General features: G+C 40.0%; 3 protein-coding genes across 6 annotated transcripts; 1 reads left to right on the top strand and 2 right to left on the bottom strand.

The window, feature by feature from the left end:
- The first annotated feature begins 22,834 nt into the window (after positions 1-22,834).
- On the top strand, positions 22,835-94,993 carry LOC109912048 (CCR4-NOT transcription complex subunit 6). 4 transcript variants are annotated; one of them, XM_020511426.2, is made up of 12 exons: positions 22,835-22,955; positions 40,759-40,880; positions 48,553-48,739; positions 63,822-63,907; positions 68,307-68,411; positions 68,497-68,565; positions 74,700-74,857; positions 75,218-75,372; positions 78,342-78,496; positions 81,841-82,074; positions 89,657-89,859; positions 91,190-94,993. In XM_020511426.2, exons 2-12 carry the CDS (start codon positions 40,769-40,771, stop codon positions 91,400-91,402), a joined length of 1,677 nt encoding a protein of 558 aa, XP_020367015.1. In that variant the 5' UTR covers positions 22,835-22,955; positions 40,759-40,768; the 3' UTR covers positions 91,403-94,993. The 4 variants fall into 4 exon arrangements, with proteins under 4 accessions (XP_020367015.1, XP_020367018.1, XP_020367017.1 ...); XM_020511429.2 differs by having other exon boundaries at positions 22,925-23,034; XM_020511428.2 differs by lacking the exon at positions 22,835-22,955 and adding an exon at positions 23,079-23,453.
- A 16,868-nt stretch (positions 94,994-111,861) lies between these two features.
- On the bottom strand, positions 111,862-113,731 carry LOC109912050 (C-X-C motif chemokine 10-like). Its single transcript, XM_048604003.1, has 4 exons — positions 113,623-113,731; positions 113,303-113,433; positions 113,137-113,217; positions 111,862-112,623 (listed from the first exon to the last, which is right to left on the bottom strand). The coding sequence occupies exons 1-4, from the start codon at positions 113,683-113,685 to the stop codon at positions 112,596-112,598; spliced, it is 303 nt and encodes a 100-aa protein (XP_048459960.1). The 5' UTR covers positions 113,686-113,731; the 3' UTR covers positions 111,862-112,595.
- Positions 113,732-135,216: 21,485 nt separating this feature from the next.
- LOC109912047 (C-X-C motif chemokine 11-like) lies at positions 135,217-137,331 on the bottom strand. The gene is made up of 4 exons (XM_048603989.1): positions 137,227-137,331; positions 136,933-137,062; positions 136,755-136,835; positions 135,217-135,824 (listed from the first exon to the last, which is right to left on the bottom strand). Exons 1-4 carry the CDS (start codon positions 137,288-137,290, stop codon positions 135,809-135,811), a joined length of 291 nt encoding a protein of 96 aa, XP_048459946.1. The 5' UTR covers positions 137,291-137,331; the 3' UTR covers positions 135,217-135,808.
- Positions 137,332-144,179: the final 6,848 nt, after the last annotated feature.

The following is a 144,179-nucleotide window of genomic DNA, read 5'->3' as shown; positions in this document are numbered from 1 at the left end:
TCAGATTCAAGATTGCTATTGACAACTGCAAAGCACTCTGAGAGCGAGGAGGGGAACAACTATGATTGTGGTCCACATCAGTACTAGCGACATGGATGGAAGGAGGGATGTTACAAGGTCCTGCAAACAGAATGTGGGAGCAAGGTGAGAAATCAGCCTGCAGGATCTCAAAAGTAGTGACACCCGGATTACTACCATTATCACGAGCAACTAAATACAGATTAGGAGAGATCAGAGAAATCATGACTGGAGAGATGGTGCAGTGTTTAGATTCCTGACGCACTTTTGGAGGGGGCAACCATACATGTTGAGTGGCTTGCAGCTAAACAGAATGGGAACGGATTTTCTTGCAAAACAATTTGTTAGCACTATTGTGGAGAATTTAAACGAACTTTGCAGGAGTGTCGGTAGGTAACACTAGGGGAGAGTATCAAAGTACTCAGAATTGGGGGAGAGGGATAGCACTAGAATAGGAAATTGTAACCTGTTAGTACAGAACTTAAGTATTGCTGAGAGGACACATTTTCTCAAAGCTTTTTGTTTTGCAATCATCAAGACTATTTGCAAGAATACTAATTTAAGAGGCTAAGTTAGTGATTGGGGTCAGACTTAGAGGGAAAGTAAAATCTAAATATGGGCTACTGCCACATATAAGATTGGCGAGCTGCAACACAGACTGCCATATTGAATTAACGACAGTTATGGAGACCGGGTTCAAAAAGAGGCAGAATTGGATATTGTTATATGTGATTATAACATTTTATAAAGAACACACAGGATGAGTTGTAGATGTCACATGCTCATACTTGTGGATTGAGCAAGTACTCGGGTCTAGACTGCACTTATCTCAGGAAGCAGTCACAAGCGGTCTCTTTGTAATTTAATTAACATTTCCAAAGGTAAACAGAAACTCCCTGACAATGGTTCCCTTGAAGGTATGAACAGTTTGTCTTAGTTCACTACAATGTGACAATGAGTAACATTCAAGCTATAGACAGCTTATACTGAAGCAGAAGCTGAAGAAGTTCCAGAGTTACTACATTAAGAGCGGAGTTCTGATGAGGAAGTGGAGGTGTCCTCACACACCTGAAGACAAAAAAAGAATGGCTGTTCATCAAGTAGGGGTACCGCCCAAATATCATACCGATGTAGTGTGAGTAGCTCATCTTCGTCTGGTTGAATGTATAGGAATTCGGAAAACACAGACAGCAATAAACAGGTTTTTTTTTACATTGCCAAGACATCATAAAGACAGAGTGCAGTTCTGTAAAATATGTCATATATGTCATATGGTAGGAAAACCTCAACATTTAATCAAATCACAACTTTTGACTCCTGACCAGATTTTGAAGAATCAAGTTGAGTGTTAGTAGCTTGTGGAGGACTATTATCAAAAACAAAAGAAGGACATCAGTATTTAAAGATATGACAACTCAATTCCCAGCAGCTATCCCTTTAGGTATGATTACAGCTAGGGTAGCAGTGGAAAAGTTAACTCAGTTTTTTAATACTCAATATGGGCTTCCAATTGAGATTTAGTCTGAGGAGGGTTCTAACTTTATGTCAAAGATTTTACAGGAAATCATTGCAGTTTGGGCACAAAACAGTCAAGGTTAACTGTGAATCATCCACAAACACTTGGTGCTTTGAGAGGTACCATCAGACTCTCAAAACCAGGAATGTGGCATACTGTCACAACAGAATTTGGTCAATGGCATACATTTCTTGCCATTTGCTAACAGAGATTCCCCAACTAAACCATTTCAATTAGTTTATGGTCTTGAGATTAGAGATCCATCAAAATTGATCAGGGATAGGTTCTTGAACCAGAAGCACAAATCTTTGTTGTTGGATTGTGTGTCCAGAAAGACATGTTTTGAGAAATACTCACAGGAGCATTTAAGGTAGCCGAAGAATATTTGAAATTTTCAAAAGTAGAAATGAAAGAATGGGAAGATAAACATTCAGCGACTAGAATGTTTCAAGCCGGAAATGAAGCATTGCTATTGCTGCCTTTGCAAGGGGAACTTCAGAAAATGAAATTCAATGGTCCAAAAAAAGTTGTTGGGAAGTTTGGAAAAGTGACTTATCTGATGCATACTCCTGATCATAGGAAGAAGAATCAGTTATGTCACATAAATATTCTAAAAAGGTATCATTGTAAAAAGCAGGCTAAGGAGGAGCAAAGGGTATCAGGTGGAAAGAGTAGTGGAAGGTAACAGAAATAATAAGTGAGGTGGAAAGAGGTATATACAGTTCTCTAAGCAAATCTCCTACTGTCCAACTAGCTAACACAGAAATTTTGGGACAATTAGACATTGTGCTCTCAAATTTTGAGACAGGGCAATAGGAGGATCACATAAGGTTACTGATGAAGTACGAGGTTATCTGTAATAATACACCTGAATGTACATTAAGCAGATATAGTATGAACGGCGGACAGTCAGGACCAATAAACTGTATCCTTATCAATTGATAATGCAGTGTGGAGCTGGAGGAGCACAGCAGGTGAGGCAGCATCAGAGGAGCAGGGAAGTTGATGTTTCAGGTCGGGACCCTTCTTCCGAAATGGGGGAGGGGGAAGGGAGCTCTGAAATAAATAGAGGACGGGTGGGGCTGGGGAAGGTAGGTGGGATGGTGATAGGTGAGTGCAATTAGGCAGTGGTGGGGATTGGTCAGTGAGGTGGGAGGGACAGAAAGGTGGGAGAAAAGATGGACAGGTTGTGTCAGGTCAAGGAGACGGGGATGAGAGGGAGGATTGGTCATAGGATGAGGGCAGGAGTGGGGAGATTTTGAAACTGGTAAAGTCCACATTGAGACCATTGGGTTGTTGGCTCCCAAGGCTGAATATGAGGTGCTGCTCCTGCAAGAATACAATCCCCTACTCCCAATTCCTCCGCCTCTGCCACGTCTGTTCCCAAGATGGGGCGATGCACTCCCGAACATCCTAGACGTCCTCTTATTTGAAGGACCGCAACCTCCCCCCTTTAGTGGTCAAAAATGCTCTCGACCGTATCTCTTGCGTTACCCAAACCTCTGCCCTCACATCCCCTCCCCGCAACAAAAACAAAGACAGAATCCCCCTTGTCCTCACATATTACCCCACTAACCTCCAGATTCAATGTATCATTCTCCACCACTTCCGCCACCTGCAATTTGACCCCACAACCAAGGATATATTTCCCTCCCCACCCCTATCTACCTTCTGTAGGGACCACTCTCTCCGTGACTCCTTCACCTGCTCCACACTTCCCACTAGCCCCACCACCCCCGGCACCATTCCCTCCAACCGCAGGAAATGCTACACCTACCCCCATCACCTCCATCCAAGGAACCAAAAAAACCTTCCACATCTGCTAATGTGGTCTCCTGCATCTGCTGCTCCTGATGTGGCCTCCTCGACATTGGTGAGACCAAGTGGAGGCTTGGAGACCACTTTGTAGAGTACCTGCACTCTGTTCACGACAAACGACAACACCTTCCAGGTGTGAAACATTTCAACTCCCCCTCCCACTCCCTGGGTGACATGTCCATCCTGGGCCTCCTCCAGTGTCACAATGATGCCACCTGGAAACTGGAGGAGCAGCACCTCATATTCAGCCTTGGGAGCCTACTACTCAATGGTCTCAATGTGGACTTTACCGGTTTCAAAATCTCCCCACCCACAGCTTCATCCCATGACCAACCGTCCCTCTCATCCCCGCCTCCCTGACCTGACAAAACGTGTCCATCTTCTCTTCCACCTATCCGCTCCTCCCACCTCACTGACCAATCCCCACCACTGCCTACCTGCACTCACCTATCACCATACCACCTACCTTCCGTAGCCCCACCCCCACCCCCACCCCTCCTCTATTTATTTCAGAGCTCCCTCCCCCCTCCCCCATTTCTGATGAAGGGTCCCGGCCTGAAATGTCAATTTTCCTGCTCCTCTAATGCTGCCTGGCCCGCTGTGCTCCTCCAGCTCCACCCTGTGTTATCTTTGACTCCAGTGTTGGCAGTTCTTAACAATCCGAGTTTAGAAAAGCAATGGCTTGTTTAAAGCCAGTCAAAGAAGCCAGAGTTCACCAATAGTGCTGATTCATCAACTAATGGACCAACTAAACTATGTACAGATTATAGGAAAGTGAATATGGTCTTTAAGGTCTTGGTGAAAATTTGTAGCTCAGGTTGTGGATGCAATTATTCATTAGCTCACTGAGCTGGTTGTTCCATGGCGTGCAGAGATTTTGCTACCATTCTAGGCAACATCACTAGTGTGACCTTTAATCAAAGTGTTGGTGTTATGCTCCATTCTGAATTAAATGATCCCCTGGTGTGGTGGGTTTTGTCATCTGCAGTTCTGTTTTTTAGCAGCTGTCTGTATACAGGGTCTATTTCTATGTGTTTGTTAATGGAGTCCTGTGTTGAGAATCAGGCTTCCAGAAATTCCCTTGCATGTCTGTTGTTCACTCGTCCCAGTAGAGTCACATTTTCCCAGTCAAACTGCTGGCCCTCATTTTCTGTGTGTATTGAGACAAGTGAATATTGGTTGTGTCTTTTTACTGCCAGAAGGTGTTCATGTTTCCTGGTCATCAGTTTCCTCCCCATTTGTCCAATGTAATGTTTATTGCAGAGATAACAAGGTGTAGAGCTGGATGAACACAGCAGGCCAAGCAGCATCATAGGAGCAGGAAGTTTATTGCACTTGCTGCATGGGATTCTGTATACCATGTTAGTCCTGTTTATTGTCAGGATGGGGTTTTTATTTGACGTAGTGTTGATTAGGTTTGTGTGCAATCATGATCTTATGTCTGGTTGTCATTTCTGATATATTTTTGATGTAGGGTAGGGTTGCTAATGTCTTCTTTTGTACCGTGTCCTCTGACTGTCATTTGCTTTGTAGGCATCTGTGGACGAAACTTCTTGGGCATCAGTTGTCGCTAAATACTTTGTGCAGGTGTTCCTCTTCCATTCTCTGGAGTTCTGAGGTGTTGCAGTGTGATATGGCTCATTTAAATAGTGTCTTAGTGCAGCTCTGTTTGTGTATGGTGGGGTGGTTGCAATTACACAGTTGGAAGCTTGCATTGATAGGGTTGGGCTTGCTTCATTCCTTTCTAAGATTGATTTATTCAACAGGTACTGGCAAGTGTCATTATTATGAAGGGTCTGATAAATATTAACTCAAATGACACCAATGGATTCTTATCAATGGTGGGTGATGCCATTGGGGTTGGCCAAATAAAGATATCAATGGAAGCTTAGGGAATTAATTCACCTAAAGAATTTTAAAATCTACTTTCTATATTAGTAGGAATCCACATAGAGAGACATAAGATTTTAATAGCCAGATAAGCAGCTGATAAGACACATGATTATGAGCTTTTTCACAAATCCAAGCAATTTTTTCATCAAACTGAAGAAGGATGGAACTTGGAAGGATGAAAGCAAGGCAAATGGCTAGAGACAAGCATGGACACCTAGGAACATCTGGGTTCTCCACCTCAGGACAGAAACAAATGTGCTAAGGATGGAAGTGTTGTGCAAAATCCTAAATTTTATGGTTGTCACATGATTGAACACCTTTGTGCTGGAAGTTGTGGAGTGAACCCATTGGATTTATTGGGTACACCAGATCAAAACAGAGAAAGGGGCCCTACCACGAAAATGGCATGCCAAGTTGTAGCTCTGGCTGTAGCTGTCAGTCAATGTAGAAATACTGCTGTGAGTGAAAAGTTGGTGAACAAGATACCTGAGAATGACAAGGATTTATTGTCAAAATTATTTATTGTCAAATTTATTATCCCATAAATGAGCAGGTAAATCTATAGTTATACATATAGGGATACAGGAGCAACTCAATTTTTTTCCTACAGAAAGGCATAATGGTTTCATCACATTAGCACATTCAGTGCAAAGATTTTCGAGAATTGTGTTGGGGTGCTTGTACCCCCATTTATATCAGGTGAACCTGAAGTATGAACTAATGTTTGGAATAGTAACTGCAGGGCTTGCCAATAGTTGACCTGTGGATGGAGTCAACCATTTCTTTGGAAATAATTTGGCCAGAATGAAAGTAGTAGTTTCTTTAGTCACCAAAGACCAAGGAAATAGAGCAGTTAGAGGGAATTATTCCAGGAATTTTTCCATCATGTTTAGTGATCTGAGCAATGCCTTAAGATCTATTGTTGGAGGCAGAATTGGCACCACAGGCAGACACTTGGTTCCGTGAAACTTTCTTTGAGGATTTGGATAATCTGCAGTAATGTTCAATACATTGTCTCTGATTGAGGCTCAGAAAGCCAATCCAGGGTTAAGGCGCACAATTGGCTCAAACCGAAACTAAAGCAGAACATTTTCTGTTATGTTACTACAGTGATTGCAACAAAGTCAATTAGGTGGACCTGGCAGATAATGAGTTCCCTGATTACAGCTGTTAATCTGGTGCAATCAGGGAGCCCTGGCAGAAAGATAAGGAGTGTCAGACATCCTGTTCACTCTGAGAGCTGGCTCTGAGGGAGCTGTATCTGTGCCAAGGACTCTCCATGTATAAATAAGGGGTGACTTGGTGATGGGAAACCGACCTCTGTGGAACTATTTCAGTGGTGACGAGGGAAAATGTTGCTCCTGAAGAAATTCACTCACATCAGTCATCCTTGAAATGGGTAAGCATTTCTGGCATCATGCCATTATTTGGGAAGCTTGACTCATTCGATCCTGCCATCACAGCCTGGGCACAGTATGTGGAAAGACTGTGTTATTTTTTCCAGGCAAATGACATTGGGGAAGATGAAAAAGAACGAGTAATTCTCCTGACAGCTTGTTATTAGGAGTCTAACTTTTCCTGAGGCACCACATACTAAAATCTTTCAAGATTTGATGGCTTGAGTGAAGGAATGTCCCAAAAGCCTCCTCTAATTCTGAGATGCTATTGGTTTTACTCAGCAATTTGAGGATCGGGGAATCCGTATCCAGATTTTTGACTAGGTTAAAATGACTGGCAGAGGCACTTTGATTTAACCCTTAATGAGATGCTGACAGACCGTTTGGTATGTGGGATTAATGGCATAACCATGCAAAAGCACTTGCTAGTTGAAGTCCATCTGGACTTCAAACAGGCGCTACAACTGGCTTTGGCATTAATAAATGCAGCAAGTGGAGCATATGAATTACAGGATGTACTGATTGAAATGGATACCCTTTCCAGTCTGACTGAGCTTGGGGAACACCACTTGAGTGAAGGCAATTGAATAGCCTCACTCAGGGCATATCCTGAACAGAGGGACTCTAGGTCAGCCCACAACAAAACCCCAAAACAAAGGCAAGCTTTGGCTAAATGGTTAAAATTTTCTTCAGAATCCGGGCCAGCCAGCCACCGAGTATGCGGACTCGAGACAGCAAAAGAGTCCCACTAGACCTAAACTGAGGAAGAGAACTCATAGGCTGGTATGCAGGAGAGTGCACACCCTGAAAAGTCCATGTACATCTGGTTTGGAACAGAGAAATTGTTTAGCAACATCTAAATCAAAACCAATCAAAATAGACATCTGGTTAAATGGTCACCCAGTTGTAATGGAGGTTGATACTGGCGCTGCAATTTCAGTGATCGCAGAACCAGACTTTAACAAAATTTGTTCTGGACCCCAAATCTTAAGTTTCCGTAAGACCTCGGCTGGACTATGAACCTGTACTGGATAACTTTTACAGATTAAGTTCGGTTCTGGTCTCTTAAGAGCTGGTTCAGTTACCACCAATTGTAGTAAGAGGCTCAGGCCCAAGCCTGATGGGGTGAAAATGATTGGCAAAGATTCACCTAATTTGGCTCCAAATTTTATCAGTTAGAAAATGGCTGTCTGAGTGAAGTCCTAATTAAATACCTGGAAGGTTTTCAGGAAGGTCTAGGGACTATCAAAGGAGCCAATGCCACCTTGCATGTTGACCAGGAAGCAATTCTACTACTATACAAGGCCTGCCTAGTGTCTTTTGCCTTAAAGGTAAAAGTAGAGGCAGAAATCTGAAGGGTGGAAATCGAAGGAATCATCAAACCACCCCAGTTTGCAGAATGGGTAGACCAGTCGTACTGATTGTGAAGCCTGACTGCTCAGCTTGCCTTTGTGGGGATTTTAAACAAACAGTAAACCATTTTTCACAGCTGGATAAATACCCAAACCTCGCAAAGAGGACATGTATGCAAAGCTGGCAGGGCGGGGGCTGTCTTTCAGCACACTTGCAATTGTGATTTGATGAGGATTCCCAAGAATGCTACAATTAATATGCATAACAGTTTGTAAGAATATATGAGTTTGCCTTCTGGGGTATCGTCAGTCTGTGCCATTTCAGTGGTCTACCCCAGGTCACCATTTATCTGGATGATGTGCTAATAACTAGGAAGACTATTAAACAGTATATAGAGAACTTGAACATAGCACTTAAATGTTTCTCCAAGTTGGGTGAATACCTCAAGAGGGAAAAATAGTGTGTTCCAGGCACCCCAACTGACCTACTTGGACTACAGGGTTAACCCGTCGGAAGATAAAGTGAGGGCAATCAAAGGTGCCCCACTCCCATATCTGTGTTGCAGCTTAGGTCTTTCATTTACTTGGTGAATTATTGTGGAAAATTCATATGTAACCTAACCTCCATTGGCAGTTTGCATCAACTCTTAAAAAGGGTTCAGCCTTGCAAATGGTTGCATAGCCAAGCCATAGCTTTCAGGGAAGTGAAGAAACAATTCCAAGCAAGATCAGATATTAACATATGATGCTTCCCATATGGCATTGGGGTAGTATCAGCTCATAGGTGGCCAAATGGAGAGAAACGCACAATAGCGTTTGCATCGAAGACTAACGCAGAGTGTAAATATGCCCAGAAAGAGAAAGAAGGTTTTGCGGTCATATTTGAATTCAGGAAGTTCCACCAATACCTTTATGGATTTAAATTTGTAATAATAACAGACCACAAACCCCTGATAGGTCTTCTTAAAGAGGACAAGGCAGTGCCACCCAATGCTTCAGACCGAATTCAGCAATGGGCTCTAATACTAAGTGTGTATAATAACAAGTTGGAACACCGTATGGGAGGCCAAGTAGCAAATGCAGATACAGTGCTGGTTACACCACCACCGGAAGAGTCCATAATGATATGAAATTTTCTGGACATATTTCCAGTCACAGCTGACAATATCAGACTTTGGATGTAGAAAGATCTGGTCCTGGCAAAACTGAAACAGCTGGTGATGCTGGGGAAAACCAAAGGGCCATCACAACCAGAACTGAACCCTTTTTGGATCTCAAGAAACCAGGTCACAGTAGAGGATGGCATATTATTATGGGGAGCAAGAGTGATTATCCCAAACAAAGGTCGCCACCAGATACTGGCTGAACTCCACCAGAGTCATCCAAAGTGAAGATGGTGGTGAGAAGTTATGTCTGGTGGCCAGGATTAGATGTAGATACAGCTGTGTTGGTGAGGCAGTGCCCAGAGTGCCAACAAGGTCAAAAATGACCACCAACAGCTCTCCTTCATTCATGGGAATGGCTGCATGAACCATGGACTCAATTACACAATGACTATGCAGGTCCTTTCATGGGCTCAACGTTCTTAGTCATTGTGGATGACCACTCAAAGTGGCTGGACATGCACAGAGTTCAGTCATCAATGCATTTGTCAGTTCTGTTTAATGTTCAAAACAAATCTGTACCCTAGCATGCTTATGTTTTGGTGAATGACCACATTGTTAAATTAATTTAAAAAAAGTAAAACATAACCTAACAAACCAGATGTCAGCCTGGAATCTGACTCGTCCTGTCTTAACATCAACTGGGATCATAGCAACAGGCACATGCTATCAATTTGACGATTATACAGAGTTAACAAGGTTAATAATTCAAACTTCAGTATTATTGGAGACTTATCAACTTGTCTTGATTTGGTGTTTGTACACCTATCTGAAGAGGTATATATTATTCTTGTCTGTTGTTGTTTGACCACTTGGTTATCTTGCATGGTTGCCATCATTCAGAGTTATTTCATCATCATCGTTTTCTTCCTCATTCTCCATGTGTGTGATTGGTGTGTTGAATATTGGTCAGAACTGGCTCCTCTTCCCTCAAAATAGAGCACCATGATTAGTAATGACTTTATACATCTGGGCTGGTCGCATATTTTAGAAATCTTTTATTGTTTTCATGTATTTATGACTGGATGTTGGAGTTGCACTCTCTATCCTGTGCATGATTGTGATAGTTTTCTACCTGTTCATTGTTCATTCTTTGCAACTGAAGAAAAATATCCGGTCTCTCAGAATGATTGGATATTTGGATGGTAGGAAGGATCACTAGCATATGCCTTCTGAGTATAGGTTTTGCTTGAAACAGTGGTCATGTCTCCATTTTGTTCTTCTCATGAATAGGTATTCTGTACCTTCTTGGAAGATTGATGTATGTGGTTGCACTATCCCCAAGATGCCACATTGCATGACCCTTAAAATTGCCAATCTGGATACAGCTGTTTGAAATTGTTTTGATCACATCATGCCTTTTAATATTCTACCACTGTGGGTGGTGTTTGAATCTAATCAATTGTGATTACACTGTTGTGGTGTTGTACCAACTTGTTGGTGACTTGTGTCTTGTTCTGGGGTCTGGTTAGCTTTTGAAACCAAATTTTCTGCACATTTGTGCTCAATGCCCTTTGGTGCCACATGGTTTGCAGATGTGAAGAAAAGCTGGACAACCTTTGGATAGGTGCAATAAACTAGATCTATGTCAGATCTTTTGATCTGGTGAACCTTGGTGACATAGTAATAGTGTTGGCTGCCCCTAGCACATTTTTGATGTTGAACTACAACTGTAATTTCTTGCTCAGAGGATATTTCCTCAAAGTGTTATTGAAATAGAAGCAATTATCAATTTGATTAGCCTCTTTGAGACTTCTTTGGAGAATTTACACTCATGCCTGTTGTTGCAGCATTTGGCAACAGTCATCAGTACACTCTTCTGTATGCTTGGCTGGAAGCTAACTTGTATGTGAGCTGGTCTTCCAGTGCTGTACAGATTCTACTGTGGATAATTTCTATCATTCTCAGAGTCCAGATGTATTGATGCTGCAAAACTCTTCATTGCAAATTGCAACTAAAATTTTCAGATGTCTCTTCTTAGGATTATTTATTGCTTAACCTGCAAAATGAAGGTGCATATGTTTCTGTCATTTGCTGCACAATCCATACTTAAATGTTTGCCTTCACTTTCTTGTCAAGTATCTTTTTATTGAAGTTGAGTGCAGATCTTGTTTCTTTGCTTTTACTTAGTTGCAGTTCTGTCCTTTTATTTTTCCTTCTTTTGTTTCTATATTACTTTTTTTCAGTGTATTGATGCCTTTGGGGCTACAGCAAACTTGTTTTAACTGGCACCTTATGAAGTGGCACTCTCGATGGACCGGCAAAAATTATGTACCTGAAATACCAGACGTTTACTGTATTATGGTGATCTCCGCGATGTATGTGTGGTCAGTGGAGAGTGTGAGTGAGAAGGCTTTCTGCCAGGAAGTTTTATTTAAGGCAAAGTTGTATTATTATAAGTGATTATGTCATAAATAAAGATTAACACTGATGTGTATAGACCCTGCATTATGTGTAATTATTCATGTGTGTTTTTACATTACATGTGGACCTCTCGATCAACCTGAATATTTGATCAACTGGTACACTCCTAATAAAATGTTTACTGTATTTCTTTAAGAAATAAAGCTCTGTTAGAGCAGGTTTTCACCACTAGATGGCATTTACACCAAATAAGCAGTGATGACTGTAGCAAAACATTAAAGAACTGCAAATGCTGGAAATCAGAAACAAAAACAGAAAATGCTGGAAAACCTCAGCAGGTCTGGCAGCATCTGTGGAGAGAAAACAGAGTTAATGTTTCGGGTCCAGTGACCATTCTACACTAGGCCCAAAATGTTAACTCAGCTCTCTATGAAATCACAGAAGTGCCTTTCTCTTGGCATTGAATTAAAGACACACACAAAACCGCCTGAACATTTGGAAATATCTTTGACGTTATTTCTTGGGTAGCCCTTCCTCTTGTGCCACTGTAGAGCACTGCAGTTTTGATTTCTTTCAGTGCTTGGACTTTCTGAATATTTTAGCCAATATCCTGTTATAGAACATAGCTTTAATATGACCAGATGTTTTTGTGGACAAAACAATTCACTTCCCATTCAAGATCGTGCTGTTTTACTGAACCTGTTGATAACTGCAATAGTTGTTACAGACTCAAGCAGCTGTAGATACTGCAGTCCTGCTACTATTGCTTTAGTCTTGCATACTTCTAGCAGTGTATCGTGGTAGAATCTTTACGTTTGTCCAGAAGAGCTTTTTAGGAAGTTTTGATAGATGTAGATGTAGTGATCAGTTCCATAAGCCTTTCAACTAGGTTACCTTTGGTGGAAACACTTTCCAAAACTTGGTTTCAACATCTGCCTATGAATTGAATGTTTTTTTCAGCTGGCTGTTGATGGTATGACATGGACTCAATAATTGGAAACTTTTATCAGGTTCATTGTGGTTATCACTGGAAGTACTGGAGGATTTTATTTTCTTCATTTTTTTCCAAAAATTCTGATCTGCTTAGTGAAGGTTCATTCTTTCCTGAATAATTGAAATTCTGACAGAATGTTCTTGGAGCCAATCTATACTCAGATGTTTGCTTTCTACCCCTACTTTGCAGCTTTATGCTCTTTAAAATTGTCAGTATGCAAAGAATCCATATTGAGACTTGTGCCTTTCCTTTTTTTGATGTTGTTTCTCTTTGGTGTTCCTTGAGAAGACTGCTGCTTTTTTAAAAAATATATCTTTTGCTTTTAAAGAAATAGCACAGCAGTGCATAACAGAGTATGAGGCATTCATGCCAAAAGTGTATTGGAAACATGCCATGCACTCCTTTTTCTGTTTTTGTGTGATTTACAGAGACGGCAAAATGGCAGAATCAACTGACAGCTGTGCACATGGTGAACAATATATAGAATTTTTTTCTAGCAATTTGGAGTGTACTTCATTCTAGAAACATTTTGCCAAATTAGAGCTGTCCTGGGCCTCTTGTAAGCTGCCTTTTTTTTAGTCAGATACATGATCTGTTTATTTCTTGAGAGTGAGTTTCTTGGTTGTAGCTGTTGTGCTTTAGTAGAAATCATAACCTTTAGTCTTGGTTGTTAAATGTGACTTTCAACTTTGAACACAAATGAATGACGAGTGACTGTTAAAGAAGGAACATTTCATAACAGCTGTTGCTATCTCCATTTTGGACTTCTGTACTAAATTGCTGTGACTAGCTTCTAGTGTCCGCTTGCTGCCACCATGAAGTGACTGTTTTCTATATATTAGCCTTGTAACAGACTTGGTTTTTACTGAGACAGGGATCTGCAAGTTTATTAACACCTAAATATGGACACCAATGAGATACATTGACATAATTCATTGATTAACCAACTGACTGTCACAGATTGACTTACTTAACTGACCAGTTTGTCAAATTGACTGTTTGTTTGTAGGCTTTTTATGCTGCAAACACCATCACTTAGTGGCACAGAGGAATGTTATATCATTCTTGAGCAATTGCAAGTAGCAGCCTGCCTCAAGGATGGCATTACTGAAGTTCTGAGGAAATAATTTCAGCAGTATGTTGCACGTTATCCAGGACTCAGACCCAAGATAGTCACTCTGTTCTTCTTGCCACTTCAAACCAGAGTTATAAAATTGCCAGAGGGTGCATCAAAACACAAAGGACTCCTCTCCTGTTAGAAAACAGTCCATATTTTAATATTTTTATATGGAACCTGTGGTGTTGGCAAAGGAAGCACAATTTTGACAAACATGTGTTAATTAAAGAAAGCCAGCACTGAGTTCCTAAAGGGAGATCGTGTCTAACCAACTTTCTGAGTTTTTGAAGAGGTAACAGAGACAGTTGATGAGCAAAGCAGTTGCTATGTAATACAACAAGCTTTTGAACATGGCTCTCAGAATAAAAGAAACAATAGAGACGTGTGTACCGAACTGGCTAAGAGGCAGGAAACTGAGAGTAATAGTTGACAGGTGTTTTTCGGGCTGGAGGAAGGAGTTACTCAGGAGTTGGTGTTGTTGAGACCCACGCTCTTCCTGCTAGACATCAATTACCTAAAACTTGGTGTAAAGGGCATAATTTCAAAATTTGTGAACAATACAAAACTTAGAAGCATTGTGAACTGTGAGGAGGGTAATGTAGAACATCAAAGGGACATTGAAAAATTGCTGGAATGGGAGGACAGGTGCAGGTAAATTCAATGTGGTGAAACGTGTAGTGTTTCATTTTTGTAGGAAGAATATGGAGAGACAATAAAAACACAAGAGGTGGAAATTAGTGCAGCAAAGATATCTCAGAGATGTAGGACTAGAGGAGACTGGAGAGAGTGGGAGGCGCCAGGTCACAGAAGAATTTGAAGGCAAAGGTGTGAATATTAAAAGTGAAATAAAACAGATGTTGCTGGAAAAACTCAGCAGATCCGGCAGCATCTGTGGAGAGAAATTGTAGTTAATGTTTCGGGTTGAATGACCCTTCCTCAGAACTGATGGTAGCCCGGAAAATGTTAGTTTATGTGCAGAAGATACGGTGTGGGGAGGGGGTAAGGAGTAATCGTTAGATGGGGATGAAGCCCAGAGAGAAGAACAGTTGGACGAACGAGTGGATAATAATCTGGCTAGAAGGGTGAATAGCTATTAATGGTGACTGTTAGTGGCTAACAATGGGTTGTGTGTAATAGCAGATTACGTGATACAAAGGCCTGGTGTGTGGGTTTGGGTAAGGACATGGGAGAGTTCAGGCCTAAAGCTGTTGAACTTGAGATTGAGTCCAGAAGGCTGCAGGGTTCCCAAGAGGAAAATTAGGTGCTGTTCTTCCAGCTTACACTGAGCTTCACAGGAGCACTTCAGCAAGACTGGGACAGATGTTAGCCAGGGAACAGGGTGGTGTTGAAGTGGCAGGCAACTGGAAGCTCAAGGTCTTTTCTGCAGACAGAACGTAGGTGTTCTGTGAAGTGGTCACCCAGTCTACACTTTGTTTCCCCAATGTAGAGGAGACCACATTGTGACCAGTGAATGCAATAGACTAGAATGTGTGAAGTGCTGGTAAAGCGCTGCTTTATTTGAAGGTGGGACCCTGTAGGCTTCTGGACTCTATATCGAGTTCAACAACTTTAGGGCCTGAGCTATCCCATGTCCTTACCCCAATCCCCACACACCATGCCTTGTTATCACCTAGTCTGCTATTACACATAATCCATTGTTAGCCACTAACAGACACAATTAATAGCTATTCAGCCTCTTAGCCAGTTTGTTATCATAGAATCATGAATCATGAATCATAAAACCCCTACAGTGTGGAAACAGGCCCTTTGTCCCAACAAGTCCACACCCACGTTCACAGCATCCCATCCAGACCCATCCCCCTTTAACTCACACATCCCTAACCACTATGGGCAATTTAGCATGGCCAATCCACCGAGGCTGCACATCTTTGGACTGTAGGAGGAAACTGGAGCACCCTGAGAAAACCCATGCAAACACGGGGAGGCCATGCAAACTACACACAGATGGTCACCTGAGGGTGGAATTGAACCCGGGTTCCTGGCGCTGTGAGGCAGCAGCGCTAACCACTGAGCCACCCTAAAGTTATCCACTCCTTTGTCTATCCAACTGTTCTTCTCTCTCTTTGGGCTCTATCCCCACCTATCGATTACTCCTTACTCCCTCCCCCTACTCTACCTTCCGTGTATAAACCGACATTTTCCTAGCTAACACCTCAGTGTTCTGAGGAAGGGTCACCGGAACTGAAACACTAACTCAGATTTCTCGTCACAAATGCTGCCAGACCTGCTGAGCTTTTCCAGCAAATTCTGTTTTTGTTTTCTTAGCTCCCAACAGTTCTGAGGAAAGGTCACTCAACCCAAAGTGTTAACTCTAATTTCTCTCCACAGATGCTGCAACACCTGCTGAGCTTTTCCAGCAACTTCTGTTTTTTTTCTGATTTGCAGCATCCGCAGTTCTTTCGGTTTTTTAAATATTAAAGGTGAAACCTTGCTTAAAACGAGGAACCAATGTAGATCAGTGACCACAAAGGTAATGATAGAACAGGAATCTGTGCAAGTTAGGACACATGCAGCAGTTTTTAACAATTTTTTTGAAAGTATAACATGGGAGGCTGCAATATAGGACCATGCAGCAATTTGTGACTGAACATGCAGACCAAGGACAAAATGACCTCTGTAAGCTATTGTTATTTATTGATCTAAAAGGATTAATACTTGACTGCATGCAGGAAGCACCATCGAATGTTGATATGTCAAAGTAAAGCAGGAGTTTTACAAGACAAATCAGGGGCTAGAGTGCTCCTAATTGTCTCTGTAGTAATTTAGATCACGTTCATGTAACCTGTAACTAACTGCACCAATGCAATAAGCTTCAAACTGTTTACTCAACAAGAGTCTCCCATTTAGACTATGAAGATGGATATCCTATTCCTTACTAGGTCACTTCAGGGTTGAAGGATTTACACATAACAGCTGCGATATGAGTGCACAGCTGGGCCAAAAAATTTAAGGGGCTAACATACTTAAATGAATTGGCTGTGCATTACAAACTCAAAGGGAATGTTTGGTCTTACCCAGAAGTGTTTTGAAATAGTCAAGACATGAACAAAGGTTTGAGCAGATGAACTGATACACTGGAAGAGTCAGGCAAAGATAATGAGGTGGAATTACGTACTCTCAGTGATGGCATGGATGTGTGGTCAGTAGCTCATCCTTTGGTCAAAAATGATACTAATGTTGTGAATAACATGAGAAAGATGTGTCAATTTGAGGTGAGCAATAAATGCTGGCCCAACCAGCAATGCTCATATCCAATCAATGAATTAAAAAAAGTATCTTATGAATCATGAATAGTACTGAATGTTATTCAATCATTGACAAAAATCCTTACTGCCACTGATCAGTTATGGGACAGGAAGGAACTGTACTGTTGGGACCAGCAGAAAAGCTAACTAAGATGGTCACAGGACTTTAAATGAGTTAAAGTGGGGGAGGGTTCAAGAAAGGTTATTAAAGTTTCTAGAATACATTATAGGACATAGATTCCTCTCCCTTTCCATACTCTAACTTCAGGTACAGGAGATAAGGGAACAACTATAAGAAAGGAGACGGTCAATACAGGATTGAGGGTGTTGTACTTAAATGTGCGCAGTAATCAAAACAAGGTAGATGAGCTTGTAGTGCAGACTGAAATCGGTAAGTACAAAGTTGTAGGCATGTTATGTCCAAGGATATGTGTCCTATTGAAAGAACAGGCAGATGGGCAGAGGGGGTGAAGTTGCCTTTGAGTAAGAAATTAAATTAAGTCAATAGCAAGAAGCAATATAGAAGACGTAGAATCTGTGCAGGTGGTGTTATGGAAGTGCAAAGGAAAAATAGACCTTTATGGGAGATATGTACAGGCCCCCTAGCAGTAGTCAGATGTGGGGCAGAAAATAAATCACCAGACAGAAAAGGCATGCAATTACAATATCATGGGGGTCTTTAATGTGCAGGTGGACTGGGGAAATTAGTTTGGTAGTGGATACCGAGGAAAGGAATTTGTGGAATGTCTGCAATTAATTTTTGGAGCAGCTCATGGTAGAGTCCATTAGGGAACAAGCAATTCTGGATGTGGTGATGTCTAATGATGCAGACTTGATTAGGGAGCTTAAGGCGATGGAATCCCTAGGGGGCAGTGACCATATTATAGATTTCACTGCAGTCTGAGAGGGAGAAGCTGGAATCAGATAACAGTATTACAGTTGAGTAAAGATAACAACAAAAACATGAGGGAGGAGCTGGCCAGAGTTGTTTGGAAAGGGAACCTAGCAAGGAAGACAATGGAGAAGTAATGGCAAGAAGTTCCAGGGGATAATTTGAGAGGCACAGCAGAAATTCATCCCAGGACAAAGAAATCTACAGAGGGGATGACAGGGCAACCAGGACAAGGGAAGTCAGGAACAACATAAAAGCAAAAGAAAAGGCATATTAAGTGATGAAGATTAGTGGGAAGTCTTTAAAAAACTGAAAAGGACAACTAAAAAATCAAGGGGGTTGAGGAGTAGATGAAATACAAAGGTAACCTAGCTAATAATATAAAAGAAGATGACAAGAATTTTTTTGAGATATAGGTAAGGGAAGAAAGGCAAGAGTGGACATTGGACTACTGGAAAATGAGGCTGGAGAAGTAATAATGGGGAACAAAGATATGATAGAAGAACTGAATACATACTTTGCATCAGTCTTCACAGTGTAAGACATTAGTGGCATACTAGAACTTCAAGAGGTGACAGTAGTGGCCATTACTAAGGAGATGGTACTGGGCAAGTTGAAAGGGCTGAAGAGGGGATAAAATAGCCAGACCGGATGGTTCACCCAGAACCAGGTTTCTGAAGGAGATAGCTGAGGAGATTGTGGAGGCATTAATGGTGATCTTTCAGGCATCACTGGAGTCAGGAAGGGTCCCAGAGAACTGGAAAATGGCTAATGTAACACCTTAAGAAGGGAGGGAGACAGAAGACAGGAAACTATAAGCCGGTTAGCCTGACCTCGGTTGTTGGTAAGAATTCAAAACTCATTATTAAGGATGAGACTGCAGTGTACTTGGGAGTACTTGGTAAAATAGGACTAACTCAGCACAATTTTGTCAAGGGGAGGTCATGTCTAATGAATCTGTTAGAATTCTTTGAGGAGGTAATGAACAAGTTAGACAAAGGTCAGCAAGTGGACATAATCTATTTAGATTTCCAGAAGGTCTTGACAAGGTGCTGCACAGGAGGCTGCTAAATAACAGCCCATGGTGTTGTGGGCAAGGAACTGGCATGGATAGAAGATTGGCTAACTGGCAGAAGGTCAGAATTGGGGATAAAGGTTCTTTTACAGGACGTCAGCAAGGTGACTAGTGGAGTTCCACAGGGGTCCATGTTGGGACCACAATTATTCATGTTATATTTTAACGATCTGGATGAAACTGAGCACATTGCTGCCATATTTTCAGATGACACAAAGATAGGGGGACAGAGAGGTAGGCTGTAGAAGGACTTGAACAGACTGGGAGAGTGGGCAGAGAAGTGGGGGATAGAATACAATATGGGAAAGCATGAGGTTATACACTTTGGTAAGAATAATAGAAGCGTAGACTATTTTCCAAATGGGTAAAGGCTTCAGAAATCTGAAGCACAAAGAGACCCAGGAGTGCTCGTACAGGACTCTCTTAAGGTTAACACACTGATTCAGTTGGCAGTTAGGAAAGCCAAGACGACAGCAGAGTAGCAGCGTAGCGTAAGGGCTCCTGCCTGAAGCTCATCTGCTCCACTTGCTTTTACTATTTTTTCCACGTCCACAGTTTTCTTTTCTTACTTTGATCAAACTTATCTTCTGTGGAGAGCAAGTTTGTGCAGCATGGAGGGAAGCAAGCCCAGTGCATGGGAAATCGAGCCATCGCGGGGAGAGCAAGCCCAACATGGCGGTGAGAAAAGTCCTTTAGCATCTGTGGTGACGCTGAATGCAGGTACCCTAGGTCGCCTGGCATCTGCGGTGGCAGTGAGCATGGGGAAGATCGAACTTAACTTCTGGAGGGAGCTCAATCAAGGCAGTGATGGCAATGGCATTGTGGCTTTGCTGGGCCCAGAGCATGGCAGTGGCTGGGGGATCGGAGTAGGGACTTTAGCAGTCAGTGGAATCGTAGCTTATTGAGGTTTGGAACATAGCAGCAGCTGGGAGCCTAGATGAGGGCTTTGACGGTTGGAAATTGAGCCCGAAGCGGGAAAAGTGAGCCCAATGTAGCGATAAGAGATGTCCCTGGCATCTGCAGTGGTGGCGAGAGGAGGCAGCCCAAGATCTCCCGGAGAGATGGCCAAAGTGGAGGAGATTGAGCCCTTGTAGGGAGTGCGAGCTTAGCATGGCTAAGCACTTAAAATTGTTGAACTTTTAACTATTTCTTTATTTTTCTACTTAATACCAAGAAGGACTGTAAGGTTTAATTTTTAACTTTGTTTCTTTATTTTTCTACTTTGTACCTAAGATGGCGCTGGGAATGGCGACATTGTACACTTGGCACTCATGTACTTCTGTACTTGAGTACACATGACCATAAAATCCAATTATAATTCTAAATGCAATATTAGCATTAATTTTGAGAGGATTAGCATACAAGAGCAAGGATGTACTGCTGAGGCTGTATAAGGTTTAGGTCAGACCGCATTTGGACTATTGTGAACAGTTTTCAGGCCCGTATATAAGGACAGATCTGCTGGCATTGGGAGGAGGTCCACAAGAATGATCCCAGGAATGAAAGGCTTGTCATGTGCAAAGTGGTTGAGGACTCTGAAGAATGAAGAAGGATCTCATTGAATACTGAGAGGCCTGGATAGAGTGGATGTGGAGATGATTCCACTAGTAGGAGGGAACAGGATCGGAGGGTCCAGCCTCAGAGTGAAGGGACAACCCTTCAGAATTGATATGAGGAGAAGTTTCATCAGCCACTGGGTGAATCTCTGGAACTCATTACCACGGAAGGCTGCCGAGGTCAAATCACTGAGTGGCTTACCGAGATAGATAGATAGATTCTTGATGCACAAGGGGGTCAAGGATTAGGGGAGAAGGCAGATGGATGGGCTTCAGAATCGTATCAAGCGTGATTGAATGGTGGAGCAAACTCAATGTTCGAATGGCCTAATTCTGTCCCTACATCTTATGGTCACTTCTGACCTAATGTTGATGGCAAGGTCATTGATGCAAGAAGCTGAAGGTGTTTGGGCCTAAAACAATAACAAATTATGGCTCTTGTAATGCAATGGTAGTGTTTCTATCTCTGAGACAGAAGGCGAGTTCAAGTCGCACCTGCTCCAGTGATGTGTAGTAACATCTCTGAACAGATTGGTTAGAAAATATCTACCCTCAAAATTTCTGTAAACATGATCTGTGATTTATTTGATTGACCTTTAACAATGACAACCATCTTAGTTTGTGTTTGATATGTCTCCAACCAATGGAGTTCCACCCATTGATTCCCATTGACATTAGTTTTCCTTAAGGTCCTTGATTCCAGGCATGGTCAAATGCTGTTTAGATGCCAACAGCAGTTACTTTCACCTTACATCTTCGTTTTATAAGTTTTGTCCAAGTTTAGACTAAAGCTAAAGAGGGACACTCAACTCCTAGCCTGAGTGGAAAACTTCCCCAAATAGCAGTGGAGGCTGGGTAATTGAACAGATTCAAATCTCAGGTACACAGTTTGTTGATTACTAAAGGAGTTAAAAGTTAAGGATGGTGGTGGGGATCAGGCTGAAAAATTGAGTTAAGACCAAATTAGATCAGCCATGATGACTCTAACCAGTGGATAGTTTTCTCCTGATTCCACTGATGCCAGTTTTGCTCAACATGCCAGAAACATTATTGCAGAATAATTTGCAAGTGAGCAAAACACTTTCCAGGACACAATGAAGATTGGCCACAGATTTCACAAACTTGTGGGCAACTTTGCTCAAGGCAGTCTAATGGAGTGGGAATTCAGTAAAATTGTTGACCTGAAGTGTTAGTGGTTTCTCTCTCAATTGGTCTGACCTGACCAGTTGAGTATTTTCAGTATTTTCTATATGATTTTAGAAGTGGTGAGATCAGGATTTACATTCTAAAAGGATATCCCTGGGAAGTGAGACAGTTGAGGTGCAACAGGAGCCCACAAATGACATAGATAGGATGGTTCTGGAGTAGTGATCACAGTGAACGGTGAAGTTAGAAAATGATAAACTTGGTGAAAGAGGTAGCAGTGTTTTTCGGACAGGTTGTAACGGGGGCAAGGTGTTAATTGAGTGGGGCAGCATGTAACAAATAAAAAGGGAAGCTGCAGTATTATGGAAAAAGCTGGGACTTATTAAGAATAAACAAAGCAGCGTGTAAAGTGAAAGATGGAAAGGGTAAACATGGGGTTAGGAAAGTGGTGGGTGCTTGGCCGAAGTTCGGATATTAGTAAAATTGAAAACCTATTGAAAGGAAACGACAGAGTAGTCAAGATCATTCCACATCCAGCTCGCTGGTGGGGATCTAGCGCAATGCCTGGAAGTGCGACCTAATTCGAGTTACAAGATATTAAATTAGCTCTAACAAGTTACAAGCAATAAAAACGGATCAAATCTTCCGTACAGATATTCCTTTAAAGTCAGCACTCATTAATAGTTTTAAGCGGAGCGAAAATTACATGTTAACCCTTCTGATAAACTCATGACACGTTGCTGAACTTCCATTGGACTAGTATTTTGATACCTTGCCATGCGGCTCCTAATTGCTTCCTTTGACGAAACTCAAGAAACAAGGTAAACGACAACCTGCGTTCGATATAATTAAGCCAATCAAATTTACGAGTATTCCCCCACCCCGCCCAAGACAGCGCTTTCAAAATAAATAAGTTCCACACAGAGAGGGGGAGTAGCCGAGGTACTTTGTAATATTTAGAACATGACCTGCCGAGTGCGTATAGCTATCCAACGGACATGCACACCTTAATATGAACAAATCGATTTTGCACGGTCAAGGAGATGATTAGGGCCTTCGGTCGTCCTCACCGTTGCAGTCTGTGTAGTTTGAACAGGAATCGGCGCGCAGTGGGAAATTCCGGCTGGGAGGCTCGCGCTGTCCTCAACAGCCGCAACCCCCACCCCCTCCGGCGCGAGCCGCTCGTTCCGGCTCCGTTTGTTTTGCTTCACGCGAGGCCGAGTGGTACGGTCCACGCTGCAGCCAATCAGCGAGCCGCAAAGGAGGGGAAAACTCTCCGGGAAATAATGGAAAGCGGGCGCCATGATGATTGTTTGCTTTTAGAACGGGCTCGCTGGGTTTATAGGCGAAGGGAAGAAAGGTCTAGAACTTTTGTTATGTGTTCGCAGGTATAAAAATATATGTTTTCTCACTTCAAACCTCACGGTTTAAGCTTTCACTTTACCTGAGCAAAGCAGGGAATTAAAGGTATTTATTTGTAACGTGTAAACATACGAGCTTCTGAACCTTGCGAGGTTTTTTAGTATTTAAATTTAGAACTTCCAGCTCAAGTTTTTTTTAAAAAAAGACTTAGCTAATTTGTTTGACTTTGTCGGCTTCGTTCGTTTTATTTGAGTCTCCTCTTTCCCTAAAAGTCATTTGAGTCTCGGTTGAACGGAAAACTAAGTCGCTTCTTTTATGTAGTCAACGCGAGGCCTACACGTTAGTAGTAGGGGGAGCTTTTATTTGAACGACGGAGCGACCTAGGTTTGTGGCGGAAGTGTGCGTGTGTGGTTTGATTGACAACTGAACGCGCCACTCAAACACAAACCGTTCACCAATGTGGCGCACGGCGGGTTTTTACCGACCAATGGATGCAGTGTAGGGGCGGGACATCCGTGATGAAGGTAGGTTGATTTTAGAACGTAGTTCTTTGCGCCCCAGTATGATAATGGTAAATACTAGTGATGTGTGATTTGGGGGCGCTTAATTGGTGTACAAATTACTACAGGGTACACGTACTCATTTTGTATGCTATAATGATTCACCAGTTCTGTTGGTAAGTGAATATAGGTACAGCATCTGGAAAACAAATAATTGAACTGATACTTCCCCTAAATGTACTAGTTTTGAAATCATAATTCAGGTATATCAACTTAACCACCACTTTTTTCTTTGTCGTTACCCATTTTCGGGTGGCCTGAACAATCGCTGAAGTTTTTGAAACTACGTGTTTAGATCATAGACGTGAACTTGGAATAAAATTCGTTACTAAAGTGGATAACGAGGACAAAACACTTTTTTAAATTGCAATTCAAGCGATAACGTCGATTGCAAAAACCCCAGTAACTAATCTTTTCTACGTGATGCTGCTGCGATTGAATGTCCTTTTTTTAAGGTACCCTGTAGAGTGGTGTGTGGGGGGGGCGCGGGGAACAAGTGAAAACAACTTCAACATTAAGGGCTGTAGTATACAGGAAGTATTTTCCCTGAAGAAATGTAAAGTGCAGGGACTGCTCTTCCGTCTCTTATTTTCTAATTCTTCTGTATTGCCTTAGCATTTGGGTAAAATGCTTTCAAGCTATAACTGGAATCATAGGATTTAACAACAAACAGGCTGTACGGCCATCGCACATGTGCCAGCTCTCATATTACAAATCCTTTTTTTTTGTATATGCACCCTTAAACATTTTTGCTATGTTTTTCTGACTGTCTTCATTGAGGTTAATGATTAGGAATTTCTTGCCATCAGTATGTCTGGTCTGACTGCTTACATCCTGTATTCTAAAAAATCTTCATTCTTTTAGTTATTGTTTATCTGCTTTTATCAAGATCTGGTTTACATACCTAATTCCACATTCCTGTCCAACTTTGAACAGAAAACTGATGGTTGAAAATACAGTGCAACAATTGCTGGAAAGAAAAATCCAACTGCATATGTGTAGGAAATAAGTGTTAGGTTTGACTAAATCCTTTTTTGATTTAAGTATTGTGCATGCAAAGGATGCATTCATTCCATGCTTTTTGACCTCCAGATGCAGCATTTTTCTGTGTGGGTATCACCAGTAAGGCCAGCATTTGTCACACATCCCTGCATGTTGGTGGCACGAAGGTGGTTGTGACCATCCACTGAAATGACTTATGCCAGTAGACCCAAACTGTTCCTAGGAAAGGAGTTCCAGGACTTGGTTCCACGATTGTGAAGGAACTGTGATTGTAGTTTAAGTCAGATATTCATTTGACTTAGTGGAACTTGCAGCTGGCAGCATTCCCAAGCACCCATTGCCCTTGCCCTCCTAGGTGTGAGAGGTAGTGGATTTGGAAGGTACTGTTGGAGGCTTGAGTTGCTGCTGCCCATATTCTCTACAACATGATGCTGCCACTCTGCGTTTATTGTGAAAGAGGTCTTGATTAAATGGACTATTCTGTTTTAAATAATACTGTTAAGCACCATGAATGGAGCTATCCATTCGGGCAATGGAGAGGGTTCTGTCAACATCCTGCCTTGTGCCTTTACAGATGGTGGACAAACTCGAATTTCCAGCCATGGATTTGCTCTTGTAGCCATAATTTTAAGATTAGTTGTCCACTTCAGTTTCTGGACACTGGTAACTAGCAGAATGTTAGTGAGGGATTCAGCAATAGTAATGCCATTCATCGACAAGATTATAGTCATTGTTTGATACTTGAGTAGAGTGAATGTTACTTGCCACTTAAACACAAACCTGAATGTTGTTCAGGTTGTGCTGCATATTTACACAAGATGTATTCAGTTTCTAATGTGTTCCAAATGATGGTGAGTATTGTAATCACCAATCATCCGCAGTTCTAACCTTATAATGGAAGCACTGAAGTGGCTGCAGTTAGTTAGGCCTGGAGGAACTCTTACAGCAGTTTCCTGGAACTGAGATGATTGACATCCAGCATGCCTTACCATCTTCCTTTTGTGCAAGATGTGACTCGCACTAGTAGAGACTTTCCCATCAATTCACAATGATATTGATTTTTTTTTTTGCCAGGGTGCTTGATTTCAGTTTTTAACTGTCCTGTACTTTTCTGTTCCAGAATAATTTCCATTTTGTTTCATGGCTAAATCCGCTTTCATATCGTCAATATCTTTCTTCCAATGGCTGTAGCTTAGGAATTATGTCTAAGACAGTATTCAAAATGCTGTGTTTTTTACTTTTCTTTAATTAATGGAATATTGGTATTGATGGCAAGGCCAGCATTTGTTGTCCATGTCTAAATTGCTCTTGAATTCAGTGGCTTACTCACTCCTTTGAGGGCAATTATAAATCGACCAGTTTGCAGTGGTTTGTAGCCACACATATAGGCCATACCGTTAAAAATGGCATACCTCCTTTCCTAAAGAATATTAGTATACTAAGATGAGTTTGTGATAATTGATAAGTGATTCATGGTTATTATATTGGCTAAATTACAGTTAATAAAACCTAGAATGGAATTGTTCCATCAGATAATATGGTAAGATTGTGTAGCACTGGAGAATTAGCCTGGATTTCTGGATTAAATGACATTAACAGCACAGCTCCCTTTATTTGGTGACAGCCAAAATCATCAGACTGTATTATCTGTTCTCTCCATATTATTAACCTATGTTGAGACGATAATGGCCACTTGACCTATAAAGTTTACTCGCTGCTGTCTGTATATTTGCTGGAATTAAGTAATACGACTTAACACCACAACAAGCTATGGAAGATTCCTTCAATTGTGTATTACTCCCAAGCAAGAATCTGATGCATTCTGCCAAACTTCCATGGGAATTAAACAAATCTGTTTGTGACAGACTTGACCTGGTAAAGGCTAAAACTGTACAAATGTTATTTGCAACTCGCTTAGTTTTGTATTTTTGAGGCTTTAATAAATATGAAGATGGATGAAGCCAGATTGGGACATTTAAGTAAGCTGTTCAAATTTTAGCTGTAAGCAATTTTTTAGTTTATGGTTTTCAAAAGAAGCAATTCCTTTTGAACAGGCATTTTTCATCAGTATAATCTAAGCTTCTATGAAAGCTTTTTCAGTGTTTAATAATATTGTAATTGTTCTTACATGCAACTATGTAGCAATGAAGGTAACTTGTGTTTGAATGAGGATAAGGAGGCATGTGGCATTTTGATCTCTGAAGAGACTAATAACTTGGGTAGGGGGAAGATTCAAGCTTTTGCATGTTAGCTGAATGTCAACATTTCAAGCCAATAAAAATAACTGACAACCACTTGACTCAACACTACTTCTGTAGACAAAAATATACTCCAGTCTAGAAAGTGACACTTCCCCTTTTTAATCCTTAACCCATAGCAATTGCCGTGGAATTTTAGTCTTTTCAGTTGCTGTCAGCTTCCAATGGATTTCCTTATCCTGTTTCACTGACTAGTTATTTCAAGCGCCTGTAACAACTAGCAAATGCTTTCCTCAGTTTTGAGGATTTCTTAAATCCACCACCAGCAGCAACATTCTCCTTAGCTGGCCAGCCTAAGGCATATCTTCCCACATCCTTAGATGGATTCTGCAGCATCTCTATCCTGTGTTTGGCTGTGGTAACTTTAAAGTCAAATAGCCTTTTCATTCTGAGTACCCAGATGATGTGATATTAATTGATTTGTGGGCAAGCTTATACCTTGGTCTCAAAAGTGGTTCCTTCTGCCCTCTTTCCAATTGGCAGCTATTCTTGACCTCCACTCCCTTTCATCTTTTAAGCCTATAACAACCTATAGTACAGCTGTTTATAACCTCATGTGTAACATCTTTCTGGGACTTCAGAAGACCCATTCTGCTCATGGTAAATTTGCAAGGCTTTCTTATCTATAACCATGAGTCAGAGTTCCACAGTGTGGAAACAGACCCTTTAGTCTAATTCATCCATGCTGACCAGATATCCTGAATTAATCTGGTCCCAGTTGTGTGCGTTTGGCCCGTAGCCCTTTTAAATCCTTCTTATTCATTTACCCATCTGGATGCCTTTCAAATCTTGTAATTGTACCAGTCTCCACCATTTCTACTGGCAGTTCATTCCCATTCCTGCACCACCTTCTGTGGAAAAAGTTACCCCTTAGGTCCCTTTTATATCTCTGACCATAAACCTATGCCGTATAGTTTGGGACACTCCTATCCTGGTGGGATTAAAAAAAACTTAGCTATTTGCCCTATCCATGCCTGTCATGGTTTTATAAACCTGTAAGGTTACTCCTTGGCCTCTGGCACTCCAAGGAAAATAGCCCTAGCCTATTTGTCCTGTCCCTACAGCACAGACCCTCCTACCCTGGCAACATGCTTTAAATCTCTTCTGAACCCTTTCAAGTTTCACAACATCTTTCCTATAGCAGGGAGACCAGAATTGAATGCAGTGTTCCAAAAGTGGCCTAACTGATGTCCTGTACAGCTGCAACATGATCTCCCAACTCCTGTACTTGACGCACTGATTAATAAAAGCAAGCCTACCAAACGCCACCTTCATTAACCTGTCTATCTGTGACTCCACAGTCAAAGAACAGTATACCTGCACTCCAAAGTCACTTTGTTCAGCAACACTCCCTCGGACCTTCCCATTAAGTGTACAAGTCCTGCTGTGATTTGCCTTTCCAAACTGCAGCACCTCACATTTATCTCAATTAAACACCTTCTGCCACTGCTTGGCTCATCTGATCAAGGTCCCTCATTGTACTCTTAGGTAACTTTCTTTGCTGTTGACTATACTGCCAATTTTGGTGTCATCGTCAATCTTACTAACCATAGCTCCTATGTTCACATCCAAATCATTTGTATAAATGATGAAAAGCAGTGAAACCAATGCCGATCCTCGTGGCACACAGCTGGCCACAGGCCTCCAGTCTGAAAAGCAACCCTCCACCACCACATTCTGTCTTCAAATGTCTAGTTCCACCTGTATTCTATGTGATCTAACCTCAAAAACCAGCGTACCATGAAGAATCTTGTCGAACACCTTACTGGAGTCCATACAGATCACGTCCACTGCTCTGCCCTCATCAATCCTCTTTGTTACTTATTTTAAAAAAAACTCAATCAAGTTAGTGAGACATGATTTCTTCCACACACACCCATGTTGACTATCCCTAGTCAGTCCTTGCCTTTCCAAATAGATCTAAATTCTGTCCCTCAGGATTCCCTCCAACAACTCTCCCACCACTGATATCTGGCTCACTGGTCTATAGTTCCCTGACTTTTCCTTACCACCTTTAAATAGTGGCACCCTGTTAGCCAATCTCCAGTCTTCTGGCACCTCACTTATGGCTATTGAAGATACAAATACCTCAGCAAGGGGCCCAGCAGTCATCTCCCTAGCTTCCCACAGAAGGCACACCTGATCGGGTCCTGTGGATTTATCCACCTTTTATGTGTTTTAAGACATCCAGCACCACCTGTTCTGTAATATGGACATTTTTTCAACATGATTGTACAACCTAAATGTGCCAGTGCCCAGTATTACATTTTAAAGACCTTGTTAGTCAAAATATTTCAAATTGCAATATCTTGATTTTAGTTTGCCAATGAGAGGAAATTCTTTTTGCATCGTTTTGTTGTACAAGCTGTCTGCTGCTAGTAAAGATATGGTATCGATATATGCAATGGCATTAATCATTTTGTGTATCATGTTTTGTCATTTATGTTATAGAAAACTAGATCAATTCTTCAGTGCAAAAGGTTCAAAATGGTACACTTTTATACTGCATGCACACATCTGCCTTCAAGGTTTTGATATGGTTCACTTTTATAATGGGTGCTGGTATTGAGACTAAAGTTTAATGTTTTGGCAATTGCATTTTATGGAAAATCTCTTGAATTGCTTTATTTTCACTAATTTCTGTATCTTCCTGTGACTTTCTTTACTGACTTATCATTTCCCAGGAAGTTGTTATATATTTTCCATTCTAATTCTTTGTGTAGTCTCCTATGTAATCCTGTTGGTGATTGAAACTGCTGTGCATTTCATCAACCTTTTTCAAATAACGTAGCCTTGCTATGCTCAACTTCTCGTGCATGTGGTATCCTGATTTATCTCCATGGTCTTTCAAGGTATAGTTTCTTCATTATTCTAATATTCAAGCAACAGTTGGGATACCATATCTTTGATTCCCACTAATAACTGTTTACAAATTTAACTTTAGAGAGTGCAGCTCCCATGATTATGTTGTTTAGGACTGCCTCTAAGGACCTTGATCTTCTCATTCTTTGCCAAAAACTAATCTTTTCCAAAAAAATTCAACGACGTTATGCACAGTCAGTACAAGATTGTTTGACTGATGAAATATTGCTGAGAAATCTAATTTGCAATACTGGCCAAGATCCAGGAAATAACTTGTTTGGTGAGTGATCTTTTATGAACTTGCACCCACCACCTCCTAACCACAATCATTCATGTTGCTTTTTTAAATCAAAAATATAGTTATTCATTCCTGACTTTGAAATATTCTCCAATATAAGGTCCACGTACAATCTTGCTTCTTCCAAGTAGATTTTTCAGTTGTCTAGGAACCAAAATTGGTTTTGAAAGTTAAGTTTAACTAGTTACAACAAGCTGCCATGTAATTGATTGACTTGAGTGTGATGTAAAGTAGTCAAGGGATTGAAAGGTTTAGGTATTGGCACAAATTCTTTTGAGTTTCATTTTGGAATTAATTTGTGTTTTAAGCATTGGCCTTGTTACTTGTTTTTAACTTGAGCATTCCAGTTAGGCATTTAACAAACTTCTTACTGAGTAAACTATTGAATAAAATGTGAGTTTCTTTATGTAAAAACATGGTTTTAACACTGTGCAGATAATTAGCATGTATTCCATGCTTGCTAATTCTTTCTAATTTTCATATTTTCTCATTGCAGCCATTTAGAATTCTGCACTTACTTACTCCCTCACTAAATCACTTGGCAAAAAACAACCTTCTGTGCTTTCTGATGTGATTTTAGCTGTACTCCCTGAAACCACCTTTTGCTCTAATTGTTTTCTGACATCACTCGTGGAAGAGACTGGATTTTGACAAATGAATTTTAAGAACAGGAATACAGAAGGTCCCATTGAGCCTGCCCTGCAATTCCATGCAATCATGACTAATCCATTACTTTCAATCTCTTTACCCACCTTATCCCTCTGACCATGTACACCTTGATAATCAGAAATCTATCAATCTCTACCTTAAGCACCGTTGATGACTCAGCTTCCATTGGTCTTACGGCAGAGAATGCTAAAGTTTCACCATGCTTCTACCCTTAGACCCAAATGGCATCCTCATTTTTAAATTGTGTCCCCTGGTGCTAGATGCCCAGCAAGGGGGAATATCTTATCACATTTGCCTTGTCTATCTCTTCTGAGTTCTTCGTAACTTTTAATGAGATTGCTTGTCATTTTTCACACTGTGGAGAGAAGATGCCGCTTTCAAACCATACTTGATGCTTGGATTTGTTTTACCTATCTTCTCCTCTCCCTAGTATTTCTTCAACTTCCGGTTACCAACTTTATTTCCTTCCAATTGGAGTTACTCTTCACCCTGAGGATATAGTCCCAGTTTAGCTTGTACAGGTCTCTTCTGTCCTATTACTGGTCCCAATTCCTCAAAATCCTGAAGGTCTCGCTCCTGCACCAGTTCTCCAGTCAAACGATCGGTCCCCCTGTTATTCTACGGACTAGTACGCGGCACAAGAAGTAATCCTTCCTAACCTCTGAAATCTGCCTTCAGGACCTCATCCTCCTTCCTACCTGTATCATTGGTAGCATGGTGGATTACTACTGCTGGCTGATCTGCTCCCACAGAAGAATGTTATACAGCTGTTCTGTTATCCTTGGTTCTGGCACCAGGCAAGCTGCACACCATCCTAGAATCCCCTGTCACTATTGCTCTTCCATTTTTTTTGATTCCTCCCTGTACAGCTGAGTCACCCATTGTGCCATAGGTTTTCGTCTGGTTGTACTCTCCTGAGGAACTATAGCTTTCACCAGTGTCCAAAATTGAATACTATTTGCCAAGAAAGCGAGTCAGTAGACCTCTGCACTACCCACCTGATTTTCTTAAGAGTGGTAGTCACCCATTCCCTCTCTGCCAATATGTTTTCACCGACAGCGTGACCATGTTGATCAAGTAGTCCTCTGTCTTGTGGATGTTCAATGTGACTCTGGCCACTGCTCGAGTTCCAAAACCTGGAGCTCAAGCTTGTGCAGGTGTTGACACTTCCTGCAGATGTTTGTCTGATACGTGAAGTGTGTCCGTGACTTTACATGTACCACAGATGTGCACTTCACCCCAGTTCTTCCGACCTGCTATCTCATAACTCTGTTAAATTATTTATTTCTGCTAGAATAATTATGAACTTACTGTGAAAACATAACGCAGCACACTTTTCTCAGAGAGAATAAGGTCTATAGACCTAAACACAAACAGAATACTCATTTAAAAGCTGTTTACCCATCAATTGCTTTCCCTCCACTCGTGATGTCATGCTGCTGTTGGTTTCTGCGCAGGAGGGCTTCTTGATTTGCACTTTATTTCCTTTCATGCTCACCTATTGCTCTGGAGATTTTTTTTCTTGCTGTTGACCTTGGTTAAAGCACTTCTTCCACACACACGCACACGTTTCCACTTTGACCCAAATTCTGAGCTGTTCACTCTGGCAAAATTTCCCTCACACTGACCATGCACCTTACTCTGACTTACTGTGGATTATTGTAGTACATCTTGGGAGAAAAGTAGGGCTGTGAATAGGTCAATGGAAAGAATTTGAGATGGTGGATGTATGGAGAGGCTTATTATAAAACATAACTCACAGGCCAATTGTTGATCGATAAATTCTTTATAAGAACACCAGTATTTGAGATTTTATAAATGTTATTGAGAGAATGATTTTACCAAATTAGTAAACCACAATGCTAAAGTATAGATTTTAGTTGGGAAACGGTCTGCAAGTCTGGCAGCATCTGTGGAGAGAAATCAGAGTTAATGTTTTGGATCCAGAGATGTTTCAGGCCAGAACATTCTGGGGAAGGGTCTCTGGACCAAAAATGTTAAATCTGTTTTTTCTCCACAGATGCTGCCAGACCTGCTGAGCTTTCCAGCAGTTTCTGTTGCTACTTCTGCTTTTCAGCATCTGCAGTTTGTTTGTTTTCTTTTAAATTTCAATTTTATTTGCTTTATTATAAGAATGGAACATTAAAGCCATAGCAAAGCATGATTCTCATTCACAAGGATGATCCAGGGCTGAGAAATTAGACGGGGAAACAAATCCTAATGATTATACTGAAGCAGTAAAAACTGAGGAGACTTAGAGAGGCAAGCAAAAATTTCCTGAAATGGGGTAGCAGCAGCATGGAATTCTTTGCCAGAGGCTAGGGGCTATTGCATCTTTTAGGGAAAAACCTTTTTTTTTAAAAACAAAGTCAAAGTAGGTAAAACGTTTTATGTGAAGTGGGTTAATTTTGGATTGTGCCACTAAAGAAACAGCACAGCAACAGTGAACCAAATGATTAATTGCCTCCTAGGCAGTAACATTCTCTGACCTGTGGTCATTGCTGAGTTTGACTTCTCATATTTCTGTGAAGAGCAGTGTGATATGTGAAACATTAAAGGGTTTATAGAAATCCAGTTGGTTGGAATTGAAACTTGTTGCACTGTCTCTTGTCCTAACTTGCTGTACTTTAAAACTGAATGTCTTCTACCTCTTTATCCTCTACAGACATTTTCACTTTAGAGACTAGATCAGGCTTCTTTTAGCAGTAATTAGAAAGGTTGCAATTTATTCTCAACATTTTTAAAACAATTTGAACAAATACTACTGGACTGCAGTTTATTAAGTAACAATCCCAGGGAAATTATGGAAAAATAAAGTACAAAATATCATCATGATAATAAAAACAGAAAAATAATGGAAATACTCAGCAGGCCTGACAACAAGAAGCAAAGTGAATGCTTTCAGTCTAACCCAACTTTGTTAGAAGTGTCCTCGTCCAAAAACTTGAAACTGCAGCATATTCATTTTTGATTCCATGATCTACACATAATTATTGCAGTTTTTGGCATATAATGCAGATCTTAAATGTCTGGAACTTTTCAATACTGTAGTTCATTTAACTCATTTTGCTCTGTATTGGTATTCTTTTACTTTCTTCCTTTTTACCCTTGCCCCAACAAACAAAGCAAGAGTGAATAATTGTCTAGACAAATTGAAGTTCATTTGCTCTCCTTCAGCTGAGACTTTTAATGTTGGAAAATGTACTGTGTGAAGATTGTTAATTGATGAGATTGGACTTTGGACTTTGCCCATGATAATTGATATGCAAATCCTGGAATCAACCTTACCACTCTTCTGAACAGCCTGATTACATCAGTGCTGTTGAAAGTCAGGTGCATAAGATGTTTGAAATGTAACTGTCACTAAATTATTTTACATTAAACAGTCTGTGTTTTGCATGTTTGTTTATTCATTTGAGTATTCTTGTGTGTCAAGGACTTGGATACCATAAATTTTACAAATGAAGGTCTTTTCGTATTTTGAAATGTTTCTGCTTTGGAGTGTGAATATTCTATGTACTTACAAGTATGAAAGTGAGCGTCATTCTGGTAATCACAGACTTGCATTGGTTTCTGATCCACTAGCACTTCAGTTTTAAAATGCCCATTCACTGGTTCAAATCCCTTTTGTGACTTCACCCTCCAGTCCAACAACCCTCAGAATTCTGCATACTTCCAAACTTGGCCTTTTGTGCATCACTGCTTCCTTTGTCCCACCATAGGTCCAATGCTCTGCAATTCCCCCCTGAAAGTTCTCTAACTCACGTTGTTTTAAGATGCTCCTTTTAAAACATACCTGTTTGACTAAGCTTTGGCCATGGCTTCATTTTGCTGCCTTTTGCTTGGTATAACTATTCATATGATTTCAATCCTTGGCATGTTTTATATAATATTAAAGGTGTGATCTAGATGTGAGTGGTTTGTACTTGAGAAACTTAAATTTGTCTCCTATTCTTCTTGAACAAGTGAGTTGTGTTTGCTATCCTCCAATCCTGTGGGACCTTTCCTGAATCTAGTAAGCTTTTGAAAATTAAAACCAATGCTTTAACTATCACTCGCCACTTTTAGCACCTTATTCCTTTTACTTTAAGTGACTTATTGCCTTTTTGACATTTACGCTAGTGATTTAAAACTTTGTTTCAAGGGATCGCTGATGTTCCCATTTCAATTTCCACTATTGCTAGTTTCACCCATTTGTGTAGAGTTTGTTGGATGAAGAAATATTCTTATCAAAGCAACTTTTAACATTTTGAGGAGCTGGCAAAGGTGACATTTCTGCCTTGGACCAAAAGAATAGCAGAAGAAGGAGATTTGAGGTCATTGCCAAAATCTGTTCCCTCAAGTAGTTCAGTGTTGTATCAATTATCTCAAGCTGTGTTGGGGAGTGAGCCATTTTAACCACTTCTGACCAAATTGGAGAGGAGTGTACTGGGCTGTACAAAGTTACCAGAAAGTTTATAATGAAATCACAATACTACAGATACTGGAAATCTGAACTAAAAATAGGAAGTGGCAGTGAAACTCAGCAGGTCTACCAAAGAAGAGTAACTTTGAGTTGAAATGTTTTAACTCTCTACCCACAGATGCTGCCAGACTTGCGAAGTTTCTCCAACTTTTCCTGCAAGTTGTTTTTTTTTCAGTCCACTTAGTTAAAAATACATTTTAATTACATTTTTCTAAAACATTGAATTTACTTTTGTTTTAATGTGAATTGTGTTTAGTGCTGTAATTGAACAAATGTTTTTAAACACAAAGCAACCTTGAATAGGAGTTACTGGCTATGTCAGATCTCAGAAACCTAGCTTGACAGATCATATTTTAATTTGTTTGAGTTTTAACAAAGCATTCTCTGCTAAAATATAAATGTGTGATGCTGCAGACTTTTCGTGGACAATGAAACATGTGAAGCAAATTATTGTAAAATAGAATAAACCAAATCATTCACTTGTAATACAAATTCAGATTTTTAAAATCTACAGTAAAGTGTACTCCCATTGATCCCAAAACAGTTCTTTTCATATATCGGAAAGAAACTAAATAGCTTTTGTATAGCTCCCAGAAACACCACTTGTACAATATTCACACCAGAATCCCTGTAGCTACCACTTCAGTAGGTTTGTTACTTGTAACTTCAAGACTGCAACTGCAGATAGCTTCTTTCTGGAGCTATTATACACCTGCTTTTAATATATTTCACTTTTAAGAAACCTCTTCAAGCTTTAATCCCAGAACTTCCCATCAGGGGCTAACAGTAGCTCTTCAGTCTAAAGTAACCTAGCTCTTTACATATCCTTCCTTTCGCAGGAGTATTGCTTTCTATAACTGTCCTATTTCAGAGACTTCAAAGGACTGCTCCAAAACTCTAAACTTTTTAACAAACCTCTCTCTCTAAGCTGTGGGTATTTCCCTTAAGATTAACAAACCTCTCCTGACCTTCTAAACTATAGGGGAGGGAATGGCCAAGTGGATTATCCCTGGACTGTTAATCCAGAGACCTGGGCAATGGGTCTCCTGGGGACTTTGGGTTTGAATCCTGCCATGACAATTGGGATTAAGACCCTAATGAAGACCCATGAATCTGTTGTTGATAGATGGATTTTTTCCAACAGGTTCACTAATATCCTTTAGAGAAAGAAATTGCCATCCATACTGGTCTGCCTTACAGACAGTAAGGACTGCAGATACTGGAAGCTAGAGTCAATAAATGTGGAGCTGGAAAAGCACAGCAGGTCGGACAGCATGCGAGAAGCAGGGAAGTCAACGTTTGGGCTGAAACCCTCCGTCAGAACTGGGGAGGGGAGCCCAGAAATAAACGGAGGGAAGTGGGGCTGGGGCAGGGGGAGGATAGGTGGGATGGAGATGGTTGGATGCAGGTAGGGGATTAATATGGTTGGTCAGTGGGAAGGATGGAGTGGATAGGTGAGTCGGAAGAGATTTTGAAGCTGGTGAAGTCAATGTTGAGGCCATTGGGCTGTAAACTCCCAAGGCGAAATGTCAGGTGTTGTTCCTCTAGTTCACGTTTGGCTTCACTCTAACAGTGGAGGAGGCCAAGGATGGACATTATCACCAGGGGAGTGGGAGTGGGAGTTGGAGGGGTAGTTAAATTGGACGGCAATTGGAAGGTTGGGCTGGTTGGTGCGTGCAGGTGTTCCATGAACCATTTGGTCTGCCTGATATAGAGGAGATTCCATTGGGAGCAACAGATACAATGTATCAGTTTAAATGAAGTGCAGGTGAATCTCTGCCAGATTTGGAAGGATTGTTTGGGGTCTTGGACAGAGGCATGAGGGGAGGTTTAGTGGCAGGTTTAGCACCACCTGCATTTGCAAGGAAAGGTACTGGGTATGGTGGGGAGGTTGGTTGGGAGTGTGGAGCTGACAAGGGAGTGGCGGAGTGAATGGTCCCTGTGGAAAGCCGACGAGTGGGGGAGGGAAGTATATTTTTGGTGGGGTCTGATTGCAGGTAGCAGGCAGACCAAATGCAGACTTGGAGACCAGTTCGCAAGCACGTGTACTCTGCACGCACCAATCAACCAGACTTCTCGGTTGCCATCTATTTTAATTCCCCCCCTCCTGCTCCCCTGGTGACATGTCCACCCTTGGCTTCCTCTGTGGTCAGAGTGAGGCTCAACGTAAACTGGAAGAACAACACCTCATATTTCGCCTTGGGAGCTTACAGCCCAATGGTCTGAATATTGACTTCACCAGCTTCAAAATTTCCCCAACCCCAACTTGTCCATCTTCTGACTCACCTATCCACTCCACCCTTCCCACTAACCACAATGAGCCCCTACCTGCATCCACCTTTCTCCATTCCAACTACCCCCACCGGCCTCCAGCTCAATTTATTTGTAGGCTGCCCTCCCCAGTCCTGACGAAGATTTTCAGCATGAAACGTTGACTTTCCTGCTTCTCTGCTGTCTGACCTGCTGTGCTTTTCCAGCTCCACATTTATTGACCCTGCTCTGCTTTACATGTGACTCCAGATCCACAGTAATGTGTTTGACTCTTATTGCCCTCTGAGCCATAAATGCTGGCCTAGCCAGCAACGCCTGTGAATGAAGTTAAAACAAAACTAGAACTTGTTTATCTTGTTCAATTGTAAAACTGAACCAATGTACACAAACCCATAATTCTAAAGGCAGTCTCCAAAATGTGTTTTAAAAGAAATCGATGTGTACCTGGCTGCGGTAGGTCATTCTGTCTTTACTGGTAAAGTAAATCTTGAATTAACTTTAAAGCATCTGATCCATTTATTGCCTTCCAGTTGCTAATACCAGCAAAGTCCCCAATATCTAGATCCCAAGCATCTGGAATTCTCATGTAACAACTTAAGGCACACAGAAAACTCACCAGGGGCTAACTCAAAAACTAATTAATAGTTCAATTAATTGACTAATTAATAAATATTAAAACATATGTTAATATATAAACAAATAGCTTTGTTTTTTCTTTTATGTTTTGCACTGAAGAATTCAACTCTGACAAACTGGTATATTTATGCTGGAGGGGTGCTGAAAAAATGTGAAAGTCTGAGTAGTACAGGGGAAATGCAGGTTACTAGTAATTTGAGTTTTGAAAATTATTTGCATTTTCTTTTTGAAGTGTGCTAGTCATTAAACATATGTTCATATGGTTTATTTGAAGGCTTGAAAGGTGTTTTGGCACCTCCTTATTTTTCTCAAATATTAACCTAATACCATGAAAATCAACTGGAGTGTTCTGTAATATGAATCACTTTGTGCATTGGAAATATATTCATGAAGGCTTAAAAAAACTGTTTTCTTTAATAGATAGTCTCTATCCTGTTGCTACTTGCACCAATAGTTATGATGAAAGCCAGGGCTGTAGTTTCTTAAAAAGCAGGTTACCTGCTTTAGTCTTTAAACAAAAACTTCCTTTGGATTTGGTGTCACTGGCAAGGCTGGCATTTGTTGCTCTGAGAAATTGCATAATGGCATGTTGAGGCATAGGAGACAGGTTAGAATAGATAACAAACAAATGAGGTGGTCTTAAATAACACAGTAATGGTTTGATAGACTAAGTGGCTTGCAATTAACAGTCAACCACATTCTTATGGTTCTAAATATGGCAAGTGTCCTTCCTATAAGAGATTCAGGAAATCCAGCAGATTTTTAGGACTCTCCAGTTCTCTGATTTATATTGTTTTTTTTTCTCTCCAGAATTTTTTAAGAGCTCCTTTTTTAATTTCTCAAGTTGCTGGTTTGTGGCTTAAAATTGAATTCTCTAAATTACTAGTCCCATTTGCCTCACAGCTGAAGAATTGCTGTTTGCCCAGGAGAAGTACAAGAATGTTTAGACATGAACTTTAAAAATTCTATGCAGATTTTATTTGCATGAAATCACATTAGGTGAAAATTTTGTATTTGTGTGTGGGTGTGGGCCTTTGATTTGATGTAACTTTACACACGTTGATAAAGTGACTAATGGTTTTGATGTTTTACCTCCATGGAAAAATGTTGCATTAGCTAAACTGATTATTTCAGTATCTTCTGCTGTCTGTTATTTTCAGTTTTCTGAATTTCCTTTTGATTTAATTGTAACATCCCTTTGTAATGTAACTACATTAGAAATAGCATATAAAATACTGTAAATGACTACTGTAAATTATGAATGCGGTCATAAGTCATTACTGTCAGTTGTGTCCCCTCTGATAGATGCACACATTTTGGTAAATCACTGTGATAGTTGAAGGTAGAATTAATTACATTTAACATTTATCCTAAATTGCTAGTGATTGAAGAAATGGACACCACAAAAATAATTGAAAATGAATGAAGTATCAAATGATCCTGATTGGTATCATATGTCACTTAGGTATAAAATCAGTTCCTATTTGAGGCTGTTAAAACTGTTCATTATAAATTATTAGAATTATTTGAGGAGGTGAACTGTCAAGAAATTGTTTGTATGGAGGTTGATTTGACCTCCAATAAATGAACTGCATCAATCACATTGTTGGATACTAGTTCTTCCTTTGGGAGAAAGGAAATTATTGCATAAACTCTCACTTTTCTTTGTATGGGAGGCATATTAAAGAAATGGCAAAAGCCATAGAGAATGAAGGTTTTTGGCATATAAAGCAAAATGAAATTTCAATTCTGTTGCATTCTTCCACACCATTGGAGATCTTAATGAGGGGTATTTGTGTTAAATTTTTTTTGACAATGTATAAACACACATCTGCAAAGTGTTTTCGGAACAGATGTGGTTACTGAATGAAACTTCTATGTAGAAAGGAGACATACAAGTAATGGGTGGATTCAAGTTAAATCTAGAGTTTTAAAAAAATTTCTTTGCAGTGCAATGGGACTTTTTTTTAAAACCATAATCCAAATCTATTTTTTTTTTTTTGTTTTTTGCTCTACTTCTCCAAAATCTATCATGTTAATTTGATAATAGAAATTGCACAGCGGTATTTGGTGCATAGGAGACAGGTTAGAATAGATAACAAATAAATGAACGCTATGGAGTGAAGAGACTAAGAGGGTCGATTTAATGGTTGAAAAGATACCTTTTTGGAAGATTAATCAGAGGAAAAGAGATGCTTCAATGTTTGGGGAGAGTCTGATTCTACTAGTTGCAACGGTCTAAGAAACCTCGAGTCAATAGTGAAAGATGAGAGTTAGAAGACTATGGAGTGCTGAACTGGAAATGACAACTTAAATGTAAATTAGTTGAGAGACTAGGACCTAATGCATCAGGAAGAATAGCATGGAAGTTCAGGATGGTGGGTTAACGAAGATGGGTAAACTTGGTTGAGTGTAGAACGTTGTATTTATAAATATACACTTGGAACATGGAGGATATGGGGCTAGCACAAAGGAAATTTTAAAGTTACTCACCTGAGGTTGTTGAAGCGTGAATCAGGATTTCAACAGTATAATGGTTGAAATTAAGGTAACTAATTCTGGCAAGAAGGATGTGTGGCTTGAAACATCAATGTTTTGAATGGTCTGGTTCAGCCTTAGTGCATTGTGTGAAAGTTTGAGTGGATGACAAAAGTGTAGGTTTGGATGGCTTCAGTCACCCTAAATTTCATTTGAGACTATAATTTCTTTGATCACAATCTTCTCAAGTACGCAGTATATTCATAATAAAGTTGATTTTCCTGTCTGCAAATGTGAACATATTAAATTTAATTTGTGTTGCCATTTCAGTGTAACCGGAATGCCCAAAGAAAAATATGATCCACCTGATCCCCGGAGAATGTATACAATTATGTCTTCAGAAGAAGCAGCAAATGGGAAAAAATCATACTGGGCAGAGTTGGAAATCAGTGGTGAGTACAGTACATAAATTCATCTACGTACTTTATGCAATTTTTAAAAATTTAAATTTAAAAGCCATTGCATACTTCAGACCAGTGTGTATGTTTAATCTCCTGAGATGTATCATGGTTTGACATTTGTAGAAAGAAAGGTTTTACTTGCCCTGACTCAAGGCTGTGTTCTGCACAATGGAATGTAGTTTCTCAGTTTTAGTCACTGTTTGCTGTGCAGCACATCTAGGTGTATATAAATTCCCCTAATACTGTGTTCCAGCATCTGATTATCAGACATTAAAGTTATCTGTTGAATTCTCTGCCATAGCATGAATTTTCCTCTTATCAATTACTAGTTACACATACAACAGGGCTGTTTATCTGTGCGCTGTCGTACTCTGCAGGACATGGCAAAAGTCCCATACCGTCTCGTTTGAGGTGTCGTATTACTATAAGCCAGTGATTCTGATTGTTTACAATGATATTGCAGATTTGGAGTGCAATTAAAATCCTGCAGTCACATGAAATATAATGTTTGATTTTTCAGTAACTGAAGCAGTGGCATTGTTTATTCTTATTCTTAAACTGCACAATAGGCAATTTTGTGCTGTGATCTAGACTGCAAGAATCCAATATGAAAATCATTTGGGTACTTCCATCATATTATGTTGGACTAGATTTGAATGCAATCTGCAGAGTGCATCAGCAGGGTTCAGTATTCAAATTTCACCATTGCATTTTGTGAAATTGAATCTAGTCATTTGTAGGCAACTGCTAAAACAAAACAGGGCAAGCTACCGGACCGTAAGTTTAAAAACCTGAGGTTCATTAATATTCTGCAGGGAAGGGAGCCCTTCAATTCCTTCCTGGTCTGTTGTATTCATGACTTCAGTTCCAAACTCAAAAGAACACTAGTCAGAAGTTGGTCTCAAACAAAAACAGAAATTGCTGAAAAATCTGTGGCAGCATCTGTGGAGAGAAATTAGAGTTAATGTTTTGGGTCTAGCATACCTTCTTCAGAACCGATGGTAGCTAGGAAAAGGGTTGATATTTATCCAGAAGATGAGCTAAAGGGAGTGGGAAGAGTAAAACAATAGGTGGAAATGGACCTCGGGGAGAAAAAAGTTAGACAAAGGAGTGGATAAAGGTCAGTCTGGGGGAAATGAATAGCTGCTACTGGGGGCTATTACAAAGGGGCAGCACGGTGACTCAGCAGTTAGCACTGCTGCCTCACAGCACCAGGGACCTGGGTTCGATTTCACCCTCGGGTGACTGTCTGTGTGCAGTTTGCACGTTTTCCCTGTGTCTGCGTGGGTTTCCTCCAGGTGCTCAGGTTTCCTCCCACAGCCCAGAGATGTGCAGGCTAGGTGAATTGGCTGTGCTAAATTGCCCATAGTGTTCAGGGATATGTAGATTAGGTGGGTTTATAGGGGGATGGGTCTGGGTGGGATGCTATATGAGGCGGTGTGGACTTGTTGGGCCGAAGGGCCTGTTTCCACACTGTAGGGATTCTATGATTCTAATGGGTTGTGTGTGGCGCCAGTCCATGAGATGACAAGGCCTGGGTTGTGGGGGTTGGGTAAGGACATAGCCGCATGCCCTAAAATTATTGAACTCTAAGTCCAGAAGGCTGCAGAGTTCCCAAGTGGAAAATGAGGTAAAACCAAGGAAGGAGCAGGAGGAAGCCATTTGGTCCTTTGAGCCTGCTCTGCCATTCTTCGTGATCATGGCTGATCGTCCAACTCAATAGCCTGATCCTGCTTTCTCTCCATAACCTTTGATCCCATTTACTCAAAGTGCTCTATCTAGTCGCCTCTTGAATGCATTCAGTGTTTTGGCATTAACTACTTCCTGTGGTAACGAATTTCACAGGCTCACCACTTTTTGGGTGAAGAAATTGTCTCCTCATCTCCGTCCTAAATCGTCTACCCCGAATCCTTATACTGTGACCTTTGGTTCTGGACACACCCACCATCGACAACATCCTCCCTGCATCTACCCTGTCCAGTCCTGATAGAATTTTATAAGTCTCTGAGGTTCTCCGCTCTCCCCACCCCCCACCCCCCCAACCATTCGCCTGAACTCTAGCGAAAATAATCCCAATTTAGTCAATCTCTCCTCATTTGTCAGACCCCCATCGCCAGAATCAGCCTGGTAAACCTTGCTGTACTCACTTGCTAGGAAGAGCATCCTTCCTCGGGAAAGGAGACCAAAATTGTATACAATATTCCATGTGTGGTCTCATCAAGGCCCTGTACAAACGCAACAACAAATCCCTGCTCATGTATTGAAATTTCTCACAATGAAAGTCAACATGCCATTTGCCTTCTTTACCGCCTGCTGCACCTGCATGCTTCCCTTCAGTGACTGGTGCACAAGGACACCCAGGTCTTGCTGCACACTCCCTTCTCCCAATTTACAGCCATTCAGGTAGTAATCTGCTTTCTTATTTTTGCTTCCGAAGTGAATAACCTCACATTTCTCCAAATTATACTGCATCTGCCGTTGTTTTGCCCACTCCCCCAACCTGTCAGGATCATGCTGAAGATGCTGTTCTTCCAGCTTTTGCTGAGCTGTGCTGCAACAAACCAGAGACAGATTTCTGAAGAAGGGTCCAGACCCGAAACGTCAGCTTTCCTGCTCCTCTGATGCTGCCTGGCCTGCTGTGTTCATCCAGCTCCACACCTTGTTATATCAGAGACAGATGTTAGCCAGGGAACACAGTGGTATGTTAAAGTGGCAGGCAACTGAAAGCTCAGGGTCTTTTTTGCAGACAGAACATAGGTGTTCTGCAAAGCAGTCAGAAATTGATCTGTTGGCTTGAAGTTCATCACAAACTTTGTATGCCTTACAAATTGCACATGGATCTTATGACATTATTAAAATAAAGATCCTCCTATGAGGTAGCTCAGGTACAATATGTTGACTGTTCTCCTATGCTGTGTCATTTTGGATTGGAGAGTCTTGTATACAGATTGGCTGCTGTTTCCTACATTACTACAAGGCTACGGGCCAAGTGCAGGGAAGTGGGATTAGAATAGTTAGTACCAGAGGAACAGGAAAGCTGACATTTCAGGTCTCGTTCCTTCTTCAGAAATGGGGGAGGGATAGGGGGCTCTGAAATAAATAAAGAGGGGTGGGGCTGGGGAAGGTAGGTGGGGTGGTGATGGTGAGTGCAGGTAGGCAAAGGTGGGGGTTCGTCAGTGAGGTGGGAGGAGCGGATACATGGGAGACAAGACGGACAGGTCAAGGAGGCGGGGATGAGAGGGAGGGTTTGTCATGGGATGAGATCGGGGGAGGGGAGCTTTTGAAGCTAGTAAAGTCCACATTGAGACCATTGGGTTGTTGGCTCCCAAGGCGGAATATGAGGGGCTGCTCCTCCAGTTTCCAGGTGGCGTTGTTGTGGCACTGGATGAGGCCCAGGACAGACATGTCGTCCAGGGAATGGGAGTGGGAGGTGAAGTGGTTCGCGACTGGAAGGTGTTGTCGTTTGTCGCAAACCGAGCACAGGCGCTCTACAAAGCAGTCTCCGAGCCTCCACTTGGTCTCACAAATGTAGAGGAGGCCACATTGGGAGCAGCGGATGCAATAGACCACATTAGCGGATGTGCAGGTGAACGTCTGTCTGATGTAGAAGGTTTTTTTGGGGCTTGGTTTGCAGGTGAGGGGGAAGGTATAGGGGCAGGTGTAGCACTTCCTGCGGTTGCAGGGAAGGGGGGGGGGGGGGGGTGGGACTAGTGGGGAGTGTGGAGCGGACGAGGGAGTCGTGGAGAGAGTGGTCCCTCCGGAAGGCAGATGGGGATGGGGAGGGAAATATATCCTTGGTCGGGGGATCAGATTGCAGGGGTGGAAGTGGCGGAGAATGATGCATTGAATCCGGAGGTTAGTGCGATGATACGTGAGGACAAGGGGGATTCTGTCTTTGTTTTTGTTGCGGGGAGGGGGTGTGAGGGCTGAGGTGCGGGAAACGCAAGAGATGCAGTTGAGAGCGTTTTCGACCACTAAAACGGGGGAAGTTGCGGTCCTGGAAATACAAGGACATCTAGGATGTTTGGGAGAGGAATGCCTCATCTTGGGAGCAGATGCGGCGGAGGAATTGGGATCAGGGGATCTCATTCTTGCAGGAAGGTGGGTGAGAGGAGGTGTAGTCTAGGTAACTGTGGCAGTCGGTGGGCTTGAAATAGATATCAGTTTCGATAGCCCGCCGACTCCCACAGCTGCCCTCTTTGTGCCAGGTTTGTGATAATGCGACAACATCCCAAGTGGTAACTGGTGCCTTTTAATTCCCCAACCTTTTATGAACTCACTGTGTGTGTCCACATGCATGTAGTATAACTCCTGTTTAGACTTTTTTACTTGCTCCCTTATTCTGCCTCCACATATTAACGTACTGTTCTCTATTCTAGTGCTATGTGCTTCTTCCAGCACTTTCTGTGACATATTACTTTCTCATATTCTTTCCTGGTTCCCTCATCCCTGCTAATTTAATTTAAACCCTCTCCAGCAACACCAGTAAAACTGGCCAACAGGAATTCAGCCCCACATTGTTCAAATGCAAACCATCCAGCTTGTACAGGTGTCATCTCCTCACGAGCCAGTCCAAATTTTCCAAGAATCTAAAGGCCTCCCTTCTGCGTCATCTTTCCAGCTACTCATTCATCTGCATGATCTCCATATTCCTGGTTGCACTTGCATGTGGCACAAGGGCTAACTTGGAATTACTTTAGAGGTCCTGCTTACTAATTGTCTGTCTGGCTCACTAAATTCCAACTGCAGGACTGCATCCTCCTTGCTACTTGTTATAAGTCCCAATGTGGACCATGACCTCTGGCTGTTCGCCCTCATTAGAAGAATGTCCTGCAATCATTCTCTACAAATCTGTCATCTCTCCAATGCCTATCATGTTGTGGGCTAGTTTAGAAACTTTACATTTTTTCAATATTACTAGAGTTGAAACACTGTCCCTATCAACTACTCCTCAACAACCAGTAAACTCCTGACTTCCCTGTGATGTCGTGTTAGACTCTATTTTTTCCCCCTCCTCTGCTTGCACTGTTTTATCTACTGTCCACAAACTCTCCTGCTCCTTTAGATGCTGGTGACAATCTGAGGCATTCCCTTCTATCATGCTTCTTACTCATGCCTTTTACATGATGTCATGGCTTCAGAGAATCTGGAAACTAGTTACACAACAATTAATTTCTTCCGAGATAGTAGGAACTGCAGATGCTGGAGAATCCGAGACAACAAGGTGCAGGGCTGGATGAACACTGCAGGCCAAGCAGCATCATAGGAGCAGAGAGGCTGACGTTTCGGGCCTAGACCCTTCATCAGAAAAGGGGGAGGGGAAGGGGTTTCTGAAATAAATAGGGAGAGAGTGGGAGGCGGATAGAAGATGGATAGAGGAGAGGATAGGTGGAGAGGAAACAAACAGGTCGAAGAGGCGGGGATGGGGCCAGTAAAGGTGAGTGTAGGTGGGGAGTTAGGAAGGGGATAGGTCAGTCCAGGGAGGACGGACAGGTCAAGGGGGCGGGATGAGGTTGGTGGGTAGGGGATGGAGGTGCGGCTTGAGGTGGGAGGAGGGGATAGGTGGGAGGAAGAACAGGTTAGGGAGGCAGGAACGAGCTGGACTGGTTTTGGGATGTAGTAGGGGGAGGGGAGATTTTGAAACCGGTGAAATCCACATTGATAACATTGGGCTGCAGGGTTCCCAAGCGGAATATGAGTTGCTGTTCCTGCAACCTTCGGGTGGCATCGTTGTGGCACTGCAGGAGGCCCAGGATGGACATGTCATCTGAGGAATGGGAGGGGGAGTTGAAATGGTTCGCGACTGGGAGGTGCAGCTGTTTATTGCGAACCGAGCGTAGGTGTTCTGCAAAGCGGTTCCCGAGCCTCCGCTTGGTTTCCCTGATGTAGAGGAAGCCACACCGGGTACAGCGGTACAGCCCGTCCACGCAATAAGAACCAAAAAAGAATCCCCCTCGTCCTCACGTACCACCCCACCAACCTCCGGATCCAACGCATCGTCCTCCGACACTTCGGCCATCTGCAATCCGACCCCACCACCAAAGACATCTTTCCCTCCCCACCCTTATCTGCTTTCCGGAGGGACCACTCTCTCCGTGACTCCCTTGTCCGCTCCACACTCCCCTCCAGCTCCACCACACCCGGCAGTTTTCCCTGCAACCGCAGGAAGTGCTACACCTGCCCCCATACCTCCTCCCTCACCCCCATCCCAGGCCCCAAGAAGACTTTCCACATCAAGCAGATGTTCACCTGCACATCTGCCAATGTGGTATACTGCATCCGCTGTACCCGGTGTGGCTTCCTCTACATCGGGGAAACCAAGCGGAGGCTCGGGGACCGAATTAATTTCTTCCAGTTGTTTTGCTACATTTATATGACAGTTGAGAACTTTCTGTTTGATGGTAACCCACCAGGATGTCAATCTCACTGAATTCAGTGACATAGATGTTTTTGACTAGCCAGGGCAATGGTTAGAATCTGTCTTGTTGGTGGAGGCTGTTGCCTGGCACTTGTGACATGAATGTTAGTTGCCACTTTTCACTTCTAAATCTTGAATGTTGTCCACGTGGACATGCAGGCACAGACTACTTCAAAATCTGAGGCGTCTTGAATGATATGGATCACCTAGCAATCATCAAACCTTCCTAGTTCTAACCTTATGATAGAGAGGTCATTGAAGTGGCTGAAGATGCTTGGGTCTAGGACTCCACCCTGAAGAACTTCTTTATTATGTCCTTGAACTGAGATGAATGACCTCCAACAGCAACCATCTTCCTTTGGGATACGATTTGACTCCAACCCGTGGAATTAATTCCCCTGATTGTCATTGATTTCCGTTTTGCTTGGCTTCTTGATGCCATAGTCTACCATATGCTGCTTGATCTCTAAGGCAGTTATTCTTACTTCATCTCTGGAATTCAGCCTTTTTTTAGATCATATTTGGGCCAAGACTGTAATGAGATCTGGAGCTGACTGCCCTTGACAGAACTGAAACTGATCCTGAAAGAACAAGTTCCTGCTAGGAAGTGTGGCTTGATGGCAGAGTCACTGACATTGTCCGTCGTTTTACAAATGGTTAGGCACTTTTACTACCCACTAGTGGACATTACCTAATTGTGCTTTGCAATGCTTTTGCCTGCTCAACTTCTGTGGCCCTAGTTTTACAAAAAGTTAACTAACACAACTAATTGTGGATTGCCTAATTTCGTCTCAGATGAGCTCTGTTCTTTTTCAAGCTAGTGTTTATATCTAGACAGAAAGTTGCTGGATGGACCATTAAGTCTATGCCAACTGCCCATGGAGCAGTCCAGTTTAGTCCCATTTTCCCTTTCTATCCCTGGAACTGCCTCATTTATTTTTGAAATCATGTCAGTTTCCACCACCCTGGTGGACAGCATAATTTTAAAACACAAGTTTTTACCCTCAATCCTCTGCATCTCTTGTCCATAACCTTAAATCTGTGTCACTTAGACAAGGTGATTTATTGTTATGCATATTTTATTATCTTCTAAATTGTTTTACATGCAACAGCAGCATGGTAACTGGCTAAGTTCTGAATGCTAGTGTATATGTATAACTAGAGTCCACATATTGCCTGTTTATCTGAAGAGAATTGGGACAAAATGGGAGGAATTTGTAACTTTTTCATTTATCTGTTGTGTAGGGAGAGTTAGAAGTTTGAGTTCGTCATTGTGGTCATTGACACACTTGACTGCATTGCATCTTGGTGACAACTCCCTTTCACGTATTCCTCCTGATATTGCCAAACTGCATAATCTGGTTTATTTGGACCTATCGTGCAACAAGATACGGAGTTTACCATCTGAGCTTGGAAACATGGTGTCACTCAGGTAAATTCGTTAACCAAAGGAAACTGTTTATATTTGATTTTTTTTTATTTCAAAGATTGTTTATAAACACTTTGCAAAATATTGAATGAATTGTTTCTACAGAAATGTGAATTTTTTACTATGCTGTATATTGAATTTCAGCATTCCCATTCGTTTATTTTGAGGGTAACTGTTGCCTGTTGTTGAGCACTGCTGTCTAGCTAGTTTGTATCGGTAATTCATTGGTCCATTAATAATCCATTTGTAGCGCTTAAGATACTTGATGTTAGATTTTTGAAATGTGAAAGTTTTGACCTTGCCACTCCTGTGCAACGGATTAAACTTAAGTGTTCTGGCATCCAATTGGCTGAAAGTATGCCTTTTCAGCTAATTGGAGGCTGTTGGTTTCAGCCTTGGTATGGATGGTGAAATGCTGAAATGGTTTAAAAAGAAATGATTCTTTAAAACTCTGTGGATTAGAAAGAGCATCTAAGGAGGCAAGAGTACGGAAGAAAAGTAAGGTTATAAAATTCTGGCAGAAAAGTAACATTTTCAGAACTTTGATGACAAAGTGTGGAGCTGGAGGAACACAGCAGGACAGGCAGCATCAGGAACAGGAAAGCTGACATTGGGTTGGGACAAGAAGGGTCCCGACCTGAAACAACAGCTTTCCTGCTCCTCTGCTGCCTGGCCTGCTGTGTTCCTCCAGCTCCACACTTTGTTATTTCTGACTCCAGCATCGGCAGTTCTTGCTATCTCATTTTCAGAATTTTTATTGTTTTTGGACTGCTTGCACCATATTCATAAAAGTAAAGGGAATTCTCTTTATTCAAAGTATTTATTCATTGTTGGTTACAGGTCAGAATAATGACTTTTCTTCCAGACTGATGGGAAGTAAACAGTGGTATCGATCAATGGTCAGTTATGGACAAACTAGTGAATTAGGAAAACAATTATTGCCAATAAGAATGAAGTCGTGTATTTTGCCTCTCATCTTTCTACCAATGTAAGAAAATTGGTCAATTTTTACGGTGATAGTACTATGTGAGAACTGAAGGTGGCAGTGCAAATTGAGAAGGGTGTCTGTAGGTGTGACTCTTGGCTCTGTAAATAATGATGGAGTGCTAAATCTTTTTATAAAAACATTGCTTGGCCTTCACTTGGATTATTATTAATTTTGGGCTGCACACTTTTTTTTAAGCTTTTGAGTAGACAGAGAAAAGACTTATTAGCACTTGGTACCAGAATTGCTAAATTCAATTATGCAACAGAAGTAGAGGGGGTGAGGTGGTTTGCTGTAAGAGTACAGAAGCGTAAGGGAAGATTTATAGTCTGTAAGTAGAAATATTTAATTCCAAGTAACTGAAAATTTGGTAACCTGAGGACAACTATTTAAAGTCCTTAGCTAAAGAATCAGAGGTGACACAAGGAAATGTTTACACAGAAAATGCATATGATATGGAATGCAATGCTTGAAAGGGTGATGGAAACAGATTCAATAGACTTTCGACAGAAAACTAAATATAAATACTTGGAAAATGTACAGAGCAATGGATAAAGAGCAAGATGTGGGACTAAATAGGTTGTTTAAATACCCACAATGGGCTTCTTCTGTATTATAAGATTAAGCTGATTTTAAAATCTCAAACAGACGTAGAAAAACTGTTTCTCAGGCTCATGTGACTGATGAGGGTCTTGTCTTTGTCTGAGATTGTGGTACTTGTGGAGGTAAATGTAGTGATTGGGTTGTTAACCTGGGCCAATCAACAACCTCAATCAATGTGGTCACCCTGGTTCCAATCAGGAAAGCCCTGGCTGACCAATATAACCAGGTGATTAGAATCTCATCAGTTCAGGTGACTGACTCCAAGTTGGCAGGCCACAGTTAGTGTATTGTGTACAAGTAAATAAAAGGTGACTTGGTGATGGGGCCTGGCCTCTGTGCCGTTGTTTCAGTAAAAGCTCAGCATGTTGGCCCCGGGCTGAAATTCCTATGCAGGGAATGCAAATAAACATTGTTCAACCAGTGATGCAATGTCAATAATGTCATAATTCCTTGTATTTTGTGAAAAGACTTATGATTTTGCAAGAGGAAGGAATAAAAACGTATGACCGGGGAAGTGGTTGGGAGTGGTACGGGTGGAATGTTGGGAGGAATAAACCAGGAGATTAGAATCTCCTTGGTTCAGTCACTGACTCTGAGCTGGCTGGCCACAGTTCATGTGTTGTGCACAAATAAAGGGTGACTTGCTGACAGGGTACCGGCCTCTGTGCAGTTATTTCAGTGGTGACGAGAGTGGGATAGGATGTACCTGAGCGTTCAATTGCTACAGTTATCCTGGAGTTGAGGTAAGCATTTCTGGCATTGTGCCTTTGTTTGGGAAGCTTCGCTCACTTGACCCTGCTGCCGGAGACTGGCCCCAGTATGTGGAAAAGATGTAATATTTTTTCCGGGCAGGTGAAAAGCAACAAGTAATCCTTTTGACTGCTTGCGGACCCGCAGCATTCTCCGTTATAAGGGGCTTAACTTTCACAGAGGCAAAGTTTCCAAGATCTAAAACTTTCCAAGAGTTGACTGATTTGGCTAAGGAATATTACGATGCTAAACATCTAATTTTGATACAATATCGGTTTTACTCAGCTGTTAGAGAACTGGGTGAATCCATGTCGGGATTTTTGACGAGGTTGAAATGACTGGCAGAGGTGTGTGATTTTGGGTTAACACTGAATAAGATGCTGAAAGACTCTTTTGATATGTGGGATAAATGACGTAACCATGGAGAAGTGCCTGCTAGCGGAAGCCCAACTGGACTTCAAACAGGCAGTACAATTGGTGTTGTCATTAGAAAATACTGTAGGTGGAGTATGGGAGCTACAGGGTTTCCCAATGGAAGTCGACTCCCTCACCCCTCTGACTAAGCTTGGGGAACACCATTTGAGGGCATATCCTGAGCGGAGGGACCCAGGCTAGCCCACAACAGAGCTGAGCCTCGGCCAAGTGGCTTAAATGTTCTTCAGGATCTGGGTCAGTAAGCCATTATAGTTGCTGTCCGGTATGTGGACTCTCGCAAAGGAGTCCTACAAGTTCGGACTTGAGTAAGAAAACTTGTAGGCTGATACCCGGGAGAGTGCGCACCCTGGGAAGCCCCTTGCATGTGGATTGGAACAATTAAGTTGTTTAGTGACAACCAAATCAGAATAAATTTAAAATTAATGTTTGGTTAAATGGTCACCCAGTTCTTATGGAGGCCAACACTGGCGCAGCTGTATCTGTGGTTGCAAAATCATTCTTTAACAAGATTCGCTGGAGACTCCAACACTTAAGTTTGCACAGGGTCTCAGCCAGATTGAGAACATACACTGGAGAACCATTGCAGATTAAGAGTACGACTTTGGTTCTGTTCTCCTATGAGAAGCAGTTGGTGCAGTTACCACTGATGGTAGTAAAAGGTTTGTGCCCAATCCTGTTGGGGCAGAATTGGTTGAGAAAGATTCGCCTGGATTGGTTCAACACTTTTTTTTCCATTAGAAACTGCCTGCATCAGCGAAGTCCTGGTGAAATGCCCAAGAGTATTTCAGCTAGGGCTTGGGACTATCAAGTGGACAAAGCCACTTTTTATATGTTGAGCAGGAAGCAATTCCAAGATTTTGCAAGGCCTCGCCAGTGCCGTTTAGGCAGCACCAGTCATACCATTTGTGAAGCCTGTCGGCTCAGTTCACCTTTGAGGATTTTAAGCAAATGGAAAACCGCTTCTCACAGCTGGATAAATACCCAATCCCTTGCATAGAGGACTTATATGTGTTGTGGGGTAGAGTCGCTGTCCTTTACAAAGCTGGATATGAGCCATGCCTACCTGCAATTGTGACTGGATGAGGAGTCCCAGAAGTATGCTACAATTAATACCCATAAGGGTTTATATCCGTATGCTAGACTGCCATTTGGGATATCATCAGCCTGCATCCTTTTCCAACAGATTAGGGAGAACATTTTGCAAGGGTTACCCCAGGTTGCCATTTTATCTGGATGAAGTACTAACAATGGGGAATGCCAGTAAAGAGCACTTGGAGAACTTGGACGTGTAGTTAAACATTTCTCCCAGGTGATGTATGCCTTAGAAGGGAAAAATGTATGTTCCAGGCACCCCAAGTGACCAACTTCGGTCAAAGATTTGGCAAAACTAATGTACATTCATTGGAAGAGAAAGTGAGGGCGATCAAAGGAGCCCCAGCTCACCATGTCTGTAATGGAGCTTAGGTCTTTCTTTGGGTCATCTTGGCACCCTTACACCTACTATTGAGAACATTTTTTTTTGGGGTGGTTGGGGGGGTGTTGGAATTGTATGTAGTGATTGGAACTAGGTTGACTTTGTTAACTACAAAGTTTTGGTCCGGGTTAACAACCCCAATCAATCAGGAAAGCCCTGGCTGACTAACCTATCCAAGAGATTAGGATCTCCTCAGTTCAGGTGGCTGACTCCGAGCTGGCTGGCCACAGCCAGTGGTACTGCCTACTAGTAAAATACTAGTCACTGTGTAGTTATTTCAGTAAAGTAGGATTTATTTTTCAAAAAAGTCTTTGAAAGGGTGAGTGACTTAAATTTATGTTGTCAGTTCTGGCACGGGATATAGGTAAATTTGTGTTATGATTACTTTATGGTAGCCATTTCTCCACCTTTTTAATTATTTGCATGTTGTTTACACAAAGTCTGTTTTGTAACCTCTAATATAATATGGAATATAAAAGCTAAAATGAAGTGCAAGGAATCTGAAAAAGTAGGAGAAAGGATGTTTTGCCACAGTCAGAAGAATTACGTACTGAAGCCTGTTTCAGACTCAAGAACCAAAGCTAATACTTCAGCGCAGTACTAAAGCAATTTGCTGTTTTGAGTGAGCTGCTAAACTGAGGGCCGTTCTTCCTAACAAATGGAAATCAAAGATCACGTGGAAGTATTCTGAAGAACAGCGCAATTTTTCCCTCCTGTGCCCTGGTCAATATTTAACCTTCAGCATTATCATAAGCATTATCTGATCAATGTTACATAACCATGTGTGGAAGTTTGTGTGCAAATTGGCTGCTGTTGGCTACATTACAGCCAATTAAGATTCTTAAAGCGTGGTCACTGTGAAGTTCTTTTAGGACATCCTAAAATTGTAAAAGACATGATTTATACTTGCTATTTGCACCTTCTATAGGAAAGGAATTTAAGTGGTGTTTAGCTTTGGTTCGACTGATAAAGATGCTAAAATGCCTAAAAGCTGCATTTGACTTCGTGTGCTGCGGTTGGTTTGCTCTAACGTTTAACTAACTACCAGACACACACAGCTGTTCTAATACATGGACTCAACTACAACCACAGAGATGGTAACAGGACAGAGTTCCTAGCCACACTAGAATCCACACCGAAGACCAATGGCATCAATGAGGAAGCACAACAAGCTATAAGACAGGCAGTGGTGCCGACACTGACCAGAAGGAACGAACTTAACACTCTCGACACATCAGAAAAAAAGGCCCTACAAGGACTGAAAAAGGACAAAAACATCATAATCCTATCCGTGGACAAAGGGCGTGTGACAGTAATACTAAACAACGGGACTATCTCACTAAAGCACAGACACTACTAGCAGACACGAATACATACCAGCAAATGCAAATAGACCTGACACTGCAACTGGGTAATAAAATAATCAACACACTAAAGAGACTCAAATAGACCAGACAAATCAACAAAGCAGACTACCTAAAAACGAAACCTGAGGGACAAATCATCCTCCCCACCCCCGAACTGGAAGTACCCCTCAGACCCATAGTCTCCCTCCCAGCACACCAACACACAGGTTAGCCAAGGAATTACAACGAAGACCAAAGCACCTCGTCAGCAAGTCAGTCCACTCAATCCATTCAGCCCAGGAGTTCCTCAGATCCCTCAAAGACATAAGAATAAACGATGACGAGACCATGGTGACCTTTGACGTTACCGCCCTATTCACAACAATTGACATACCACTGGCAAGAGAAACACTAACAACACTACTAAAAGAATGAGATCCGACTGACACTATCCCCACAGACAACATGCTGAATTTACTGGACCCCATGCCTCGTCGCCCGCTTTACCTTTTAATGGCCAAATCTATGAACAATTCAACGGGACACCCATGGGCTCATCTATGTCCGGACTAATAGCAGAAGCGGTGATGCAGAGACTTGAAAGCATGGCCTTTCCACAGATCCAACCTAAACTATGGATTCAATTCGTGGATAACATTTTTGTCATCATCAAACGGACTAGAGGAGACGCACCAACCTAGTAAACAACACTCTCACCGGCATCAAATTCACCAGGGAAGAAGAAAAGAACAAACAGCTCCCATTCCTCGACGTCGTGGTAGAATGCAGGGCCAATGGGGACTTTCTGACAACGGTACACAGAAAGGCGCCACACACAGATCAAATCCTGAATTTCAACAGCAACTGACCCAACACCCATAAGCTGAGTTGCGTAAAAACACAACTTAAACGAGCAACAATCCACTGCAGCAACCCGGAACTGTACCAAAATGAAGAAGAATACCTCTACCAAGTATTGAAGGACAACGGATACCCAAACAGCTGGGTCCAATGATGCCTATCAAGCAAACATCAACAGGAAGATATAGTACACCCTGACACACTCATCACATTACCAAACTCAGGAACATATCCAAACTGACCACAGGACTCCTACAACCATTGGGCATCAGAGTGGCACACAAACCTACGTCAACCCTATGCCAATTGCTAACTCGAACCAAAGTGATATACGAAATCCCATGCAAGGACTGCGACAAACATTACATTGGACAGGCAGGAAGGAAACTGGCCACAAGAATACATGAACACCAACTAGCGACAAAAAGACATGACCAGCACACACTCATCTCCATTCACAAGGATAAGGAGAACCACTAGTTCGATTGGGACAACATCAGGATCCTAGGACAAGCTAAACAGAATCAAGCATGGCAATTTCTAGAGGCCTGGTTCTCCTCCAAGAAGGCCATCAATAAACACATAGAATCGGACCCTATATATACACCACCGTGAAGAAAAAAACAGAAATGAGGTAATCAATTCCAACGGACTCGAGTTTAAATACCAGGCGGGAAAACATAACAGCACTTCATCAGAGGCTGCACTGATGATGTTACCCAGCAGGGTAATGAAACATCTGCGAACTAACGAACCAGCTTGGTGAGCAAACCATCCACAACCCGAGCTACAAATCTACTCAAGAACCTTTTGACTTTGTGTGTTAAACAACTATCTAGTTTGGCACTGAAGGAAATTTTATAACTTCAGTTATAGATCAGATTCAGTCATGTGCAAACTGGAAGTAAAGTTAATGACTTGCCAAATATTCCTATAACAACTTGCAGAATATGTTCAGACTTGTACAATTGTTGCAAGTTGCTGTAGATTTTTAGACCAGATTTCAAGTGTCAATCTTCCATTTGTTTCCAATTTCCTATGAGGATTTATGTTTTAATTAAAACTGAATGGGTTGAAGCATTGATTTGTTGGGAAATAGAATTGAATTAGATACATGAATGATCTGAAAATTAATCTATTTGCATCTATAGAAATTGATATTTTTACCTCAAACTCTAATGACATTTGTCCTGCTAATTTTGGCACTTGTATCTACTCTGAGTTTCAATTGTTTTGTCATGGAGGGTAAAATAAAGCCCTGTTATTTTTATACTATGTAGTTTAGAATTGAGCTTTGTGAGTTTACTATTAATCTCATTGGAACTGTTTTCAGTAGTGGATTTCAGGTTGGAAACTCTTGCTTATTTCTTTTTATTTTCCTAGTTTTTACTGAAAATGTTACCACAATATTTATCTTGAGGCAGCCTATTGTAAGATTGGAAGGTACAAGTATGCCAAGAGGACAAAGAAACGTTGCACAATCCACTTAAAATCTTCGTTTTTCGTTTGTTGGTTTGTGTATGTTTCCTGTTAGATAAATATTTAAACTGATTTCACAGTATTTACTGCCTCGTTATGCAGACTCTTCGGGTGGGAAGCCCACCTGTTGAACCAAAATATTAGCAGTTTTTCATGTTGTTCTTCCATTTACCTATGTCCATTTGTTATTTGTGTGGAGTGTGGTTCCTTTTGCTTTACGATAGTTTCACTTTTTTATCGTATTTATGTATAGAATTGTATTCTAATGTATTTGTGCTATTTCCCCTCTTCTATTTTTTTTATTTTTGTTTTGTACCTGCTTATAATATCTTGCCAAGAATTGGAGAAATCCAGAAGTACAATGTACTGTTTGTTCAGTCCATAAATGCTTCCTGATTTTGAGTGTTTTCAGCCTTTTGAATTGCGAGGGTAAAGTCCAAATCCTTTTTAAATAATCCCAACAGTTCTGCTTGGCTGGTGATAGAAAGCTGCATCATAATCTCTGCTAGACATAGATAGATATGCGTTCCTAGTTTCATTTTATAGTGTGCTGCATTAAGCTCCATAATTAAGTCAACATTCCATAATTTAATTGTGTAGACCTTCACTGTCCACCGTGATACATCGTAGATCATCGGATCCCTACAGTGCAGGAACAGGTCATTCGGCCCAACAAGTCCACACTGCCCCTCCAAAGATCACGCCACCCAGTCACATCCTCCCACCCTCTCCCTGTCATCCTGTGTTTCCCATGGCTAGTCCACCAAACTCTCTCACTCCAGACACTACAGGCAATTTAGCATGGCCAGTCCACCTAACCTGCACATCTTTGGCCTGTGGGAGGAAACTGGAGCACCTGGAGGAAACCCACACAGGCACTGAGAATGTGCAAACTCCACACAGACAGTGGCCACAGGGTGGAATTGAACCTGGGTCAAATCAGTGTCCAAGAATCTTCCTGTAATTCACCATGTTATCTCCTGTTGAAAATTAGGTTATCGTTGGTCAAATTTTTGCATGTTTTCAATATTTTGCAGTCTGTTTTTCTGTGTAAGTTCTAACCCAATGAATGTTGTGATTAGCATTGTAATAAAGGTGGATATTTCTTGGTGTTGAGAGTTCTTCACAACTGTTCTATTTGAGGTGTAGCATGTGTTGTGAAATCTCAAATTACATTGACTTGCAAATAAAGAGGTGATTGAAGCAGACTCTGGAACTTTTTGAATTTGAGAAATCAATTAAGTTGCCATCCCATTCTTTTAAACGGGACCATAAGCCCCATTGTTGGACATGTCTGTAGACAAATGGATTCCACATACAGTGAAACACAACCAAGAAGTGTATAAAATGATTAAAAAGCAAATTCAGGAGTGATCATTAGTCAAGGACCTTGCTTCATCCAAAACACACCTGCCCCTATTCTGGCTCAAGCTGTTCATACTTCATCCCTCTGCTTGTTGTTCCAGCAATATTATGGTTTTAACATTCTTGAAATTTTTTTTTCAAATGTTTCCATGCTTTCATCCTTCCCTGTCCCTAACAATTCCCGCACCGGGGATAATCCAAGAAAGTAGAGTTGAGAATAAGTCCCATCAGTGTGGTTCCTTGCACATTCTTGGATTTCTTTTTAAATTGCTTCACTATTGATTGTCCTGTTTAGTTCCTTTATAAAACTTTGCATCTCTTTATCCCTCTTTCCTCATTTAAGGGTCTCCTTAATATTTAATTACTCATCTACACTTTTTTGGTAATCTGTTGTAACATATCCTTTATGCCTTGGCGCCAAATTTTGTTCACGCTTAGTAAAGCGCCATATGTTATACATTGTTTAAAGGCTCAATATAAATACAAACTCATTTATTCAAAGAATGCTCCAAGTATTGACTACACTAGCAGTCAAAAATTTAAATTCTGAAGAAAATTGAGGCAGTGATGAAAGGCGATGCTATAGATTTATTTGGCCAAATGAGTTTTTTGTTATTTTAGTGCATCAACTTGTTATTTTCACACAGCACAATTTGATGTCTGTAAATGTCTGGTGTAATACTGCTAATTCTTGATTTTTGTATGTTTTCTGATTGGCCATTTCACTGTGTGCATGCAAGAAGTTCTTCTATGAACTTGTTTATTATTTATTGAACAGCAGCACACTGTTAATTGGTCTTCATGAAATTATGCTTGACTGTCATTGCCTTTAGGGTCCACCGTTGTGCTTCAGAATAATAGTATGTTTCGTTTTACAGCTATTTGGTTCCTGTTATGCATGGTATTACTTATCATCTGCATTGTACAAAATAATCTGAATTTGTTTGGACAACTTTGTTTTAAAAAAAGAAACATAAATAAAAATCTCTTTTTTTTTTTTAAGAAAAATATTTTCTATGAGGATTTCTGGCTTCTCTTTATTTTAATAGTTTTTGGAATGGCCAATTCCCGAGTCCAAGAAAAGATATACTGGCATTGGAGATGGTCCAGACAAGGTTCAGTAGATTGATCCTGGGTATGGAAGGATTTTCTTATTTAAGAGTTGAGTAGATTGGGTGTTTACTCATTAGTCATAGTCATACAGCATGGAAACAGACGCTTTGGTCCAACTTGTCCACTTTGACCAGACATTCCATTCTGACCTAGTCCCATTTGCCAGCATTTGGCCTAAGTCCTTCTAAACCCTTCCTATTAATGTACTTATCCAGATGCTTTTTAAATGCTGTAACTGTACCAGCCTCCTCCACTTCCTCTGGCAGCTTGTTCCATACACACACCACGCCACCCTCTGCGTGAAAATGTAACCCCTCAGGCCCTTTTCAAATCTTTCCCCTCTCTCATTCAACCTATGCCTCTAGTTTTGGACTCCCCCACGCTTGGTAAAAGACCTTGTCTATTCACCCAATCCATGCTCCTTATGATTTTATAAACCTTTATATGGCAACCACACAGCCTCCAATGCTCCAGGGGGATACAATTTCCAACCTATTCAGTCTCCCTATAAGTTAAACCCTGCAGCCCTGGAAGCAGCCTTGTAAATCTTTTCTGCAACCTCTCCAGTTGAACAACATCCTTCCTATACAAGGGCAACCAGAATTGTACACGGTATTCTAAAAGTGGCTTCACCAATGTCCTGTGCAGTCGCAATGTGTCTTCCCAACTCCTATACACAGTTGTTATGACCATTGAAGGCACATTGTATCTACCTACAACTTCACTTTCAAGGAACTATGCACCTGCCCCCCCAGGTTTCTTTGTTTGGCAACACTCCCCAGGGCCCTACCATTAACTGTATAAGTCCTGCCCTGGTTTGCTTTACAAAAATGCAACACGTCATATTTGATCTAAAATAAGCTCCAGCTACTACTTCTCAACCTATTGGCCCATCGGTTTGTACTCTGAGATAACCTTGTTCACTGTCCACTATACCACCTATTTTGGTGTCATCTGCAATCTTACGAAACATATCTCCTATATTCACATCCAAGTCATTTATATAAATGACGAAAAACATAGGACCCAGCACTGATTCTTGTGGCACACAGCTGGTCACAGGCCTCGAGTCTGAAAAGCAACCCTCTACCACCACTGTCTCGTCCCCTACCTTTTGAGCCAATTTTGTATCCACATGACTAGTTCTCCCTGTATTCTGTGATCTAACCCTACTAACCAATGTACTTTGTGGAACTTTGTTGAATGCTTTGCTGAAGTCCATACAACATCTACTGCTTTGCCTTCAATCTTCTCTGTCACTTCTTCAAAAAACTCAATTAAGTTAGCAAGACATGATTTCCTATGCACAAAGCCATGTTGACTATATCAATCCTTGCCTTTCCAAATGCATGTAAATTCTGTCCCTCAGAATCCCCTCCAACAACTTACCTACCACTGACGTCAGGCTCACTGGTCTATGTTTCCCTGGCTTTTCCTGACAGCCTTTCTTAAATAATGGCACTACATTAGCCAATCTCCAGCCTTCTGGCACCCCACACAACCTCTTCTGGCTGTTGATGATACAAATATCTCAAAAGGGGCCCAGCAATCACTTCCCTACCTTCCCACAAAGTTCTGGGAATCATCTGATCAGGTCTCAGGGATTTATCTACCTTTGTTTTTTAAGACCTCCAATACCACCCCTTCTGTAATGAACTGTTTTCAAGATATCACTAATTATTTCCCCAAGTACCCTAGCTTCTGTATCCTTCTCCACAGTCAATACTAATGCAAAATACTCGTTTGATATCTCGCCCAACTCCTGTAGTTCCACATGTAGATGGACTTGTTGATCTTTAAGGGCCGCATTCTTTCCCTAGTCACCCTTTTGCCCTTAACATATTTATAGAATCTCTTTGGATTTTCCTTTAACCCTATTTGCCAAAGCTATCTGATGTCCTCATTTTGCTCTCAGATTTCCCTCTTGAGTATACTGCCCTTATTCTCCTCTAGGGATTCCCTCAATTCCAGCTGACAAGACCTGATAAATCCCTCCTCCTGTTTCTTAACCAGAGCCTCAATTTCTCTAGTCATCAAGCATTCCCGATATCTACCAGCCTTGTCCTTCACACTAACAGGAGCGTACTGTCTATGAATTCTTGTTACCTCATTTTTAAAGGCCATGGACTTCCCAACCAACACTTTTTTACCTGTGAATTGCCTCCCCTAATCAACTTTTGAAGGTTCCTGTCTTATACTATCAAAATTGGCCTTCATCCAATTTAGAACTGATCAAAAAAATTCTATTCTTTTCCATAACTACTTTAATGCTAACAGAATATGATCACTTGCCCCAAAGTGTTCCCCCACTGACCCCTCAGTTACTTGCCCTGCTTTATATTTCTCAAGAATAAGTCAAGTTTTGCTCCTTCTCTGATAGGTACATCCACCTTTTGAATGACAGCTTTCTTGTACACACTTAACAAATTCCTCCCGATCTAAGCTCTTAATACTATGACAGTCCCAGTCAATATTTGGAAAGTTAAAATCTCCTGCCATTACAATCCTATTATTCTTACAGATATCTGAGATCTCCTTACATATTTGCTTCTCAATTTTTTGCTGGCTATTGAGGGTGTGTCTATGATGCAGTCCCAACAAAGTGATCATCCCTTTCTTATTCCACAGTAACACCCACATAACTTCACAGTATGATCTGCCAGGAATATCATCCCTAAGTACAGCCATGATGTTATCCTTAACCAAAAATGTCGCTCCCTGCTCCTCTCTTGCATCCCTTTCTATCCTTCCTATGGTATCTATACCCCAGAACATTAAGCTGCCAGTCCTGACCATTCCTGATCCATGTTTCTGTAATAGCTATGATATCCCAATCCCATGTTCCCAACCATGCCCTAAGCTCATCTGCCTTACTTGTCAGGCCTCTTGCATTGAAATAAATGCAGTTTGAAGAAGAATGAGAGGTAGCCTTATTAAAATATACAAGATTTTTAGGAACATGACAAGGTAGATATTGAGAGATTTGTTTCCGTTGATTCTAGAACCAGAGGGCATAATCTCAAAGATAGGCCTCACCCATTTAAAACTGAGATGAGGGGTAATTTCTTCACTAAAGGTAGCGAATCTGTGGAACTCTTGACTGTAGAGGCCGTCATTTAAGTATGTTCCAGGCTGAGATATGGATTTTTACTTAAGGGAGTTGATGATTATGGGAGTAAGGTAGGAAAGTGGAATTGAAGATAAGCAGATCATCTATGGTCTCAGTAAATGGCGGAATAGACTTGATGGGCTGAATGGCTTGCTTCTGCTTCTACATCTGATCGAATTCTAACATGTTTACAATGATTTTAAGATTTCATGATGCCTGATCAAACGATGAAAGCTAAGATCCACTGGAATCCAAAATATCCTGTCAAATAACCAATGGCAATGTTAATGATGAAATTGCTTTTCAAAGTAAATAGTTGATTTCTGTGCTGTGAACAGTATAGTTCTATGGTATTCACCAACTCTTGTGGGGATTGCATGCTGACAGAGGGAAAATGTTTGACCATAACTGATGGTATATCCTTAATAATACATGGTAGCGTGAAGTATTTTAAACTCACTATGCAATCTAAAATTGTAACAAAGCAATGAAATGCTGACACATTTTCTTTTAAGATGCCACTTTAGTGAGAAAATAGATCAAAATCTGAGCTTTTTTTTTGAGAAGAACTTCACAAAACTACTCAATTTTTAAAAGATGATAGATTTTGATGTGAAATTTACTTTTCATTTTAGTCACTTAGCTGTTCAGACTTGCTTGCCTTGTGTGTGGGCTGATTGAGGCAGTAATTGGTTAACTAATTTTGGTGAATTGCAGTTATGTTTAGCTGTTGTCAGTCTGGCTGTTTCTCATGAATACTGATGATTGTGTATGTTGGGATAACAGGCAAAATCTTATTGGTATTAGACACATGTGCCATTTGACATTTCTTACTGTCACGTCTCCAGCTTGCAAGCCTAAAGCATTGTGTGGAGGTTGATGACCAGTAGCCTATTTGCTTAATTATTCAATTTTAAGGACACTAAATTTAAGGATTGAGAGAGGAGGATCTGAGAGAGATGAATTAGCCAAAGCAGGTGCAGAAAAAGAATGGTTGATATGGAAAGGAATTTTTTTTTTTAATCTAAATATTTGAAAGTGTATTCAGAAATGAGACCAGAACAGTGTTATTTGGTTGCCTTTCTGGGCCAGTGAGTTTAATTTGGCAATACATTAACAATTGGCACATTAAAGGCACAAGTATTCTTTTGATAATTGCCAGCCCTAACTTTCTGCTTGAGTTTCATGGATAATTATTGTGATAACCTAATAAGTTGTTTAAAAATAGTGGCAACTCAGTTGCTGTTGTGTGGAGTAAAGAGCAGACCACAAATTTAGCAAGTTCTCGAAACTTGCTGACTGATTTGTGTATTCATAACTGTATATGTTCACCACTCACTACCGTTTTGTGTTCAGCATATGTATAATGTTTTGTACTTGTTCTGCACAATTCCACGCACTAACAGAAGCCCAAGTTATTTTCTTTGACTTCCGTTATGATGTGAAAGAGAAGACGTTTTCTAAACCTATTCTGAATCTCTTTTATATTGTAAAGAATAAAAATAATATTGTAATCCCTTGAGCTTTAGGTGATGCACTTTTTAAAAGATTTCTTTATCTTTAAGGGAACTGCTTTTGAACAATAACCTGTTACGGGTTCTACCATTTGAGCTTGGAAAATTGTTTCAATTACAGACCCTGGGTTTAAAAGGTAAGTAGAAACATTTGGTCCATGTATTGATTTTTTTTATTCTAACTTAAAGCTGTTTATAATTCCATTGATAGATGTAGAAAATACTCGCCCCTGATTTTATTTCATTTCACCTTCTACCACTCTGGATCTTTTGTGCAGAAATATTCTGTAGTTGCCATGTGGTCACTTGCATTTCAATGAAATTGTTGTGTTGAATCAGTCAACAGCTAATAAGTTTTATAAAATTTGTTGTTGTATTGCCAACTTGCTCATGAGCTCTGCATGGATTCCAAGGATGGTCAAATAATGTTGATGAGGTTTTCTTAAAAAAGAAGTCAAAATTCTTATGTAGCGAATGTAAGCATTGTGTCAAGGCCAACGTTTTTGTTGCCCTTGACAATCTGGTAATGACCCAAAGGCCATGTGTTGTAGGTACATACAAAGATTTTTTTTTAGGGAGGAATGTTGTGACATTGAAGAAATGATGTCGTAAAATGGAAAGAAGGAGATTTTTTTTGTTAGAATTGGTCATTATCTGGTGCTGGTGTGATGTTTGCCAATTAATAGACATGCAAGGTTTTGCAAAGTATTCAGTGTTTGAGAAATTGAGAATGGTGCTGGACAATGAATGCCCTAATTTTAAATTCATGGTGGGAGGTTCATTTGATGAAATTGCAGAAGATAGTTATGTCTAGGACACCACCTTCTAGCAATGTCCTAATATTGTGGTGAGAGGCCTCTAGCATCTGCAGCCACCCGTGAAGAGCTCCTCCTACTTCCCAAGCACTACCCCTCTTTTTGCTACCTTCTATGGCTAAAATATTGATGTTCTACTCTACTAGATGTCACTGTTCTTTTCAGCTGTTTTTGCTGATTTCGAGCCCCTCTCATTTCTATAGTGAATTGTCATATAGCACAAAAATGGACCCTTTTGGTCTAACTCGTCCATGCCAACCAAGTTTCCAAAACTACATAGTCCCATTGCATGCATTTGGCTCATTACCCTCTAAACCTTTCCTATTCACGTATCTGTCCGAATGTCTTTTAAATGTTGTAACTGTACCCGCGCCTACCACTTCCTTTGGTAGTTCATTCCAGATATGAGCCACCCTCTGTTTGAATAAGTTGCCACTAATCTTTCTCCTCTCACCTTAAAGATGTGCCCCCTTGTTTGAACTCCCCCACCCTAGGTAAAAGACCTTTTGCTGTTCACCTTATCTGTACCCCTCATGATTTTATAAACACCTGTAAGGTTACCGCTTAACCTCCCACGCTCCAATGAAAAAAGTCGCAGCCTCTCACTAAAACTCAAACCCTCCAGTCTCTGTAACATTGTGATAAATCTTTTCTGAAAGCTCTCCAATTTAATAATAGATTAATATACAATCACACATTTTGGTATCCACAATTCAAAGGCCTTTATATTCTTCCCCTGATCTTTCTTTATTGTCCACAGTTCTGATGCATACTTAAGGTAGATCACGTGGAATCTTCGGAGCTTTTGTTTTCTTATTTCCGGCTAGAGTTTCCTTGTTATCACAACATTTTCACGTTTACAAAATTCCAGCTATTTCCTCCTGACTTTTGGCATCATATCTACTATTTTCTGCTTATTTTTGCTCTAAATAGATAAGCTATCTTGTTTTGGTGTGATGCTATCAACCTCCAATCTTCAGATTGTTTTCTGCTAATGTATTCCTTTTGACTGCCTTTGCATTTTGCCTTTGTCTTTGTGGTGCCCTCAACATCCCCTCTAACACGCCCAACTTGTGTATGTTCCCCCCTCACTTGCATGCGTGCTCCCCCTTCCCCCTGATTCACTCATGCACCTGTTCTCCCTCCCACATGTTGCAGGTGCCTCTGTTACCCCCGTCACTCACCTGCTCACACATACTCTTTCCCCACTTCCCTCACTTCCTTACACACGTGCCCCCCACCCCCGCCATCCACCTGTCTCCCTCTCCTATCCCCCCAGCACTCCCGAAGGACAACTGTTTTCTTCCCTAAAGGACATTTAATGAGCCAGATGGATTTGTCTGACAATTGGAAATGGTTTCATGATCAGATTCTGGTTTTTATTCAATTCCTATTCCACCATTAGCCATGGTAGGATTTAAACCTAGGTTCCCAGAATATTACCTGGGTCTCTAGATGAATATCCTAGTGAATGTGCCAGTAGCCATTGCCTTCCCCAGGGTAGCACAGCATATACTACACACTGCTTTTAACGGAGTCATACCAGGATGTACTCAGTACCCCAATTTACTTGGCTTTGGTTGATAGAAACATAGAAAATAAGAGTTGGCCATTTGGCCCTTCAAGCCTGCTCTGTCAGTCGTTTGTTCATTCATCTATCTGTCTGGCCATCCATCCATCTCCCCAGCTTCTTCCTGCTTTTCCCCTAAATCCTGTTGATCCCTTTAGCCCCAATGCTATCTCCAACTTTATGAAATCATAAAATATTTTGGTCTCAACTGCATTCTGTTGTAGTGAATTCTACAGGTGTACCACTCTCTGGGTGAAGAAATAGCTCCTCATTTCAGTCCTAAATTGTTTACCCTTTATCCTTTATATTGTGACCCTAGGTTCTGAACTCCCCTGCCATCAGGAACATCCTTCCTGCATCAACCTTGTCTAGACCAGTTTAGAATTGTACAGTTTTCTACCCCAATCATACTCCACTGGAGTTCAGAAGAATAATTTTAACCTGTTTAAGCTTTTCATGCATGCCAGTCCCACCATCCCAGGAATTGGTGTGATAAACCTTTTGCTGTACCCCTGCTGTAGGAACATCATCCTTCCTCCGAGAAGGAGACCAGAATTGGGTAACTTCCAGATCCCTGTATAATTGCAGCAAGATATTGCTGCTCCTGTACTGTCACCTGTAAGGCCAACATGCTGTTTTGCTTTTTTCACCACCAGTATGCTTACCTTCAGAGACTGGTGTACAAGGATACCCAAGTCTTGTAGCACATTCCCCCCTCTCAATTTATAGCCATTCAGATAATTTGCATTTTTTGGTTTTGCTACCAAAGTGGATAACCTCATGATATCTGATAGAAAGCATGGACTCTCGGGTTTCTGTCCTGAACAAGTGTATAAGCACAGGCACGTGTGACCCATGAAATAAATTATTGACAGACAAAGGAAAAAAAACCTGCAAAGTAAATACCGTGATCTTTGTTTCCTGATTGAGATGTTTGATGATCTTTTGGCTAGCCACATCCTTGGTGTTCTGTTGTCTTTCCCTTGAAGTTTCCATTGGTTTGTAAGAAGTACAGAGTGACTGATTTGCTTGGAAAATGCTTCTGATTTTTCATTCAAAAGTCATAATTCACCATGACTGCAACAGGAAATGTGACTGCTTTGCTTTAAGTTTAAACTGAGTTTTCAAACTGCAAAGAGCAGGCACATTCTTTTGGGGAGAACAACTGTACTGTCTTTCGCCCACTGTGTGTCTTTCACCTGTTTCTTGCTCCAACCTGCACAGTTAGCTGAGAACCAATCAGCTTCATTGTTAAGCACTGCCTCAGTACTGTTTTCATTAGATAAGGATGATTTCAGTGGATGAAACAGAGACTCGAGGCAAGTCTGTTAATGGGTGAAGTTACACTGGACCTGTATGAAAAACAGTTTGAGATACAGGACTTTTTTATAGGAAAATTGTCAAAATAGATAGCCATAGCCCACAAAAGAGATAAGAAATAATTAGAAACTGAAATAAAAGCCTACAAAATAATAGCTTGATTCCACCCACCACAATGGTGTTTTTTTTTAAACATCCCTTGAGTTTTATGATGGACCCTTTTTGAAGCCTTCTGAAGAAACTGGTGGAGAACCCCTTTGATGCATTATATTTTCCAGTGATGTTTCACGCTGTGGATTCAGCCTTTCACCTGATGTACTTTTGGTCAAGATACTCAAACGCCCACATCATAAACCTGATATTTAGCGCTGTTTTCAGCCTTGCAGTGCCACTTGTAATTCCAAATGAAAACAGTTAGTTTGAGCTGTGCTATCTCGATAAAATAAAAGACAGCTCCAGTAACTTCAGCTTTAAATTGCAGAATCAATCCACTGATGGTAGAGTGCCTTCCTGAAAGTAAAAATGATTCAAGGATACTTCCCATGCCCAAGTGACTTCTGTTCGTGGATGTAATTCTTGAAATGAAACCAGTTGTGGTCTCCTGAACTCACATCAAGAATTTTGACTTGAGCATTATTATTTAATTTTCTTAAGTAGTAAAGTCTGCATTTGATTAAAGGAAGAAAATGAATTAATTAATAAAAAGCTTTTTTTTTAGAAGCTACTTAAATAGCTTAATATTGGTTCCATCGATAGATAGCAATGTTGTTTGTTTTCAGTAGAATAGATTTGTAGACCTGTTTGGCTGATAAGCTTCCATATGATTTGTAGGAAATCCTTTGGCGCAAGAAATCCTTAGCCTCTATCAGGAACCAGATGGGACTCGTAGGTTACTGAATTACTTGCTTGATAATTTGGCAGGTACTTCAAAAAGAAGTAAGTAAATAAAACCACATTTTATTTCTATTTAATTTTTAGATACAAGTTTTATCAAATTAATATCTAATTTGATCTTAAATAGTTCAGCCAGAACAGCCTCCACCAAGGTCATGGATTGTTTTACAAGAACCAGAACGGACACATCCCTCAGGTGAAGTTAATTTTATTTTCTTGAAGCTGTGTTAAGTTTTAAATTGAGATTAACCAGTAATTCAAACTTTCAGATGTTAAGTGAATGGTCTAAAGTACGAATATGTACAAACGTGAATTTTGTGGTGTGCATCATCTTAGTGTCTCACCTGATTTCAGTAGTTTAATTTAGATAGGTGAATCATTTGCAACATTTTGTCAAAGCTTGTGCATTTGTACTGTGATGCAAAGTGTGTAATTTAATAAAATATCATTTATATATTTAAATTTGATTTATTTTGGCTTTTAAATTTTTATTAGTTGCATGGTTTTTCCATGTTGAAATGGTACTTATCAACTTGTAAGTACCTCTATGTATAATGGTCTTTATTAAAAAAAAAAATCAGTCCAAGTGAGAGAGTTCAAGAGACTAATGATAATTTGTTGACTTTGGGAGGTTTTACTCGCGAGCAGCGTAAACTGTTTTGCATTAGCTTTTCAATTTAGTAAGCAGGATTTTTTCTCTTTTTCGATAAGGGGAAGTACCATGGCTGCAGGGGGCGGGAATGGAGGGGAAGCTTTTTAGTTTTAGTTTTTAGCAATTGCCAAATTCTTGGCAAGGGAGATTTTTAGGACTGTTAAGAAAGTTATCTCAGTGAGGAGTTCAGTTTAAAAGTTTCGAATCACATGTTTTTTTTGGCTAAACCCTGAAGAGGTTCTCTTGAAGTGAGAAAGTTTAAGCTCCTTTATATGAAGGTTCTTGGAAGAGGCTAGCAGATTCTCACGATAGGAAATTGAAGGTACAGTTGAATTAAGCCCTAAAGATGTGAAAGAGGAGGGAATTCTTTCTGGTGTGAGTACTGTAAGGGAGAGCTTTTGGAATGAATGAAATTGTATTTTACGATGTGTTTCAAAGTCTTTAAAAATTGGTGTTATATGTAAGTAGTTTGGTTTATTCTATTTTATCTCTGCTTCTTTTGCATAATACATTTTCTGTTGGGTTTTTTTAGTTAAACCCAAATCTACAGTCTTGCATGTTTGTGTTTCAGTGTAATCCACCTTGTTAAAAATGGGCAAAAAAAAACAAACTATAATCTATCAAGCCAGATTTCAGTCTGTGATCTGACTTGCTCCATAACATCATCAGCTGGGATCAAAACAATACAGATAATTAGTGTATATACATTGTTATTATATAAACAGGAGCATATTGCTTTGTGTTAAGGTGTTCCCACTAGCTTACCGTTATTGACCACAAATAGGGGAATAAGGTGAAGGAGCAAATCTACAAACACATTTTTTAAACATATTGTGAAAACAAAAGTTCCATAATGGGAGGGGTTTCAATTATATGACATAAACTGGAAAAAAAGGTGTAAAAGCAAAAGGTGAGGAATTTCTGCAATGGATGCAGCAAAGCTTTCTCAATGATTATGTTTTCAGTGTACTGAAGACAGTGGTATTGGGTGTAATTCTGGAAAATGAGATAGGCTAAGTGGAGCATGTTTCATTGGGAGAATGTTGCAAATAGTTATCAACATCATATCATTAAGAATTATTATGCAAAAGGAACAATCAAATTTGAAAATTGGGATGGGATTACTTCCAGTGAGATTGAAAAGAATCAGGCCCTGAATGATTAGAAACAAAAATTGGTAGGCTGGAAAAGGAGGAATGAACAATGATAGGCCTCAAAGAGGAGTGGGTACCAGGTACACATTAAATGCATTCTTAGGAGAGATAAAGGAAGTAGAATGAAAGTTTCAGCTTCTCAGTAGCTAATGAAATTGGATTTAAAATGAAACTGGAAAAGAGACCCTATGGTAAAGTAAGATCCACAATCCACCAAGTGACATTAGTGTATCTCCCTTCAATTCATTGCACTCGTCACATTTAAGCAATGCCTTAATCTTGAAATTCTCATCCTTGTTTTCAAATACTTTCTTGGCCATGCTCTTCCACAACCATACCCCTGTAATCTCTCCTTGCCTTAAGTCTTGGTGATGTCAGCGTTCCTACAGTTCTCATCTCTTCTGTGCGGATAGAGACACGTGCGCACACACCCCAAAAGCTTTGATCTCATCTATTGGCAATCATACCTCCTTCATCTACCCCTCTTTCCTCGTTTTGAGGAGCTCTGTGGAAAGTATGTGTTTGATAAAAGTTCGCTATGATGTTCACTGTAATAGACAGAGAAGTGTGTGTGTGTATGCATGCTGTATAACTTCACAGTAGCATTTTAGTAAACTTGAACTATGTGAGTCAAAGGGCAGTAAATGTATGGATAGCTGAGACATGGTAGAGTAATGGTTATTTGATTTTTAATAATGCATGTGGTGCAAAAATAGTGTGGGGGCAAAATTACCAGAAAAACACAAGCAAATTGTAAGAAGACTTACAAGACCTTTTAGGAAAAAAAAATTGTAAAAGCAAACTTGGATCCTTTTTGGAGATCGCGACAAGAGAAACGAAATTGGGGAGTATACAGAAGACACAAAACATGTGTGAAATAATGGTGAACCAAGGGGCTAATCAGAGAGTAGAAGCTAAAGTAATTCATTTATTAAAAAGTTAATAGGACTGAAAAATCAGAAACACCAAGACCTGACAGCTCCTATGTTACAGTTGTAAAATGGTCACTACAGCAATGGTGGATGCAATGGTTGTGATTCCTCAAAATTCCCTAATTTTTCCAACTGTCCCGTTGGATTGGTAGATAATAAACACAACATTATTTGTGAAAAGTGGTAAAAGGAAATGGGGGACTACAGATCTGTTAGCCTGACAAAACATATCAGGAAAGTACTGAAATCCATTATTAAGGAAATGGGAGTAGGGTATTTAGAGGATTGTGTGATTACAGAGAGTCAACATACTTTAAAATGTAAGTCATGTTTCACAAATCTATTAGAGCTTTTGCAGGTATATTTGTCAAGCAAGCTGGATGGAAATCAGTGAACGTAGTATATTTTGATTTTTTTTTTTGAAAGGCATTCAATTGAAATACCGTAAGAGTTGTTGCACAGGTAAGCAGTCATGAACTAGGGAGGTAATATAGGCATGGCTGAAGGATTAGTTAAAGAACAAAGAAAAGGGAATAAACTCAGCCTTGTAGGCTGACAGGTTTTTACTGCTGGAGTGCTGGGCTTTCAGCTATTTATTCTAAATTTATGACTTGCATGAGGACACTATATACCTATTTATGACATACCAAGCTAGGTGAGAGTTTTTAAAAAATTCACTTGTGGGATGTCGTGGCACTGACTCGCCGGCATTAATTTCCTATCCCTGGTTGCCCCTGAGAAGGTATCAGTGAGCAGCTGCCTTGAATCGCTGCAGTGTACGTGCTGTAGGTTGACCCACAAAGCCCTTAGGGAGGGAATTCCAGGATTTTGACTCAATAATGAAGGAGTACCGATACATTTCCAAGTTAGGATGGTGAGTGGCTTGGAGGGGAACCTGCAAGTGGTGGTGTCCCTGTTTATCTGCCACCGTTCTTTGCATCTAGAAGTAGTCATAGGTTTGGAAGATGTTGTGTAAGAATTTCTGCAATTCATCTTAGATGATGTGACTGAGCGTCAGTGGTAGAGGGAGTGGACACTTGAGGATGTGGTGCCAACCAAGCAGGCTGCTTTGTCCAAGATGATGTCAAGCTGCTGAAGTGTTATTTGAGCTGCATCCGTCCTGGCAAGTGGGGTGTATTCCATCTCTCCTGACTTACACCGGCTTTGGGGAGTCAGGAGGTGAGTTACTCATCTCAGTATTCCTAGCCTTTGACCTGCTCTTGTAGCCACTGTTTGTGGTGAGTCCAGTTGAGTTTCTGGTCAATGGTAACCCCAAGGATGTTGATAGTTGGGGATTCAATGATGGTGATCCCATTGAATGTCAAGGGACAGTTGTTTGTCTCTTGGTGAAGGTCATTGCCTGGCATTGTGTGGTGTCGATGTTACTTGCCTTTTGTCGATGTTACTTGCCTGTTGTCGGTGCAAGCTTGGATATTGTCCAGGTCTTATTGCATTTGAACATGGACTGCTTAAGAATCTGAGGAGTTGCAAATGGTACTGAACATGGAGAGAAGTTCATTGAAACATCTGAAGATAGTTGGACCCAGGATGCTACCCTGAGGAACTCCATCAGAGATGTCCTAGAGCTGAGATGGCCAGCCTCCAGCAACCACACCATCTTCCTGTGTCCCATATGCCTCCAATCAGTGGAGAGTTTACTCATAATACCCATTGATTCCAGTTTTGCTAGATGCACCACTTGTTCAAATGTGGCCTTGATGTCAAGGGCAGTCACTGTCAGCTTATCTCTGGAACTCAGCTGTTTTGTCCATATTTGAACCAAGTTTGCAATGAGGTCAGGCGCTGAGTGGCCCGAGCAGAACCCACACTGAATGTCACTGAGCAGGTTATGCTGAGCAGGTGCTGCTTGTTAGGACTGTTGATGACACCTTCCATCTCTTTGCTGATAATCAAAGTAGACTGGGGCAGTGAATGGCCAAGTTGGATTTGTTGTGTTGCTTGTGTACAGGGTATGGACAATTTTCTATATTGTTGAATAGATGCCCGTGTTGCAACTGTACTGGAAGAACTTGGCTAGTTCTGGAGCACAAGTCTTCTGTACTATTAAGGGAGCATTGTCAAGGCCCAAAGCCTTAGCACTAGTCAGTGCCTCCAACTGTACCTCGATATTGCATGGAGTGAATCAAATTGGCTGAAAACTGCGATGCTGGGGACCACTGGAGGAGGCGGAGGTAGATCACCCCTTGGCATTTCTGGGTGATGGTTGCTGTGAATGCTTCAGCCTTATCTTTTGCACTAATGTGCTGGGCTCTTCTATAATTGAGAATGGGGATATTTGAGGCACCTTTTCCTCCAGTGAGTTGTTTAATTGTCAGCCACCATTCACAACTGGATGTGGCAGGTCTGTGGAGCTTAGATCTAATCCATTGGTTAACTGTGAGGCGTCTACAAAGGGATCTTGATAGTTTAAATGGGCAAGAATTTGTTAGATGCAGTGTAATGTAGGAAACTGAATAAATTCACTTTAAGAAAAATGGGAGGGAAGAAAGTATATTTTTTAGTTGGTGAGAAGCTATTAAATGTTGTAGTTCTAAGGGATTTGATTGCCATTGTACAAGAAACACATAAAATTAACATGTAGGTACAATCCCGCAATTAGGAAGGTAAATGGCATAGGAATACAACAGAGAGGAAGATTTTTCTGCAATTGAATAGGAGTTTGGTGAGCCTACACTTCCACACAGTTTTGGTCTCAGACAAGTTTATTCATCCCTAGACAAAGAGGGATTACGGGGAAGGCTCATAAGAGATTCTTGGAATGAGAATGTTGCCCTGAGGTAACAATAAAGAATGAGAGAAGTGATTTTGTTGAAACACGAAGATTCTGATGGGGTAAATGCTGAAAGGCTATTTCTTCTGATCGGAGCTTCAGTGGTACTAAGAAACATTCTTGGGATATGGGAATAATCATTTAACAAGTCTGAGATAAGTTTCTTCACTCATTATAACAATAATTGAGAATTATTGGCATCCTGTACTTAGGAGTTTGGATGGTCAATCATTGCGTATATTCAAAGTTAAGATGAATAGAATTTTGGACTTGGGATCAAGGTATATGGGAAGTGGGCAGAAAAATTGAATTGAGGTTGAGGTCAGACACAGTCTTTTGGTGCAAGTGCAAAGGGTGATACAGCCCATTCCTACACCTTTGCTTTGTTCTTGCTGGAAGTAAACATGGTCAAGCAATCTAATCCTCCTGGAATTGATTTGAACAAATATAAAATATTTGTTATAAAAATATTTGCAAATTTTCTCATCATAACAGGACAACTTGGGTCATAGAATGGGAGTTCTTATATCTATAGTTCAGTTTGTATTGTAATGGAATGCAAATATGATTCTTCACTGCTTATACTTTCATTTGGAATGTGAGTAGCTGATCTTATATTGGAAGTAGGTTTTGTTCTAGATTAGTATGAGCTGACAAGCAGCGTCTACTACCTACAAATGCTCAGATTTATGTGTGCACTTTGAGCATTAATCTAAATTTTGGGTATTCATTTATTGGTTACTGATCCATTCTTGGCTTTTTTTAAAAATCCTTTTTAAAAACCAAAGTATTGTTTTACAGCATTGTTCTCGGTCATGTGCTACAACGTACTATGTGACAAGTATGCCACACGACAGCTGTATGGGTACTGTCCATCATGGGCACTGAACTGGGAATATAGGAAAAAATCTATTATGCAAGAAATCTTGAACTGCAATGCGGATATCATAAGTCTTCAGGTAGAGTTTTTCTGTCATTCAGATTCTTTTTGCTAAAGGAGCACTTTGCGGATACTTCTAATTCATAACTATTGACTAGCCAATGTGATTTCATGCTTGCCTTTTAAAACAAAAATACACTGATTCTCATTTTTTGTATTTTTACCATTCATGTTGCAGCTGTGCTAAATTTTCAAATGTATTGAAACCGAGTGCCAGCAAGAAATAAATGTACGCAATTGTACTATATCCAAGGATGTTTATTGTGGAGTTGTATCTATAATATATGGTTCCCATCCTGTGCTGGTCACAGTGATGCTAAGATTACCAATAATTCTAGTCGCTTTGCCTGCTCAGTTATAGTTTTCCTTTTTGGTGCAGGAAGTTGAAACTGAACAGTACTTCGCTTTTTTCCTGGTTGAACTTAAAGAACATGGATATGATGGTTTCTTCAGCCCCAAGTCCAGAGCCAGGACAATGTCTGAATCTGATCGGAAGCATGTAGATGGCTGTGCAATATTCTATAAGACTGACAAGTACGTTTGTAACAGACAGAAAATTGATATGGTAGCCTGTTGTCTTTTTTTTAAAGCAGCCTAGTTTCGATGAATTATTAGAGGACTGTTATACTTTTTGGGAGAGGGAATTAGTCTATGAAGTTAATTCATAGAGCCATTAGTTTTAATGCTGTCCAACTACAGTTCTTGACCCTATTCCTGTGTTCCTAAAGCTATTTAATGTTCTATTTTCTTTCCTAATATATATTGTATTTCTTTCTTAAATAATATTGCAGTCTTTTCAAATGCATTCTTGCATTGAAATTTTTGTTGTTATTGTCTGAGTTTAAAGATATTTGCTAATGTTTTCTTTCAATTTTCTAGTTTATAATTGAATTTATTTCCCTTTTTGTTGCAATCTACTAACCAGTTTAAATTTTTTCTTCCTGTCATTCTATACACAAACTTTTCATTAATCTGAAAACATAACATTTCACTGGAGGGATACTTCTGTATGTTTTTTTCATGACTACAATCTCTTACTCATACTTGTTTTCTTTTGAATCTTCATTGTCTTTTCCATGGCTCATGACTACAAGGGGCCAGGAATTTCTCCTAGGTTGCTCTAATTTTTTTAATGCTACTCAACTGATCCTGTGAAAAAGATTGCAAATTTTTTAAATGTAATCGTGTCATGTTCTAATGAAATTTCTGCAACCTTTTGTGCAGACGTGAAACAAAGCGCTGCATTACAGTGCAGTGCCACTCCTGACATATATCACACTTTCTGATATGTTTAATCACCATTAGGAATTTCTGCTTATTGCCCTCCACTGTTTCTTCAAGAAGATCTTTAAGTAAAATTATAATGTATGAGGTCACTAATGACCACATTTTAAATGCTTTTTAACATTTATGAAGAAACTGAATATTGTACACCTAGGAAGTGGCTTTGTATAGGTTTTAAAGCTATTTTCAACTATTAATAATTGTGTTAGTTGCATATGATTAACTAAATGATTATTAAAAACTTTACTTGAGGTATATTTTTTTTAGCCTGTATTAATAAAGCTCCACAAGTTAATGTTTAGCAACTTTTTCTTTTTAAAAAAAAATGCCCTAAAACACTGCTAGGTTGTGTTGATTCGCAAAAGATTTTAGATGCAAAATGCAGGTGAGAATGAGAAGTAACTTGAAACAAACAAATGCTCAACTAGAACCATTTGCATCCAAATAGCTGGTTGTGCCCAAAGTGGAAACAGATAGTTGTCCAATGTCATTGAAATTGGGAAAAATGACTTGTTGGAAAACCAGATGTATTTTTAGAAGGGATGACTTAACAATTGGGATCTTTTTGCACCATTGAGATGCCAGAATTGAGGGGGGAGAGAACTTTTTTTTTTACCCCTTTCAATAGCTGTTGGTAATGGCAGACCACTTCTATATGTTACCAAATAGATCCGATACGTTGTGGTTTCTATATGATGCAACTGACAAAAGTTGTGTAATTTAGTTATTACACTGAAGGAGTTGAGATACATTACAAACAAGTCCTGTAAAAGCAGCAAGTAATATATGTGCACTTACATAATATTGCTGCTGAAGTAAATTCTTTAGGACAATCTGTCTGTTACCTGTCATCATTCAGAACTAAAAGACAATTGCAAATGGCGCAAATTCATTTGTCCCTACTGATGTACATTTATCAATTTACGAAAATGTTTCCTGGCTTTTTCACTATATTAACCATTATACTAAAATGAATTTCTGTCATATATGGCTGGAAACCTGCCCTTGAATTTGGGATCAGTCTGTCTCGTCATCAGATTGTTGCCAGGGAGAGGAATAGAATCAGTAGGTAGGAAAACAGAAGTTGTACTGGAATTGATGTCAGTGGCTTTAGCTTTAGCTTTCCCAGTGTTCAGTAAAAAGCAATTAACTTCTCATCAAGTAATCGTTGAGAATGTAGACTTTATAACATTAATGGTACAAGGCTACAAGTAAGCAATAAGATTTTGTTTGACATGGCATTCTTATGAACATTGAGGAAAGTAAGGTATGAATTATTTCCATGTGACACATTCGCTTCATTTGGCTCATTAAAATATCTAACTCAGCTTCTCAAGTGATTTGTCCTTTAAGAATGCGTAACTTGTACAAATTTGATTAACCTTTTGCACTTATTTTATTTTTGTTAAAGTTGATTAATTTTCTGCTACATTCCTAAATATGCATTATTGCATCATACACGTTCCAGTGTATTTGTTTTTGTTTCAAATAATCACTTGGGTTGCTGATTCCACCCATGGACAAATTCCAGTTTACGTCCGGGAAGTAAGATGGTGCACTTTTAATGATAAGGTACATGGGACTGGCAAGATTGTGAGCCTGCATCTGAATGCATCCCCTATTTCACATTATGTATGATGACAGCCGTGACAAGTTTATAGCTGGGACCTTATAGCTTTTTGGATGAGTCATTAAGTGCAGTGCAGTGCGTATTTCTAGCAAAATGGCATGGGCTCCAAAGCAAGAATATTATATTAACAGCAGCTGTAGATTGGCATTTTACAGTAAACATTAGACATCTTAGATATGCTTGAACTAGCATTTGTGGTTGAATGTCGATAGGGCAATTTTCATAAGGGTAGAAATAGTTAATTTATTCAAACTATATTAAACTTTGGTATCTTAACAATGCACGACAGATCTGTCAGCAGGTGAAGGAAAAGTGTCATGTTAACATTTCATGTAGGCATAGACAGCATTAACTTGTTTTTAAATGTTTGTAGAGGTAATCTGGCTTCTGGACATTTCTAGCATTTTGTTGTTTATTTTCGGGTATCCGGTATTTGCTTCCTCCTTGCTGTTCTGTACTTCATTCAACTCTAATTGAATCCAGGAGTTCTAACAATGCTAATGAAACTTATTTTTTGCATGAACTTGCTAGAGTTGCATGTTTACATAATAAAAAGTAACTAGCCCTTTTTAAAATTTTTCTGTTATAGATTTTGTCTGATTCAGAATCACACTGTTGAATTCAACCAGTTGGCCATGGCAAACTCTGATGGTTCAGAAGCTATGTTGAACAGAGTTATGACAAAAGATAACATTGGAGTTGCTGTGCTCTTGGAATTGCAGAAGGATTCTTTTGAGCTACCCCGTAAGTATATTGCAGCAAAATCTGAATACAATATATTGTTAGTAAAAATTATTGGAAAATATTGCAGAATTGTTCATTTGTTAAACATGTGTTTAAAGTTGATTCCTGTTTCTCCATGGGGTTAAGTAGTTTGTACTTCTAAGGTATTGCATTCTCTGCCTATCTTCGCCAATGCCTTTTACTCTGCTGCCTTGGCTCACTTCTTTTGTCAAAGATACCTGGTGTTTCCTGTTGTCAATATCAATGGACTTTTGTCCACATTTTGACAGTTCAATTAATTAGGATTAGATGTGTATATATTTGATTTTACTTGGTCACTGTAGAGGTAATTGTTCAATTGCAGAAGTTATATTTTTATATAGCACCTTCTTAACAGTGAATAATTTTGAATCAAAGTGATTTCATTTTGGCAGGAAGAATGAGAAGAGGCAAAATGAACATAGAACAGTGCAGCACAGTACAGGCCCTTCGGCCCACGATGTTGTGCTGACCGATTATCCTACTCTAAGATCAAACTACCCTGCGTACCCTACATTTTGCTATCATCCATGTGCCTATCCAAGAGTCGCTTGAATATCCCTGATTTACCTTACTCTACTACCACTGCCGGCAGCGCGTTCCATGCACCCACCACTCTTTGTGTAAAGAACCTACCTCTGACATCTCCCCTATACCTTCCTCCAATCACCTTAAAATTATGCGCCTTCGTAATAGTCATTTCCTCCCTGGGAAAAAGTCTTTGGCTATCCACTGTATCTATGCCTCTCATCATCTTGTACACCTGTATCAATTCACCTCTCATCCTTCAGAGTCATTCAGTTTTAAAGATGGTACAGGATAGAAAGACCTGGGGTGTAAATACTCATCTTTGAAAGTGGCAGGACAAGTTGAGAAGGCTGTTTAAAAGGTATACTGGATTCTTGGTTTTATGAATGTAGGCAACTACATTGTGTTAAAGTTTTTGCTAGCCCTCAGCTGGAGTATTGTTGTCAATTGTATATTGTCCACTTTAAGAGGATTGTCAAAGCCTTAAAGAGGCGATAGAGAGATTTACCAGAATAATGAGGGAAGTCATGTGGAAATATTAGGAATTGGAGCTGTCCTTAGGGTAGAGATGGTTAAAAGAAATTTGACGGTGATGTTTCACATCATGAAAGGTTTTGATAGGGTTAGGGAGAAACAGTTTCCTGTGACTAACATGCTAGTAACCAGAGGATTTAGATTTAAGGTGACTGGCAAAAACAACAGTTGAGAGAAAAAAGGGGAAAGAAATTGCAGAGAGTTATGACCTGGAATTTGCTGCGTGAAAACATGATAGTTTCAATAATATTTTAAAAGGGAATTGGATAAATATTTGAAGGGCAAAAATTATGGGGTGATGGGGAATGACTGGGGCTAATTGGACAGCTCTTTCAAAGTCCAGGTGGGTGAAAAGATTATCTCCTGTATCATTTTGTGAATATATGGAAAATGCATCAAGGCAATTTCAAAAGTGTGATTGAAAGATATGAAGTCAAGAGGAAGAAGATAATATAAACAATAAGGAATTACAATATTTGTACAGCCCTGATTTGCAGAGAAATGACCTTAATTCTGTGAGTGTCAGCCTGAATGATGCCGAAATGGTCATTGGCTTAATTAACACCACTTCAGTTCTGCCTGCCCTGGCTCTAGAAGTATTGTCAGTACAATGTTGTTGATGAGATAGCTCCTATGCTGCCAGTTTTGATACACTGCAGTATTGGAGTAGACATTAACTGAAAAACTGCTGGTTTTGTAGGTAAAGCTAAATAATATGAAACCAATGCAAGGAAAAAGCTCATTGTTCTCAGTCATTTTGGAACCATTAGATGTGACACCATAAATGTTATGTTCAAGAAAAATTTCAAGTCCTCTCCTGATATGTAAGTAGTTTGGCTGTTGTTGACAATAACGTACATCTTGCTAGGGAGGCCAGGTCAGGGAAAATGCAATTAACGTTCACTAAGCTAGTGCAACCTACAGCAATCTACCTTGGGACTGTAACTGCTGGCTTCAGGGCTTCTACCTGGAACATGGTGTTGCTTTTCTTTATATCACCCTGGATCCCATAGTATCTTTTAGTAAAGCATTGCAGATAGAAATCCAACTAAATATGGGAGTGTTGCGAAGATGGCCAAATAAAAACCCTGATTGAGCCCCACAACATGGGAAATGCCTGTTGCTTTATGTCTAATTATCTGTGCAAGTCACATTAGGTAACATGGAGGGAGCTTCACCCTGCATCTGACCATGCTGCAGCCCCTGGCATGAGCACTGATGTCTTGCATGATAATAAATCCATGTCCCTGGATGAAGTTTTCTGAAACAGTTCAAGTATAAAACAATTCATCTTAATGGGAAAGCTGCAGTTGCTTTTTAAGTTGAAATTTGATAGATTTTTGGATATACTTTTAATTTATTGTTAAAGAGCAACTTCTGTGGTGTTGCATACAGAGAATAAAGTTTACATGTGGTAACTTTCAGGATCAAGCAGGATGACTGTACAAGCAAGATTTTGACTTTGCATCAGAAATGTATTTTTATCCCAAAGCTGTACATTTCAACCAATAAAATCCAATAATTACAGAAGATATATTTGTAAAATTAATTATCATTTGGACTTTACACTGTACAGCTACTTGGAGCCTAGGGGGTTTTTCTGTCTTTCCGAACAGTTCACAAATCCTTGCTATCTGTGGGATACTTAGGCACAAAACTCCTCCTACAGATAACACAAAAAACACCAATTTTATCATGATTGAAATCCCCAATCTACCACAGGGTGCACAATTTATTGGTACCTCTCAAAAGGAAAGAAAGTCATGTCTGGGGCTGACCTCTCGACTATGTGGAACTGAATCTGCATATAATAAGAAGTGAGTGTACTGTGGGTGTATCTACACCATCTTAATTGCAGCACTGAATGAAGGCAACTCACAGTTGCCTTCTCAAGGGAAATTGGGAATGGGCAACAATTGGTGCCTTTGCAGACAGTACTCACATCCCATTACAGGAATTTTAAAGATATGCACTGAGCAGTTGGGGGTGATTTAAGGCTAAGGCATTACAGTACTACAAAAATTGGAGTTTGGTTAGCAGATCTTAATGAATTGATATTGTGATAAAACTGACAAAGTTGGGCAAAGATATGAGAAAATAAGCTTTTGTTGCTGAGAGCTGCACACAAGTGTAGCATTTTTAGTATGGATTTGTACACCTAAGAACATGTTTTGGGCACAAACCGTTTTGCTGGCCTAACCTTAAAATATTTCACTTGAATACTTAAAAACAATTCTAAGTTTGACAATTTTTTTCAATCTTAGCTGGGAAGTCATTTCATGGAGTGGAGAAACAGCTCATTCTTATTGCAAATGCACATATGCATTGGGATCCTGAGTATTCAGATGTGAAACTGATACAAACCATGATGTTCCTGTCTGAAGTGAAGAATATAATTGAAAAGGCATCTCGTACACTCAGACCTGGTGCAGTCACAGGAGACCTTAATGTCATTCCTCTTGTATTGTGCGCAGATCTCAATTCACTGCCGGATTCAGGTAAGGATTGCTAATGTACTTTGTTGTGTTTATGGTGGCACCAGTACTTTTATGCATCACTACATTTGGTCATTTCTGCCTAGAATGTTAAAACAATGTTCAGCCAGAAATATTGTGAATTATGAATGAAAATAATTTGCTAAAACTGATGAGATCTGTAGTGATGAGCTATGGCAAAGGTGACCCTCCAGTATGTCATTTGCTAAAAGTATAAAAGATTTTAGTTTAGAAACAAAAATGACTGAAAAGCCATTGCCCATTTTTCTGGCACCTTCAGGCTAACTAACCTATTTGGTTCAAAATTCCTCCGTATATTTACTTATATCCTTCAAAGTCGAGTGTTTACCATTCCATCTTCCTACACCTTGCACATTCCTCCAGTTCTATATCCATACATGTGATACATTCTTCAAAGGCTATTTTGCAAGACATCTTCCACCTTTCCTGCACTCTACCATGATTAACAGTTTGTAGCCGTCTCCCAGTTATAGACCCCATGGTCCAAAGTTCTTGCTAAATCCTTTTGTTTCACCTGCATTTCTCCCAACAGTCACAAATTTTCCTCGAGATAACAAGGTGTAGAGCTGGGTGAACACAGCAGGCCAAGCAGCATCAGAGGAGCAGGAAAGCTGACGTTTCGGGTCTAGACCTTTCTTCAGAAATGGGGGAGGGGAAGGGGATTCTGAAATAAATAGGGAGAGAGCGGGAGGCGGATAGAAGATGGATAAAGGAGAAGATAGGTGGTGAGGAGACAGACAGGTCAAAGAGGCGGTGTTGGAGCCAGTAAAGGTGAGTGTAGATGGGGAGTTAGGGAGGGGATAGGTCAGTCCAGGGAGGACGGACAGGTCAAGGAGGCGGGAGATGGCGGTGGGGCTTCAGGTGGGAGGAGTGGATAGGGGGGAGGAAGGACAGGTTAGGGAGGAGGGGACTAGCTGGACTGGTTTTGGGATGCGGTCGGGGGAGGGGAGATTTTGAAGGTTGTGAAGTCCACATTGATACCATTGGGCTGCAGGATTCCCAAGCTGAATATGAGACGCTGTTCCTGCAATCTTCGGGTGGCATCGTTGTGGCACTGCAGGAGGCCCAGGCTGGACATGTCGTCCAAGGAGTGGGAAGGGGAGTTGAAATGGTTCGCGACTGGGAGGTGCAGTGGGAGTTGAAATGGTTCGCGACTGGGAGGTGCAGTTGTCCATCCTGGGCCTCCTGCAGTGCCACAACGATGCCATTTATTTCAGAATCCCCTTCCCTTCCCCCATTTCTGAAGAAGGGTCCAGACCCGAAACGTCAGCTTTCCTGCTCTTCTGATGCTGCTTGGCCTGCTGTGTTCGTCCAGCTCTGCACCTTGTTATCTCAGATTCTCCAGCATCATCAGTTTCTACTATCTCTGTAACAAATTTTCCTCCGTGTCTTACATCATCTTTCACCATTTCCGTGTTCTCCTTGAAGCCCTTCGGGGTATTTTGTTACATCTAGGGGTTCTATATTAATGCAAGTTGTTGATTGTGTTTAACTTTGAACTTCCTGATTGACAAATTGAGAACTATTAAAAATTTTCTGTGGAAAAAGTGAGCAAAAGACAAATTAATTTTAGATGATCACAATGCCCATGAAGCATCTTTTACACACACAATGTGATCACAAGGCATTAGGTAAAACTTGCAAGATTCCAAATCCTGCAATTGTGTTCTGCAGTTGTGTTCCACAATTGTTAATATTGAATATCTAGTACCGATCGCACAAAACATGTTCTAATTGCTTTTTAGTTCTTCACAATTTTTGGCTGATGTTCCATCAGCATGTGAGGCATCATGAATAGGTTTAAAAACTACAGTTCTGGAAAAAATCCACTTGTTTAAACCAATCTTGTGCCTCCTTTTTGCTTTTAAATTGAAACAGTCAAAAATTTAAAGGTGCTATGAACTAACTGGTACAAATTTTTCGTTTAGGGACCACTCTGAGGAACTACTTGTATGTGGTCATGACAATACTTAAAAATTTGGTTAATTGAAGTTATATGAAAAATGTTTTCAAACTGTCCTTCAGTTTGGAATGTTGCAAGTTTTACCTAATGCCTTGTGATCACATTATGTGCATAAAAGGTGCTTCTTGGGCATTGTGATAATCTAAAATTAATTTGTCTTTTCTGTGACTTCATTTTAGTTGTAAATTTACTTCTTCGTTGCAGTGGTATACTGAGTGTTGTATGAATAAAATGATGTTGAATTTTCCAGAGTAAACCATTGCACTTGGGAATCTAATTTACAGCTAACTGATTCTGAAACAATCTAAAGTACGTTAGATATAGATTCAATTCTTATTTCTGCAGTGGTATCTTTAGCAAGTTGATGGACTGAATTAAGTACTAACCTAATAGATAATAATCTGTTGTTACTTTAGTTACCGTATGGTTCTTTATTGCTCAGTTTCATTTCTCTGAAGCTCTTGTGGCCGTCTTTTAAGATGTGTTACAAGAATTAGTTATTTATAGGCAGTGGGTGGCTTCTTTCATCCCTAATAACAGTGAAGTCATTGTTAATGTCATTTCTATATTCAAAATTTTTGCTTCCTGTGGCATACTCTGTGATGTTGGATTGCTTGGAACTTGGATAATTCTGCGTTTAGATGCTTTTGGTTATCAATTACTCATTTCTTATCTACGATTGCTGGCACAGCATTCAAACTCCTCCATTGAAATGTCAGTGGAATCTTTGCAAATGTTCTGTGGTATTGTTATTACCAAATACCAAAGTTACCTATTAGTTTTTTGGCTCCTTTTTATCTAACTAAAAACATGTTAGCTTAAGTATCATATTTGAATAGTGTCATGTAGTGCTTCATCTCCAAAGCAATGTTTCTTTGAGTGTATACATTAACATATCCTTGTGATGCAAGCATAATGTCCAAATTGTTTATATGTCAATATCCATTTTTTTTTTAGCTCTTGAACAAATTTATTTTTCAAAAGATACTCGAATCAAATCTTTTGCAAAAATAGAAATGTTTAAATATCTATCCCTTTGGCACTTAGGTAGCATATGTTCTCCTGCTTGCTGTCTGTTGCATAATTGGAGAAGCAAAGAAAAACTTGATTTATAGTTAGGTAGTTTTTAAAACTTCTAGTAAATGACCGTATCACTTCTCAGTAAGTTAGTGTGTGCATTATTTTATGAAGTAAGCTGCTATGTAAGGACAGGTTCATTATAGCATATAAAATGCAATAAATTCTTTTTCTAAAGAGTAGGAGTGCCTTTTAAGGCTGCAAAATGTAATTGTGTGGTAAACACTAAATCAACTCTTGTTTATAAAGTTAGAGGTTGTAAACATTCTGATTCCAGTATGTTTCATTACTATTTTTCGTTACTATTTTCGTTGCTGTACTTTTTCAGTGTGATGCTTAACAGACAAGAAGTGTATGTCAGATGTACATTTTGTAACAAAGACAGCTGATTTCTCTGGAAAAGCTCAGCAGGTCTGACAGCATCTGTGAAGAAAAAAATCAGAGTTAATGTTTCTGGTCAGTGACCCTTCCTCAGAACTCAGACCCTTCCCAAGTTCTGAGGAAGGGTCACCAGGCCCGAAACGTAAACACTGATTTTTTGTCACAAATGCTGCCAGACCTGCTGAGCTTTTCCAGCAACTTCTGTTTTTGTTTCTGGTTTACGGCATCCGCAGTTCTTTCGGTTTTTAGCCAATTTCTGTATCTTGTTCATGGTGAGTTAGATTCTAAAAGAACAGGTTATAGCAATCAGAATCATTTACAGGGACTGCTTTGTCAGTTTTTCCAACAGTCTTTGGGAGCAATTGAAGTGGGTGTTTCAGAGCACTTAGTTTATAGTGAGACTTTTCTGTTTGACATTGTTTGTCAATTACCTCCGTTGGCCATGGATAAAAAAAATCACTGAGACAAAGAACATGGAATTTCAAAGCACTGACAATATCATGAAGTGTCAGGCAGTCCCTTGTATTATGTTTTTGGGCTTTATAAAACTTTGACACACAGAAGTAAATAACAAATTTAAACAAACTATGCTACAACTCGGTCCCTTACCTCACAATGTTAACTTGTGCAATTAACACTTATTGTTTAGGGGGTTTAGCTATTGGTTCTAACTCTTCCCTACACCCTATCTGCATTTTCAAAGTGCCTTAAACAGGCAAACAGTTAATGGAATAATAAATGAAAAATCTGAAGAACAGTCAAATGGCAGAGAAGTAATTAATGTAAGCAACTGAGAAAATAAATGGGTTATTGTGACGTATTGATAGTCAGGCCCAGATAGCATGGTTCATGTCCCACCTTCTCTAGATGAGTATCATAATATGTCTGGGCAGTGAGGTCATGAATATTTTCCAGAAATAACCAATCTGTAATGTAACCAAACATAGTCTGGGCAATACAGTCGCAAGTTAAAATAATCATAGTGTGGTGCTTTTTTTGTGGTAAGGAAGAGGGAAATCGTATGTTGCAGCTTGTTGAGTGACTAGCCACACTGTAAGCCTTCCTGTGTTTATCAAGAAATGGTTATATTTTTTCTGTATAATCAACCTCTTCAGAGATGTTATTCTAGCTAGCAGTAAAGGTATAGTTGCTGTAGTCCCAGATGACCATAGGACTGCTCTCTCATTAGGGAGAGAGATGACCAAAGGTGATTTAACCTGAGGGTCACCATGCCTCAGGCAAGGATAGAAATTGAGAAGGAGAGTTCTTCATTGTAACCTCTGCCAGTGCGGGAATTGAACCCATACTGTTGGTGTCACTTGGTGCCACTCTGCATCACAAACCAGCTGTCCAGCCTAGGGCTTTAAACTAAATAGTTGGAGGGCGGATGTGCGAGTTAATTGCGTGGAAATTAGAAAATTAAAGCTAAATGAAAGAGTAGGGTTTCAGGTCAATAAGTGGGCTGATTGTTACCAGAAAAGAAAAGGAAGGGACAGCATACGTGAGTATCATAATATACCAAGGGAAGTTTGATAATAGAACAATCATAAAGGCTTATATCTTGATGCACAAAGCATTTGAAATAAGGTAGATGAACTGATGGTACAAACTGATGTAAATGAATCTGATCTCGTAGCCATTATGGAAACAATGTTACAAGGTGATCAAAACTGGGAACTTACAATTCAGAGATATTGGACATTTTGGAAAGATACTGGGGAGCACTGTTAATAAGAGATGAAATGAGGGCAGTTGTGAGGGATAATGTAGGCTTGGATGATTTAGAGTCCATTTGGGCAGAGGTGAAAAATGGCAAGGGACTGATGACTATTTGGTGTACAGATTCCCAAACAGTGGCCACTCCATAGGGAAGACTATAAATCAACAACTAGTAGGAGCATGTAAAAAGAATAGAACAATATTTCCAAGCTGTATGACTTTGTAATAATTATGGATGACCTTTTAATCCTGTTGATTACGTTAATCAAATTGGAAAGAGTAGTTATGACAACAAATTTAGTGTGCATCAGGGATAGTTTCCCACAGCAGTATATCATGGAGCCAACCAGGGAGCAGGCTATCTTGGATCTGGCAGTGGGTAATGAGGCAAGTTTTTGCCCACGCATTAGAAAAGATAAAATATACTTTCATGTGTAAAATAAAGCTTGTTTAAATAGTTAGGCATCCAAATGGCACTCCACAGATTTATGAACCATTCAAATCCTTAAATTTCAGTAGTTAAGGACATGCAAGTTAGGTGGATTGGCCGTGCTAAATTACCCATAGTGTTCAGGGATGTGTAGCTTAGGTGGATTAGCCGTGAGAAATGCAGGGTTACAAGGATAGAGTAGGGAGTGGGTCTGGGTGGGATGCTCTTTAGAGGGTCAGTATGGTCTTGTTCGGCTGAATAGCCTGTTTCCACACATTCTATAAATATTATTGATATTTTTCACCAATATCTTAAGTTCCCATGGGGACCTTGCATCATTACCAGTTTACACTTCCTATAACTAGTAATGTGAAATTTCAAGTTGATGACTGGGGGTGGGTTGGGGAAATTCCAATTTTTGGCACTTTGTGTGATTTCCCCATTCCAGCAGATTCTGTCAGTTGCCTCATTAACTGTTTCCTCGTTATTGGATGATCAATGAGCTGCATTATGTTCTTATTACTGGATGGTGCTACAAGAAAATAGATCCATCTCACTACACTATTTCTGTGAGATTGCATCTAGAGCTAGAGTGGGGTAGGGGGCGACAATATCTGGGTTTTTTGAGACTTGCATAGCTCTCGTCACAAAATTGCTTAGGTTGAGTTTCCAGTCTTCAGATGTCATTGATCTTTAATTACATTACTTTTTATTCACTCATGGATCCTGTCTCTGTTTAACATGTCAGGTTTCATCTAAAAGGTCTTAAATTAGTAAAATGATATACACTTCTTGTTAGGCAATTGCTGGATTTTTGTGAACTGAAAGCATAAAGGAATATGGAAAATTGGTGAACACAACAAGCAATAGGATTGGAATAGACCATTTGGCCCAAAGAACCCACTCCAACTTTTGGCAATATCATAGCTGATGACATTCCTCAGCTATACCTGCCCACAGTAGTTTGAAGGATTGAATGGCCAAGTCTTGTTCCTTTGTCGACATGTCTTTTACACAGCCATTCACCAGTCCAGTGCCAATGCCTCTTGATCTGTGTTAGCCACTAACTGGTGTAGCAGCAGATCACATTTGGTGGTGTTCTATTAGTGAGAAATAGGATAAGATTCCTGATCCACCTTTATTCCACTTCCTTTGAATATTGTTTCCGAATGTTTTTTATTTCTATGTTGCTTGCTAGAAAATGACCATTTGTGGACACTCAATTTTGTAGGTCAACTGTGTTCAGTTGTCAGTTTTCTGCCATCAGCTACCATCTGAATCCCAAGTATGGCTGTCACTGAGGAGCCTGATTGTAAGCACCAAGTCCAAAACCATGTCCAGCACAAGTGTGTTCAAGAGCTGGGCTAAGGAGAGAAATTTGAACATCCTAGAAAGTTGGTGCAGGCATTACTGGCTGAATGGCCTCCTGCACTCTAACAGTCTGTGCACAATAACACAGATTGTAATACCTAAATGACAAACTGTTTAATTGTCTTGCTAGGAGTCAGGAGCATCCAGAAAAGGCTAGATGTCATGTCACTTCTATCTTTTATTATTTTTATGGACTTAGTACAGCAATTATTAAAATCCTGTAGTACGACAAGTACCTAAAACTGCTTGGGGACTTTGCACTTAGCATCATTACTTTACTTTAGTGCTGCTATGCCCATAAATTGATGTCAATATTTTAAAATGTTATATTACTTTACTGTTGATCTTGGGTGAGTATGTTTACTGCCTATTCCAGTTAAAGAATAAAAATCTAGCTCAGAATATGTTTAGTATACCTAAAAACTAAATGAACATGGTTAGCTCTGGAACCTCCCTCTCAGTTTGATTGCCTGCTTACTCCTCTGGCACTTCATGTTTACCTGTCACCTGATGCTTATTCCAATGAAGCAATTTAGAATAATTTCTATGCCAGAGTTGTAATCTAACCAGTATTTGTTTTATTTTATTTTGATGCTAAAAATGTTTAATTTACTGTCTTTCAGGTGTTGTAGAATACTTGGCCACTGGAGGAGTTGATACAAACCACAAGGATTTTAAAGAACTGAGATATAGTGACTGTCTAATGAAATTCAGTAACATTGGAAAAAATGGAACTCCAAGTGCAAGGATCACTCATGGCTTTAAGCTAAAGAGTGCCTATGAGAATGGCCTAATGCCTTATACAAATTATACCTTTGACTTCAAAGTAAGTACCTGAGCATCCGTTGATGTTTATCTATTAAGCCAGGGGAGGTTTTACACTTGTAGTCAACTATTAAAATTAAATGTTTTGTATCTGGTTAATCTTAACATTTGGGCATCTCTTTTTAAAAGTCGAGTGAATTTCTCAAAATCCAAGCTGCTCGGTTTGTCAAAATTCTAATCAGATCTTTTGATTTAATCATGGTTTTTATTCACCAGTTATGAAAATTTGTGTTTGTCCTACATCCTTTAACGGTAATATATATCTTAGCGTTTGTGTTGGGTTTCATAGACTTAGACCTTTGCTTTTGTCCTTTCTTCCCTTAAATAAAAGCTTCGGCTTGAAAATACTCAGTATAATTTAAAGGAGCAGTGGGAAATCATAATCCAGACTATATGTCAATTCAGGACTGTAATTTATAAAACAAAAAATCTATTAAGAAAAAAATAGATTAGACTAAGTACCTGATCCTTTTGTTGCTAATGTGAACTGAAGGCCTTGTAATATTGGAATATTGTGTGCAGATTTGGTCTCCCTATCTGTGGAAGGATGCTCTTCCTAGAGGGAATGCAGCAAAGGTTTGCCAGACTGAGTTTGGGATGGCGGGATTGATGTATGAGACGAGGTTGAATCGGTTAGGATTATATGCATTCAAGGTCAGAAGAATGAGGGGGTGATCTTGTAGAAACCTATAAAATTCTAATAAGACCAGACAGGTTAAATGCACAAAGGATGTTCCGGATGTTTGGGGAATCGAGAACCATAGGTCACAGTCTTAGGATACAGGGTAAACCAGTTAGAACTGCAATAAGGAGAAATTTCTTCACCCAGAGAGTGATGAGCCTGTGGAATTTGCTACCACAGAGGGCAGTTGAGAGAAAAACATGGTTTGATTTTGAAAAGGAATTGGATATAGCACTTGGGGCTAAAGGGGTCAAAAGATATGGGGAAAAGCAGGGACAGATTATTGAGTTGGGATGATCAGTAAACATCAGTTGGATGTTTAGAGAGTCAGGGTGGATCACGAGAGTTGGCTAAAGAAAATTGTTACTTAAAAGTTTAGGTGGATTATTTTGATTAGTTGTGATCTTAGGATGGTCAGAGAGCACATTTGGCCACAAATACAGAAACTTCAGCAGCAGTGTTTTGTTTTGATTACTGTAACCTGAAGAATTTTGTCAAATGGTACAGTGTGGTGCTTTGTGGAGCTGTTTATTATTTGATATTGCCTGGATAATTCAGCTTGTACATGGTATCAGTAAACTTTTGTACAAATCTGTACTTTCAATATTGTATTTTTAAGAAAAAGTAACTTTATTTCTCTTGACCGCAGGGTATTATTGACTACATCTTCTACTCAAAGCCTCATATTAACATACTGGGCGTTCTTGGACCTTTGGATCCTAACTGGCTGATTGAAAACAGCATCAGCGGCTGCCCACATCCACACGTCCCATCTGACCATTTCTCACTTTTTGCACAACTGGAGCTTTTACTGCCCTTTGTGTCACCAGTAAATGGTATCCATCTGCCAGGCAGAAGGTAGTTGTGTACTTTTTGGAGGGAAGCCTCTTAAACAATCTTGTAAAATTGTAAAATCAAAGTACTGAGGAGTGAAGTATGGCCAGTAGGATTGTTGTCTAAATTATGTTCTTAATCAATTTTTAAATTTGTTTCTTGGATAGATTGTCTAAATAATAAACGATAGTAGTCCGGTGCTATTTACAGATAATGAAATTCTGAGCCCTGTTTCCTACTTTGTATACTGTCGACAAATGCCGAAAATGGGTTTCTTTACAAAGCTTCTACTGCGTTTTGCTTCTGCATTTTTAGTGTAAAATGAAGCAAAATTTCTAGTCTCTCTACTTAAGTTATACAGTTGATTCCTATTAGATTGGGGCAGGGGAGGCAATTCGCTGCAATGTTTTATTTACGTAGGAATGTTCACAGAACAGACTCTCTTTTTGAAATGCAATTGTGCACTTTTGAAATCCAACTAAGTGAATGAAGCATTTTAAATTGTCACCTTTTCTTTGAACTTTTTGTAAAATGGTGGAAAGTCTAATAAATAGCTCCACGGGGTATAGAGTGCTATTGGAATGGAGATGGGGGTGAAAGAATTGTAATCTAACAATATTTTACTGCTTAAAGGATGTTCAAGAATAAAGAAACTTGCATTCAAAGACTTGATCTGTAAATGTTCCACAGAGAAATTTATTTTTCTTTCCATTTTTGCTCGCCTGAATTTAGTTCACCTATCCCTGAAGACTACTATATGATAGGGTTTTTATGCTCTGATCAGGATAAGTCTTTTTCCCATATCTCTGTTTGGAAATGTGGATTTTTTTTCCCCCATCCCCTCCCACTTCTCTTTTAGGGGGGAAAAAAAACTCTCCTCAATGCACAGTAGCCCTCAAGCGCACTTCTTTTCTCTCAGTAGAAACTTGGGAGTGTCTCAAGCCAAAGTTAAAATGAGAAGAAGCTAAAATGCTTCCATAACGTCCTTGTAAACATTGCTAAAAACTGCTGTTCGGGTCTTAACTCTAGTGTTTCATTTACGTGTTTATTTAAAGCTAATTATACAGGCGTAAAAGGTCTGTGAGTTTGATTTTTAAAATTGCCTACTTGACAAAATAGTTTGCTATTTTACTAAAGAGGAATCAACTGTGTATTGTTGCACAAAAAAGTCTGTCTAGCACTACCTTTTCAGGCCAGTAGTAGCCAATGAGGACCTTTCTTTCCATACTTCACTCCCACAATTTTGAGAAGTGTTTGTATAAATTTGAATTTGAATTTAGCCTTTAATGATTGTATATGAACCATAGAAGACCTGATTTAAGGCATTTTGTACTAAAAAGATTTAAAACAGATTTGGAAAAATGATTGTATTGTAAACTAAGGCTAAATTTTTATCTGTTTCATGCTTTAAAAAAACCATTTGTAAAAAAGAAAAGAAGTTGCAACAGGTTTCCTCTGCTAATATTTGCACTGTTCTAGGTTTGTAACTTGTGTACTACTTTTACAGTTGAGGACATTGTTGATTTAAATTCAAGTATTTCACTCCTCAGGATTTGGTATCAGCATTTGAACCTTTATAATCTTTGAATTTACCCAAGTTCCTCTGATTTAATTTTTTTTTACATGACGTGCCTCATCAACTTTTTTTTCTATTTTTTTGAGGGGTTTTTTGGAACCAGCACTGCCTGTGCACGCGGAGAAATCCTGAGCATCTTCTTTTGAGATTTTTTTAAGAAAAATAAAAACTGTTAAGATTTGTGAGATTTTATGAAGACACTTTTGTATAAGCTCTGTGGCATTTTTTTTCTTGTGGAGCAATGAACACCACATTGTTGATCAGGTTGGGTACAGTAGGGTACAGAGTATAACTTTAGCCCATTGTACCCTAGCACTGCTTCTGTCCCTTTGCACAGTGCTACTTTTCACCAAGGAAAGCTGCATCATGTGAGACCATACCACCACCATTGTCGTGTGCTTTGATCTTGTAGAGAAGTAGCATTCCTTGGTAGGTATTTTAATGTTCTGAAGCAGTGTAAACTAGAACTGAGCTATATTTTGCATGCAGGTCTTCCAGACAAAGTTTCAAATCCATTATTTTTTAAAAAGTCATGATTTTGTGTTTTTCAGCTGGACCAGAGCTATATCTCTACTCTCTGTTCATTGTGCCATTGGTAGCATATTCTTAAAGCCAAGTGTGCAAGCTTTAGTAGGTTAGCTTTTGCTGTGCTTTCGTTTAAGGTGCTACGGGGAAGAAGGGGAGCCTTTTGGAATTAGCTTGTACTATATTATGCATTGAATGAGCCAGAGGTATAGTTTGATCTAGCTTTATAGTTTCGACTGCAGGCAGAGAGACAAAAGAACACAACGTGACACTAAAAAAAATTGGACCAGTCTTCATTCCAGTTTACAGTTATGTGGAATGCCGTTAAATGGATTGTGACAAATTTTAACTTTTAAAACATTTAATTAAAAAGACAAAGCACTTAAATAAAGGTGGTGCAGACAAAACCAGGATGGAATAAAAAATTTTGGAAAGCTCACTAAGTTTAAAGATGTAGTAAATACCCATAAGAGATTTATAATGAACCCTTGTCTGGGACCTGCAGTCGTCTTTGTTTGTACAATTAGCAAACGTCCAATTTATAATCAGTAAACTAATTACTGGTAGTATTGTTTGTAGTAGATTTAATGAGTAGCTTTTTGTAAAGTGTGAATAAAAGGTGTTTACTCATGTTTTCCTTGCTTTACCATTTTATTAATGTACATCATGAAACCCCAAACAAGTAAATCAGGCAAAATGGCCAGTCAGTATTGATTTCATTGTTTCAGCTTCGTGGTCACTTACAATGGATATATACAGTTCACAGTTCAACGGGGCTGTTAATTCACAGACCAAATTCAAATGCTATTGTATGCTTAATTTCTGTGACTGTTTAAAATGTGACGTCTTATTTAAATACTGTACTGAAATTAAATTTTATCTCTTTGGTAGGGTATTTGTGGGAATTTTTATATGCAGTTTTTTTGCATAGACCTACAAATGTAGAAATTTGGATTTACAGAATGCAAAAAAAATTCATCGGTGCATTTTATGTAAGATTAAGACACCCCTTTTACATATTCAGGAAAGTAACAGACCAGGTTACTTTTTGTGTACAGTCACATTCATTACCACGTCCAAATAAAGTGTTTCCAGTGAGTCCTTGATGGTAACTTTGTAGGCTACATAAATCTGAACTTTCTCCCCATTTTCTCTAGTGATGATCACTACTCAGGATAGAAGGACGTCTTTAGTTCTGTGCTAAACCTATTTCTACAGATTTCACTATATAATGCACTGCAGCAACTCTTGTTTACCATTTTTCATGGGTGCACTGATCAAACCAGCAATTACATCTGCACTAAGTAATTAAAAAAAAATTACAGCTACCTAGGCAGCTCTAAAGTCAGATTTGAGATGAAGTGGTAAACGAGGGCTTTTTAAATGTTATGTGAACTTTTTGGCTTGAATAGCAGTTGATAGCACGATGTTTTCCATAAACAGGGTCTGCTTGTTCCTGTGCACAGGTGTATTTTTCCTACTCACAGCTTGGACAATAAATTGTATATCTATTTCAAACTTTTGTTTGCTGTATTTATTCACATCAGAAATTTAATAGTATGAGCCCATGTCTTTACTAAATTATATTGACTTATACAAATGATTGATTGATTGATTGGGTAATGTTGTAGGACAGAGAGACCTAGGGATACATAATTCTTTGAAATTTGCATCACAGGTAGGTAGGATGGTTAAGAAGGCATTTGGCATGCTTGCCTTCATTACTCAGACTTTTGAGTATAGGAGCTGGGAAGTCATGTTGAGGTTGTACAGGATATTGGTGAGGCGTTTTCTGGAGTACTGAATATAGTTCTGGTCACTCTGTTATAGGAAGGATATTATGAAATTGGCGAGGGTTTAGAAAAGATTTACCAGAATGTTGCCGGGAATTTGGGGAGTGGGGATTGATTTACAAAAATAGTCTGAGACTTTTTTCACTGGATTGTAGGAGGTTGAGGGGTGACCTTTTAAAGAGGTTTATAAAATCAAGAGGGGCACAGGGAAAATACCTTTGCTATTCACCTTACTAAGGTGGAGGAGTTCAAAAATAGGGGGTATATTTTTAAGGTGACTGAAGCAAGATTTAGAAAGGACACAGTGGTTAGTGTGTGGAATAAACAGTAAGAGGAAGTGGTAGGTGCAGTAACAATGCTTAAAAGACATATAAATAAGTACATGAATAGAAAAGGTTTGGAGGGACATGGGCCAAACGCAGGCAGGTGGGACTAGATTAATTTGGGAACATGGTCAGCATGGACTAGTTAGGCCAAAGGGTCTGTATCCATGCTGTATGACTGTATCTATATCCACAAACTGAGTTTCTATAGAATCTGTACAGGTGTTCCCAGATAGTTTATGGAGACATTAGGAATGAAGGCTAATGCAGCAGGAGAGATTAGGAGATATGTTTGAAAGCTTAAAGAAGAAAATGAATTTTGGAACATGTTTAAAGATGAAATATACCAAGAGCATTTACAGGAAGATTTCCCATGTAATTAAAACATTAATACCTCATCAGCTATCCTAGTTACAATCTCTGAAGTCACTGCCTTAAGTGAAATGACTTTAAGCAATTCTGTGTTCTTCACGGAGTAAGTTAAAACTAGAGTTCAGTTTTTTGAGTGTGAAACATCTAAAAGAACCTATGTACAACTGAAATGCTATAGCTTACAGATGCTGTACTAAAATACTGTAAATTGCTAAATGTGAAACACTTGGAATAAGTCTAATTTAATGCCAGATGAATTTTTTTTTGATTTAGAGTACTTTGCCAAATGAACTAGTGGTATAAAATATACATGTCTCGGCATTTTCCCTGCCTTTATTTAGGAAGTGAGTCGCTACATGCCAAGCCCCTCAACATACTGTCTAACAGTGAAATAAAATGACATTCCTCCAAAATAATCTGTTGAAACAAACCTTACAATGTTATTTTAAAATAAAGAATAACTTTTGTAGAGTGCTGTCTTCTGTGGAATAAGGTGTGCATTTTCCCCTCTCCACCCCATAATTTCATTCCCTGCCTCTTTAATGGAATGCTACAATCAGGTGATCACCATTGCCTGCAAGCAAATTGCATTATAATACACATAGCAACTTTAAAGTAATATGTGCTCACAATTGCCACTCATTGTTTCACATTAATGTTATTTGAATTAACGTAGAGCAGAGAATCATTGTACTTCAATTACTGTGGTAAAGAGCGACCACTTTCACGAGAAGCCATGGGATAAGATGGGTGATGTTTACAGACCAGGATAAAGATTATTAACGTACTGCGGAATGAAATTGGTGACATACCAGTGAGACAATGAGGCTGAACAAAGAAGTTAGCTCAGCTTGATCAAAAAAAGAATGTTGAAAAATATGCATGTGCGAGTACTTGAGCAGCAGTGGGAGCAGAGGCAAATAATGCAGTGATGTAAGTAGGATTTCTTGGTAATGGATAGGCAGTAGGTGTTAAAACGTGCTCGAGGTTGATTGCACTAATGTTTGGCATAATTTTGTCCTGGAAAAGTTGCTGGCAAGGAAGTAGAATCTAGTGAAGATCCAAATTTGGCTAATTTTCTGAACAGAACTGACTGTCTCTAACAAGGAAAGAGTAGAATGCCAAAGGTGTCATATGAATGAAGAATGTCATAACTCTGCAAAGATAATGCCAGTGGAGCAAAATACACGTTAGGAGGAAAAGGGAGCTGAGGGTAGGCCCTTGGTTAGTGGGATGGGTGAGTCCAGAGATGACCATGCAGGGAAGATAAGATGCAATCTGTTATCTGGCTTTAGATGATAGAGGCATTAGATGAGAAGGCATGGTCATATAGAGTACAAGTCTGATTATGGGCAGTTCAAAGGGGGGCCAAAAAACAGGGAGGTAACCAATTCAAGGACCTCGAGAGGAAAAAATCTATTGTGAAACATCATGATTTGAAACAGCAGTTGGCTTGAGAAGCAGCATCTTTTTAAAAGAAGGATCTAAGTAGATTTGAAGGAGAGGGCTAGCACAAAGTCACTTAGATCAAAATTGGAGAAGAACCTTAGAGTTAGAAGTTTGAGAATTTTAATGATTGATTGTTAGAGTGCAGGAGTCCAGAATTTAGCAGCATAAGGCAGTGAAGACAGCTGGGTATGTCTGGGAAAATTCTGCAAATTGCTCACACTTTGAGCAATGCTGACACTACAAGAAGTTTTGAGGAAAGGCACTCCATCCAAAATGTTAACTTCACAGATACCACTAGACATGCTGTATATTTCCAGCACTTTCTTTTTCAGATTTCCTGTATCTGCAATATTTAGCCTTTTTAATAACGTTAGATAGCTGATTCCCTTGATATTACATATGGAGGCAAGATTATCTGTAAGTTCGATGTGGAGACTGGATAATTTTCAGAGCAGATTTACATTGGACACCCCAGCACAAATGGTCTTTCGGCCCTAAAAGGCCTCACATCTTTCCTGATCTAAACCTACAATCGATGTTTCATTCTCCCTTGCGTGCTTGTCCAGCTTCTCCTTAAATACATTTGCTTCAACTATTCCCTGCAGCAGCAAGATTTATTCTCACCACTCTTGTGTAAATAATTTAAAAAATAAATCTGTATTGAATTTCTTGATGCTATTGTGTATTGATGGCCTCTATTTCTGCTTTTCCCCACAGGAGGAAATTTTCTGTATCCACTCTTATCAAAATCTTTCTTAGTTTTAAATGCCTCCTTTGCAGATTACCCATCTGCCTTTATTTGAGAACAGACTGTCCATCCTTCTGATTTGTAAACACACGCATATTTGACATTACCTTTGTGTGTCTTCTGTTTTGAACTTTACAGTACGGTGACCAGAAGTGTGTTCAATAAGAATTAAATGTGGTCTAGACAAAATTCAGGACAAATTTAGCATAATTTCTCTACTTATTTTAAAATTCATTCCCTTGGTTCTATGCCTTGCTAACCTGTAACAGAACTTTCATGGTAAGTGTAATGTACTCACTCCTTTGTTCCCCTATCCAAGACTTACATTCCAGGTAATAACTGGTCTCCCTATAAGCACATTTTTGTGGCAATATCATATTTATCTGTTGAACTTGTCAATTATTTAGCCATGTTGCAGGTTTTATTAATAGCCTCCTGTAATTTGTTGTGATACTCTGCAGTATAATCAGTGTTTCAACTAATTCCCGTGCCCTCCACCACCACCAACAACTCACCCCTAATTTGGTGTCACCAAAAAAAATTTCTAAATTCTGTTTTGGATTCCAAAGTGCAAATCGCTAATGTAAATTGTGAATGGTGGCAGTCCCACAACATTAGAACATTACTTCCCACCTTGTGCCACTGTGGATAACTACATTTTACTCCCAATTGCTTTCTGTCTTGAAGTTAGTTTGTAATCCACTCTGCTACTTGTCTTCTGGCTCTACATTCTCTGATCTTAATCATTTGTCTATTACATAGCATGTTATCAAAGACCTTTTGAAAGTCAAGATTGATGAAGTTGACTGCATCATCATTATCTACTCCCTCTGCTACTTTCTCAAAAAAATTCAATAAGGAATCAGGTTATTCCTGATCTGGAGTCACGAATGCAGCAATGAAAGTCCAACCGTATGAGGAATTCTGTTTGGTAAATCTAGTATGATGAGATCAGCTGTGGAATTGTTGCAAAGACAGCACCGTAGAATTCTAAGGGCTGATTTTTTTTCCAGTCCCTGAACAATGTGGGCAATAGTGAGTCTGTTGGGACTGTATGATAGGATCAGAAAAATGAGATTCTTGGTGTCAAAGAAAACATTTGATTTTCCACACTGTACACTGGGCCAAGTATCTCTCAAGTGAGCAGTGAGGCCAATTTACATGAACTTGCATCTTATTACCTATTGCCTCATTTATATGAAATTTTCTCCCATATCCCGAACAGAAAATAACATGAACAATTCCTGATGTGACATCCATAATGAATACCTGTTGTCTCCAGTTTGCTACATGCTTCTCTGAGCTTCAATCTTAGCTAGCAGTTCCCAGCACCTCAGAGTATGATCCAGGGGCAGAAACCACCTGCAGCAACGGGCATTGATCACACATCCAGGTTCTTTCTCATCAACATCACAGATCTCTGACTTACTTAGAATATAGTTATCCACTATAATCCTGCACTTCTAAGCACACTGACACCGTTCATTGTAATGCTGTGCCAGCACACATTGCACACAGAAGCAGGAACCCAGCTCATACATTGAATCATAGTACACCTCAGACTCTTTGCTTGCGACTTGAATGCTCACAGTATCTCTGCCTTTTCTTGCTATGTTGCGTTTTGTCACCTCTTAGAGGTTATAGGCCCTCAGTAATTCTGTTTTGCCTTGCATTTTTGTGCAGACACAGCCAAACAGCTTGTTATAGTTGCTAGCAGTGACCAGTCAAGGGGTGAACATGTTGCTGTATGGCACCGTGCTACATCAGTGCTCCACATACAGTGTGTCATCGGTTTCTGCAGCAAGGGTAAGCTTCAACTAAATGATAATGTCACCAAGTCTAAAAGTAGCCATCCTCAGTCAAGTCAAGGGAGACTGTCATTATTTAGGGAGCAGTGCCTTGTCTGTTAAGGGCAGTGTCCAATACCAGTCCAGGGGCTTGGACATGGTCAGTTAGCTGCCTAAAGTGGTTAGGGTCAGGATTTCCATACCAGTTCACACTGGGAAGTGGGCCATGGTCAGACCTGCAGGTCCAGGTAACCAGTTGAGATTATTGGTAAGTCAGGGTCTGGACCTTATGGGTCTGGTCACTGCTCAACTGGAGTGTCTCTTCAAGTTGGTCAGGGATAAGCTATGGTCAGTCTTTGGGAGGGGTGGGGGTGTGATCTGTTCACTCAAAATCAACAGTGGTTGTTAGTGGCTGTTGTTGTGGTCGGGAAGTTGGGAAAGTCAATTGTGAGGATTGGAGGCAGCACATTGGGATGTAAAAGGTATAATAATAGTGATTGGTGACAACTCAACATATAAGGTTGAGAGACAATAGTGCTTTGGAGGACATAGATTACAAGGGGAGTAGGGCTGTACCACCAGTTTAAATTCAACAAGCGTACAGTACATACTGATGGTTGGCATAACTAAGCTGTCGACCTAGTGCTTTTGAATATTGAATATCCTTTATTGTCACGTACATTCAAAATAAAATGCAGTGAAAAGCTTGCACATAAGTGCCATTCGGAGAACATAATAATGATAGATAACTTAAACAGAGTCCAACTTTCCTTCACTGCTATACCACCGCCAGAGCCATGCTCTGGGCTTTCCATCCCACACTGTGCCACCGAGAGTTTCCTGCTCTGGGCTACAACAGTCTGTGCCATGCCGCTCTTGGTGGCCTACACCATGCGGAAAGCAAGAGCCCCGCTCCAGGCCTCACAGGTTGACCGACAGACTCAGCGGCCTCCTGCCAAAGAGCTTTCTCAGCCACCCATTGCTCTGGGACTCAGCCCCCACAATGCCCTGTGCACACGGCTCTTCCGCTGCTCTGGGATGTGGCTCCTTCGTCGCTCTGGGGACTCGGCCTCTCTGGGACTTGCTGCAACCCATGTCCAATCCGCTAACATTACTCCAGCCCACTCTCACTCCACTTCTGCAGCAGGAAACAGCCCACGTGCTCAGCTCCTGCCCGGTCACCGGAGGCAACTCCTTTCATTAGGGAGTAATGTTGAGAGATAGACTTAAATGCAAGAGTTGGTGGAAGCATTGTAAGTTCTGAACTGATGGGACCAACGGGGAGCTCAAGGAATAAAGGAATATGATGATTTTGCTGTGGCCTAGATTACCAGGTTGAGCCTACAACTCTTTTTGCAAAATGTTGAGGATGTTAAGTAATCTAAGTAAAGATCTTCATCGGAATCACAAACATGCAAAGGAAATGGAAAATGGCAGCCAATACACCTGGAGTGGGTGGAGTAAATGGTTTTATCTGTCTGAACTTGCAGACTCTATTTGTGAATGATGTGAGGGCCTTCAAACTCTAACACCTTTCAGGTTAAAAACATCTGGAAATGTTAACTGCATGCAGTGTCTAACTCTGGGTATAAATCCTAGCCAGCAGCAATCTTGATCATGTCATTGGTCATTGCAGATTGATCAAAGTAATCTCTGTGAAGTAGAAGCAATCACAGGAGACCTGAAAAGTGTTACCTGTAGACCACAATTCACAATGACAATCCAAGATCTCATAGGCTACTCAAGGGCACAATACTGATCTCCTTGCACCTTGAACTGTAAGTATTTGCTGACATGCTCTTCCATGCTTTTTGGGGTGCTCCATATCCCACTGTATTGAGGTCTGTGTTATGTTGCTATTTTTGTATAATACAAATGCTGGCTGTTTACAAATCCATTTTGATTACTACCTCCTCCCCTACCACCACCCCACCCTGGCTGCATCTTGTTGGCTTTGATTTCAGCACAACAGGTATATTTTCTCCTTATCACGTTATCACTTACACCTAAATTGCATTTCTATCTCTCTTACCATGACGAGAACTCACTTTGTCTTTTGCTGTATGCACCCTCACCATCTGTTCCACTTACTCCTCCCGCTTCCTCAACTGCATAAAAATGCCATTTTCCAGTCTTTAGTAGTTCTGAAGAAGTTGTTGACTTGTTCGCCAAGCTGGCTTGTTTCATTCAGACGTTTCATCACCATGCTAGGTCACCGAACTACAAATCTTCGCTAAAACTTTAGTTCTGAAGAAGAATCATATTCTTCTAGCTTTCCAGTTAGAAGTTAACTCTGTTTATCTATCTTTAAGATGCTGTTGGAACTGCTGAATTTCTCCGACACTTCCTGTTTTTACTACTGAGGAGTTATTGTATTTCTGATATTCACCATACGTGACCAGTAGGCCCAGGCAGACCTGGGGATACTATCACAGTGGCCGTGTAATGAGGACACAGAGAAATTGAGGTGAGTCAAGTGTGTCAGCAAACTCAGGGCCGTCAGCAAACTCAGGGCCATCAGCAACCTCCAGTGGTTACAAAAGAGCCTTCACATGAAAATGTTGCAGTGGAAGCTCCACTAACTTTGCGGAAGAGGCAGAGGAGACCCAGAGTCTAGGATCCTTAATGTTATTCCCTCCAAATGAACAAGGGGCATTATCAACACAGATTGTGGATGTTCTGGGACATCAGCATAGAACTGTCATCTGCTGGGGCAGGACTTGTGACCTCTGAAGGGTGGCTGGTCATCAAGGTTACAGCCACACCACATTTTTTACGTAACAAACACAGAGAATGCTGGAAAATCTCAACCAACCTGGCAGCATCTGTGGAGAGAGAAACAGAATTAATGTTTTGAGTCTGGTGTGAAGTATCAGATTAACTTGGTTTCTGTCTCCATGACATTGCCAGGCCTTCTGAGTTTCCCCAGCATTCTCTGTGTTTGTTTTGATCTCAAACATCCACAGAATTTTGCCTTTATTCTGCATTTGTATGCATTTGAGTGCTCTAGCAGATTCACTGTGGACCTGTGGGTGTTCTTTCAATCCTCAACCCACCTGTTACTGTTGCAATTTGTGCCAAGTCACACTGTTTCATCCCATTTCCTTGTGACAAGGTCAGTGCTACACTCTGGGCAGTAGGCTTTGCCAATATCGCTAGCTTCCTCCAGATGCAGGGTGCTATAGACTGTACATTACCTGGTATAATTGTCTTAGTGTTTTAATTCCTATTGCAAACTTCCATTTGATATTTTGTTGAGTCTATAAAATATTTTATGATATTGTTTTATGTTCCTTGATAACTTAATTTTGTAGTTCATCTATTGAAAACAATAGAAATATAGAAAATAGGAGCCCAAGTATTTTTCCCTAGTGTCCTTCTTAGTTTCTCCAAATATGCTTTGCTCTAAACTATTAAACTGATTTTTACTTTCTTAAGTGTATATACAATTTATAATATATTTATTGTGTATATCTGTGTACATACAAAATGCATATTAATGATTTGGATAAGGAAAGTGAATGCATTTTAGCCAAATTTGCAGATGACATAAAAATTTGTGGGAAGCCAAGTGGTGTGGATGACATTAAAGAGTCTGCAGAGGGATATATACAGCTTAAGCCAGTGGGCAAAACCTCAGCAGATAGAATATAATGCGAAAAAATGTATAATTATGCACTTAACAGGAAGAATAGAAGATCTGACTATTATTTAAATGGAGAAAGACTACAGAAAGCTACAGAACAGAGGGATTTGGGAGTCCTTATCTATAAATCACAAAAAACTAGCATATAAATTCAATGGGTAATAGGGAAGGCAAATGGAACATTGGCCTTTATTTCAAAGGGAATGGGATATATAAGTAGGAAGAAAAACAAAAACAAAGTCGCTGGAAAAGCTCAGCAGATCTGTCAGCATCTGTGGAGGAGAAAACAGAGTTAACGTTTCGGGTCCAGTGACCCTTCCTCAGAACCAAGTGTATAAGTAGGAAGGTTTGGCTAAAAGTATAAAGGCATTAGTCAGACCACAGCTGGAATACTGTTAACAGTTTAGGGCCTGTTATCTAAGGAAAGATATACTGGCATTGAAGGCAGTCCAGAGAAGGTTCACTAGATTGTTCTTGGCTAATGAAGAAGTACATGAGTAGGTTGGGCTTGTCTTCATTGGAATTTAGAAGAATGACAAGCAAACAAAAAGTAACAGGAAGAAGTTTAACTTTTTGGACACTTTTTGGATTAAACAGAGTTTTATCAAGGAATGATATGGGCTATTAGCCATCTGGTCATCACAGAAAGTTAAGAGTGTTTGGAAAAATAGCCAATCAAAGCTTGTGGGGAGATGAGAGATGGGGTTTATTGTGTTTAATTGCTGAAGAACCCTGATTGGGAGAAACTATGGGGCCCTCTGCTGGTAATTTCTAGATATCCTTTCTGACCGTGCTTTCTATTTCAAAAACTTGGGGAATCAGAAAGAAACTGTGCAGTAAAGGCAAGGCTCTCTCTTTTCTGAAATTCTCTCTTAGTTGTTAAAGTTTTTGCAAACCTAATGGAGTTTCAGCATCATGACTATCTTCTAAATCGTAAAAAAAACTGATCTTTGACTGCTTTCCAGACACTTGCAACCGGCCTGATTTCCATCTTGTCTGAAATAAAAGCAGAAATTGCTGGGTGAAACTCAGCAAGTCTAGCAGCATCCTTGGGAAGAAAGCAAACTTAACGTTTCAAGTTCAGTGACTCTTCATCAGAATTTGTCTGAAATATTTTTCATGTCAACAATTCAACTTCATTAGCGAGAAACCCAGTGGACTGTGAGGCTTCATCAAATTCTATCTTGATTTTTTGAGCATAGGCCAACAAAGATGCTTTTTCTTCTGAAAATTTTAAATATCATCTTGGGAAAGCAGTGCTGTCTTTAGTGTTATGTGAGTGTGTTTGAATCGGGATTAAAAAGGTATATAGATCTATTTTCAGATTATAGATTAGTTGTTAACCAGTTTTGCCGCTGTTTTTAGAAATGGGTTTGTTTTATAGTGAATGGATTAAATTTTAAGTTCATTTAAGAGGTCTACTGAAAGTCTCTTTCATTCCGGATAGCAGTACTGAAAGGTCAACAATTGACCATTTCAGGTATTAAATCAAAGCACTTTTAAATAATGGTGCAACTCAAGTGGGACTTGATGATCAGTGTTTTCCTCCCTCTCATTTGTATCACACTTTGGATATGTATGCCATTATATCTTTTTGAATTCTGTCATGTTAAATCTGCTATACTGACTGGGTCAGCATTTATTGCCCATCTCTACTTTTGTTAGTATCTTCCATAACAGGTATTAAGCTATCCTAGCCAATACTTACCCCTCAATCAATGTAACCAAATATGGTCATTTATCACATCAACATTTGTGGGGGCTAGCAAATTAACTTCTACGCTTCCTATATACCAACACTGAGGATTGACAGAAGTATTTGTCCTATTCAAAGGTGTCTTGATTATGAATGTGTCAATATTTATGCCAATGTTTAATAACAAAATCGGGTGTGCAAAATAACGAAGGGTTTGGCTAGAGTGGACAGGGAAAACCTTTATCCCCTTACAGAAAGGCCAATCACTGATTGCTCAGATCTAAAGTGATCAGGAAGACTGCAGGGGGCACAAGGGGAAAACCTTTATACCCTGAGGGCATAGGCAACATTACCCCTGACTTTTTCTCTAATTTTTTTCACATGAGAGCTGAGTACAGCAGTATCTGTATCCGAAGTGTTCTAACCTGCAAGGCTGTGGACTAGGTGCTGGAAGTGGGATGAGAATGGGGCATTTATGCATTCAGCTGGCAAAGATACGGTGAGCTGAATGTCTCCTTCTGTGCTGTAATTCTCTGTGATTCTATTCTAATTTAACATAACTTGTTTGCATTTAAATGTTATCCTCCTTTTGTTGGCTTTATTAGGCTGCACTGTTATAGGTAGTAATTTGTATACCGAACGACAACTTCCCTCTGCTTCTTTTCCCCATTAACATTCATTTTCAACATGGAATATTTATACTCCCTACCTCGAAATACTATCTTACACTTCTCTACATGGTCTTGTATTAACTGTACCCCTAAATTTAGCATCATCTGGAAGTTAGAGTTTTTTTTTCACTTGTTCATAGGATTTTTATGTTTGCTGGCTAGACCAGTATTTATTGTCCATCCCTAATTGCCCTTGAGTAGGTGATGGTAAGCTGCCTTCTGGAACTGCTGAAATTCACCCAGGGTCATATTGTACTGTTGGGGAGGAATTTCCAGGTTTTTGACTTAGAGATGATAAAGAAATGATGATATATGGTTAAATGTTACCAAAACATGGATGATTGCCAATTTTGGTGTTTTCATGGAGGCATTCCTTCTTTGAGGCCTAAAGAGTTTTCTTACACAATTCTCCCCAGCTCACCTCAATATCTCTGCACCACACCTTTATGGTGCCTGGCACATGCTATCATGCGCTCACGAGTAGTGGAAGTACTCACCACTGCCAGGACCTCCTGGGATTTCCCGTGCCCGCACAATATTTAAAACATAGCTGTGTGCCAGGTCAAGCTCTATTAACGAGGAGCAGCGTATCAAGGTTACTGGGTGTGAAGATCTGCCCCAGAGAGGGCTGAGAAACAGAAGTTGGCACCATTCTTTACCAACAGGGACTTGATGTCCTGGTGAACAGGGTGTTGCCCAGGGAGGCGGGGTTAGGGGGGTGGTGGGGTGTGGTTGCTGGTGTGGCTGTCCTCTTTCCTCAGGGCTGCCAGCAGAGGCTACAGCACCCAACCTTGCGAGCCTGGTCTGAAGCTGCCATCTGGGTCAGTGAGGTGTCCTTGGTCCAGAAGAATGCACAGCAATGCCACTAGAAAGCTAATGACATCTGCACTTCACTAGGATAAGTGCCACCATCTTTGCTCTGCTACTGCATCCTCCTTCCAGCAAGTTTCATGCTCTACCATTCTCACTATTGCTACAACATCTTCCCCACTCGCTCTCATCACCCACCCTCTCCCCAAGTGCCCCAGACTGCATACACCTGTATGTCCTCTGCACTGTGTACTCCCTTGAGGCACCTCTCTACCTTTCTCCCAACTGCACTAGCACTAACAGCTGTGCCAGCCACTTTCATCTCAGCCAATCCCTCCCTTTGTCTCATTCCAGGAGAAAACTTAGGGCAGAGGGGGCCAAGACAGCTGATGGCGTGTCCAACATCAGTCTCCACAACTCCCAAGAGGAAAAGACCCTTGCCTTAGTGGGAGAGGATAAAGACCGCTCATGTGGTGATGCTGGGATCTCCATGTTCCAGAAACCAAGAAAGATTGGTTATCAAGTTACAAATTATCAAGGTTATCAAGGTACAAATTACTGCCACTGCGAATGCATTCTTAACACATCAAACTTGTGTCCCTGTTTCACAACCCATTCCCACTTTGGTCTCCTGCAGGTACTAGTGGTATCTATACAGACTCTGCCCTGAAGAGATTGGCCACTCAAGATATCATTGACTCCTCCGCCTTTGAGGAAAGGCCACAGATCCTTTAGAAGAAATACGGACAGTGCTGTATCGTGCACCCTCCACCAGCTCAGATTCCGACACCTCAATTGGTTTGGTAGTTACAGTGGTTGGGTGCACATTGTACTGAGTATATCAGTGCCGCAACTCACAGCTGGTAGAGGAAGAAACCCCCCAGACCTTTGCACTAGAGAACTGCAGGAGACCAGGCAACAGGGGGGTGAGGGACCTTAACTCCACTCCAGGTGCCCTTCTTCACAGGAAGAGACGGCAGTGCCAGTAGGCACCCAGCCAGAGCAGAAACCACAAACAGGCCCCTCAGAAGATTCTTCTCAGGACACTCCAGAGGTTACTGGGTCCTCCCCCTCCACCCGACCTGCCAGCCTCAACTCAATGGAAGTTCAGGTCGAGGAGGGTGAAGCTGCAGGAAACACTCATGTCTGGATCCTTCAGCTACATATAACCACAGTGTTACTCACCCAAAATTCCAATGCCCACCAGGACTTTGCTACGGGCCAGGCTTGCTTTATCACAGGATGGTACCTAGACATTGTGGGAAGGAAAGGAAGAAGTAAACCTTTCTGAGGGCACTTACATGGCACTAGTGACACTTCATTGCAAATATAGTATTGCAAATATATGTTCGTTTCTAATCATCACTTGTGTGAGCAAATGTTATTTTAGCTGCAGCTACGAGAATGAAGGTCATGAAGCCAGCTGTCCTTAGTGTCACACAATGTTCTAACTCTACCTGTCCAATAGCTATCCTTTCCATAATGCCCATACCAACATGAAACCTGATCACAATTGAATGGGGGAGCATCAGAAGTCGTGAGGGCTTCCATGCATTTGTAACCTTAACTTTTTAAACAGCACTATTAAAATGCAGTTGGTGTTGCGACTATAAGGGGGATGCTGGCCTCAGCAGCATCAAAACACTTACAGTCAGTGAGAGATGACTTCACGCAGCTCAGTTCCATTGAACAAGATTCACAAAGGAGTCCTGCCTGTCTTACTTTGGCCAACAGTGCTGCGCTGTAGGATGCTGTACTTTCTGAAGAACGTACCGTCTACTCGACACAATGCAATGGCGCTTACAGATCATCATCTATCCCATAGCCTCAGTACATCCTCCAGTTGTCTGGATCGGAGATTCCTACAATCAAGAAGCATGTGATTTGCACAGTACCAGTACAAACCTCCAGACCTGACCTGTATGGAAACCTGATGTGGAAGGCCATCCTATGGTCCACATGGACCCCAGTGGAAGAACGTGTTGTAGTGCAGATATGCTGGACATCATGACATGATGATCTGCCTGTCACCTTTATACAGTGTGTAGAGCACTGCTCCTCTCTCATCTGTATGCTATTCCATGGACAACAAGTGACTGTGGCTGTCCTGCATCTTCACGGCATCATAAGGGCACATTTTAGTGGAAAGCTGTGCAGTAGGAGGCAGATTTAAAGTTTATACTGGTCCCAAGCTTGCAGTTGGATGTGTTCCTCACCAATTCATATAGCAGCACCTTAGTGCAGCAACCACAGGAAAGACAATAGCTTCTGTGTCTAGGACAACTGGGGACAATAACCTACTTGGGCATTATCAGAAACAAAGCAGCTGCTCAGTCATATGATTGTTCAGCAGCTGCAACAAACACAAAATAACATTTGAAAGCACACCCCAAACATTGGAACATGGAGGCCCCTGACAAGGAGGCCAGTGGGATGCCTCAACATGGACATTAAACATCATTACCTTGATTCAGACATCTGTTGCTTGAGTCTTTTGGTACATGTACAGTAGCAAATTGTACCTGTGGCAGCAATATCAAAGACTTCTTCCCTCCATGGCCAACTCCCGTGGTACACAAGAGAGACAGTGTTGCATATAAGACAATGGTCTGAATGTTTTATGGTTGAAGGTGTGAAGTGAGCGGTTTCAGGACATTGGCCAGTATGTGGGACCTTGAAAGTTGCTACAATGGCAGCTGGAGTGAATAGTTACAGCCCTCAAAACATTGCTTGTGCCTCACATCTATTAGTCGGATTAATTTGTAATGTGGAAGCACGTGGCCAAGAGCATTTGCGACCAGGAAAGCTCCTGTTTCATAGCCCCAGTCTCAGCATCCCACTCCAAGTCCTAAATCACATTTATGGCAGAAATTTCTAGTAGACTTCCAGCAACACTACTGTGGAGATTGGCTGCTGCTTTGCATTGCTTCATAATTATGTGGAGGTTTTCTTCCCATTTGCGTGTCTTTTCCGTCACCTAGAGGTGGCATTTATAGCATTTGCAGCCAGGCAATACATAGTATATGTTTAGTAGCTTCACCAGGTTGACACTTCATTTTTAGGTATGCCTGGTGCTGCTCCTGGTCTACCCTCCTGTATTCTTCATTGAACCTGGGTTGAACCCCTGGCTTGATGGTAATGGTTTAGCCGGGGATATGCTGGTTGCAGATTGTACTGAAGTGTGAGTCTGCTGCTGTTGGTGGTTCACAGCACCTCATGATGCCCAAAATTGGATGCCTGAAATTGCTAGATGTGTTTGAAGTCTGTCCCATTTAATAGAGCGATAGTGCCACAACATGATGCAAGTTATTATCAATGTGCGGGTAAGACTTCATGTCCAAAAAAAATTGTGTGGTGCTCACTCTTTCTGTTATTGGCATGGACAGATGCATCTGTTGCAGCCAGACTGACAAGAATGAGGTCAAGCAGATTTTTTCCTCTTGTTGGTTCCCCCTCCACCTGTCGCAGACCCAGTCTAGCAGCTATGTCCTTTAAGACTCGACCAGCTTGATCAGTACTGCTAACTGCTGAGCCACGCTTAGTGGTGGATATTTAAATGCCCCACCCAGAGTACGTTATGTGCCCTTGCTAAATGTTGTTCAGCATGGGGGAGCACCGATACATGGTATGTGGTAATCAGCAGGAGATTTCCTTGACATGATGCTGTGTGTCATCATGGTGTTCAGAGTCAATGTTGAGGATTCCTGGGACAGGACATAGCCAGGGATGTTGACAGTGGTATCTGGGGCATTGTCTGTGAGGTATGGTTGTGTGAGTGTAACTATGTCAGGTTGTTATAGTCATAGAGTCAAACAATATGGAAACAAACCCTTCAGTTCAACCAGTCCATGCTGACCATATTCCCAAATGAAACTAGTCTCACCTGCCTGCACTTGGCCCATATCCCTCCAAACATTTCTTATTCATGTACTTATCCAAATGTCTTTTAAACATTGTAATTGCACACATCCACCACTTCCTCTGCAAGTTCACTCTACACATGAACCACTCTCTGTATTAAAAAATTGCCCTTCATGTCTTTTTTAAATCTTTCTCTTCTCACCTTAAAAATATACCTCCTTGTCTTGAAACCTCCCACCTTATCTTTGCCCCTCATGATTTTATCAAATTCTGTAAGATGATCTCTCAACCTCCTACACTCCAGTGAAAATAGTCCCAGCCTATCTAGCCTCTCCATATAACTCAAACCCTCCATTTCTGGGAACATCCTGATAAATCTCTTCTGAACCCTGTCCAGCTTAATAATATCCTTCCTATAACAGGGAGACCAGAACTGCACACCGTACTCCAGTACAACCTAAACATAACATCTCAACTCCTATTCTCAAATGTCTGAGCAATGTAGGCAAGCATGCGAAATGCCCTTTGTTTGACTCATCTGAGAAAACTACCCCAATTTTGGCAATTTTCAGTGTTAGTAAGGAAGACTTTACAGGGTTAACAGGCTCTCTTGGCCATTGTTGTTTCCAATGTCTAGGGTCATGCAAGGTGGTCCAGTTTAATATTTTTTTCCTCCAGATTTTGGAGCTGGATGGGGTGAAGGAACCACATACATGACATACTGGACTCATCCACATCAGTCTGGTTGATTGTTACAACTGACTGGCTTGCTAGATCATTTCAGAGGGCAGTTAAGAGTCAACCACATTGCTGTGGGTCTGGAGTCACACTTAGACCAGACCACGTAAGGATGCCCTAAATGATATTAATGAACCAAATTTTTTTTTTCCCAGAAGCCATTATACCCGTAATTGCAGATTTTTTTCGAATTCAAACTCCACTATCAAATCCCACTATGATGGGTTTCAAAGCAAGGTCCCCAGAACATTACCTGGATCTCTGGATTAATAGTCTAGCAACAATATCTCTACTAAGATCACCTATCCTTTTTGAAGAGGGCTCAACTAGGCACCAACTGTCTATACTAACTCATGATTTAAAAACATGAGATCTTGACTTTCAAATTTCCAGCCCTTTTTATTTATTTAGGAATTTCCACCTTCATTTGAAATGGGCATTCTATTTATTGTAATTGGTTTAACTCTAAAAATGACTATAAATTAAAATATGTCTCTTTGTGATAAACATTTAATAGGTGAACACATTAGCAATACCACATTTGCAATATAAAAATATAATTTCAGTATTGTACTCATCATTCAATACAAACACTGATCACTGACTGATTGCAAATTAAATTCATTCATGCAAGCAATGCAGTTACTGAATTTTAAAACACATATCTGCAGTTATATAGCATTTATCATAGTTTTTTTCTCAAAAGTTACGACAAATATATTTTCTTTTATTTTCCATGAATATGATTTAATTTAATATAATGATTTAACTAAATATAATGATTTAATTAATGGCAAGTTGACAACGTCTATGTCAGAAACAATCATAAAGGCCCCCTTGTGACAAACAAGTAAATAACAGTATGGGAATTTTGACAACGAATTGATGCTAGCTTGCTTTAACAACTAATAATTTCATTAACAACCAACTAAGATAGCTTATTTTATCAGAAAATATCAGCAGAATTAATTTGTTGTCTAATTAATAAACTTATTTAGAACAACCTATTCCTAGATAAGGTATTGCAGATAGCTTTCTTTATGAATTCTGAAATTTACAATCCCAAGATCAAAATTGTAGATTGTATTTCATTAGCTTAAAAACTGTAAATCCTTGTAAAATATCACCAATGTTTGTAATCTTTACACAATAGAAATAGTGGTTCATCCAGTTAATTTTTTGAGATGCTGTTCTGTTCCGCGTTCAACCTTGTTCACTTCATAAAATCAGTTCTTTTTTGTAGTTTTCTTCATGCTGCGGAGAAAATACTTTATTGTAAGTATGCAAGCAATACAGAAAAGTTGTAGCATGGATTTAACTTCTAGCCGTCTAAAGGCACATTTTGTTATTTTAATTTTAACCTTTGAACCCAAAAGTATTTATTGGACAACTTATTAGCACCTGTCACTTGGAAAAAAATACTTCAGAGGTGTTGATGGACAAAATATTGGCTCATCTACAAGTATGTTTTAGAATGTCTGTTCTGATTTTGTTTTTAAGCTGTACAAATAAATGGTAGTGAATTGATTGCCACTTTTGTTATTGGCACAAATGTAGAATATATAACTTTCATTAAACTCTGTTTATATGGGAAAGTCAGAAAGAAGATAAACTTTTATAGCCTTTCCGAAAAATAATTGTGCTCCTCCAATAGTTATGCTATGAAAACTTTAAAAAATAAGTGCTTACATAAAGCAATATTTCATAAGAAAATTATGTGAGAAGCTTTAAAAAAAAATTAAGTGAGATAGTAAATATTGTATTTACCTTTCCATAAAATTAATAATATTCTTTCCAATTTCAGATTCAGGGTTCAAACACCTTCTTCTACCACTCTGCAAGGTGACACTGTAAAGTAAGGAAAAAGCATAATTAATGAACTTTTTTTCATCCCGAATAGGTTTTATGGAAAAATAATTTCGGGATAACTTACATGATTTCCACATTCTCACAAAAACTCTGTTTCAATAAGATTTTAACATTACTGATTTTCATCGAAGGGTGTAACTGGTTTATTGTCTGGATGCACTGACAACGACTGTGGTTAAGCAGATGATGTTGAGCTGTAAAAACAAATAAAATAGACATCAGAAATCCACTACAGAGTAAAAATTGTAAATCAACTTAATTCATCCCTTTAACACTATTTCTTCCATCTGAAGTTAAAATCTAGTTTCACGTTTATCAGAATTGTATTCGCATTCTAAAACAAATGGCAGAATACATAAATTAAATCCATTGCAGATTTCTTACCTGTGCAAATACCAGATATAGAACAACGACTGACAACACTTTGAGTAACATCTTGCTGACCATTTTTTAAATTTCCCTCCTACTTCCTCTTGAGCTCTTGATGTTTTTGGTAACGTGTTGAAACACAGTAGAGTAAGTCTCTTTATATAGGCAGTGTGGTTATATTTGCCAAGGCAATTGAGTAACATCAAATAAGTACGTAATTGGAAATATACAATGGGGAAAATTTAGAGTCTGCGATGGAAATTCTACAATAAAATCAAATTACCTCTATGACCAGAGAAGTTAATGCTGATGCAGTAATTATTTAATGCATTGTTTTTTAAAGGAAGTTAATTAAATAAGTTAATATTATAAGTTTAGTTATTAATTTTGTTCAGTTTTAAATGCAATGTACACATTCAAATCCAACAGCAAACTGAATGATGAAGTGGATACTTGTATGAGCATAATTTTAAATCCATTATTTGATTAGAGGATTTAACCCTCAAATAGTTTTTGAAAATCTGTTCTTGAAGTGATGCCATCCAGTGGATAATGCATTCCAAATTGTTTTAAGATAAATATATGCCATTGATGTATGCTTATTTAAATTTTATGAAATTTTAACAATAGCGTAGTGTTGAATATTTACCTCAATGATTATACTGCGTGTAATCCCACACAATAGGCTGGTTACTACAAGAGAGAATTTCTATTAGCTGTTTCACAAACTCAACCTGAGAGATTTGAAATTAGATTGAAATGACTTTTAACAGAATTTGCTAGTTACTAATTTTTACATCTACAAATTATATGTCCTTTGATAATAAGTAATTCAAAAATAAAAATGAAATTAAATGTAAGCTTTTAACAAAAAGAAACAATTAATAAAACAGAACTAGAGACATTTTTGGAATTTATAATGTGCCCTGATCATTTACAGAGATATCCTTTAAATCTTGGTTAAATTATGATTTTAATTTAAGGGGTTGTACATAATGTAATCCACATTCAGAATTTTCAAGATCCTGAGAAATACTGATCATGTTTGAGAATGGTTTATGGATGGCAATCTGGCTCTGTACGCCAGGGGGCAATAAAGATCAGCCTCAACAGAAACTTGAAACCGTGCAGTAGAAAAGGAAGCTATTCGGAATGTTTTTAAGGTTTGCTCAAACCACATTTAATGTGCTTTTCAATCAAATAAATTATAGTAACATATTCCATTAATATTAAAAAAAATGTCATGTCTGCCTTTGGTAAAGGATGAATCAAAGTATTATCATTCAAAGCATAAATAAATATCTCTTAATTAAAATTAAAAAGGCAAAGTATTGACCTGTTAACATTCAATATCCCCTGTAAACATATTTTTATTCTCTCACGTCAGTAATTATACTTCCAGTCATTGAATTTTCCCTACTTCCACTGGTTATCTTTATTTGTCATTTGTAAATATTGTATTGAAAAAATACGTTGAATGTTAGTATTTTCTTGGAAATTAGTTAATGGTTAGGGTAATATTTAGTTGAGAAAGTGTACATTTCTTCAATTTCTATCAACAAAAATTCCAACTGCCAAGATAGTTTCAGAAATTAGGGATTCCTGAAAATGCACACTCATTAGTAGATGCAAAAAATAGGCACATAGACCTGCAGAAATAACCTTCTAATGCTTTTCAAATATCAAACTCTGATCACTCAACTGTGAAGTCTGAAATGTTCGTGAGGAACAGAATAATGCAAAGGACAAGAAGCAGATGAAAAGAATTTATTACAGGAAGCCAAAAATTCATCAGTTCATTTTTTGCTTAGAAACTATTGTCAAGTTGTTCAGAAGGAACTGCACTTGGAAGAAAGTGAAAAGCCACGTTTTGTCACATTTGTTCAGATGTTATGTGACCTCTGCAATGTTACATGAAGTATTAAAACATGTGTTAGTACAAGTAATGACAATACGGTACCTAAATAGATACTGTAGATGTGCTTATTACTCAAACTTAACATCTGATCTTCTCAAGCAATAGGTGAAACCATTCATTTTTGTGCCAAAATGGAAAACTAACATTAGTAACATAATTTAGCCTTAAAAACAGTTAACTTAAATGCCACCCATAATAGATATACACACTGGATAGAATTTTAGACTCCCCAATCAGATGATCTTCTTTAAATCAGGATTTCAATATCAGGTCCAGTCCTGACATAATGATACCCATATGCAAATATGCAGGCAGTGAACAGGGCAGTGTTTTGGAAGCACTTTTACTTTTCAATAAAAATCAATTAGGTCACCATTGAGGTAATTAAATCACCAATAAAGGCCAAATTTTCTCACTTTGCTCCGGATCAAGAAGTTGGGGAAGTCAATTGTGGACAATGGAAGCTGCATGCTGGGATGCAAAAGGCACAATTGTTGAGAAGGAATGGAACTTGTCAAATTAAGGTGGGAGTCAATAGAGCATGGAAGGGCATTGGGTACTGTGAGAGGTAAGGTCATTTATAGTCGACATCACTCTGGCTTTGATGGGTGGAACAGTGTATCATTTTATTGGATATTACTAAACTGTAGACCAAGAGCTCAGGTGGTAAAGCAAGGAGATGAAAAGTTGGGTAGGAATGTTGGGAGACTCAAACCTGATGTCATTGACTAGAAGAACAAAACTGGAGGGAGCATGATACTAAAATAGGTGGGAAAGTAGGCTGTGATGAGGAGATAAAAAGCTTACAGGTGGATTTTGATAGGCTAGGAGAATGGGGCAGAATCTGGCTGAAGGAGTTTAATGTGGTTAGGTGCGAGGTCAGGAAGCAGTTTCAAAGTGCATGAATGCAGAGGGAATTGGGCATCTTTTTTGCATGAATCGGAGAAAGTGGGTATGCAGGTACAGCATATAATAAGAAAGGCAAATGGAATCTTGGTAGTTATTGCAAAATGGTTGGATTATTAAAGTAAAGAAGTGGTGTTACAACTATATAAGGTGTTGGTGAGACCACACCTGGAATATTGTCTCCGAATTTGGTCTCCTTCCTTGAGTAAGTATGTGGTAGCACAAGTGCAGGTCAGAGGAGGTTCACCAGATTGATTCCAGGGATGAAAGGTCTGTCATACGAGGTTCAGTTGAATAGCTTGGGCGTGTACTTACTGGAGTTCAGAAGAATGAGGGGGCATCTGATTGCTCCAATTATGTAAAATTCTAAAGGGGACTTTGAATAGATGTTCCCTCTTGTGGGACAGCCTCAAACAACAGATCATAGATATAGAGTAAGAGGAGGTAGGTTCAAAACCAAGATGAGGAGAAACTACTTCTGTCAGAGGGTTGTGAATCTGTGAAACTCAGTGCCCTAAAGTACAGTGGAGGCAGAATCCATCAACAGCTTCAAGAAAGAAATAGCTAAGTTTCCAATGAAAAGTGGGATAAAAGGCTATGAGGAGCAGTCAGAAGAGTGGAGCTGAGACTAGAATAAGATCAGCCATGATCGTGTTAAATGGTGGAGTGGGCTTGAAGGGCTGAATAGCCAATTCCTGTGTTCCTATGTTCCTATTAAGGTTATGGGAGTGGAGCAGCCAGATTAATTGGCTGACCTTGCAACTCACTCTGTGAAACACTAGTTGTGTTGCTTTCCATCTTCAGAGGAATCAATGCTGTGACCTCAGCAATTTATGATACACATTAATGGAAAATGTGTAATCAGAATGGGTGTAATACCTCGGTTTGTTTTGACTACAGGAGTGGGCTCCACTTGTGACCCTTCAAGTGACAATTGCATTAATTATGCACTCACACATTGCAGTTTAAAGAAATCTGTAATTACAAAATTTTGCCTGCATACCGTGGATATTTATTAATGGATATTTAATCAACGTATTATAACAAACTGGAGTAAGTGGGTCTTGAATGGACATTCTGGCCTAGAAGCAACGGCATTAGCACTGTGCAACAAAAACCCTGAATGTATACCTCGTGCACTGACCAATTTTGCTGATTTCAAATCCTGAGCACTGTCAATCAGGACCATGATATTGATCATTACAGATGAATCCTAGTCATTTCTGTGAAACATAAGTAATCACAGGTGCCTTATAAAGTGCCACCCAGGTCTTCAATTCGTAAACATATTCTCAGGTCTCATAGGCTGCAAAAGGCTGGAACTGCTTTCCTCACACCTTGAATGATAAGTATTTTATGGTCTTATATGCCTATCTGTCTTTCTTGGGTATTGAATGGGTGGGAGGAGGAGGTGAGGAGAAGGTGTTACTGATTCTACCATGCTCACAGTCTCCTACTGTATTTGCATGGCATGACCTATGAGCTGAGAACTAAAATTGACAATTAACTGTACCTGCTGCATCCTCATGTCCACAATGGCCCAAGCAATCAGCACCCTCTTATAATGCTGTATAAATTGATGTTCCTTTTCCAAGTTATGTTCCTTGCATCCTAGTCCCGGTGAGTGCATGACAAAGTTTCCATTTGATATCACCTTTTAGCAATTATTTAACCCAAGTTATTAATATAGATCATAAATATTTGAGGTCACAGCGTTGATTGCTGTGGCACTCCATTTTTTTATGGCTTGCCAATCTGAAAATGATCCATTTATCCCAACTCTCTAAGTGGAAGTTAATTTAGCTAACGTCATCTCGCCTGTTGACGAGAAAGTCAGTGAGAATCACTGTTAAGGATTTAACTGGTCAGTGTTGAGCTTTTATTGAGATTTAGACCCAGGACCTCCTAGCCAGTCAGAAGCTTGAAGCTGTCCATTACATGTGAAGGCACCAGGAGGGGCTGGCATCTGTTGACAAGGATCACTAAATCATTGGATTTGTACCAGCAGTGACAGTATAGGCCACAACTAACATCGAGACAGAAAAGCTATCCACAATCCTTCCTACACTGGACTTCATTAATGGAGGTTGGAATGTAATGGTGTTCCTAACCACTGGAATCAGGCTTTCAAGACCAGGCAATTTGTTTCACTCCAGCATTTCTCACCTCAAGCTAAATGCGATGTTCTACCAAATTATGATCATTTTTACAAACTGGATTATTTCCTGTGATATTATGCATGTTGGACTTTATAATTATGTTTTGAACTGTCTCTTTTAGTTCAAAATAGGTGGGGAATGGTTCCTACTATGAAATCTGCCTAGAGATAAGCTCCTGTGAACTAGATGTCATGATACAGGGGCCCAGGTCAAAAATTATTGAATAGAAGGCACAGATTTTAACACCTGCCAACAGAGGAGGAGGTACCACGTTGCATACCGACACACCAATTCTGAGACAGAGAGTTTTGGGAAGACCCATAGCATGAGCTGTGAGGTACTGGCAGGAATTTAAAAAGGACTGTTTTGGGGTTAACCATCAAGCAAATGTCTGTTGACAATGTTTCCCCTGTTTGAAGAAACAAGGCTTATTGAGAGTTAAGGACCAAAGAGATGCCACAGAATCCCTGCGACTAGGAGTCAAGTTGATGATACATAGACATTTGAGTGATGGGATTTTGTTAAAAAGAACACTGAAAGAACTGTGCTGATAAGGCAGAGAAAAGAAATCCTGTCAAAGTCAGGAAATCTGTGGGACAGTTAAAAAAGACTATATACCTGCTGGCAGTGCACTAGGATGTGGTCCATATTCATCTGAGTGAACATTAACCGGCTTTATTGGATGTAACTATATACTGAAAATGATCAAAGACTAAATAGGGGCCTCAGTTCTGGAGCCCTAGAGACTCAGGCTTCAGTTCCATGTGATCTGATGTCATTATACCATAACATCTTTTACACATGCTCAGTAGCTATGCTTAGAGTGCAGGTATTTACATTACATCTTTACTCTACCTTTCGCTCTACATCCTTTATACGCCATGTTTTTCTAACTTCTTTTACTTCACTGGCCTAACACTGTTATGCAGTGATTGTAATGAGGTCAGCGAACTGGACCTCATAGAATTTGAGTTCCCTGATTGGGGCCGTTAATCTGGTCCAATCAGGGAGCCCTAGCTGACAGATAAAAAGGGTGAGTGTCAGACATACTGACAATCTGGTACCTGACTCTGAATGATGCAGACCTAAAGTGAAGGACTGTTCATGTGGAAATAAAGGGTGACTTGGTGATGCAAGAACAGTCCCTGTGGAGTTATTTCACATCACTCCCCTACCCAGACTAATCCCTAACAGCATTCTCAGCTTTCCTGGAGGATGTATAGGGCATGTGTGGTCAGTTCTGATTTCCCTGTAAGGGGAATATGGTATTGGAATGGAATTACAGCAGGTCCCTGAGTTGCAATGCTTTTGAAGACTTCTATATAACAATGGTTAAATCAGGTTGTAGACTTGCTTGCCGAGCCAGTGTGTTTGATTGCAGACGCTTTGTCACCCTGCTAGGTAACATCGTCAGTGTGCCTTCGGTGAGGTCTTGGTGTTCTGTCCCATTTGTTATTTATATGCCTCGGTTTGCTGGGGTTGTTGGCATCACTTCTGGTTCTGTTTCTCAGTGGTCTGTATATCAGGCCCAGTTCAATCTGTTTGTTGATTGAGTTCCAGTTGGAATGGCAGGCATCCAGGAATTCCCTGGCATGTCTCTGTTTGGCTCATGCTATTATGGATGTGTTCTCCCAGTCGGATTCATGTCCTTCTTTGTCCATGTGTATTGAGACCAGTGAGAATTGGTCACGTCTCCTGGTAGCTAGTTGGTGTTTGTGTATCCTTATTGTCAGTTTTCTTCCAGTTCGGCCTATGTAATGTTTCTCACAGTCCTTGCATGTATGGAATATTTATGTAATATATGGAATATGGAATATTACATTCACGGAAAAACATAAGAAAAAGGAAAAACTCCAGGATGTAAAAGATTGCAGCTTCTTGAAAGGCAAGGCAAGAGGCTGTAATTCTTTCTGACTTATGGAAAGAGTCATACTAGGCTGGAAACATTAACTCTATTTCTGTCTCCACGGATGCTGCCAGACCGGTTGAGCTTCTCTGTGTCTTCTGAGGCCACATTTCTTGCTGTCCACACTTTCTGATTTGCCCTCTGATCTATGGATTTATTTAATAGATGAAAACAAACCACAAGACCATAAGAAATAGGAACAAGAGTAGGCCATTCAGCCCCTCAAGCCCACTCTGCCGTTTTATAAAGATCAATATGATCTGACACTCCTGATGCCCACTATCCTGTCCTTTCCTCATAAACTTTTGATTCCCTACTGAACAAAAATCTAACTATCTAAGCCTTAAATATGCACAAGGACTCTGCACACCCCTTCCCCAAACAATGGCTCTTTGTGGCAAGGAGTTCCTAAGACTCTCAAGAATGTGAGAGAAGAAATTCCTCCCCACCTCAGTCTGAAATTGACACCCCTTAATTCTGAGATGTATCCTCTGGTCCTGGACTCTCCCAAGTGGGCAAACATCCTCTCATCATTTACCCTGTCAAACCCCTCAAAAATCCTGTCTGTTTCAATGAGATTAACTTCTATTTTTCAAACTTGGACTAAGTACAGTCCCAATCTGTTTAGCCTTTGCTCATTAGACAGTTCCCTGATAAAGGGGATCCTCCTAGTGTACCTTCTCTGAACTGCCAATAAAGGGATCAAAACTGCTCACAGTACCCCAGACGCTGTCTCACCAGCACTTTGTACAGTTGCAGTAAGAATTTCCTACTCTTATACTCCAAACCCCTTGAAATAAAGGCCAACATTCCATTAGTCTTCCTAAGTACGTACTACACCTGTGTGTTAGTTTTTTGTGTTTCATACACAAATATCTCCAAGTCCCTTTTAGTTGCAACTTTCTGCAGTTTTTCTCTATTTAAATAATATCCTCTTCCTTTGTGCTCTCTTCCAAAATGAACAACTTCATTCATAGAGGAAATTATCTGTGAGGCAGAATAAATTATGTATGTTGAATCAAAAACAAAGTTGGTGGAAAAGCTCAGCAGGTCTGGCAGCATCTGTGAAGGAAAAAACAGAGTTAACGTTTCAGGTCCGGTGACCCTTCCTCAGAACAGAGGAGGTTCTGAGGAAGGTTCACCGGACATGAAACGTTAACTCTTGTTTATTTTTTCACATGTTGTTAGACCTACTGAGCTTTTCCACCAACTTTGTTTTTGTTCCTGATTTACAGCATCCGCGGTTCTTTCGGTTTTTATGAATGTTGAATCAATGAGTTCCTCTGTACCTTGCTCACATTAATTAAAATTTATGTTAATGGAATTAATGGAATTTCTTCTTGAATTGAAATGGGAGTCCAATGCTTTGTTTACACTGTAATATGTTGCAGTTTTTTTTCTGTACCATGTCTGGCAAGGATGGTGTCATTATGTCCACCATTCACATACAACAAGATGCTGACCTGGTGTTTGTATGAGTTTTTTTGTCATAATACTGTCTGATGAAGCATCACCACTGGTTTATCCAATGCTTTCTGGTCATGATCGTCCATCTTTTCTGGCGAAGTAAGGCTTTTTCCATCATTGAGGAATTTTCAGTGTGGCCTATGGTGATCAAACCATTCCTATCTTAAGAGCAATGTGGGTGTGCTCTCTTGTATATTTGTTCTTCCCTGCAAATTGTTAATTTACAAAAACAATTGATTCTTTCCTGTTGTTTACTCCTCCACGGACTCTTCCAGCTCCTTCAGCTTCTGTGTGGCCTTTCCTCTTCTGCGGCTTGGTGTCTAGATAAGCCTTGAAGTCTGTTGCTCACTGACACCTATCACCACTGAGATGCACTTTAGGTATTTCAACCAGCTCTAGGATCAGACTGCTAGGCTGGGCTGGTCTCCTGGTTGCTTGCTGTAGCAATGTATCACTTCACTGGTTTCACTTTAGGCTCTTATGACCATGTGCTTGAAGTTATCAAATCTGGTCAGCATTGCCAGCAGATAGTAAGATGAGGTGTGTACTCAACTGAGTGAACACTAGCAGGTTTTACTAAACCTAAGTACAAAGGAAGCAGAATAAGGCAGATGAATGTGTGGCTTGAAAGATGGTGAAGGAGGGAGTGCTTTAGATTTCTGGGACACTGGGCCTAGGGAAGATGGCACCTGTACAAGGTGGATGGGTTGCACCTAAACAGCTGAGGCTGAAGTCCTTGCAGGCCAATTTTCTAATGCCATCGCAAGGGCTTTCAATTCACTTGGCAGGGCTGTGGGAACCAAAGGAGAATATTATGGGTGAATAACGGGGCTCACAAAATACTTAAGGATACAGCTGGCACTAGTATGGAAAATAGTAAGATAATAGGTGAAGTCAGTGTAGGGGAGAAAGAAAGAAAAAGAACAGACTTAATGTGGTTGTATCTAAATGCACGGATTATAGTAAATAAGATTGGGGAGTTACAGATCCAGATTGCAATGTGGAATTATGTTGTGACAGTGACAGAGGTCTGACTTAAGGAAAGGATTAGGTGTTAAATATTGCTGGTATAAGTTGTTCAGGAAAGATAGAAAAGGAAGAACAGGAGGAGGGTATAAATGAAGGTTAAGGAGGGCACTGCAGTGCTGGAAAAGCAAGTTATCTCAAAAGATTCAAGGATAGAGTCGATTTGACTCAAGTTACAGAATAAAATGGTGCAATTACATTGCTAGGTGTAGTCTACAGACCAGCAACTACTGAAAAGGATGTAATGGAACAAATCTGCAGGGAAATTACAGAGACCTGCTAACGTTAGAGAGTGGTTATGACAGAGGACTTCAATTACCCAAATATAGACGGGTAAAGTATAAGGGGACTGTCCCAAATTCTCACAATGAACCCATCCTCCTAGCGACTTCTGCCAGTTTGTTTCGTGCAATACGGATGAAAATTGAAATCACCCATGATTATTACAGTATGTTTTTTACCGTTGGCCGGAAATTGAACTCAAGAAGTGATATAAACACAGTGGCTACATGAACAGGTCAGAGGCTAGGAATCCTGCAGGGAGTACCATCACCTTTTGATTTCCTAAGGCCTGTCCACTATCTACAAGGCATTAGTCAGGATGACAACAGATAACTCACCAGCTGCCTGGAGGTGTGCAACTGAAGATGTTTGACACCATCCAAGATAAAACAGTCTGCTTGATTAGCACCTCGTCCACAGACATTCATTCCATCCACCACTGACACTCAGTTTGTACCATCTATAAGATGAACTACATTTCTTCACCAAGGCTCTTTGGACAGCAGCTTTAAAAACCATAACCACTACTGTCTAGGACAAGGGTAGCAGCTATATGTGAACCCTGCCACCTGCAGGTTCCCTTCCAAGCCACTCCCCAAAATATATACTTGAAAGAAATATACTAGAAAGAAAACCAAGTAAAACTTGCAAATGACACATACTGGTGTGACTTATCTCTTTAAAATGGAGGATATTTATGGCCAGTCCAGGTTTTACACTCCATGATATTGCCTTTCCTTTAGTGTCACTGGGTCAAAACCCTCTAACTCACTCTCTAAAATCATTGTGGGTTCTACACCAAACGGACTGCAGTAATTTAAGAAGGCAGCTCACCACCACCTTCTCACTGGGGCAATTAGGGCTTAGCAATAAACACTGATCCAGACAGTGACACCACATCCCAAAGCTGAATAAGAAAGAATACTATATACAAGTATTCAAAAGTAACAAGTTCTCAGCATCTCTCCCAGCTTTCATTGAAAACATAGTAGGTGCAAGAGATTACAGCCTAGTAAAAATCCTAGGTGCTTTTTCAAATAAACCCCAAGGCCAATTTGATGATTTGCCTTCTGCCTTTTCAGAATGAAACAAACCTTTTTGTGCTTCCCACCTTGGTTTTACCATAGGTTATTGGTTAACACAATGGCGTATTTTAACGATGCATGGCAAAAATTAAAACTTACAAAAGTAGCTGAAGTCCTGGAGAGGAGCATCTCTGCTGGAGGTTATATATTCATAGCCAGATAACCTGGGAAATCATTGGGTTCTGGATAACTTCCAAATGGCTTCTAGGTGGTAAAGTGATGACTTGTAATTGAAGAATATCAGAAATTTAAGTTACTGGAGAATTTCAGTTAAAGGAGTATGGGTAGTACAATGTTTAATGTAAATATACTGATGTTTACTGACCTCCAGGAGGCAGATGGTAAAGTCATTGGGTTAGCACAGTGGCTCACTGGTTAACACTGCTGCCTCACTGCACCAGGGACCTGGGTTCAATTCCAGCCTTGAGCAACTATTTGTGTGGAGTTTGTACATTCTTTCTTGTTTGCATGGGTTTCCTCAGGGTGCTTCAGTTTCCTCCTACAGTCCAAATATGTGCAGGTTAAGTAGATTGGCCATGCTAAATTGCCCATAATGCCCAGGGATGTGAGTGTTAGGTGGATTAGCCATGGGAAATGCAGGGTTACAGGGATGGGGTGGGTCTGGTGGGATTCTCTTCAGAGGGTTGGTATGGACCTGATAGGCTGAATGGCCTGTTTCAGTACTGTTGAGATTCTATGATTGGGGATGGGTGGTGGTGTGGTGGAGCCATGTCAGAGAATTCAGCCCTTCAAACTCAATACGATCATGGCTGACCTCATTCTGGTCTCAACTCCACTTTCCTGCCTGTTCCCCATGGCCCTTTATTCCACTTTTCATCAGAAAATTATCTATTTCTTTCTTGAATCTGTTGATTGATTCTGCCTGTACTGCACTCTGGGGCACTGAGTTCCACAGATTCACAACCCTCTGAGAGAAGTAGTTTCTCCTCATCTCAGTTTTGAACTTATCTCCTGTCACTCTATAAATATAACTTCTTGTTCGAGACTGTCCAACAAGGGGAATCATCTGTTCAACATCCACTTATCAATCCCCTTCAGCATTTTATATGCCTCAATCAGATCCCCCCTCATTCTTCTGAACTCCAGTGAGTACAAGCCCAAGCTATTCAACCATTCCTTATATAATAGCCCTTCGTTGTGAAGTTGGATGGAGTACTTGTGGATTGGGAGGTAGAAAGTTAGAATTTGGTGTTTGTAAAATGCTAGGGGGGGATGCATTGTGTGGTCCCTTTAAAAGATGATGTGCTTTTTATATTCTTAGAGATTTAAAATAGATGTCTGTAAACAGCAGCTTGAAAGTTTGCAAGTATACAGAGAGTAGCCGAATTGAAACATTTATATCAAAAAGCCATACAGTTAGTAGGCCAAGCAGCAGTTTGTACCAAGACAGCAAGTTTTGAATTTAGCCAATTGATTTGAACCAGGCACTTTGATACCAAAATCCAATTAAATTTAAATCTGATGCTTTTGACAACTTAAGACCAATCCTAGTGAAAGAAATTGATAGGTCGTCAAGGGTATAAAAGAAAAGGGTGGTTGGACAAAGACAAGAGAGCTAACTGCCATCTGCCAGAGTTAACAGCCTTCAGCTTTCAACAGAGAATTGCTGGTTCTCACAGTTTTCTCTAAGTCTAAAGAGCAAGGCATCTACAGCACAACTAGTGAATATTCCTGACAGAAGAATCAACCAAGAAGGCTTTTCTGACAGACGAACTGAAAAGAAGGCATGGAGCATTCCGAAGGCATGTAACCTGGCTGTAATTTCGAGAGACTAAATTCTTCGTTTTATATAAGTGGGACTTGTATTTATTGGAACAGCATACTATTAGAATCTTGTTTTATTCAGGAATAGTTAGTAGTTAGAAGGGGTTTATTTGGTTTGTTAATTGTGTAATTAATTTGTTCAATGTTAGAGTTAGATAATTAAATTGTTACTTATTGATTGTAAAGTGAGTGTCAGGGATTTATTTTATTTAGCCACTAGAAGTTGGTGAAAGGAAGGTTACATCACTTTTCATACTGCTTTTACAGATGATAGGGCAAGGTGCTTCTCTTTGGGTGTTTCTAAGAGGGGGGGTCAACTTCCATTTTATAACAGATTGGGGGCTTGTGTCTAGGATCTGACCAGATTTGGATGAATCTGAACAGATTTGAACAGATTTAGAGTACAAAAGGTCCCAGCAGATTAAAAACTAACGTCCTAGATCTTTTAGTAAAATTTATATAAGAAGGGGGAAAACTGTCTAATTTTGTTTGCTTGTTGGTTAAATCAAAAGTGGGGAAGTGACTCTTAACATTGCTAAAGAGGTTCTGGGGTTCGAAGAATCGCTCTGGCAGAAGAAAAAGAGAGAGTTTGAACTTCAGAAGTTGGTAACTAGACAGGAAAGTCAATTTAAAAGATGAAGGTGGAAGGTAGGTTTAGTGAGGAGGATAGTGATGATGAACAAACCCATCACAGCCAAAGGCCTGGTAGCATATATACAAATATGTCAAAACCTTACCAATTTCAATGAAAAAGATGTGGAAGTCTTTTTCATTTCTTTTGAGAAATTGGCTAAACTGGCCAGAGACAATGTGGGCAATGTTATTTCAGACCAAGTGGTAGGCAGGGCTAGTGAGGTATTTGCAGCACTGTCAGAAGAGGTGTCGGGAGAATATAAAGAAATAAAACAAGCTATTTTGAGTGTCTACGAATTGGTACCAGAAGCATGTGGACAATGGTTCAGAAATATAAGGAAGGAACCAATGCGTAATATAATTGTGACACCAGTATTTTACTTTTAACATCCAGTCCTTTTGCAATAAATACTAGGATTCCATTTACCTTTCATGTCATATGCTATATCTGCATACCCACTTTCTGCGATTCATACATAAAGACACCCAGATCTCTCTGCACTGAGACACTTTGAACGTGATTCCCACTTAATTTTTATTTTATCTTTCCAGCCAAAATCGACAACCTCGCACTTATCAGCATTAAACTCCATCTTCCAGATTCTGGCCCTTTCTCCTAGCCTATCAATATCCATCTGTAAACTCTTTATCTTCTCACCACAGCCTACTTTCCCACCTATTTTAGTATCATCCACTAATTTTACTATGTAATCCCCTGACCCTGTTTGCAGATCATTTATATAGATTGTAAATAGCTAGGATCTGAGAATTAAGCCCTACGGCACCCCACTAATTACAGTTCATTGAACAGAGAAGGACCAATTTATCCCGACCCTCTGCTTTCTGTCAGTCAGTCAATCCTCTATCAAAGTCAATATTCTACCCTTAACCACCTGGGATCTAACTTTCTCAGTCAGTCTTTAATGCTGTGCCTTGTCAAATGCCTTCTGGAAGTCTAGATATACCACATTCAGCAGATCTCCATTATCCATCTTGCTGGTTACCTCCTCAAAGAACTCCAGCAAGTTTGTCAAGCATAAATTGCCCTAATGAAACCGTACTAACACTGGTGAATTGAGCTTTGTTTTTCCAAGTGTTCAGTGATCTTCTCCTTTATGATTGACCCCAGCAACTTCCATCTAGAGAGGTCAAACTAACTGGTCTATAGTTTCAAAATTTTTGCCTATCTCCTTTGAATAAAGGTGTCACAGTAGTGTGTTTCCAATCCACTGGTACCTTTCCAGAATCCAGGGAATTTTGGAATATCATAACTAATGCATCCACTATCTCTGTTGCCCCTCTTTTAATATGCTAGGGTGCAGGCCATCAGGCCCTGGGGACTTATCTGCCTTTAATCCTGTCAGTTTATTAAATCCCTTCTCCCGACTTATAGTAATTTCACCAAGTTCCTCTGTAGTAACTGCAGTTTTTGGGAAAAAATTATTATCATTCACTGGGAAAACAGAGACAAAATATTGGTTTCATGCCTTTGCCATGTCTGAATTTCCCATTTTTACCTCGCCATTTTCATCCTCTAAAGGGATTTACTTTCACTATTGTCTTCCTTTTTATATACTTCTAGAAGCTTTTGCTGTCGGTGCTTATGTTTTCTGCCAGTGTCCTTTTGTATTTCATCTTATCTCATTTGATTTTGTTTTCAGTAACCCTTTGTTGACATTTAAAGTTCTCCCAATCCTCCAGATTGCCATTAACTTTTGCAGTATGATATGACCTAGTTTTATGTTATACTTGACTTCCTTGTTAAGCAATGGATGATTTTTCACCTTTTTACAATTCCTCTTCCTCTCAGGAATATACTTTAATTGAGAGGTATTTAGTATCTCCCCAAGCATTTGCTACTGTTCTTTAACTGTCCTGCCCTTTAATATTTTTGCCCAGTCCACTAAGGCCAACTCCTTCCTCAGGCCTGTAGACCTTTGCTCAACATTAAAATTCTCATATGTAACTCTGATTTCACTCTTTCAATCTGAATTTAAAATTATAACATGTTGTGATCACTCCTTCCAAAAGAATCCTTAACTTCAGGACCATTTATCAATCCTTCCTCATTACATAATACCAAATCTAAAGTAGCCAATTCTCTGGTTGGCTCCATGACATGTTGCTCTAAGAAACAATCCCTCATATACTCTCTGAACCTTTTCTCGAGGCTACCCTTGCCGTGTTGATTAATCAAGTCAATTTGCTTGTTAAAATCACTCTTACTTATTGTTGTGTCCTTCTCAGAAGATCTCATTTCTTCCTTATTTATACTATGCCCTACTTTGGAAATATTTTTCAGGGATCTGTAAATTACTCCTACCAAGGAGTAACTTTCCTTGCTTTTTATTTCTACCCAGGCGGATTCAACATTTTGGTCATAGAGTCATAGAATGGGGTCACAGAGTAATACAACATGGAAACAGGCCCTTTGGCCTAAACTGGTCCATGCTGACCATGGTGCCCATTCAGCTAGTTCCAATTGCCCACATTTGGCCCATATCCCTCTAAACCCCTCCCATCCATGTACCTATCCAAATATTTTTTAAATGTTGCTATTGTACCTGCCTCAACCACTTTCTCAGGGAGCCCATCCCATTTACGCACCACTCTTGTGTGAAGAATTGCCCCTTCTTAAATCTTTCCCCTCTCACCTTAAACCTGTGCCCTCTTGTTTTCAATTCCCTGGTAAAAAGACTATATGCATTTATCCTATCTATGCCCCTCATGATTTTATACATCTAAATAAGGTCACCCCTCAATCTCCCACGTTCCAAAGAATAAAGTCCGATCCTGGCCAACCTCTCACTATAACTCAGGCCTACTAGTCCTGGCGACATTCTTGTAAATCTTCTTTGCACACTTTCCAGTTTAATTGTGTCTTTCCTATATCAGGGTGACCAATACTGTACACAATACTCCAAGTGCGGCCTCACCAATGACTTATACAACTGTAACATAACGTCCCAACTCCTACACTCAATGCCTCGACCAATGAAGGCCAGCATGCTAAATGCCTTTTTCACCACCCTGTCGGCCTGTGTTGCCGCTTTCAATGAACTATGTACTTGTATTCCTAGGTCCCTCTGTTCCACAACACTCCTCAGGACCTTACCATTTACTGTATAAATCATACCTTGGATTGACTTTACAAAATGCAATACCTCACACTTATCTGAATTGAATTGTATTTGCCAATCCTCAGCCAACTTTCCCATCTGATGAAGATCCCCCTGTAATTTTTGATAACTTTCTTTGCTATCAACGATATCTCCTAATTTTGTATCATCTGCAAACTTACTAATCATGCCTTGTATATTCACATCCAGTTCATTTGTGTAAGTATCAAATAATAAAGGTCCCAGCACTGATCCCTGTGGCACATCACTAGTCACAAGCCTCCAGTCCCAGAAACAACCTTCAACCATCACCCTCTGCTTCCTACCATCCAGCCAATTTTGAATCCAATTAGCTAGATCTCCCTGGATCCCATACAATCTAACCTTCATGACTAGCCTGCCATGCGGGACCTTGTCAAAGGCCTTACTAAAGTCCATATGAACAACATCCACTGCCCTACCCTCATCTATCCTCTTGGTTACCTCTTTGAAAAACTCTAAAAGATTTGTCAGACATGACTTCCTGCACATAAATCCATGCTGACCATCCCTAATCAGACCTTGACTATCCAAATGTTGGTTGATCCTCTCCAATAACTTGCCTACCACTGATGTCAAGCTCCCTGGCCTGCAGTTCCCTGGCTTGTCTTTGCTACCTTTTTTAAACAATGGAACAACATTAGCCATCCTCCAGTCTACGGTACTTCACCAGTGGCTAAAGATGAAGCAAAAATCTCTGTAAAGGCTCCTGCAATTTCTGCCCTAGGCGCCCACAATATCTGAGGATGAACGTGATCAGGACCAGGGGATTTAGCCACCTTCATGCGATCTAAGGCTGCAAACACCTCTTCTTTGGTAATATGTATGCAGTCCAAAACATCCCCACTTGTTTCCCTTATTTCTTTAGCATCCATGATTCTATTTTCAGTAAACACTGAAGAAAAATGCTCATTAAAAGCTTACCCTATTTCCTGCGGCACCACACATAGACAGTCATGCTGATCTTTAAGGGGACCTATTCTCTCCCTAGCCACCCTTCTACTCTTAATATAGCTATAAAACCTCTTGGGATTATCTTTAACCTTCTCTGCCAGATCCATCTCACACCTTTTTTTGGCTCTTCTGATTTCCTTCTTAAGTGTGCTCCTACACTTCTTATAATTATCTTGAGCCCAATAGTTAAACCCAATATATACCTTCTTCTTTTTCCTGACCAGAGCCTCAATATCCCTTGTCAGCCAGGGATCCCTAAACCTGCCAGCTTTTCCCTTCACCCTAACAGGGACATACTGTCCCTGGATTCTTGATATCACACTTTTAAAAGCCTCCCGTTTGCCAGTCCTTTCCCTACAAACAGGCTCACTCAATTGACTGCTGGTAGATCCTGCCCGATGGCCCCAAAATAGTCCCTGCTCCCATTCAGTACCTTAACCTGCGGACCTGCCCTATCTTTTTCCATAACTGTGTTTAAACTAAATGTGTTATGGTCACTGGAGCCAAAGTGCTCTCCGACTGACACTTCAGTCACTTACCCAACCTCATTTCCTAAGGGGAGATCCAGTGTTGCATCCTCCCGAGTAGGGCCCTCTACATATTGATTTAGGAAAATTTCTTGGACACATTTGACAAATTTCACCCCGTCCAGGCCTTTTACACTTTGGGCAGCCCAGTCAATACAGGGGAAATTAAAATCTCCAACCAATACTACGCTATTATTCCTACAGGTATCTGCAATCTCTCTACACATCTGCTCCTTTAGTACCTGCTGGCTACTTGGAGTCAATAATACAGTCCCAACAGAGTTACCATCTCCTTCTAACCATATGGCCCCTTCAGATTATCCTCTGTAAGCACTGTTGTTATATCCTCCCTTATCAAAAGGGCAATTCCCCTTTCTTGCTTACTTGTACTTCTGTCACACTTCTGGCTTCTGTATCCTGGAACATTGAGCTGCCAATCCTGCCCTTCTCTCAGCCATGTTTCTGTTATGGCTAAAATATCCCAGTCCCCAGAGCCAAACCATGCTCTGAGCTCATCTGCCTTACCAGTCAGGCCTCGTGCGTTGAAATAAATGCACTTTAAACCAGAAGTCTTTTCCTTCCCATTACTGTGCCCCGCCCATCCTTGCTCTCGATGGGCAATGTACTTTCCCCTGACTACTTGATGGCCTCTCTCTTATTCAGAGTCCCCACATCCCTGCCAAACTAGTTTAAACCCTCCCCGGTAACACTAGCAAATCTCCCCGCAAGGATATTGGACCCCCTCCGGTTCAAGTGCAACCCGTCCCACTTGTACAGGTCATCTCTATCCCAGAAGAGATTCCAATGATCCAAGAACTGAAAACCCTGCCCCCTACACCAGCTCCTCAGCCACGCATTCATCTGGCCTATCTTTCTATTTCTATCCTAACTGGGCACTGGGAGTAATCTGGAGATCACAATGCTTCAGGTCCTGCTTTTTAAATTCTTACCTAACTCCCCATACTCATTTTGCAGGATCCTATCCTTTGTCTACCTTTGTCATTTGAGCCGACGTGCACAATGACCTCTGGATGTTCACCCTCCCCCTTCAGAAAGTTCTGTAACTGCTCAGAGACATCCTTAACCCTGGCACTAGGGAGGCAACATACTATCCTGGAGTCTATTTTGCGGTCCCAGAAATGCCCATCTGTACCTCTAACTATTGAATCCTCAACTACTTTGCCTGCACTTCAACCTGCCCTGCTGAACAGCACAGCCAGTTGTGGTCCAACGTTCTAGCCATTGCTATTGTCATCCCCTAATAGGCTGTCCCTGCAAACAGTATGTAAATCCAGTTTGAGAAGGGGACAGTCACGGAGTTCCTGCACTGACTGCCTGCTTGCTCCTTGTGTCCATCACCCATCTCTCTGCCTTGGCCTTGGGTGTGGCTACCTCCCTGAAACTCCTGTCTATAACCCTTTTGGCCACCTGTTGCTCCACTTGATCTAAACGACCTGTTTAAGAACTGCAGCTCGACACACTTCCTGCAAATAAAGACACCTGGGACAACTGACCTCTCCCAGGGTTGACACACGTCATGGGTAGAACCCCTGATGCCCCCAATCACCTTTTCACCTTCTAGTTACTGTTTAACTGAGAAAAGTAGATATGTAAATGCCCTTATTTGATTTAGTTTTAGTTAATTGGGAGTCACCTGAGCTAATTTCTTAATAAACTCCACACAGGTAGTATTCCACTAACAAAAAATCTACTAAATATTTTTCACCCTGGTTCTCTGTAAACTAAATTCTCACTATTTTAAAAATTTAAGGGTTTGAACCATATTAGGTCTTAGTTAATTAGGTACACAGCTTTTCTAAATGTATTAATCCTTACCATGTCATACCACCAGGGAATAGAACAATGATCAATGAAGTGGGCAGCTAATTTACATGTGTATAGCCCCTCTTAATATTACTGTGCCATCTGCATTTTGCTGATAGTAGATCAATTGGCACATAAGGAGGCCATCAGTTAAATTGAGCTGATCTCCTATCGGCAGCTTGGAGGAAAGGAAAGACTTTTAAAGTAGATAGAAGGCCAGGAACAGGGAAGGCAGCCTGCCCAATCCCAAAGACGTCGTCAGAGCAGTTTCCCCTTCAGCAAAGTTTATTGAAAGGTTATTTTATTTACTGTCTGCTAAAAATAACAAGTCTTTATAACATGCCTCATCAGTGGGCATCATTTCAAAAGGTCACTGATCCTCTGATTGCCACAGCCTCTTAACGCACCTGTAAAATTCTGGAGCAGGACCTGAAAATTGCTCAGTCATGTGGCCAGACTCCTTACCTCTTGACACAGGGCCTTTTTGTCTCATTATTAGAAATCTGCTTAAAGATTTAGGTCAATAATTTTCTTCAGTGACCTCGAAAAAGTTGGCGGAAACAAGTTTTATGTAAGTTCCATCCGGGGAAAGGCTGGGGAAAGGGGTGGATGGAGGTGAGAGGAAAGCTCTCTGATGGGGTAAGGAAAGAGAGATTATAAAAGGAATGGTCATGTAACGTAAAGATTTAAAGAAACCGTACAGTAAAAACCTGACATTCAGCCTCAGCATAACCATCACCTCCATCTCCTGTTATCACTATCTCCCGATCTGCCCAACGCCAAGGAACTCTTCTCTGAGCCTACCATTTTATGTAGTAGAGATGTATCCTTTGATAAGTATTACTGGAGATTTCTGCTTAACAGTATTCAAACCACTGGAAGTGACATCTAAAATTGATATTTCTACTTATGGTTAATCTCATGCATTGGATTTGTTTTAATTATTTGCTCAAGCCCACAGTTTGTGACATAGTTGTGAGAGTACAACAATTGACCACATGGGACACAAATGACACTCTCCATTTTTATAACTGAGGTGACTCTCTTTTGTAAATTATTTGGTAACAATTATTGCAGCTGAAATCTCATTCTGTCTTTCTATTAATAGGTTATTTTATGAATTATTTTATTAATTTGTCCATTGGCAATTTACCTGTAGACTTGGAGTTGATTTCTACTTATTGACAATAAATGGTAAATCTACCAAAAACGGTTTTCTGCCAGTAATCTGTTAGGTTGTAAAACCATAAAACCAAGGAGCAGAGTAGTCCATTCAAACCAACGAGTCTGCTTCATTATTCAAATGTGGCATGATGGCTCAATTACTGCCTCACAGAGCCAAGGACCTGTGTTCGATTCCAGCCTTGGATGACTGTCTGTGCAGGTTTTCTCCAGGTGCTCTGGTTTCCTCCCACAGTCCAAAGATTTGCAGGTTAGATGGATTGCCCATGCCAAATTTCCCATAGAGTCCAGGGATGTGCAGGCTCAGTGAATTAGCAATGGGGAATGCAGGATTACAGGAATAGAGTAGGGGGTGGGTCTGGGTGGGATGCACTTTGGAGGGTCGGTGTGGACTTGATGGGCTGAATGGCCTGCTTCCACACTGTGATTCTATGAATAGGGTTGCCTCTCATTCCTCTAAATTCCAATGAGAACAACCCAAGCTACTCAAAATCTCCTCTTAAGAAAATCCCTCCCTGTTCCAGATTAACCTAATGAATCTTCTCTGGATTGCTTCCAATGCCAGTATACCTTTCCTTAGGTAAATGACCAAATCTATTCTCAGTATTGCAGGTGTGTTCTAACTAGCAGACACCCCTTTTTTTTTGTTGTTTTTCATAATACACAGTATGCCTGATTAAAACTAAAAATAAAAGTATATATAATATAATTTAACTTAAATTGACAAAACGCATTTACAAAAATTGGTTTTAAAATGTTATGGTTATGTATTAAATACGAGAACACATTTCTAGTAATTACTATTATAAATGGTCCATTTAATGCAATGAAAATACTATAATTATTCCATAAGTTACATAATGTATTTTCTTACATGACATGACATTGATTCTAAAAGTGAAACAATGCATATACAGTTGACATACAAAAGCAAAACATTCAGAACTTGAAAACTTTTTGCCACTGAACCTACAGGAACAGCTTGAATAATGTAGATTAATAAGAGGAATAAAATTTAACAAATAATTTTGTTGAGAGTAGCGATCTAAAATAGCTTATTTGTATCAAACTCAGTGTCAGCAGAATTATAAGAATAAAAGTGCAATATTGATAAATGCAACAAATTTCAAAAAAAAAATTGTACGTAGCTTTAGAGCACTCCAATTTGTCTTACTCTCAGTTGCTTAACTATCACTGAGTTGTCAGCAGGCATGATTACTGCTACAGACTGGTCAATTTATAAAATGCAAAAATATGAATGTGAAGTACATAATAAATAAAAGATTTTTCAAGAATCTAATAATGAATGAATGTCTTCAATTGATGGTGAAATCTTGGAGCAACTGGTCAGCAATACAAGATTTTCCATTATTCTGCATATACAATCATTCAGTGGTTCACTTTCCTGTGAAGAAATATTTTGATCAGTATCTGTTGGATTAGTTTATTGAATAAAAGAAAATTTTCAAAGATTGAATACTGTTAACTTTTCAGAGATATTTTCTAGTACAATTTTGTTAAAATTAGTTGATCAGCAAAAAAAACACTTTTACTAGTGTTAAACCTCCATCGACAGAGTCTTCCAAATCTTTAACCTCTATCACCCGGAAGAACAAGGGCAGCAGATGTATGGAAACACCACCAACTGGATGTGCCCCTCCAAGTCAAATCCATCCTAAACTGGGACTAAATCAATATTCCTTTACTACCATTGGGTTAAAATCCTGGAACTGTCTTTGTAAAATCATTGTGGATAGACAGATACCATATAGGCTGCAGCAGTTCAAGAAGGAGGTTCACCACCATGTTCTCAAGGGTAATAAGGGGTTGGCAATCAATGCTAGCATATCCAGAGACACTCCCATCTCTATCATGGATTTTATGAAAAGATTTTTCAGTCATCCTCTTATCAGTAAACCAATTTAGAAATCATTGAAAATAGTCTGAAATGATCTATATTTAACCATATAATAGAGTCACTGGTGTGCATAGTCCATTCGTTCACAAACTGAATATATTTTCATATGAAAAGATGTTTAATGATGTCTGCTAGGGTTTTTGAGCTTAAGACTCAGCAAAGTCAGACATTTCTTCCTGGGAGTCAGGTTAAGTTTATGAGAAAGGTCTGATTCAGGTGAACTGAACCTACAATCGTTATAAAAAAGATAGAAAACTTGAAGGTAACAACTCACATTTAAAACTCCCCATAATCATTTTGCCACTGTCGCCAGTTGTGCTTATATTGCATTGACTTCAATCATGTACATAATCTACCAGAATAAATCTCTCCAGTTTACAACATTACTCATAAATGTTAAAATTTGTGCATACTTACTTTCTCATAAAAGTAATCATTTTCCTCCCAACTTCTGATTCAGGGTTCAAGCAAATCCTTTTATTATCTTGCAAGTTGACACTTGGTTAAAATTAAACCACAGTTAATTAAATGTAACTTCCATATCTTAAAATTTCTTGAGCAAGTATAACGGTATATATGAAAAATGGTGACTTACATGATCTCAATGTTTTCACATAGGCCCTGTTTAAAGAAAATTTTAATGTTGTTGATTTTCATTGATGATTGTAGTTGTTCTGCTTGGTTAATGCATCTGCAACGTCTCTGTTTAGGTAAGCGAGGTAGAGCTGCAATAGGAAAGAAAGAATTCTTAAAGTTTCATTTCCAATTTTGTGATTCAAACTCAGTTGTGTTAAAATATATCAGTCGTGTAATCCATAAAATACTATTTTTATTATTAGTTTTAAAATAAAAAAGATCAAATAGTTAAATATTCCAACAAACATCTTACCATTTGCAAATATCAGACACAGACCAATGACTGTCAAAACAATGACTGAGTTTTTGACGACCATCTTTCGCTTAAGTCACTCTTACTTCCCCTCTGGTCTGAGATACTTCTTATGTATAGAAGCAAGAAGTGAAAGGCTTTTTATATTGCTTATGGGTGGTAGTGACATCAAGTGATCCACATGGGCTAAGATTATTATGTCATAGGAAAACATTTCTTTTAAACTAGCAGATACCACAAGACTGATGATTGGAAAATGTTCCAAATTCCATTGTGAGTGAGATTTTAACTTATTCAAACTGACTCAGTTACACAGGGTTAAATTGTTCCTTGCAATTAAAAGGGAGGTGTAAATGTAATAACCAACTACTTTGTCATAACATAGAAATTTTAAACAAAATTACTTCACTACCGTAAAATTAACCTGTCAAATCATTATGCATAGGAAATATCAAGGGATGATAATAAGATGGTTCTGAACACAAAATATTGTGAAATAATCAGGGATAATGGTTGTGATAGTAATTTGGAGGCATAGCATTTAATTTATTGGTTTTTTTAGATTTATAAGATATATTGAGGATAATTTGAGAGACCTTGAACGTTGTGAAATAATTGAGGGCAATGATAGTGGTGGTAACTTTTGGAGGTACTGAGTTACTTTATGGGAGGCCAAGGGATTAATTTATATGAAATCATGGAAGTCCCAGATTCCAGTTCCTGCTTTCCGTTCTTTCTCTTATGACCATGCTAATGTCCCTGTAGTCAGAGAGCTGGAAGGCACATTGCTGCATGTCAGTAAGGCATTGAGTGACCACAGAGAGGCTTCCCTCCATCCTGTATAAAGTTCAGGAGGCCAAATGCAAGAGGCAAGTATACAGTAAATGACAGGACCCTTAGGAACATTGGTATACAGAGGGATCTTGCGGTACAAGTCCCATAGCTCCCTGAGAGTGGCAACACAAATGGATAATGTGGTAAAGAAGGCATATAGCATTAGTCAGGGCATTGAGTATAAAAGTTGAAAGTCATGTTGCAGCTGTATAAAACTTTAGTCAGGCCACATTTGGAGTATAGTGTGCAGTTCTGGTCACCACACAACAGGAAGTTTGTGGAGGCTTTGGAGAGGGTGCAACAAAGGTTTACCAGGATGTTGCCTGAATGGGAGTGTATTAGCTATAAGGAGAGGTTGGATAAACATGGATTGTCTTCACCAGAGTGTCAGAGGCTGAGTTACGACCTGATAGAAATATATAAAATTATGAGAGCCATAGATACGATGGATAGTCAGAGTCTTTTTCCCAGGGTGAAAATGTCAAATAGTAGGGGATATAGGTTTAAGGTGAGAGGGGAAGCATTTAAAGGTAATGTGCAAGGAAAGTATTTTACACAGAGAGTGTAGGGTGCTTGGGATGCACTGCCAGGGGAGGTGGTAGAACCAGAGATGATGATAATATTTAAGAGGCATTTAGACAGACACATGAACAGGCAGGGAATAGAGGGGTATGGACCTTGTGTAAGCAGATGGGATTAGTTTACAGTGGCATCATAGTCAGCACAGACATGTTGGGCCAAACAGCCTGCTCCTGTGCTGTACTGTTCTGTGTTCTGTGGATACTCAACATTATTTTCTAAAAAATGCATTTTTCAAGATCCTTTTCAAGAAATCAATGTGGTTCTTTATTAGAGTAATAGTATGAAGGTGCCATAGTGACTATTTTAAAGCAGGGCTTCCCAAGTTGTGGGTCTGGATGTCATGAGCCAAATATTTAGGGTCACAAACTCCGTGGATGGAACTCTGAACAATCACCAAAAGTTACCCGGTGCATTTAAATTAGCAGAGCTTTCTAAAAAAATAGACATGACCTAAGCAGCCAAATCTTGAGGCTGTCAAGATATTATGGGATGGCAATGGCCTCAAGGTGTTACAGAGAGACTATTAATCCAGAGGACCTGATAATATTCTGGGGACTCAGGTTTGAATCCTGCCATGGCAGATGATAGAATTTGAATTCAATTAAAAATCTGGGGTTAAGCATCTAATGATGGCCATGAACTGATGTTTATCATCAGGAAGAATCCATCTGGTCCATTAATGTGCTCCAGGGAATGAAATCTGCCACCCTTACCTGGCCTGGTTCTACACGTGACTTCAGACCAACAGCAGTATTGTTGACTCTCAATTACCCACTGGGTAAGAAATGCTGACCTAGCCAGTGATGCAGTATGTTAGAAAAAATGTAGGTTCCTTCTTAACTCAGTGAATGAAACAGATTCCCTCCCTACCTCTGCTTGGCACTAGCTGTGACACCACAAAAAATAAGGTTACAATGGGGAACAAGTTGGGAACTGCATTACTATAAAGAAAATTGGAGGTGTTAATGTTGTCAAAACATTGTTCAATGGCCCTTGAGTTCATGGAGTCTCATCCTACTGTTGGAGATATTCTTGGAGTGGATTTTGGCAATCTGACTGCGTCTACTGTGTTTTTCACAAATTCTCAGAGATTGGATCACCAATACAAAAGGATGGGTGCCTACATTATTTCCATCATGTGCTGAGAATGGAGAATTCAGATTTTACATTTTGCCATGCTGTTGGTGATGTGGGCCTAATGATCAGCCGAAAGACGCATTAAATTTTGTAAAATAATTGAGGGTTTATCAGCAGCATTCAACCAATCATGCTGAAAACAATTTTATTTTTTGCCATTTACATCATTCTTTTATGTATTCCAGCATCTTGCAGGCATATTTATCCTGAGCCACAAAAAAAAAGACCTATTAGGACCTCTGGTGAGAAATTTAGTCCAGGATGAAATTTCCAAGTGTGGTATGGTGGCTCAGTAGTTAACAATGCTGCCTCCCTGTGCCAGGTACCTGGGTTCAATTCCACCCTTGGGCAGCTGTCTGTGTGGGTTACCTCTGGGTGTTCTGGTTTCCTTCCACAGTCCAAAGATGTGTGGGTAGGTGGATTGGCCATGCTAAATTGCCGTCAGTGCCCAGGTATCTACAGGCTAGGTGGATTAGCCATGGGAATGCAAGGTTACTGGTATAAGATAGATAGGTGTAGTGGGTCTGGGGGTGATGCTTTTGGGATGGACAGTGTGTATTTGATGGGCCGAATGGCCTGTTTCCACGATTATACCTTGTCATCCCTTGCACAACTTTGCTTCTCATTCAGTCCTTTGTCAAAATATTTCGGATAAAAATGCTGAATGAATTATTTAAAAGATAATCTTTAGTTTGTACAAGGTTAATCTCTGTACAACTAAAGCAGGCTTCCAGAGTTGTGGGTCTGGAGGTCATGAGCCAAAAGTTTAATGCCACTAACTCTGAGGAATGATATTCCTGTTTTGGAGGCACCACGATTGCCGAGAGGCAGCAAGACGACTAAGTATTTAAGGGAGTTTCCCAGCATTCGAAACGGCATCATTTAGTGAATATGCATGAAGTCTACATCGGACATTTACTTCTGGCATTGTAGCAAAAGGCATGTTTTAGAATGATAAAGAATTATTAAGGCTATTTTCTCTGAATCCACATTTCTGCACTGTGATGATATTTCTAGCAGATGATTAAGGATTAATGATTTCTGAAGCAATTATCTAAACAGGCAGTTGTCTGTCATATCTTATTCCTCTCCCCTTCAGCCATAGCAAAATGAATTGAAATGCATTCTGCCCCTTCCCAAATGCTTTCAAAAAGTTGTCTCCTGCTCTGACATGTCTTGGCTGAGGTTTACAAAAAAATTAATAGCATATATGCCATACAAATATTAGAGCAAACTATCCCCCCAAGAAAATGCCCAACTACATTCATCCTGACCTTCAGCTGACCTTCATTGTCAAGGCACACTCAATCAATATTTTGTACTTCACCTCTAAAGAGATAATTAATTGGAAAAGCCAAATTAACAATGCAACCACAAGAGCAAAACATATAGTCTGGGTAGTCTGATGAGGAGCCTACACCACAGAATCAGGGAAGTGTTATAATACAGAAAGATGTCATTTCTCCTGTTGTGTCTGCACCAGCATTTCAAATGAGCATTAATATCTCCTGTTAATCTCCTGCTTTTTCTTCCATATCATTTCATATCACTTATACCCAAACAATCATCCAATGTCCACTTGGATACCTCAGCTGAACCTGCCTCCATTACACTGCTAAACAGTGCACTTCAGACCCTAACTACATATTTGTGACTTTTTTTCTCACCTCACATCTGTTTGTTTTGCAAAACACATCCTGATCGCTCAAAGTCTCTATAACGTCTACGAGGCTCAAATCAAAAGTCTGTGGAATATCCACCATGTACAACACTCAAGAAGGTTGAAATCCAGGACAGAGGAATCAGCCACGACTCAAAATCCACCTACTCAAGGGCAACCAGTGAAGGACAATAGTTATCATCCTCATCATAATATCCACATCATTCATGAGAATGAAAGCACAAAACATAACATAACAAAACATAAATGCACTAGTCTAGCCATAACGTTTTTAACAACAAAGTATGAATCCATTAAAATTAGTATTTGTGCTTTTTAACTAGTGAAGAAAGTGTAAGGTTATTTCACAGACAATGCTGAAATGTATGGTTTGTCTGGTGGATTGATATACATCTTGGCAACGAGAGAGTGAAATGAATGTTTGGTTCTACATATGGGCAAAAACATTAAATGTAGTGATAAGACATGAAGGAAAGTTCTATGGGTTAAAATTTGATTTTTCATAGAAATCAGAAATACAGCAACATGCCTTATATTTTTGTGACAATCCTTGTATTAAAAACATATCTATTAAAAACTATACTCATCAAAGATAGACAAGTGGAAAATATTTCAGATAATTATATCAAGACTGCGGTAATTTTAAAGCATGGAACAGATCATGCAATTGCTGTCTGAGCATTTCCTTTCTGGTTGCCATCTGCAAAAAAGGTGTGAAAAATATCTCTCGTATCAGTTCCTGTGCTAATGTCAGCACAACCTTTTTAAGATCAGCTCAATGGTGATAAATAAAAAAATCTTTTCTATTTTAAATGAAATGCATTACTGTAATGTGTAAAGCAATACAAATTTATTCAGACCTATGTTTCCATTTTGTTTTCATTCCTCTTTCTCAAATGTATTTTAGAATAAAATTGGAATCTATCCAACATTTCTCAATTGTTAGAATTCAGAAACTTCGACTTGTTGTTAGATATAAAGGTGTTTGCTTGACATATAACATTGTTCGTCTGTTACTTTACTAGCGCAATTACAGTTGTGGTATTATTTTTAAAAAGTAAAACTTAATGCGTTTTCTAAAAGTATGTAGTTGGCTGCTTTGGAGGAAATAGAGAAAACAATTCTGTGTACAAGCACCACAAAAATGTTTACTGGTCAGGTACCACAAACGTCCTGTTAGACAGGACTTTTGCACACCACTCCACTGCAGCAACCGTGGCATAATTCACTGCTCTCAAAAAGATCTCTGAAAATCACTAAGTTTATTTGTGCAGTTTTAATGTATGTTTCAAAAAAGACTGTCAGGGTTTCTTACATACATGTGTTCCCTAAAACTGTAAATGCTTTTCACTTTTTACTTGTCTGAACAGACACATTAATGCCAAATTTCAAAGCCAGCAAGAATTGACACTAAGAAACAGAGTTAATGATTCAAGTCCAATGTGACTCCTTCAAAAATGTTCTGAATATTAGAGCAAGCTGTTTGAATTCTCCTCCAAACACTGCCAGAGGAAGTGGTGGAGATTGGTACAATTACAACATTTCAAAGGCATCTGGATGGGTACATGAATAGCAAGGGTTTAGAGGGATGGGGGCCAAACGGGACTAGATTAATTTAGGATATCCGGTTGGTATGAGCGAGTTGGACTGAATATTCTGTTTCCATGCTGTCCTCCTCTATGACTCTCTGACTTGTGCTTGTTCTTGAACACTCCAAAAAGGTTCATGGTGCCAGCAGATTTTCAGAGCCCTGTACCCCACCACCCAGTGGCATGAGCAGGGTTGGGGGAAGGCATTGCCTCTGAGTGTTCAAACCACGCTTTGTATTTTTTTAAATTGAGCTATACCTTCTTTCAACTTAATATGATGGAGATTGCTTGGTGGAACACAGAAACAGTTAATGTTCTTCCAGAGTTATTTGGGGCTGTATTACATAGCAGTTGCAATCCAGCATGGCAGTTGTGACGCATGATTACCCTATCCCCAACAAAGTGATGCACATGACCCATATAAGCATGTAAGTTAGGAGCAGGAGTAGACTATTTGGTTCCTCAAGCCTGCTCTGCTAATCATTGCTGATTTAGTTAGTCCATATTCCTGATTACCCCTCATAACATTATTATGAATCTATCTACCTTAAAAATATTCAGGAACTCTGCTTCCACCGTAGTTGCAAGAAGAGAATTCCAAAGACCTATGACTGTGAGAAAAGAATTCTTCTAATTTCTGTCTTAATTGGCAAACCTTTATTTTACTTCTAGATTCTCCCGCAAGAAGAAGCATCTTTTGCACATGCACCATATCAAGAGCCTTGAGGGTCTTGCATGTTTCGATTCAGTCATATTTTACACTTCTCCAGCAGATTCAAGCTTAGCCTTTCCTCATAAGGCAACGCGCCCATCTCAGGTATTAATTTGTTAATATTCTCTGAATTGCTTTGAATGGATTTACAGACTTGTTTAAATAAGGTGATCAATACTGTACGCGGATGTGATCTCACTAACGCCCTGTATAATCTCCGCACTTTTCTATTCAATTTGCCTCTGAATAAACAATAACATTCTATTTGCTTTTCTAATTTCTTGTTAAATTTGCATACTAACATTTGCAATTCATGTACTAGGACCCCCAAAATCCCCCTGCATTTCAGAACTCTACAATCCCTCGTTGTTTAGAAAATATTCTTATTTAGTATTCTTCCTCCTGAAATGGACAATTT

The sequence above is a fragment of the Rhincodon typus genome, chromosome 12 (assembly GCF_021869965.1).
Source record: "Rhincodon typus isolate 14 chromosome 12, sRhiTyp1.1, whole genome shotgun sequence".
Taxonomy (NCBI): domain Eukaryota; kingdom Metazoa; phylum Chordata; class Chondrichthyes; order Orectolobiformes; family Rhincodontidae; genus Rhincodon; species Rhincodon typus.
The sequence above is the reverse complement of the archived record's forward strand: the minus strand, read 5'-3'. Positions and strand labels throughout refer to the sequence as shown.

What these genes read in the sequence shown, in the direction of transcription:
- LOC109912048 (XM_048603630.1), top strand. Translation starts at nt 23,514, where the DNA reads ATGTGTGATTTGGGGGCGCTTAATTGGTGTACAAATTACTACAGGGTA. An exon ending in GGCAGGTACTTCAAAAAGAA is followed by an intron (nt 68,412 to 68,496) that starts GTAAGTAAATAA and finishes GATCTTAAATAG; the next exon opens with TTCAGCCAGAACAGCCTCCA. An exon ending in ATTATACCTTTGACTTCAAA is followed by an intron (nt 89,860 to 91,189) that starts GTAAGTACCTGA and finishes TCTTGACCGCAG; the next exon opens with GGTATTATTGACTACATCTT.
- LOC109912050 (XM_048604003.1), bottom strand. Translation starts at nt 113,685, where the DNA reads ATGGTCAGCAAGATGTTACTCAAAGTGTTGTCAGTCGTTGTTCTATAT. An exon ending in TGTGAGAATGTGGAAATCAT is followed by an intron (nt 113,218 to 113,302) that starts GTAAGTTATCCC and finishes CTTACTTTACAG; the next exon opens with TGTCACCTTGCAGAGTGGTA. An exon ending in ATTATTAATTTTATGGAAAG is followed by an intron (nt 112,624 to 113,136) that starts GTAAATACAATA and finishes TTTTCTCCGCAG; the next exon opens with CATGAAGAAAACTACAAAAA.
- LOC109912047 (XM_048603989.1), bottom strand. Translation starts at nt 137,290, where the DNA reads ATGGTCGTCAAAAACTCAGTCATTGTTTTGACAGTCATTGGTCTGTGT. An exon ending in GTGTCTGATATTTGCAAATG is followed by an intron (nt 137,063 to 137,226) that starts GTAAGATGTTTG and finishes TTCCTATTGCAG; the next exon opens with CTCTACCTCGCTTACCTAAA. An exon ending in TGTGAAAACATTGAGATCAT is followed by an intron (nt 136,836 to 136,932) that starts GTAAGTCACCAT and finishes ATTTTAACCAAG; the next exon opens with TGTCAACTTGCAAGATAATA.